Source organism: Microchirus variegatus (genome assembly GCF_963457635.1).
Source record: "Microchirus variegatus genome assembly, chromosome: 1".
NCBI lineage: Eukaryota > Metazoa > Chordata > Actinopteri > Pleuronectiformes > Soleidae > Microchirus > Microchirus variegatus.
In genome coordinates, this window is record NC_139802.1 from 16,315,870 (window position 1) to 16,460,048 (window position 144,179).

The 144,179-nt window shown below is 40.4% G+C and overlaps 4 protein-coding genes across 4 annotated transcripts in view; 1 reads left to right on the forward strand and 3 right to left on the reverse strand.

The window, feature by feature from the left end:
* LOC310933504 (14-3-3 protein beta/alpha-like) overlaps positions 1 to 8,574 on the reverse strand; it is an 8,851-nt gene extending 277 nt beyond the window's left edge. The window contains exons 1-6 of the mRNA XM_083897009.1: positions 8,505 to 8,574; positions 3,824 to 4,117; positions 3,616 to 3,733; positions 1,925 to 2,085; positions 1,673 to 1,768; positions 1 to 750 (exon numbers count right to left, since the gene is read on the reverse strand). The exon at positions 1 to 750 is cut by the window's left edge and continues 277 nt beyond it. Coding sequence (XP_083753135.1) covers positions 688 to 750; positions 1,673 to 1,768; positions 1,925 to 2,085; positions 3,616 to 3,733; positions 3,824 to 4,108 — 723 coding nt within the window. The 5' untranslated portion in view covers positions 4,109 to 4,117; positions 8,505 to 8,574 and the 3' untranslated portion in view covers positions 1 to 687. The remainder of the gene's footprint in view (positions 751 to 1,672; positions 1,769 to 1,924; positions 2,086 to 3,615; positions 3,734 to 3,823; positions 4,118 to 8,504) is intronic.
* An 8,593-nt stretch (positions 8,575 to 17,167) lies between these two features.
* On the forward strand, positions 17,168 to 27,138 carry LOC310928192 (grainyhead-like protein 2 homolog; the record flags this gene model as incomplete). Its single annotated transcript, XM_083890687.1, has 15 exons — positions 17,168 to 17,181; positions 18,047 to 18,233; positions 18,319 to 18,759; positions 18,897 to 18,955; positions 19,894 to 20,146; positions 20,303 to 20,414; positions 22,381 to 22,475; positions 23,877 to 24,035; positions 24,542 to 24,599; positions 24,848 to 24,987; positions 25,343 to 25,380; positions 25,759 to 25,850; positions 25,955 to 26,040; positions 26,320 to 26,384; positions 27,024 to 27,138. 15 exons carry the CDS (start codon positions 17,168 to 17,170, stop codon positions 27,136 to 27,138), a joined length of 1,914 nt encoding a protein of 637 aa, XP_083746813.1.
* A 2,720-nt stretch (positions 27,139 to 29,858) lies between these two features.
* On the reverse strand, positions 29,859 to 81,276 carry ncalda (neurocalcin delta a). The gene is made up of 7 exons (XM_083897967.1): positions 81,219 to 81,276; positions 77,711 to 77,827; positions 69,270 to 69,322; positions 42,643 to 43,053; positions 37,174 to 37,279; positions 32,565 to 32,684; positions 29,859 to 31,983 (listed from the first exon to the last, which is right to left on the reverse strand). Exons 4-6 carry the CDS (start codon positions 43,018 to 43,020, stop codon positions 32,587 to 32,589), a joined length of 582 nt encoding a protein of 193 aa, XP_083754093.1. The 5' UTR covers positions 43,021 to 43,053; positions 69,270 to 69,322; positions 77,711 to 77,827; positions 81,219 to 81,276; the 3' UTR covers positions 29,859 to 31,983; positions 32,565 to 32,586.
* Positions 81,277 to 127,163: 45,887 nt separating this feature from the next.
* On the reverse strand, positions 127,164 to 128,176 carry id4 (inhibitor of DNA binding 4; the record flags this gene model as incomplete). The annotated part of the gene is made up of 2 exons (XM_083897711.1): positions 127,164 to 127,211; positions 127,766 to 128,176. 2 exons carry the CDS (start codon positions 128,174 to 128,176, stop codon positions 127,164 to 127,166), a joined length of 459 nt encoding a protein of 152 aa, XP_083753837.1.
* Positions 128,177 to 144,179: the final 16,003 nt, after the last annotated feature.

Consider the following 144,179-nt stretch of genomic DNA (forward strand, 5'->3'; position numbering starts at 1 on the left):
ATGTCAATACCTCATAACTAACGAAATAAAAATAAAAAAGCACATCACCGAAAAACAGAACCAGATAATCAAGAAAACGGAACAACTGAAGTTAATGGAATGTAAACTCTATGTTCCAACAAAATCTTTTCCTCTTTGTCCAGCTGTCTCCATCACTTCCTTCACTGTCTTTACCTCTGATGTCATTGCTTTTGCCAAGCACACAAAGTGCTGCTGTTTGCTCCAGTGTGACAAGCCAACTTGTGATTTTGTGAAAGCACAGGTTTGTCATCAAAAATGGTGCTTATAAAGAAAAAGACAGTTAATATGAATAGAATACATACAGTATAACCTTTTGTCTGACTCTAGAAACTCAACCTGCTGCATGATTCATGAATCAAACACTTCCCCAAAACCTTTATACTACAATGTCACTATTGCTCCCACGCACAAAATAATAGCTCAGCAGACAGGCAAGCAACCCTGAATACTAACCCCTTCCACATGGACCCCACCCCACAATAAACTAACTGTCTTTCTCCGCAGTTACTACAAAAGAGGAAACAGATAGGAGAAAGAGATGAGCGTTGAGACTCCTAAATTAAACAAAAGATGGAAAGAGACAACACTGCTGCAGGTGAGGTGGTCTCATGATATAGATGAGCTGGGACGACGGCAGGCAGACTGAGATGCCAATAGAGGTCAGGCTCAATCTCTATCTTTGCCCTCCTCTGCTTCATCTCCGTCACCCTGGCCTTCAGAAGCCCAAAGCTGAGGAAACACAATAGGGGGGGTGTGTCAGAAGGAGGCAGAGCAGGACAAGGAAACAAAAAAAGGAGCCACATGGCACACTTTAACAATATTCTTTTATATTTTGAAGGACAATTATGAATCAGTTTGGGAGATGTCCTCAGGACATGCATCATACGGACATAGATGTAACTATGAAAACAACTCCTTTAACACGGGCAACTCATCTGTCCTCTAAGGTTTGAAACTAGCATCAAACCTTATTCAGTGGTGGAAAATCCTGCATTTAATAAGCGTACTGGAACTGTGCTACGAAATGCCAACCCTGTCAAAGCTCACAAAGCTATATGACTCTGTGACTTCTCTTCTTTTTACAGTTAGTTTTCAATTGACTGGTTATATGGTTAATAAATTGTACCGCTACACCAACTGTGTGCCCCCCCTTTTGGCTCCATCAGAGTTAAATATACTCATGGTATGACAGAACTGTGATGGATAAACATTCCGTTACATCATTAGCTACAACTTACTGGCCCTTTCTACAAAAGTATAACCACAATAGCAATAGTATCACATGCAATGTAACAGCCCCCGATTACAAGTATTTTACAGAGAACAAAAATACTATGTTCTATATTCTAGTACTATATTCAGGGTGTAAATGGAATATCCTGGAGTTCAGGACAGAAAAAACAAGGGTTTTGAAGCTACAGTTGGTACATCTGTGGAGACATGGTAGAATCCACATGTTGAAGTGTTATTGACCAGTATATTTAAACCTCTGGTTGCCCCTGGTGGCTGTGCCATTGGTGAGTCAATATATACTTACATGTGACAGAGAGACAAGAGAGAGTGCTGAAATGCAGTCCATTAAAAATCACATATTATAAAATATAAGGCCATTAAAACTAAATAACTGGTTGCAATTAAAAATTAAACTTACTGTCAAGTTGTCTCTCAGTAGCTGCATGATTAGTGTACTGTCTTTGTACGACTCCTCAGGCAATTTGTCGAGTGCTGAAATGGCGTCATCAAAAGCCTACAAAAATACAAAACACATTTTAACTGGTGTCTGAAACACTCAGTTCTGTGGCAGGAGAATGGAGATGTGTTAGTCCTCACAAAATGTGAATGTAAGATATAACATATTAGCATTAAACATTATACAGTTACAGTATGTGTTATGAATAATTACACTTTTGGCCAGCCGACAGGCCTCATCTGTTTTTCCACAGATCTCGTAGTAGAAAACTGAGAAATTGAGAGCAAGACCAAGTCGTATTGGGTGTGTCGGTGCCATATCTTTGCAACTCTCAGAGGCCTGCTTGTAGGCCTCTTCTGAGCATTTCATTGTTTCTGAAAGAAAAAACATAGTATTAATACGATGGAATCCAGATAAATAAATAAATATGATAAAAACAAGATTTAGAGACCAATGGCACACTTTTCACAGGAGCATAATGACATAAACGTGGATCAAAAGTTGAATTCATGGACAGAAGCCTAATTTATGAGCCACACTGGAAATGGACGCCATTTCTCAGCGGAGCATTCACGTTACTCTCAGAGAAAATGCTCAAGACTGTCTTCCAAGAAACTTAACCATGGGTCATATGCAGGAATAATGACCTATAGGTAAGTTTTATATGCATGTCTGTATATACACTGTATATGCACATACATACACTGTATATGCACATACATACACTGTATATGCACATACATACACTGTATATGCACATACATACACACACACACATATATATATATATATATATAACGGTATTTCAGTATGTTTCAGCTCGTCACAAAACGCTAACAAAACTTTGTATAGCCGCGCATGCAGTGTGATTGGATCCACTCAGGAGCAGAGAAATGAGAGCAGCGCTGCACTCACAGTGCCATGGTCTGCTCAGAGCCAACCAGAACGTTCCTGAGTTTCCAGGAGCCAATCAGTGCTCTGCATGCAAATAATGAGTGCTGTCTCAACACAAGGTTTGAAGAGGCACCGTCTTCTTTTAAGTCCGTTTAAGTGTGGTATTATTTTGGATTCAGCGCAAACTACGATGAAAATGATAAAAGGACCGTCAACAAACAAACCGCGGTTATGCAGCACAGGGAAGTTAGTTTTAAGTTGGATATTCAACAGACATTCACTACGGGTAAACGTCTTCCTCGCATCATGACGCTGAAGTTGGCTCCACATTCACTTACAGCGGGACTCTCATTTACATCGCTATCACCTGTCTCTTTCACTTGGAGCAGCACAGTGTCATGTTCACATTTGATTGTATTTGTAGTGTTAAGTAGTTTCTGCAAGTGGGTTAAAATTTTATTGGATAGCACTAAACTTTATATTTATTTTTAATTTGTGTGGTTTTATGATTGCTGTTTAACTTGATCCGATAGTGCACTATTGTTTAAATAAAGTTTGTGGTGCGATTCTGATCTGTGCTTGTAATTATTTTTACAATGTTATATTGCCTTTGCATACCGAAAACTGTACTGTTGCGTCCCTAATACATACAAATATACACAATGCCATCTTTATGGGGATATTTTTGAAAACGGCAAAGAAACAGTTTGTTTTAATTTTTTGCCATTTCCGTGTAGAAGGAGAAGTCAAAATGCCTTGAAGTGAAGCTACGTGAAGTGGCCTCTGAGCTACACCGTTACAATATCAAAACGTAGGAACCATGCTTTGATGATTGATCATGTTTCAGTAGTGCTACAGACACTGACTTTTTTCTTTCACTCCAGACAACTCTATTGACTGGATGGCTATCAAGATTTTACAAAATAAGATGATATGCATCTCTGAAAAAAATTAAATTAAATAAACCACCACCAAAAACAAACGAACGAAAGAGGTTAAAAAATGCCCACCTTCTTTATTCTTCTGCATCTCAGCCAAGTAGCGATAGTAATCTCCTTTCATTTTCAAGTAGAAGACTTTGCTTTGTGCGTCAACTGCATTTTTAATGAGAATGTCATCCAAGAGTTTCTGTGGCAGAAAACAAACCAGACTGTTAGAAAAAAAAAAAAAAGATATTGCAGTAACAGATAAAGCCAGTCGTGGTATTTGCAATCTCACCAGCACTTCGTTGCAGATCTTTTCCAGCTCACGCTCAATCTTTGCCTGGTACTCTATGCCAATAGCCCTCTGTTCTTCATTGAGGCTCAAGTTGGACACAATGCGCCATGAGGACCGACGAGCACCCACCACATTTTTGTAGGCCACCGACAGCAGGTTACGCTCATCATCTTCCAAGATTAGTTTCGATTCCGTAAACTTCTTCATAATATCCGCCATGTCATCATAGCGCTCAGCCTGCTCAGCCACCCTGGCCCTTGCCACCATGAGCGATAACTCATCCATGGCTGCTCACTGGATAAAGTAGAGAAAATACAAAGTTTAAGTCAAGGGAGTAGCAAGGACACCATTTAAATTTGGACTGGTACATATTCACATTTAGACCCACTGCATGTGTTGAGTGAAAGCAACAAAAATTATTATTCTATACACATACACCATCACTTCAGGGGGCACCTTCTTCGAAGTAACTGGAAGACCACACCAGCTTTCACCATAATTTGTTGGTCGTGGAGTTTGAACTAAAAAGAACTATGGGTATGAGTAACAATGTGGTACAAATCACCAATGGGATGTACAGTTATTCACTTATAACATGAACTATTCAATTGACTGTGTGATACATAAAAAGTGGGTTTTCCAGTTATTTCGTTTACTTGGCCACCATTATCCTCTTTCATTTCCTTCGACGGTTTCTCCCTTTAGGGGTCGCCACAGTGGATCATCTACCTCCATCTTGCCCTATCCCACATCACATCACATCAACAATCCTCATGTCATCGTTCACAACATCCATCCAACAATGGATCCCATAACAGGACACCAAACAAAATGTTAAGGATAATATAAATACAAATTGACAAGATATGAAAAATAAGTCCAAAATGATCTGGATTGGATATCCGACAGATTCAAATGTAAAATCCCTTACAATTCAAAAATCCTATATGTTGCATGCTTCACTGCACAAACTGTAAAAATGTTAATAAAAATCCGCAAAAGCATTTTAGCTGAGTCACGTTTGGGCTATTCATTTCTAATTTTGGAAGAATAGTATTTGTTACACAGCTGGAGAATTCCGTCTTTGAAATGTAACAGCTTTATGGGTCATAAATGGTCTAAAGCCCAATTTATACTCCTGCGTAAAGTGCTCGACGTAGGTTACGTAGAGCCCTTTGCGTCGACGCAGAGCCTGTTGCAAAAGCTCTGCGTTGTCTCCGGCTGCACAAAATATTTTTAGGTGTCCGTCACTCAGTCAAGGGACAATGGAGACAGCAAGAGCTGCGATTGGTCCTCAGGACAGGCCGAGATAACGCTGCTCTGTGCCGGCTCACAGTGCGCACCGAGCGCCCACAGAGGCGGAGCTTATCACTGCCGACAACATCGCTGCCAAACTATAAATACGTTATACCTTAATATACAAACCACATGTTTAGACTCTAAATGGCTAATTTCTCGCCTCAAATCATCATAAAACTGCATTCCGTGACACAGAAAAGTGAGAAACGGCCACTGTTTCAACAACAGTCTTTCTTTCTCGGACGCCATTGCTCACTGTAGCCAAGAGCACAACAACCTTGCGCAGTGAGCCCTACTGATAGGGCGGGAAATTGCAGCACGTATCCGTCCACTACGCAGAAGTATGAAGGCCCGAGGGGTCTCCCTGGTTACGCAGTCAGATAACACATTAAGCAGTCGGAGAAGTATAATGTGGCCTTAAAAAGATGGTAGATCCTCAAGTTTGTGGTATGGGACACAAAAAAGAGGTATTGTCCCATCCCTAATTTTAATATATAGACTAAATATTTACATAAATAGATGATGTGAACATCAAACATCTTCCGGTGTCTTTTATTTACCTGAAATGTTCATAATTTAGAATTTAATGATTTTTAAATACTGACTGTGAAAATAATCACAATAATTGTAACTACGCTTACTGAACAGTTATTTGTTTCACTTCTGACCAAACTCAATGCCAGTGTTGTAATGCAAGTTCAAATACTTTGTTACTCTACTACTTCTAATTCCCACATCTGTACTTTACTTTGTTACTTATGTTTCTAGCAACTTTTTATTTTATTCCACTACATTTCCTAAATAAATGGTGTACTTTTACACCCCAAACATTTCCTCTAACTAATTTGTTACTACCAAATAAAATCAGAGGAAGGTGGTAATGGTCTGTGTATATTGGCGCTTTTATAGTCTTGATGAGCTGCTTACTACAGTTTTGCGATTAACCCATCTTTCACACCCATTTACGTGCTGCAGCAGGCTGGCTTTACACGACAACACTCCCGGGTAAAACCGACAAAAAATGTTTTATCAGGTGTGCCTTTCGTTTAGATGGTTTTTGGGGCTTAAAAACCCAAAAAATGAACCCACGCTCCAGAGTGGAAATCTTTAAAACGTTCCACCGTTTCATTCCCGTCTAAAGGGTTGAAAACGCAAAAGTGTGCTCTGAGCTGCTCACGGTGGCTATCCTCTCGTACGCTTTGATGTCAGATCCTTATGCAGTACAGCCAAACAACAACAAACATGTCGGATTATATCCATCAGTCGGACATTCAAGTTGCCTTAGCTGCTCTAATACCTATCCAGGAGTCATTTCAGCAATTAAAGCTCACATAGTGGTCCTGTTGCACATATATGTTAGTTATGAAGGTCTACTTACATACATTAACTTGTTTTTATGGTCAAAAACCTCCTAGTTGCTGTACACGAGCTGATAGAAATCTCTGTTTTCTAATGCTGTCATCAGCCGTGATATTTCAGACTGAACTCTCACACCCAGAAGGCAGACTGTGTTGTGATTGGCCAGCCAGCGTAGAGCCTTCCCAACTTTCTTGTGATTGGCCAATACCCGGAAGTGACATAATCAGCACACCCGCTCTCAGAAGCGCAGCTCCCTCCTCTGGAACGGTGGATGCACTGCTATTCATTATCAAAACATGCAGGAGGATCTGCTGTTCAGGAGAACTGCTGTTTACGTAACCGGACCAGGTATTTTCAGAGATCTCGCTGAGCCCGAGATTACAATTAAACGCATCGTCAGGGCTCCTTAAACAAGGTAATGACGCAGATACACACTAAAAAACAGCGTAAATTGGAACTTCCGGTCTAGGTCCGCTTTAAGCCGATTAATGTTTTGGTTTTCGGCTGTGGGCTACTTTGCGCTACTAGGGAGAAGTAGAAAGGAAGTTTCAACGCATGCGAGCACTCCTGGTGTTGTTGTATGGCAGTGCTTCACAGTGCCATCTAGCCACCTGGCATGCATACTACATCAAATTTCACACTTCCAAAAACGATTGTCTAAACGCGAAATAAAAAGTGGGAACGCAACACCACTTATGTGGTTTGTGTTCAGATCGTTGTTGTGTAAAGCTAAAGCTAAAGACTAAGTGGCTTGCTCAAGGACACACAATATAGACATACAGGAATTGAACCCTCAGCCTTGCAGTTCAAAGACTTTCACTTCTAAAACTTATTACATTTGATGTCATACACTTTACGAATTTTACATAAATAAACAGTGACTTCAACCAGTCATTTTCTGGTAGGATACCTGTACTTTTACTCAAATATTAATTTAAAGTACATTATAAAAGACTGCTCCATGCTCAGAGGTCGTCAGGTGATTTGAGTTTGAGACCTCTGGTACACAGCGTTAACCCCACATTCATTCGACACTCGCTGAAATGAATCAAAAAGGAGCACACCGCTCCCTCCCCCCCGTAAACGCAGGACACCACACCCATCTCTCTACCTGTGTCTCTCCCAACAAGCGGAAACGTGAGCGACTGCGAGCGTTAAATGTCGGGATTCTGTGATAAATATCACTACATTTGACAGAAAACGACATCGAGAGTAACGATGTCAGGGTTCGCCCTGACGAGAAGTAGAACTGAGACGACGACTTTCTCGTAGGCCCTCGTGACCCATTTCCAATATGGCGTCGGCTATTTCCTGAAATAAGAGCATTCCCGTTCAGTGTATAGATCTCAGCAAAAAATTAAATAAATACGTTTGTTTTAACTCAAGGGCCACGCTTAAAAGGTGTAACAAAACCCCAGTCATTGCTTGGCTTTACCTAAAACCGAACAATTACGTAATTGGTCGATTAGCGCGACGCTAAAACTTTGATGTGTGAACATCTAGCATGAGTCGCCAGCTCGGTAGCCTCCTCTAGCTACTTTTGCCAACAAACCACCTGGTCCAAAAACACGACCAAAACAGACGACACACAACTGGAATTATTGAGAGCTGAAATAATCCCTCAGAAATTACACGATAAACCACAACCCACCGCACTCATGCCCCTGGGACAATCCGTTCCCGTCACATTTGCTTTTTGCGCACACACATCTGACACAATGGCACAACAAGGAATGACTTAAGTCACCAAGCTCGTTGTTTAAAAAAACAATCTAGCCGAGCGACAACGTTCAATTTGACACTCCTCGACTGTCTAAAGTCCCGATTCGAAACCAGCAATTACACGTATCCCGAAATGTAGTAACGCTAGCCATTGTTCATCCGATAGTAGTCGCTCGTCGTCAAGTCGGGAGAAACACTCATTTAACATGTCTAATTTTTTTTTTACTATTTGTATACGTTTAGAAAGACCGAATCGTTGTTTAAGCAAATACAAAGGTACACATAAAAAATTCTTCCGTACCCGAGTACTAGCAGGAGGCAGTGATGCTGGCGTCCGGAGCTTCAGCTGAGTGCAGTCCACAGGGGCTTCCTCCAATGACACCAGTCCAAGGCACGGCCCGTAGGCGGTGGGGGTGGTGGGTGACGTCAACCGTAACCAAGGCAACCGAGCACGGAGTTTATGGGAGTTGTAGTGAACGTGCCTCAACATTCCAGCATCTAGCTTAGCACATTCCAATTTATTCCATCTCTCCTGAATAAATACTCGTCACTCATCAGCCACTTTATTAGGTACACCTGCTCAACTTATTTGTGAACACATATTTGTCATCAGAGATCACATGGCAGCACCTCCATGCATTTAGGCATGTAGATGTGGTCAAGACAAGCTAATGAAGCTTATCTGAGCATCAGAATGGGGGCAGATGGGTGAGTCAGTTCACTCCAAACTTGTCAGGCAGGTTCTACAGAGAATGGTCCGACATTAGAAAGGCAGCAGTAACAGATAACTGCTCACGACAACCATGGTATGCACAGGACCATCTCTGAACACACACACTACATCAAACCACGAAACGGCAGCAGAAGAACACAGCACGTGCTACTTCTCTCAGTTATGTCAAACCTGTTCCTCTTCATGACCGAAGTGAGAATAAGCTCTGTGGGTGCCTTAGGAAAAGGCAGATAATCAATGTCTTACGCCCCTCAGAGGATGAAGTGGACTGACTCGGCACTTATGATTTCCTCTGTAGTAAAAGAGATGCACTTTAATGAAAATCTCCCCTTTGAACATAACATTACCTTTAATACGTGCATCATCACTGGAAAGTTCAGACACTGTTAAACTAAACTTACATTTTTGTCTCATTTTGTCCAATTTTTTGCAGTCTGGGTCTACAAACAGCAACACGGCACAGAAGTACAATAAACCTTTCCTAATATGTGCATTGCAGCTGTTTTGTTTGCAAAAGGAGAGAGCGTGGGATTATGGTGCACACATTTCAAGTGTGTTACAAATGTAAGAACAGATTAGATAGTACTGACAAATCAAAGCCTCCTTTCACTTGTCAAGGTGTGGTCTGTAAGGGGTGTGGTACCAATAGGATTGCACTTTACAGAAACACAGGAAGCTGAATAAAAACCCAAAACCAGTGTAACCAGTTTGTCCACTTGTTGAGATCTTGTATACACAAGCCATGTACACATGTTTCCCAGCAACAGTCATCAGCCATAATCAGTTGTTGTAATTCATGTGTCTCTAAGATCCACCCAGGTTCTGGCACCAATAAAAATCTGAGGGGTCATACAACATCCAGGTCATTATGTTCTTCTTTTTCTGAGCAAAACAAAGAAGGGAGGACCACACATCAATCCGAGCTCAACTTATTGGAAAACTAAACACAAAGAATGTCAATGTGCCACGTCAACAATCAGTGGTGAGGTGGACTTCAGATAAACAACCAAACCCAAAGGAAAAGTCTTGTCGAGTGCCTGAAATGCAACAGACATCCAGACAGGAGCCTGAGGGGCGAACCTGGTATCTTCCTGATACCAGGTTTAAATAGACTTCCCACAGCTGAAGCTAACTGCTCGACAAAGTGGGAGGAGACAGGCTGCGTGACAAACCAGTAAAAACAGGCCAGGGACAGACCAAAACAGGTATCTCGCAGGACATGATAAAGGGTGGGACCTATTGCTAAGTCCCACCCTTTTCAAAGATAGTTTGTGTGATGACAGCCCATGTTTTGACATGATCATGCTCATATCAGGGTTTCCACACCTTGGTAAACATTAGATTTAAGGGCTTTTTAATGAATTCCCCCAAATTCAAGGACAGAATGTGCTGACACAGCTGGGAGCGCAAGAGTGTAAGAGCCGCCACGGCGTCCACGTTTATTGATTTGCAGCACGCTCTGCATCTGGACAAGCGATTGTCCTTGAGATCTTGGTCAAAGTCAGTCTTTGTAATTTTCTTTGGCGAGCCAGAGATATTGAAATGTGCATTTTTCCCAGACGCACGTCATTTTCTCGCTTTTGCTTTTGCATGGAATCTCACGGCAACAACGGCGAGATACAGTGGACAGTGTCCAGAACACCCGCTAGTAATTGCGACTCCACGTTTGTTCTGCCTAGGCCTAGGCTACGCACATCAAGCAAACAAGGGCACATCAACGGCAAAATACATTTACATTAAAGGTGCATTATGTTATTAATCTAAAGCAACTGGCCATAAAATCCTCCTAATATGTCACAGAGACTCAGGAATAATGTTCATATAACATACTGAACTCACCAACAACAGTACAGCCAAAATATTTTCATTAAAAAAAAATATTTTGCAGACTGCAAATCATGTTTTGCCACCTACCAATCATTGCAGTCAGTAGAGTCTCAGCTGCCGAGCAACCACGGGTTGCCAATTACATCATAAAACGAAACCTAAAAGACTTTGGTATTTTGAATTTGAATGTAGTAACCGTTTTTGGCCACATTCTTACATATGGCACCTTTAATATCAACTTAACTCTGAATTGCCCATGTCTATCGAGAGCATTTCAAAAACCTTCAAGGGCCATGGCATTTTTACTTCTTCAAATTTCAAGGATTTCAAGGACTAGTGGGAACCCTGTCATATTTAATAGAAATATGCCCACAAACCAAGTATGGCCAAAATCCCATCACCCTCTTCTTTCTATTAAGCTCGAGTTTAATCTGAATTTGTTTCTAAATGGATTTTACTCCTTGCATCATCACTGTAACCAGTGAATGCCAGACTGAGGTTGCCTTAGATCGAAATTAGAGTGGGTCTTTCAACCCCAAGGTTCCAGTTCGATTTCTGGCTCCACGAGTGTACATGCTGAAATCTCCCTGGACAAGACCCTCAACCTTCATTAGTCAAGAACATGACAGAGGGCTTAGCGACTCAGTACAGCCTGTAAAAAGCAAATATGAGTGTTTTTAGTGTGTATTTAGAAAATAAATGACTTATTCATTTTAAACAGGCAGGGTGGGAGAAGATCCTTGGTATTACAGCACAAGATTCTCCTGCCTTATGTGACTTTCTCATGAGAGACATCATTGAATTGAATTGAACAGAACAGAGCCATTGTTAATGATGATCATGAACATCTGTATTTTTCCTGTGTCAAAATGTGAGCTGTATTTCTACAAAATGTTAACCAATCCAAGAATAAAGAAAGAACATTAAAAAAAAATGACAAACAACAAAGTGACTGTTAATATATAAGTAACATCTTTATTAAAAGGCTACACATGACAATGCATGGACAAAGGTAAGATTATTGTCCTTCTAGACTTAAAAACAGCAATTCATGTCAGTGGTTAATAACCAGAACCAAATGTATATGAAATAGTTACTATCTATAAATGAAATCATATAATTATACAACAATTATAGCATATTTGATATGCATTTCAGACATAAAATGTTGTTTCAGAGTAGAAAAACCTTTGAGAAATGCTACGCCTCAATATTGGCCAACTCCGGGGGCATTGGTGCTTTCAAAGTGTGTCTTAACGGTCCTTGGGTCCAGGCATTTGTGTCTGAGAGTGTGTGGGGAAGAAAAAGTCAATAATACAAAACACAAATACAGTACACATATACACACTACATTAAAAAACAAAAACAAAAGTATTACATACAAGATACAAGAGTAACTGTTCTTTCACAACAGGGTCAATTTGCATATCTAAGGATGCACCGATCACTGTCATGGTGTTTCATTATATTTAATTTCAATGTAAAGAGAAAGTTAACCTTTCTGTCTGACTGTTGCCAAAACAAAGGTGATTGTGGTGGACGCAGGTATACAGCGACAGAGGTGTTCATCCCTCATACACACTTAGTTATTAGTAGTTATGCCAATTTTATACCTGCAGTCTGCAGTTGAACGATCACTCCAGAGGGTATGGACTGCAAAGGCATCTCAACTTGCTCTCTGAAAAGAAATGTTTCTCAAGAGTGTCTACATGACCAATTTAGTATCCAGATTAGATTATGGGTCCCTAAAGATGGACAAGGACTGTGGGTCAGCTATGGTTCATCTCTCCATCTTTCACACAACCTAAATATTTCAACATAATCTTCAATTTTACTTTATTGTATTACTGTGGCAGCAAGAATACCCAGGTTTGTGACTGGGCCGAGTTTGCATGTTCTCCCCATGTGTGCGCGTGGGTTTTCCTACAGGTTCTCCAGTTTCCTCCCACAGTCCAAAAACATGGAATTAGGGCTGGGCGGTATGACCAAAAATATATATCACGGTATTTTTCAAAATTCGAACGGTTTCACGGTATATGACGGTATTTTTTTTTTTCATGCATAATCAGGTGTTCACAGTATTTTCTACTGGTTGAGAACATAATTACTGCAGTAGTTTAATTTAGGGTGGTCTATTTTACTGACATACTGTAGAATAACTCCACACTAGTACAGGTTCACATGGCCCCAGAAAATGATGTTGTTTACAAAAAAGAGCTACTCATGATTCTAATGAAGTGAGGAATCGGAATGCAAAGACAATTTACAGAACTTTGACTGTGCAAATCAACATCTTTTATAAAAAATCCCTGTGTTACCTGCTGATACATTCTCGATATTCCAAGACATTGACATGCTTACTAGGGCTGTCTATATTGCTCAAAAATGATATTCGAATATTCCCTATAAAAAAAACACAGACATTAAAATATATTCTCATAGTATTTGCATCCGCTGCATCTGGAGGCTTTCAACCAGTCAGACTGTCAGGTGATGACAGCATGACGTCAATAACATGACAAACTAATACAACGACACATAACTACCTGTAGATGTCGTTTATTTAAGTTTAAACATATTTCACAACATATTACCTACACTAAAATAAGTAAATGAACTAATGACCAAGAGCGCACTCGCTCGCTCTTTCTCTCTCTCTCCCGCCCCGTGCCAAAAATGCCTCTCTCTATTCGGTATGAACCGGTATACCGCCCAGCCCTACATGGAATATGAGGATTACGTAAATTAACCTCTTTAAATTGACTGTAGGTATGAGTGTGAGTGTAGATGGTTGTTCTACGTCGTCTGGCAATCTGTCCAGGGTGTGGCCCCACCTTCTTTCGCTCTATGTCAGACTCAGCCAAGATTGGCACTAGTGCCCCCCGCGATGTGGAGGATAAAGTGGTAGAAGAGGGATGGATGGTATTACAGTGAAAAAGAGGAGGTGCCACAGCACTCTCTCTGAAATGCGGAGCAGTTATAGAACGCCTGGTGCTCACGGGCCATATTTGTGGCTAGACCTGAAGAAATTACACAGGAATTTGATCAGCACCATTGTGAAGAAGGTGATGAGCGTGAGAGACGGTGATGGAGGTGAGAGACTTGGGCCCTGTTCATCTTGAGGATGAATTTAAGTGCCCAAGAATGTGGTTACATGCAAGTGCTTTGGACGTGTTTAGACCTGCACTTAGCTCTGTCCACTTTTGATAGGCTCATTCAGGATCATGAATGTTAATATCAGGTCTGAACCTGACTTTGAGGAAAATCAAGGCACCAGGAGATTGAAAGTTGCACCTTGTGGATTATGCAAAGCTGTTCCACCAAGTGAGGCTTCAGCGACAACAGCCTTCCTGAGTAAAGAAAGCCAGTCTGAATGAACTCAACAAAGACACAGCACCAGTGAATCATCTGTGAGATCTGGGTTAATGTGGGTGCTTTTTGGGTCGCAGGGAAAGTCAATTAAGTTTCATTTCCCCAAAGACAATCAGACCGCAGTTACTTAAGGTTATTACAGTCAGAACACTTCAACTAGGTCAGATTAGAATCATCTTTGTAACATGACCTTGAGTGTTTTTAAAGGAATTACATCTGCACTTTTAAGGTTCTTGTATTGAAGTCTCATTCCCAATCATAAACAATGCTATCAAAGCTGGCAATAATGACTACTGTTTTAATCAAGAGAGAATTCGTAAAGTATAAGTTCGAAGTACAAATAAGATTAAGGCACTCTGATGTTATTTTTTCATGGATATCTTTTAGGTTAATATCCACATGCTTCAACTTCAATGTAGGGCTGCAGCGATGACGCCATTAATCTCTAAATTAATCGTCAACCATTTTTGATAAAAACGAGTGTTCAGTTTTTCACGTGTTTTTTTTTTTAATAATCAAAACAAGCTTTCTGATTTTTCAGCTTCTTAAATTTGATGGACCAAACAAATATTCGATTTATTGAGAAAACAAACGACATCTATTATGAAAATAATCGTTAGTTGCAGCGCTAATTCAAAGTCTTCATTGGGGCAGAGTAGACAATAAAGAGATGGTGTTAAAAAGACTAATCCTAATCACTTTATATATCTATTTGTGCACCTGTTGTCATCTTTATACATATATTATATATATATGTATATCTTTATACTTAGTGCCTTTGACACTTGATATTTTCTTTATTGTCTTGAAAATCAGACCCCGTATCTCAATTGGATATCCTTTATAAATGAAGGTTAATTAAATAAATAAATATGTTTACTGACCATAAGAAAGGGTGTACCTAATAAAGTGACCGATGTCTGTATAGCTCCAAGTGCCTTCTGACAGTTATTAGTGTACATTTTGTCAAATACTATTGTCTAGTCCTCGATGAACATCGGGTTTTTATTGATATTTACTGAAGCAAATGCAGTACTCTCTGATGATGTTTTTTTTATTTTTTTACATCATTTAACCACATCTGACAACGTCGGTCAAGCAACAACGTTAGCCAACTGTAGCTAGCCGCTGTGAGTTAAGTTAAAGTTCGACGGTTGAACATAAAAAAAAAAAAACAGCGTGGTCTTAGTAAAGTTAAAAATTAATCGAACATTTCCCTGCATTTCACATTAGAGTTCCAACACAGCATGCATGCATGTTATACTACGGAGTGACGTTCATTCTAGCCGGTTGCTATCATTGAGGCTATGTTAGCAAAGTAAAACAGTAGGCTATGGGTGGAGAACAAATAGAGAAAACACGCATCCCGAAACGAATTATACATTCTTATTTAGTCAGATCCTTACCAGTGGAAAACTGTTTTAACGACAACAACGACCTCTTTCTTCTTTGTATTTGCTGATGGATCAGAAACCAGCTTTGGAGGTGCATAGCGCCGCCCATCGTGTCAGGTAGGGTATGACCATGACATTAGATAATCAATAAAATAAAATAAAAATAAACTCAACAATATGTACATATCTTTTTTTTTTAATCAAAGGATGTACTTAATAAAGTGACCGGCGTGTGTATACTTCACGTTTGACGATCTGGAATTACCATTACAGATATACATTACCTAATTTTTTGTCAAAATCATGCCACTTTTGCCATTCATGTGTATGGGGTTTGTCATTATGTATATCCTACTACATCTCAAATTCAAATGTCAGATATCTACAAACTAAGAAAACATAAAACAAAAAAAAGCTACATTTACATTTAGAGTAAATTAATGTTTTTAGACATTAGTTAAAGCCATTTAGCAAGTGTCTTGCTAGAGTAGCAGGGCAAAGTATGGAACCCACAACCTTCCAGTTGAGAGCAACTCTTACTTTTCTAAAACTAAAGTACATTTTATATCAGAAAATTACTTTTGATACTTAAGTACAGTAAATGTCATATACTTTTCACGAAAGTAATATAGACTTTAAGACTTTTATGTAAGTAATATAGATGTTTTTAAAAGAAGACTTCTTTTTACTCTAGCCTTAAACTCGCTCCTTTTAATTCCATCCTGTGTTGTGTTCTATTTGCATTTTTTAACCTCTTGCCTCGAGCCTTTTCCTATTTTATCCCACCCTGTGTTGTATTTTACTTTTTTATTTGCATCTTTTGTTTAATCTCAAAGTTAAAACAGGGTTTTTCAGACATAACACTTTTCCTTCCTTCATTCCAACCTGTGTTGTGTTTTATTGTTGTGTCAGACTATCTAAAATCTAAAAAAAAAAAAAAAAATCTTATTGTGAAGCATTTTGAGCTGCAATCCTTGTATGAAAGGTGCTATACAAATACAGTTTATTCATTACTATTCTTATTATTCATTTTATACAAAGGTGACTTCTATGGAGGATGCGACCTGGCATATCAATAAATGAATACATAAATAAATAAACAGGAATAAATAAAAAAATGTTTTACATTTATTTCTACATTTCTACATTTCTGTATTTACTGATTGATTGATATGTCAGGCCTCGTCCTCCATAGACTTCAACCAAAGTTATTTTCTGGTAAGATACTTACACTTTTACTCCTTTTCTGCCATTGGTGTGTCCACCTGTCCATCAATTTAGGTCACACCCACTCCTCCTGTGATCCACCAATAGGCAAACGATTGAACCACCTGAGCAGAAACACTCAATCGCCTTCCTTGTTTGTCCTGTGCCGCTCTCTGTACTTGACGTGACAGCGGAGGTATTTTGTGGAGATGTAGTTACGCAATATTACAGGGGACTTTATTGGCTCTCTCCACTGAGAGGTTAAATAGGACCCGCCCTCCCGAGGGCCTGTTTCCCTCAGTGTTCCACACACATACACACAAACTCACTTACCTACCTGCACCAACGAGAAAGTCCAGTTTGTGTTTGTGCTGCAGCAGCAGCAGCAGAAACAGCAGCATTAGCAGCAGAGTGAGTCCCGCAGGCAGCAGCATGGACCTGGACAGGTAGGAAACAACAAATACTGACGTTAGTCCTCATAGAGTTTGTCTCCGAGTTTGTTACAGTTTGTACAATTTCTATGTTCAACAGAAGCTTTCTTGTTGATTAAAGAACATACACGTGTATGTATTTTTTTTTTTAACATTTTAAAAAGTCATATCAACATCAGTGTTTTTAAGTGCCTGTTTATCCCGTTTGCCTTATTGAAGTTTATTGTCTATGTTTTAATAAGTTCATAATTAAACGAGCCCTTCTTTGACGTGTTATTCCTTGGGAATATGAAATAAAGTGTCTAAATAAGGAAATGCCCTGAATGTATCACAGAAACAGACATCCCTCAATATAATAATCCACACTGGATGAATATAATTGACATTGAAATTATATAATATAGTAAAAAAGGATAATTGTAGTCATATACTAAATATATTACTAAAGATTGGACTGCAATGTCAATATTAAAATAGTTTCGTGCCATCTCTCCTTTACCATGTAAAATATTTGAAAATTAAATGATTAATTATTACTAAAACCTTTATTTATCAGGGAATTCTAGTTGAGATTAAAATTAAAGATTAAAAATTTGGCAGCAACAGCTGCATAAATGACATATAAACAATAACTTTGATCAGGATCAAACGCTAACCTCTAAACTGTCTTGTCATTTAAATATTTTATATGCAAACAGTTGCTTCTCAGGTGCCTTAAATAAACACTTTACATGGGGCGAGGCATTTACAATTAGATTTGGTGAGAAACAGCCAGGGGCAAATGTTGTGTCTTGGCAGCGGCGGCTTCAGTTAATGACAGATTGGCTTTGTGGGAACAGCGCGGCTCATTGTCTCTTCCATTGTCCTGCTGTGGTCTCAGTAAACGGCTGGTGGTGATGGTGCCAAATGAAGCTCCGGCGCCCCCGGGCAGGGTGTTCTACAGCGAGGATGAGGCGTGGCGGAGTTACCTGGAGAACCCACTGACTGCTGCCACTAAGGCCATGATGAGCATCAATGGAGATGAGGACAGCGCTGCAGCTCTGGGACTGCTGTACGACTACTACAAGGTGTGGACACATGCATAACAGCCGAAGCAAGACTCAGAAAATCTTCACATATTTCATTCTAATTTGGCTTATTTTTTTCAATCAGGTTCCCAGAGAGAAGAGAGGACAAGCCACCAGTGGAGTTAAACCCACAGACCCCTCCGTCCTCAGCTCCAATAACTGTGGGAGCTTGGAAATACTAGACCACCATCTTCAGGCTCTTAGATGCTTGCCCGTCAACCTCTCCCTAAACAACAGCTCTATGACAGAACATCAGGGCTCCAAGTATGGAGCTACAGGCTTTACAGGGGGCATCAGGAGAGGAGATGGTAAAAGTGAAGGCGAGGTGGCTCTTGCTCTGGTCAAGACAGAGACCCAGGCGTCCATGGGAGTGTCCTCCTGTGCAGGGTCTTATCAAGGAGAAACCAGAGACCAGATAAGGATGGTTTATGATCAGAGCTGCTATGATTTGTCCCTGTCCGGGTATTTAAAAGATGAACAGAGAAGCACACCAGACAGCACATACGAAGATCCGGAGGAAGGAGACGTGAGTGAGCCGGGGGGGGGGGGGGGGTTGACGTAATGTCCTGCTTCACAAATAATAACCCTTTAAGCATCACATTATATAATGGGTCCTTGTCTCCTACATGTGTGTTCTGAAACCATGTATATCCTCTTTCACAGATTTATCGCAGGAGTCCTTCCTCAGGAGCTGAGGAATTCCACCACGGCACATCAGTCAGGTACGAACAGAAGCACTGAACACACTGACACTGCAAATTTAAATTCCACACAGAATGTTCTGGCGCTGACACATACGCTATTTGGCCACAGCTGTTTAAGTTTTGAATTCAGGTGTTTAAATCGGGCTTTGAGCTCGGCCTCTTATCTCCAATGAAGGAGAATCTTAACTCCTCAGCAGACCAAGACATTTTGGACAATGAGCATTGCCATGCTACGCTACAGGCATTTTTTTTGTATTCCAACATGACCGTGTCCCAGTGCACAAAGCAAGGTCTATAAAGACATGGTTTGGTGTTGAAGAACTTGACTGGGCCCACACAGAGCTCTGACCTTTGGGATGAACTGAAACAGAGATTGTGAGCCAGGCCTTCTTGTCCAACATCAGCGTCTGACCTCATAAATGCTCTCCATGAATGAATGGACACACATTCTCCATAGAAACACTTCGCACAATCTTGAGGAAAGTCTTCCAAGAAGTGTGGGAGCTGTTAAAGCTCCAGATGTGTGGAGGGGGGGGACTCTATATTAAAGTACTGTATATGTGTTTAAATAAGTCAAGACAGTCCCTGTTGGTGCCATCTTGTGCCGCCATGTTTCTACAGCAGCCTGAATGGACATGCATTCTGTGGCTACATAAACATGATTCATAATCCCACAATAAGAAGAGGGAAAACACAGGGAGAGTGGGAGAGTTGAGAAAGAGTGTTCACGTCCTTTCGGGTATGTGCAAAGGCCACGGTAGTTCCCTGACACACTTTGGGAAATGGAGGGCTTGAGCAGAGGACACACTGTCTCACCATGATGTGTCATTCATTCTTACTCACTAGCTGCTAAAGTGTTGTAGAAACAAATAACGGCAGAATAATAATAGCGCTGACGCTGGGCCAGTACTGCAGTGAATATTTACTGTACAGAAACAGTGCCTCTGTTCCCACAGTGACAGCATCCAGTACAGTCTGGACGCCAGCATGTCGCTGCGGCCGGGAGAAGGACCCATGGCGTATCTGAACCGAGGCCAGTTCTACTCTTTGACGCTGTCTCAGAGCCGCTCCAGCTCTTCCCTACATCAGCCCAGAGGCAAAGTGCGGGTGAGTGGACTGATGCCATCACAGGGGCCTGGTGGGAGCCCATCCAGTAATGAGCAATGCACCTTGGGAGTCTCTGAGCTGCAGCGTGACAGTATTGTTCAGGTGAGGGAGGGGAGAGTGTAGCAGGAGAGGTTAACATTTCTGTCGTTAACTTTATTAATGGGCAGCGCAAAACCTAGTGTTCAACGTTGTTTATTTTTGCATCACGTTTGTGATTGTTGTCGTTTTGGCCTGATGACGCTTTATGTCGCACTGCAGAGTGTCATCATGGTTGTTTTCGGGGAGGACAAATGCAGGGACGAGCAGCTCAAGAATTGGAAATACTGGCACTCGCGTCAACACACTGCAAAACAGAGAGTGCTTGATATCGGTAAGTTTTACATTTTTTAATGTTAGAAAACATTAGTTTAGTGAAATGTTTACACCATAGGGGAACACTGAGACTGTCTTTCACCATTCTTCATGAGCTGAAATGTTTTGGTGGGTGTATTTTAATGCCTTAACCTTTTAACCTTTTAACACGAGTAACCCGCATTACCGTAATAACACAGCGGTTTGTGCTATGGGAAAAATGTCAATGGTTTCTGAAAGCCAAGAAATCGCACTTCAACTTCCAACATGCGATAATTACAGTAATGTCACTCACGCTGTTGCAGGAAGCTGGTGAATCAGCATCTTTGTCACCAGAAAGGAGAGAATTTGAAAAAACGCCTGGACAGTTTCCAATTTTTTAGCCTGTTTTTGGATATTGAGACTGAAATTTAACACACAAAATCTGGTGTTCATGTACAATTAGTGTTTTTCCTAAATAAAACAATTTGTTTTTCTTACAACACGATGAGCAAACTGGACAAAAGCTAGGGAGAAAAAAATTGTCCATCTCTTTGGATAAAGTCTCCGTTCATGTTTTCAGGCTGGTGACTCAGATCTGGTCTTTTCAGTATATGGTCCTAGATCAGATATGCATCATACCCGATATGAGGCCATGTGACATGAATGAGAGGAGTGAGGAGTGTCGCTGTCTTTGCCCGGCACGGACATCATCGATCTTCATCGTGGGAAGAATGGGGACAACAACAATAGATTCGAGTGCTGTCCTGCAGAGCTAAATCTCACTCACAAATTGGCTGCGAGAGCATCTGTTTCTGAATTCCCCCGATCAGGGAATCAGTAAAGTCACATCTTATCTTGTATTACATATCTCCTGTTTGAATAACATTGTTTGTTGTCGATGACGCAGGCAAAAAGGTATTTGTGCGCATACGCGTCATTCGAGAGGGCAAAAAAACTGTGATCTGTAATGAATCAGATTTTAATCAGATTTGAATAATGTGGCTGACCTCTCTTCTGCAGTACATGACGTGGTCAGCTGTGTGACTGCACTAACCAAATCTGAGAAGGCTGGAAGAGTAAGAATAATAACATTCAGTGGATGTCTTTATGAGGTCCTGGTGGGAAATGGGCCTAGAATATTCAGTGCTGAATATCAATAGTTAACCACAGAACCGTGTCAGTAAAGAGACGCTAAAGCTCCAGGAAGCCTCCGACAGAATCCTGTCACTCGATTTGAATAACTGTCAGTCCTCCGGTGGATTCTCGCAGGAGTTCAGCGAGGAGCGAGCCAGTGGGCTGACATTTGCATAGACGTGAACAGGGAGGAGTAGGTTGGGGCGTGGACTAAGGCCACATCCTGGATGATCACGAGGCAAGACTCAACCTGTGCGTTCACACTTGGAGGAATGAGCCGACCATTTCAGACAGACTCCCTCTTTCTCTCTCTCTGTCTGTCTGTCTGTCGAAAACTCATGGCGGTTGGAAATGATCCTGCATAATTCTTTCAATCTCCATTTGTTTGTCAAAATTAATCTGTGAAAAGATTCCGGATTAGACTTATAATGATACCTCCATCCATCCAGCTGTTGCCAACCACTTTATCCTGAGCTTCACAGGGGGGCTGCTGGTGCCAATCCCATCTGACCCTGGATGGGTCACTTTAGATAACTATAGATTTAAATGATGCTGATTATACAGAGAAACACAGATTCAAGTGTCAGAACAGTCTCCTCACAGCTACTGATACTCAAGTACTGTACATAAGTACAGCTTTTATTTCAGTTTTAACTCATTTGAAGGAAATTAAATCGACTTGATAACTACAGTTTCTTCACCGCTGATAGTTTTGCGTTTTTGCGAATATTTAAAAAAAAAAAAAAAAAATGGAATGGAATCTAATTAATGGGTCCCTGAATATTCATCGCCAACTGTATTTGACACTGTATGAATGTAGTCAAATAGCATTGCATTACAAACAGTCTTCTCTGATCTTTCACATGCAGCCGACTACAAGGAGAGCTTCAGCACCATCGGGAATGTGGAGGAAATCGCTTACAATGCAGTGTCTTTCACGTGGGACATCAGTGAAGAAGCCAAGGTAAAAAAAACTAACAATAATAGTATTAAAAGAGCCATTTTTGTCCCTTCTCCACCCAAATGAATGCAATCTGGTCCATAAAATGAGTTTTTAGAAGTTTTATATAGATATAGATAAACTATATCTATATATAAAACATGGTTGCAATTATGCAATCTAAAAAGTACATCGAAAAATTACTCTTGATGTGTACGTCCTCATGTACAAATGACTTCATATAAGTGCGGGGAATGTCTCTCCACATTTCAAACACAAGTTTGTCGTGTTCTGGGGTGTTTTCAATATCATATTTGACGTAGACGAAGGGCGTGGCGCATGTTTTAGTGGACGAAATATTAAACAACTTTCATTTATCCCAAAAAATGAATGAAGGGAAGAAACAAAGCTGCAGGGAGTCACTGCAGAGGCATTGAAGAGCCACAGGTTACAGATCCCTGCCCTCGCACCTTATCCTCCTAACCTTAAAACCAGGTCTTAACCCTGAAAAAGCCCTTTAAAAAAACAAAGTTAAGTTATTACATTTTTGTGGGACCTCAGAAAGATAATAAATACAAGTACACACAGAGATGGGTAGAGATTGTGTGGAGGTGTGATTGTGTAGGGGTGTGTAGTGTAGGAGGCTCGTTTGTGCTTCAGGCCTTCCCAGCAATCAGCCCTCACCTCTGCAGGTCCAAACACGACACTGTTGATGCTTTTGTAGTGGGAAAATGATTGTTGAGCCATGGAGAGGAATCTCTACCGTTATCTGTCTCCGCCGACCTATTGCTCAGGCTGTCGGTCTCGTTTGACTGGAACAGTTGTTGAGAATTAGTGTCAGATTAAATGCTTTGAGATTAAACAAAACATCACAGCTCTCAGGAATATGTACATAGTATTGTTTACTCACGTTTATAGTTTGACCTGGTTTTTTTTTTAATTCTATTTTCTCAAGTAACCACGCGAACCACACCTCCACAGTATTTAGAACTTGCTGTGTGTTTCTAATAAAGTGAGGGAGAATATAAGACCTCTGGCGATTAAATGTTTCAGTACTGAAGCCACACACGAGGCAACGCCTCCTCAGCTGAAGTCATTTTACACTTCTTACAGCCCTTATGTTCATTTATTGGTTGTCTGAAAACATAAGTATTAATCCTGATAAAAATGGAAATGTGTCACTGCCAAATGAGCAAGTAACGCTTCGATTCATATGTGATATCTTCAGAACTTGTAAATGAAAAGAAACTCACAAAATATCCGACCATTCTGATGTGGCATTCCAAAATAAAATAGCAGAATTGACTATATTGAATATAACTGAATAAAGGTAAATTCTGCAGTCCGTCATAAAGCAAAGTGGAGGCTGGCTTTACTGCACTGTTTTAAATGACAGTGTTCCCTTGTTGTGTTTGTGTTTCCCAGGTCTTCATCTCGGTGAACTGTCTGAGCACAGACTTCTCCTCGCAGAAGGGCGTGAAGGGCATGCCTCTGATAATCCAGATCGACACCTACAGCTACAACAGCGGCAGCAGAAGACCCATCCACAGAGCCTACTCTCAGATCAAGGTTTTCTGCGACAAGGTGACAAAACGCTGCTTGTGCACGATTAGCTTTTTGGTCTTTACTTTCACCACTTTATAAAAAGACACAGTGACATCGCTGTCTACGACTTCAAAACTGGACTTCAGATACATACGAGTGATGTCACCACTTGATTTGAGCCTGAAATACACACAGTGCTTAACATATGCACGATGACAAATGTTCCGCCCAGAGCCACAGCTGCCCTGTATTAACAGCATTGCTAATTATTGGGCGGGGCTAATAACTGACGGAACAAACTTCTATTAGGTCATCTCTTGTCGGGTTTAACGTACACGAATGGAACTTGGTACACACGTTCGGTCGGGACAGTCAAAAACGTCGGTGACGACTTTCCCGTGAATCCAACAGGAAGGCCACCATCTTGGAATGAACGTCAAGTCGGAGGCAATTTTGGCATTTCTCACCAATGGTATTTATAAAAGAACTTGTCAAGGACGAGTGTTCCTAAAGCATATTCTCTGTCCCCCCTTATGTTTCTGCAGGGTGCTGAGCGTAAGCTTCGTGATGAGGAGAAGAAACATCTAAGGAGGAGAGTAAAAGGTAAAAAAACCCCAACAAAAACAAACCCAGAACATACTCCTCCTTTTCTTAATTTAAGGTTAATTTAGTCGGCACTCTGCCCAGACAAGGTTACAAAGCACTTTCCATGACATAATGAAATTGATTGAATGGAACTGTGACGACTGCAGGTGTAATCAAATCTTGTCGTGACTGTACGTGGAGCGGTTACCTGGCAACAGATGCTGAGCTCTCTCTGTCTGTCTGTCTGTCCGTTGTGTCTGGTTCAGGGAAAAATGGCAGCTCAGGGCCAGGCTCTCCTCTTAAGAGGACTGACGGCACACTGTTCAAAACCATGACGGACCTGGACACTCAGCCTGTCCTCTTCATTCCTGATGTCCACTTTGGAAACCTACAGAGAGCAGGACAGGTACGAGACCGGCATGACACACACACTGATGAAAAATGTTTTTTCAAAATAAGTATTAAATTATAAATAAGTGTTTGTTTCAATATGGGATGATAATTAGATTACAATTAAAAATCAACAATATTTATGATGCAAAATTAATCTGTAAATAAAAATTACAGAAATAATATTAATTAGGATCTTTGTGATGATGTTTCATAGAATTTCAAAATAAAAGTGAAAAAAAAAAGATTCTAACCATAAAACCAGGTCTTAACTCCCAAAAAGCCCCTTAAAAGAAGTGAGAACCAGCCAAAACGAACACCCTGGTTCAGTGTGGTTCATTTTTTTACTCATGACTTTTATTCATTTGCAGGTGTTTGCTTTAAACACAGAGGAGGTGGACAGAAATGGGTGAGTGTTGCTCTGTTCACTCCACACCACTGCTGTTTTTCCTCTAAATGCACACGTGTCACTTGACTGCGTCATGTGTGTAAAGACTCTTTAGTCCATGTTCAGCAGACTGAAGGGACATCGTCAAATCTTCTCAGGCAGACTGACCACACACTGTGACTTGCAAATGATTAAATTGTGTGTTAATTTGTGTTTAAAACGTTTTTCTGATTCGTATTGATCTTCATTTGAGCCCTCTTCTGATTTTAATCCCAACATTTTTTTTTTTTTTTTAAATAAGTGGGCCTTTAATAACCAAGGGCATATGTTTGCATATGAATGGTGTCACTCAATATGTTCTCAGGTGAGTAAAAGTTAGTGTGTGTGTGTGTGTGTCAGGAGTGCTACGGTGAAGAGGTTGTCATGTGTCGCCGATGAAGATTTGTGTCCACCTGAGTCCAAGAAGTCCAAGTTAGACCATGAAAGAAAAGGTTTGTTGCACTGGAGTAAAACATTGTCACATCTTTATCTTTATAAATTTTCCTTAGCCGTCTTTAATCACAATACTTTGTTTTCCCCTTAAACCCTCCATCAGTTCTTCTGTATGTGAGGAAGGAGTGTGATGAAGTGTTTGATGCCTTGATGCTGCAGAGCCCGACCCTTAAAGCACTGATGGAGGCAGTGAGTACTGAGGAGTTTATAGTAATGTTATTTTTCATGACTGACTCTAGGGCTTTTTCTCCACTGTATATACAGTTAGGTATGTACATATTTGGCAGTGATTAAACTGCTGTGGTGCTTCATCCTTATGGTATTTTGACCAAAGCATGTCCCAGACATGTTCATTAGGACACCAGGGAACTAGGTTAACTTGGAGAAATAGGGTATAATATGTCCCCTTTAAGTGTATAAACTTGTAGTACATTGTCAGTACATGTAAAATACACTTTTCTTCCACAGATCTCAGAGAAATATGCACTGCCTGTTGATAAGATGGCCAAAGTTTACCAGAAAAGCAAAAAAGGGTGAGTTCACTTCTTAAGAGACGGAATCATAGGTTGTTAGATTAGAAACTACACTACACAGTTGCAGCACGGAATGACTCTGCACGTTTTTAGGGGCCTATTCCATTAGTGTTTTGAGGTTCCAAGCGAGCTGAACTGATACTGTACGTGACGTCGTCGATGGAAGAGTCACGAGTGCGAAGTCCGACACAAGAATCAAACCGAACAATGTCGGACTGTAGATCAGTTAAAAAGACTTAAAAATCCTGTTAATCGTCAACATTTAGCTATGAAATATGTAAAATCTCAACACTGAAAAGAGGAGTCGGGTGTATTTAGATACAGCACTGCCAAAATCTTGAGCGGTCCGTCTGCGCTCAGGTAATGCGGGAAGTACTGAACTAATAATAACTTTTTAATTAATTGATTCTAATGATTCAGTTACACCAAAAACAACTGCTTTACAAGTCACTCATCACTAGTTTGTTTGTGCTGTGATGACTCCGCCATGTTGAGGAGGTACTATAGTAATGGAAAACCATACCAAATCCGTAAAGTTGAGCCGTGCTGTGCCTGTGTAGTGGGAAAACTGCCACAAGTCGCCCTCTAGTGGCCAACTGTGACTTCCCAGTCTTCATACTCCATTGTTGTCATCATCAGGGTTCTGGTGAACATGGACGACAACATTGTCCAGCACTATTCCAACGAGGACACCTTCACCCTGACCATCGAGAGCTCGGCCGACTCCTTACGCGTGACTCTGTCAGAGATCTGACACGTGTGTAAAAATATTTGTGAATATTGGCAGTATTTGACGACGCTGACCACACGTCCTCAGGCACCAGGAAGACAGGCCGAATGTTGAAAATGTATGGATATTTTTTGTGCGCGGTATCTTTCTTGGATGACGACATTTATGAGTCTTTTTTTGGCTCATAGTATTCACTTCCTGACACAAGGTCACCTCAAAGCAGCCTGCTGTGGTTTAACAGGAGGAAGATGGAATGTGACTCACTCAGAACAGAGACTTCTGGTTCCTCCTTCATTCTTGTCATTTTCATCTTCCAGGAGCTGTTAATGATTTGATCAGAGCCACTCTCTCTGTCACTCAGCAGTTCAGGGTACAGACAGAATTGTATTTGAATGAGTACCTGGTGTTAAAATAGGTTATTTGTCTTTTTGTTGTCTCACAATCTGTAAATTAGGTCATTATGTCCGCTCCTGTTCACTGATGGCTGTCTTCATGCGTCATGCTCAACGATGTACAGTTTGTTTTGTTTTTTAAGTGAGCCAATAAATATAGTTTTATGTCAACCCTCTTAAAAGCCTTTATTCTGATGTCTAACATCACTTTTATTTGTTTAATCAAAACCTTTGGGTTTTTGCATCCAAGGTCAAATTTACAGTTACTTCCACGTCGGGTTTCAGTTTAGTTTTAAAAAGCTGACACAAAACAGTCATTAACATTAAAACTATTTTAATATTGACATACATTCTGAAAACTGTGTTAATGAAGGTATAATACGCAGCTACTGTGGTATAAATAATAATGAGCTTGTGAAGTTAATACACTGTGTGTTACATCCTATTTTTTTGTTCCAGCTCAAACTGTACAACAAAATAAATAGAATGCGGTGAAAAGCCGAAGATCACGGTTAACGTGCGCGTACGATGCGATCCGATGCTCGAATGCGATTTTCATCCGACCATAAGTGAAATGATTAATCGATGCATTCCCCTGTGTAAACACGACATGCGATTAAACTGAAACTCGGCCCGATCCCAAAAAATACATCGCACGAGTGAAAAAAATTCCACTCAAAATGGGCCCAAAGATCGCATAGTGTCTGGCCATCTTACATCAAGGTACCTGTGAGAGAATCTGGCCAATGACAGGAGATGACAGTTCAGTTATTAGAGCGCCCCCTACTGGTTGTTTCACTGCAACTGCTCAGTCTGCAGGTCCTTTCAGTGGAAAGACGGCAACTCCAGTGCCTGAAAAGACGTGAAAAGTAAAATGGATAATTATTATATTTATATAAAAAGACAAAAAGCGTAAGAGTCTAAAACTATGTTTCTCAAACTGGGGTTCGTGTACCACCAGCGGTACGCAAGCTTCCTCTGGTGGTACCAGGGTATGTGATCGGAGTGGAGCTGAGGAATAGAAAATGAAACCAATAACATTGAATCACCTTGTCTCTCGCTCCATCTTAGTCTAAATTGTCGATACCAAAACTCGAACTGATGATGTTCTCAAATGTCTCATTTTGAAGGCAAACCAGCATTATTCTGTTTTAATGATGTCCTCGTCATATGCTGGAAGGAAAAGAGAATATATTCACATTTAAGCAGCTGAAAAATTAACAGAAAGAGCTTGTTTTAACTTTAAAGGAAAAGCCCAAACCAAAATCAATCAATAATCAAAATAGTTGAACAGTCCATTATTCTATATTTTTCTGTATTGTAGCGTGTACAGGCACAGTCGTATCCATTTACACAATCAAGCAGACACCACAGGAATGCTTGCACACAATAATTTGTAAATTTAATCTTTGCCTTTTTAAAGTTGATCCAAAAAAAGAAAAAGAAAAAGAAAAAGAAATCCTGTTCACGAAATACAGAATACCATACAAAACCTACAAAATGCAACAATTACAAACATTTTTGTTCAACAGATAACAATCGTATAGTATAAATTTACACAATACTGTTTTTGTTTTTATTTGGCACAAGATGCTATTTTTTTGTGTTTTTTAACAGAGATGTTTTTTTCTTAACCGACAGCTTTAAAAAAAAAAAGAAAAAAAGAAGAAGAAGCAAATCCTAACATTTCAGTAAAAGCTACGCGTTGTGTATCATCAGTGTCAGTGCGGTAGTCGTGATTCTCGCCGTGTTCGTCTTATTTTGCCCTCTCTTTACAAAATAACAGCAGTTATTCAATAAAAACATTCAAATCTACTCTACTTAGCAATCAATACAGTAAGTGACACGGCTTTGCTGAGTCATGGTGAAGGACACAGCTGCGCTCCTGCTTCCTTATTACTACGTTTACATGGATTCCAATAATCTGATTACTAATCTCAATCTGAATAACATACCCCGCCCCCCTGTTTCTGTGCTCATTCTGCAGGTTTCTATGATGCGATGCTAATAACACGTTAAAGGTGCAGTGTGTAGAATTTAGCAGCATTTATCAAAGTTGTATGAGATGCTCCTCATCTCCTGGATTACTTTGACCGCAGGTGTGAATGTGTGTGTGTTTACCCTGCGATGGACTGGTGGCACATCCAGGGTTGTGACCCCCCCCTTTCACCCCGAGTCAGCTGGGACTGGCTCTGCCTCGCTGCAACTCGGTAGAAGACGAGTTTGCCTAATTTACACACTGGACCTTTAAATAATAAAAGTATATAACAACTAGTTTTACAGCATTTAAATACAACTGGATTTGCTCCCCCCCCCCCCACCTTTACTCTGTCCCCCATTTTGTGACATAAGGCTCCTCTCCACTGATGCTTAGTAAATATTGTAATGTATGTGATTTGGTGCTACACATATAAAAAGCGATTTGATTATTTTCAGTCTATAACGTTATGAATAACATCTACAGTGCACCCACTGCTGTGGGAACTCAAATTGGACTCTATAATCTGATGAAGACATATGTTGGCCACTTTATTAGGTACACCTGTTCTTATGCAAGACGAGCTGCCGAGATTCAAACAGACTATAAGAGCAAGAGGGGGAGGAAAATACGGGCGATTTGAGCGCCTTTGAACGTGGCACTGATGTTGGTGCCAGACAACCAACCTCTAATCTGTTAGGATTTTCATGCACAGCCATCTCAGTTTAGAGAGAGAAGACAGAGAGGGAGAAAAAAAGATCCAGTTTGTTGCAGTATGACAAGGTATGAAGACGACCATCTCAAACCTCGAAGCAGATGAGCTACAGCAGGTAAGGGGACGACCACACACAGGACAATTCATTACGTAACACATGATAACCTAAAGAAGTGGCCGGTGAATATAAAAGTGTCCATGAAAAAGTTGAAATACGCCAAGATTTTCAGATTACAGTACTCGGGGAAAGTTTCTTCATCGGGTTAATATCAGAATGTTGTAATCCATGTAAAGACAGTGTCTTGCTGCAGGTGGAGAAAGGAGGAGACGTGAGACAAAAATGTACTTATTCTAAACTATGAATGTATATATATGTCGTTTTGTACTTTTTTCGAGCCGCAGATAATGATCTCTCAAAGACTCTCGGCGTGTCTTTATCAACTGTTACGTGTCTCAGCTTCGGCTGTCCACACTGCATCCCTAATGCCGACGTACAACAATAGGACCACACAGGCAGCCTGGACACAATGCTGTCAGTCACATCCATGAACACGAGCCAAGAAAACACACACACACATGCGCACGAGTCACATGCATATGTAATATTTAGTCTACAGACCGCTGTACCCAACTGTCCCGACGACCGATTCAACATGCAGCATTTCAACACACCTGAACGTGAAGACGTGTTTGTTCTTCACGTTAAAAAAAAAGGAAAAGGAAAAAAAGAGAGTTGCATGCTTGATATCCCGCAACAGCTAAAATACACCGACAGGTTTTTCTTTTCATCTATTATTATTATTATGATTATTATTATTTCACATTTGTTATGAACTAAGCATTCTGGACTATGTAAATTTACAAATGGAAGTTGCACTTTAAAATATCTACACTACTCAAAACACTTTTAAAAGACTAGTTTTTACCTAAAAGACCGAGGGGCAGGTGACACCGCGTCTCTAAACCGCTCCGTCAAAGTCGATCAGTGACACTTAAACCAGACCAAACTACTGATGAGGGTGAATATGCATAGTCGCATAAATATGACATTGTCCTCGTCGTCGTTCCGGCACAAAAATAATAAAACCAAAAAAAAAAAACTACAGAGTTTGCAAAAAAACACAAACATGCGTACACATTCTCACAGTAGAAAAAGAGGAAAAACTAGAAGCGGTACTCGTTCCGAGTGAAGTCCTCTCTGTAGATGAAATGATCGCACCTACAGCGCGACCTGTAACTACACAACATCACCTCTCTCTCCTGTCGTCTCATGCACACACACACAAACACACTGTGTCTATGATACACGTTAGAGTGACAGAGGCTTGATGAGCTGCAGCCTGCGAGGGCACAGTGAGCCAAGCAAAGACACGAGATATATATATATATATACATATATATATATATATATATGTATATATATATATATACACACACATATATAATCACAACATACTGTGGACCTTCTTTATACTCTGACATGCCTATAGGAGAACTGAGGGGGTCCGTTTACAATCAGTGGGGTAAGAAGAAAACCTGATGCGGGTTCGGGAAAGTCTTCATGTTCTGTCTCTGTGAGGGTCTGGAAGTTTGAATTAAACAAAAAAACTGGAGGAAGCAGCTCCTGTGCCTGTCTTTGAAGACCTCAGTGCAAATTGAAAGGCCCGTCTTCTTCATCATCATCTTCATCGTCATCATCATCATCTCCCTCATCATCATCATCCTTCATCATCAGTCTGCTCCATGGTGGAGAGTAAAGGGCATTAGAGTCACCTAAACAAGCACTGCAAAGAGGATAAGGAGATGATCAGTGATGACACTCATGCTCGTTATTTCTTTACACCTTTAAGAGTCCAGTGTTTAACATTTTAGGATGGCTTACAGGCAGAAATTAAGTATAGTTACTTAAGGTAGTGTATAACTTGAATGTGAATTAATATTGATGTGTATTTTATTTGAGTAAACATACTTTTCTTTACAGATCTCACAATTTTCTGTAGGTTCAAAAACAAGCTTTTTAAATATATGTATATAAACACATACATACAGTATAATACTCTACTATGCTCTGTGAATAACAGGTTCATTTAGATTATGTTAAGAGGGTGACATCTGTTGGTCTCACAGAAAAATACAACTATTACAAACCAGTGGATGATGAATCATCACAGTGGCTGCTGATTTAGAGCATAATTTAATTTGATCATAACTTGAATTAATGTATTTAACTGATGAGTAATGCTTTCTTTAATTGACTGTCCATCATCAGTGCCTGAACTAATGACGTCCACATCATACGGCACACATAACACATTAAAAGGATAAATAGTTGTGTATTACAGTAGCTGTTGACTGTGAAACCTACAGGTTTTGAAGGTGCCTCAGGTTTAGAACTGTCCTGCACTGCTGGGGTCACACTGCAACAGGCGGACGATGGACGGGTCACTCTTGGCTCCTTTGATGAACTCCTCCAGGGACAGTTTGCCTGAAACACAAATGATGGTTTGTAAATGTCTAAACTCAACAGCTGAGCGTAAAGACAGAAATTGATCTTTATTCTCATTCGAAAAACATATTTTTTTTTGATCAAGGTATTTTTATTTAGTTTTACAAGTTATAGTTTACAATTTAACATAAGTTCAACAGAACACACAGGAAGAAAAAACAAACAAATCGTAAATCCCATCGCCCAATCCCCCACAAATACCAGACATACAAAGTACACAGTGTGAAATACATAGTTCAATATACAGAACTCATATAGCCAGATAACAAAAAACAAACAAACAGTAACTATAACAAAAAAGAGATACAATAATAAAGATGACTGAGGACAACAACAGAGGATTACAGTACTATATTGTCTGCTTCCATATCTTCAATAAACATTAAGAAAGGCTGCCATATGTTATAAAATTTTCTAGTAGACCCCCTGATTGTGTATCTGATCTTCTCCAACTTGATATGGGACATGATTTCCCGGACCCAATGACTGTATGTTGGAGGTGCTGGATCTTTCCATTTCAATAATATCAGTCTCCTAGCTAGGAGAGAGCAGAAAGCCACCATAATTCTTTCCCACGTCTCTAGATGGGAGTCTATCCGAGTTACACCAAAAAGTGCAATAAATGGAGACGGTGCCAGCCTTTTCGCAAAGATCTTAGAAAAGGTCTCAAAGATGCGCTGCCAGAAAGTGCCAAGCTTTGGACATGTCCAAAACATGTGTAGGAGAGTGGCTGGATCTCGCCCGCATCTATCACAAGTGGGGTCTATATCAGCATTGATCTTAGAGAGTTTTACTTTAGACCAGTGCAGACGATGTACAATTTTAAACTGAATGACAGCATGTCTAAGACAGATGGAAGATGAAAAAATTCCCTGTATTATTTTGTGCCAAATGTCGTCTGTGATTTGCTCATTTAAGTCTGTCTCCCATTTATTTTTGAGGAGGTCCAAAGGCATCAAGTTATGAGAATATAGTATTTCGTATATTGTGCTAATAGTTCGTTTTCTGACTAGTTTACAATCAAAAATTGAATCCAACAGGCCAGCTGGAGGACGTAAGGGAGAACATATAAAGTTTGAGAATACAAAATTCCGAAGTTGCAGATATCGATAAAAATGTGATTTGGGAATGTGATATTTTTGTACCAACTGTTCAAAGGAGGCAAAGCTGCCGTCAATATACAGATCAGACAGTGATACCATACCTCTTCTGGACCACATATCAAAGACCCCATCTATTAATGATGGGACAAACATATGATTCAGTGTAATTGGGGCAGTCTGAGAAAGATCTGTAAGTGCAAAGGATCTTCTGAATTGGTTCCAGATCTTGATTGAGTGCAAAACAACAGGGTTAGAGGTAAAGTTAGAAATGGGCTGTGTAAATGGCAACTTAGAACACAATAAGGCTTTTAAAGATGTGGAATTTACAGATGCCCCCTCCAGATTTAGCCATTCAATGTCAGTGTTATCATTATCGTTATCCATCCAATATAACAGTACTCGAATGTTAACCGCCCAATAGTAATACAAGAAATTAGGGAGTGCCATTCCTCCCATTGAGCGAGGTCTCTGAAGTACACTTCTTTTTATCCGGGGTGGTTTTTTATTCCAAATGAAACTTGATATCTGATTATTTAATTTTGTAAAAAAAGATTTAGTTAAGAAGATGGGAAGACACTGAAATATATATAAAAACTTGGGCAGTATATTCATTTTTACTGTATTAATTCTTCCACCCAGAGATAGAGGCAGGGGATCCCATCGTTCGATATCCTGATTTAAGTTTGATAACAGGGGCTGATAGTTAACAGCATAAAGATCTTTATGTTTATCTGTAATCCATATGCCGAGGTATTTGAATTTTTTGGGGCTAATTTTAAAGGGGAGTGAATTTAAGGATGTCTCATCATTACTAGTGCCAACAGGCATCAGCTCACTTTTTTGAACATTGACCCTGTAGCCGGATAGTTTGCCAAATTCTTTTAGTAAGACCATTAGCTTAGGAAGACTCAAAAGGGGTTGTGATATATATAGTAGCATGTCGTCCGCGTAAAGCGAGACCTTGTGCTCCTCCCCTGCTCGGTGAATTCCTCTGATATCAGTATTTTGCCTCAGAGCTAAAGCTAGTGGTTCCATTGCAACCGCAAAAAGAAGCGGTGACATGGGGCATCCCTGTCTTGTACCACGTTTAAGCTCGAAGAAAGGGGACAAATTATTATTAGTACGAACAGCAGCCACCGGGGAAGTATATAAAAGTCTGATCCATGATATGAATTTATTGCCAAATCCAAACCTCTCCAGTGTGCTGAAAAGGTAGCCCCACTCCACCCGGTCGAACGCCTTTTCAGCATCAAGTGAGAGGACGACCTCTGGCACACCAGGTGGAGAGGGGCTTCGAAAAACATATTTGAAAGGATTACTGTGATATATTTGTGCAGATCTGGGACAAACAAATATTTTCTCTTCAAATTGCAGGAGCTGCAATATTAGCTAACGCCAAAATGTGTCAACATATCATTTTAGACGAATAATTGTCTTGATCTATACACATACCTCATTCTACAGTATCACACAGTAATCCTTTTAAATATGTTTTTTTGCAAATGAAAATGAGAATAATGAGGAAAAATCTCCATTCCCATAAATGAGATCTGACCAACAGGTGGCAGTGTTGAGAGGGCTGGTGTCTGTCCCCACTGCCTCTACTCATGGTTTAATTAGACAGAAGAGAGACATTTCCAAGTCCAGGTGAACACAATCCTTCTCACTTTGTGCTCCTGTCATTTTACTCTTTTCATTTACCTCCCATGACTTACTCCATCTCCTCCCACCCACTCGTCCTCCTCTACACCTCCTCTTCCTTCTGCTACATTAGTCACTCGCGTCTCATTGTCCATCTTACTTTATCCCACCTTGTTTCTGAGTTTCCTCTGCTCAGGAGAGTGTGAGTGTGCTTTTTGAGCACACTCTGTACGGTTGTGTGTGTGTGTGTGTGACGAGAATCACACATCAAGTGTGAATTGTGGTGATGGGGAACAGCTGCTTCAGACTGGAGATTTCCTCTGTGATTATTAATCAGGCTGCTTCATACAGAGACAAAGATTACAGGCCTGTTGACCACATGACGGCAATCAACCGTTCAAAACATCCACATTTTAAAGGTCTCTTTCCCTCAATCAATCAATGATGTCTTCCACATTATTTAAAAAGTGATTTCAACCAGTTTAAAAATCACAATTATCTTCTAAAACGTGGTGATGTAGATTCTTCCGAGCAGAAGAATTAATGTTTTAATCATGTTAATGATATAATAATATATATTTGGGACTGCGCTAACTGGGACATCACAATGCGATAAATTCCTGGAATTGTTGTCTCGCGGAGCTCCACTTTGTCCATAAAACATGTGAGAGTGCTGGTGAGGGCAACGGCATCCGAAAACCGGAAGTCCGCGAAAAGTTCTATTCTTGGCTCCACAGTGCAGCACGAAGTCCTACACAAACTTTCAGCCTCAGAGGATTTATCTGTCCAGTGGATACATGTTATATACGACGGCAATGTGTCTGCTAGAGCCTTGTAAATGATCACTTTTCCAAATGCTAACTGCTGTTAGCTCCCAGTAGCCTGTCCCTTAAGTTTCGTTTTACTTTTTTTATTTTTTTTTATAAAAGAGATACTACTAAACAGCGCAAGGTTAACTTGGAGAAATAGGATATAATATGGGACTTTTAAAGCAGCATGTATTGGTTTTTGAGTGACATCAGTGACACAGAGCACTCTGCTGTTAAAGAACCGGAAACCGCAGTCGTCTGCACGCGTTTCAACAGCTGATCTATATGTGTGACATATGCAATTGCAATCAATCACTTAATCAGGAAGTGAAGTGAAGCTCTCATATCAGGCTGCTCCCTGATGCAGGACTTTTCAGGACCAATTTCCTCAAATCAAGGGACTGATTGTGCTGACACAGCTTCGGATGGGAGGGCAACTTATAAGAAATGCTCTGCAATCCTTTACAAGTTCGTTGTTGTTGATTGTTCCTTGGGAGCTTGGAATTTGCATTTAACAGGCATCACGTCATCACGTCATTTGCTCTCTCTTGCTTAACGTTACTCGTTCTTTGCTCTGCATGGAATCTCATGTCAACAACGGAGAGAGAGACAGTGTCCACAACACCGCTAGTAATTACCACTCCACGTTTGTTCTGCGTAGGCATGAAACAGTAGGTGGCTTCATAACAAACACATCAACGGCAGGAGACATTTAATTAAATATCATCTTAATTTGCACAAAATTCAAACACTTTCAAAGACCTAAGTGGGATTTTCAAAAACTTGCAAGAGCCTAGAAAGCAGCAGAAATGACATACTGTGTGTAAATGACAGCCCTATTTTTTCCTGCAACATCATTTCATCACAGTACATAACGTCTAAAAATATAATCAGGAGATTACGTTGTCCACTTACCATCCCTGTTGGTGTCCATCTGCCTGAAGATCTTCTCTGTCCTCTTCTCTGGTGTCGACTCATCCTCGGGCATCTTCATCACAGAGGACACCATCTTATAGATTGCCTACATGAAGGAAAAGAGTGACACACGTTATACACTTCCCCTAACATACATGCATACACAGTGTTTCCATACATAAAAAGGCTATACATACAGGCTGGTACACTACTCACCTTTGGATCTCAAAGAAATTAAATAGAGATTAGGAATTATCAGTAGCACTCCAGTGTTACCACTTCATCTTTAAAAGCCACACTTGGTCAACATCCTGTCCAACCTCTTATAAAGCCTTCCTCATCTTTCAAATGGCTTCCATACTTTTAGAAAGACCAAACATCTGTAACCTGTGTTGGAATAATAATGTACAGGATTGCTGAGAGTCTCTTATCTGAAGTCTCTCTTCCAAAGATTATGCTTGGAGGTTCCACTCCAACAGCCAAATCTTTGGTAAATGTAAGGACTCCCAGAACAGAATAAACAGTACAATATCGCTAAAACCTCAGAAGATACACAGAAGAATTACTGTATGGAGTTATATATGTATAACATCCGCCATGGCCTCCTTAACGCACACAGAGACACAACTGCCCCTCATATCTGATGTAACAACACTGTGCTCGTGAATCGACTCAGTGACATTTACGCTGCACTTTCACACAGGTGAGTCAATACACAGTCTCACTGCATGCACCCAGTTAGCGCAGACAAGAATATTTTCCAATATGTCGACTTGTAGCACTGCTGCACCGCTCTGTGATTACATTTTCACGCTTTAGGTAAAGAGCGGTGGAGACGAGATGTGTGCACATGCCACACACGATCCTTCACAGACTATTTATCAGTGTTGTGTCTCCTCTGCTCTCTGTGCATTGCAAGCTGTTTGGCAGTAAACAGTGAAATCACAACCCACTCCCTCTGTCTCTAATAAGGAGGCGGATTGGAAGGGAATGGGAGCCGACATGTGAACAGAGGATGTTTGATTGTAATTACAGTAAGGTGGAAGCTTTAAATACATGCTGGATATGCTCCACACAAGCTCAGATACTGGTTTAAAGTAGAACTGAGGGACAAGCAGCAGCCAACGCTGATATCAGCCTTCATTTCAGTTTGGAGCTTTGGGTCTGTCATTATTCCAACTCCTACAAACCTGCTATACATTTATACTATATCACATAGTGGGGCTTTAGCTACTGGTCCAATCCAGAGCTATGCAGTTAAATAATCTGACCATATTTCAAAATTACAAGCTCAGTAAGAACATAAATGATACAGAATATACATCTTGATATACCTTATAACAGGGGTCACCAACCTTTTTGAGGTGAGAGCTACCTTAAGGGTAAAAAATAATATGGAGGGCTACCACATTAACATTTTTTTTTGTTTGTTTACCATTTAAATGATTAATATTATGCATTCAACTGCATACACATTCATTCCAGTGCTTACTCCTAACGATTACCAGTTTTTATAAACAATATCAAAGATATTTTACTGAGCATCATACGATTACATGAAAGTGAGGTGAAGTGAAGTGAGCTCGTGGGCACCGTATTGGCTGCCTGCGGGCTACCAGGTGCCCGCGGTCACCACGTTGGTGACCCCTGCCTTATAACAACCCAATACATTCTACAACAACATAGATCCTTCTATGAGAAATCTTTTCTTTTGTGTGAATCATGTCATGCCTCTGTGCCACAGAGCTCGACTGCAGTCCAAAAACTAATAAGGCATCAAGTCATGGCAGTGCACTGCTATCTTGAATGCCCTCCAACCCACTGCAGTTTGTTTAGACTCAATCCCACACATAACAACCTAGTGGTCTGGGGGTTTACATCACCAACCAATACTGTTTTAACCTGTGGCTGATACAGTCTTAACAGAAAGTCTCTCTTTGTACACATTTTCTTCTTTAAAAAGGCCTTTTTAAGAGTGTGTTGCTACTTCTCAGTAAGAGACAGACTATAGTGCAGTGATTGAAGGCAACGGTGAACGAAAAGCATCACGTGTGGTTTCTCAAACTAATATGCACGTTACAATAAGTGCCCAAAAAACACATCAGGAGAACCTAACGTAGATAAACAGTAGCTAGAGGCTGACATTAGAACGTCTGCAGGTACTGTAGCAATAACCGATCTGTGGATAATGAAACATTAAAAAGAGGAATTGGACATCTTTCCAATGACTCTTTTGTCATTCTCTATAGTTGTCTGTAATCCACATACACATTTTCAGACTTAGCCCAGCTGCATCCAAAAGAAAAGGTTCTGTCATGACCTTTCAGCTGAGAGCTTCCTGACGGGAACAAAACAAAACACCATCTCCTGCTGAGCCACATTTAAGTGAGGACAGACAGTGAAAGAACACAAGAGCCGCAGCTTTGGACTGATACCTGGCTGCTTATGATTGAAAGAAAAAAAAAGTGTCATGACATAAATCCTGTGGTGATTACCTCCTCTTAAAATAAAAAGATAGAGAGGGAGGATGGGTGGTGGTCGCCCAATTATTTTTTTTACCTAATTGCATCTGCAGAGCCAGCTCAGCACACAGGACCTCACTCTAAATATTAAACTATATATAACGGTTTCAGATTAAAAGCAGACAGAGGTTAGCTATAAACTACCAGATGCAAAGATTTTCTCTTTCAACCTGCAATGCATTCACTTTTAGTCATCGTCAGAACTGGATGAGCCAGGCTGGCCGCGATCCATCTCACTCAATGACTCCCACAGCGAGGCTAATTATGAGCATCGCCAGCATTTACACACACTCCGCAGGTGAACATTAGCTAGCATGAAGTCAGTACAGCGAAATGGAGGCGAGTGTGAAACGAGAACACGGAGAGCACAGAGAGAGGATCGACGGGGCCCTTTGGGGCGATGCGGTGGAAAGTGCTGGCCACAATAATACTCGCTGACGGATAATGTCCTTTACAGACAGAATAAACTCTACAGACGGCTGCCAGCTGAGAATAGAACAGTTATTTCTGTTCTATTCTATTTCACGGTGTACACTAAGAACTAGACAAAGAGTCTAAAGCCATGATTTAGACTGTGGGCGTGTAATTTGAGACACAACGCGGTTTTCTGCCGAGTGCCAAAATTAGCATGTTAACATGTTCACAATATCAATCACTTCATTTACATGCACATAATATTATTTTTGTGTGCCCTTATTGGGACTCCTCCGCCACAAAAAATCATACTATGACATACTGTATATCCTTTAGCTATATTCTCCCAAAGTTTATTGCAGTGTACATGAAAAAATACCACACATATGTACCTGATATACTGCACTTTATATAGACTACATTAACCCCACACACGTTTACAGTTGAGTAAATAATGCAGTTTCAGTATTCAGTATTCCATATAATAATTTTATTATACTTTAATAATCTTAATGGTTCCGCCTGAGCAGTAAACGTCGTCATGCCACCTTTACATCTCGCTGTGTCTCTGTTGCTACGATACACAGGACTCACAGTGAATTGGTTAATTTTAACCCAATTAAAAGGTGGCCATTTTCTGTTGGATCGTAATGAATGACGTACAGATCGAGAGTGTCTGACGGCAGGAGGAGGATTTTATTTTCCCCTCATACAAATTGCACAATTTTCATTAAGGCACTAAGGCGTAATTTTTCATTGTCATGGTTTTACACTAACTTGATTATCTTGATTAAGGAACATTAATAATATAACATATTATATAAGGAACAAATGTGTTCTTTATCTTTTAAATACAGAGCAGATCCTTATTTCACAGAACTGTTGGCAAACCCAGCTCCACCATAAAATGGCATCATGGCATACTGTATATAAATCCTTTAGCTACATGCTGTGCAGACGTGCAAAAAAACCTGTTGGCATCCAAGTCACGTTTAAAACACGCTTGTTTCTGAATTTACATGAGGAGCTATTCTAGAGGAAATGTAACCCTCACTCTCTCCATTTCCACTGTTGCTTTTTTAAATGCAAGCTGTGCCAGTATATAAACGTTAAGCATTTTTGCTGAATGCTACAAATCCTTTCATCTCAAGCCTGAATAACCAGGATTTCTCAAATTAAGTTGAATCCCTTTTCAAACAGAAATTCAAATATGTTTGAAAGCCTGCTTCGCATTTTCCTTGACATTTACATTTATTAATCTTTAGAACTAAAAAGGTCCATGTGCAGGGCTGGGGTTGAATATAAATGCCCTCAATAATCTTTCAACTTTATTTAGCACCTTAAAAGCAGCCATGTACTGATGTACTGGATGGAACATGCACAAGCCTCCCCTCAAAATTGTCAAATGGAGCAGCGTTATATAAATAGTAGGCGGCTGAGCAGACACGGATTAGGCTAAGATTTAGTTCCATTTGTATGTGTAAAAGGTTTCAGAACAAATGGAAAATCTACTGTATATTTTTCCTTTCTCTATGAGGCTAAAAGCCACTTTTAAAAGAATTAATAAAACATAAAGCTGCAGGAGAGAGGATCACGGGGAACGTGATTAATTGTTGAGTTCTTCTTCTGGTTATTAAAATACTGTTGTGGGCTCCTCTCATCAGATGAGCACAGATTGACACACTGATATGACAATTTTATTGGTTCAATTTTCCGAATCTCTTTTCGACTTTCCTTTTTAAATTTATTTTCAGGACAGGAAGCGTTTGCTGGTGCATCCACTACTGGAAAGGACCTGTATGCAGAGCATGTGTGATGGAACAGTCAACACGAGCACCCACGCCCTGTGGCTGGTCAAAGTCTCCTGTCACTGTCTGTACTGATCTGATTGGTTTGTCTGTGACGAGGAAGATTTCGTTTTGAGGATGTAAACAGAGCACAGAGGCGTGTCAGAAGTGTCATTCTGTCTCTTCTCCCATGATCGTATGATGTGATACTTTCTCCCCCTGACATTATATCTACACTGATATTTATATTTCTTGCTTTTGCATTTTAGACACTGACATTTTTGCTACTTATATTCTGTTAAAAGGCTGTATTTGTGTTTGCAGACATGCTAAGACCGATGCACCTGTCCTTTTCCAACACTCACCTAGAGCTGCAACTAACGATTATTTTCGTAATCGATTAATCTGTCAATTATTTTCTCAATTAATCGATGAATCGGTCCATAAAATGTCAGAAAATGTTAAAAAAAACATTGATCAGTGTTTGTCAAACCTGGAAATTACGATGTTCTTGAATGTTTTGTTTTGTCCACAAACCAAAATGATACGGTTTTAATTATTTCTTTGTTATGTGGAGCAAAGACTAAGACAATATTCACATTTAAGAAGCTGAAACAATCAGAAATCTTGTTTTAATCATGAAAAAAGCTTCAAACCGATTAATCGATTATCAAAGTAGTTGGTGATTAATTTAGTAATCGATTAATAATCCATTCGTTGATGAATCGTTTCAGCTCTACACTCACCTGTACAATCTCCAGCATCTCAGATTTACTGATGTATCCATTCCCGTCTAGGTCATACATACTGAATGCCCATTTCAGCTTCTGCTCCAGCTTCCCACGTGACGTCACACTGAGCGCGATGATAAACTCCCGGAAGTCTATTGTCCCGTCGCCATTGGCGTCAAATGTGCGAAAGACGTGCTCGGCAAACTTTGAAGCATCCCCGTAAGGGAAGAAGTTGCCGTAGATCTTTTTGAACTCCTCCATGGAGAGGTTTCCACTGGGGCAGTCCCTCAGGAAGCCCTTGTACCATTCCTGGATCTCATGCTCGGTGAAGTCGGTGCTCTCAAGCAGGTCCTGCATCACCTCAGGACGGAGCTTGCTGTTCTGCTTCCCCATGTCTGTCAGTCCTGTTGATCACTCTGTACACAGCTGGAGGGGACAGAGAATGGAGAGGACGGTGATTTATGACGTACATTTACAAAATACAGGAACACAAACCAGAATGACAAAGACCTTTTGATCACATCCACAACATTGCTACTGACAAGAATGAATATACTCCGTCTTTGCTTTTTTTCCTCAGACTTAACGGGACTCAAATCACCCTCTTTAAAAAAACTAACTAATGAAACTTTCCATGGAAAACAGCTAAGTGTACTCGGAGTACTGACATTGCCATATGCCCGGCATGGGTTTAATTAGTCTATAAAATCTCGACACACACATTAAACCCAGTTTAATGCACAGGGACGAAAAGGTAGTGCAATCACATGACATTTAAACTGAACTGCTCTACAAACACCATTCAGATTTATAATCTCTTGAGCAAAAGTTTCTAAATCCCCTCCCTGGAAGTATTTGTAGTGCCATTTGTGTTTGAACAGGATGAGGCTTAACAGTCAGTGTATTTGCAGGCAATTAAAACGCTCATTTGAAAAGAGAAATCTGACATTTGCTCAAAATAGACACAATGATGAGTCATAATCTACATGCAGTCGAGGCAGTCACAGTGAAAACTTGCAGCAACTGTTTGCTGTCTGTCATGTTAAGTGATGAATGACTCACAGCTTTGCTGGATATTAAGGTCATAAAACAGTTTGTGGAACGGACATTCAATTGTGTTGCCTTCTTATCAAGACACATGATGGTGCAACACTATGTATCATCAGGCCTCGGCTGTCTCAGCACTGATTTTTTTTTTCCATGCTGTGAACATTTGTACAGCCATTGTTATCACTGTGATGTTGACCACCATGCTTTTAATATGAGCAGAACTGAGTTTCCCCTGATGTATGCTTCTTTTATCTGATTTCAGGCATGTGAGGTGCAAATGAGCATTCAATATAAAACTTGAAAAGCACTCGGAGAGCGCAGACCACCGCCAAGGCAGCTCAGCCCCCCACAAAATAACGATAAAAGTAGATGTAATGTATGAAAATGTAATCACGTTTCCCTGATCCCAAATCCGTCATCGACTTTTCGAGTTATATTGCTAACAGACAGACAGACAGACAGACAGACAGACAGACAGACAGACAGACAGACAGACAAACAGACCGACAAGCAAATAAACTCCGGCAAAAACATATACCTCCTTGGCGGAGGTGAATAAAAAGATCAGTTAATGTGACAAAAAGGACCAATAACTGATCTTCTATCTTTTACATTTTATATAACGCAGGATGTTCCTAAAGTTTTAAGCGATGCAGTATTTACATCTACATTTATCACTAAAAGCATGAACAGTAAGAGTTATTTAGTAAGTACATAACTAATATACTAGTTACTGTAAGTGTGCAAGGTCATTTTCTATTGGAAAAATAAAATTATGAATAAGAACCATTGATTAAGTGTGAGATAAAACATTTTGAAATTAGAGCAAATGACATTTAATAAATATTGTAATAACAAGTTGCTGTAAAAAGAGATAAAACAGATAATTTCTTTTAATACCAACAAGTTGACCATAAAATTGTGCCATAGTTAATTTAATTATATCGTTTATTTACTTTTAAGATGATCTGTTTGTTAGTGTCCTCCCTTGATTTATTATTGATTTAAAAATATCTGATACAATACAGACAGATGGAAGGATGGGGAGTTAAAGTCAGAAAAAAGTGAGAAGAAACCCAGTCTATTTTTTTTTATCTGTCTTTTTTGGAAAAAGACAAACAGGAAGTGCCTACTTCTGGCCTCAGTCAGATTGTGCTCCAAATATAGTAACTAAGTTCTTTGCTTTTTATGCACAGCACATGCTTATTAATTAATATTCTATATATCAAGCCTTTATGTAATAAATGAACAAACAACAGCACATGCAGTAGTTTCAATAACGTGTTTTGAGTTTGTTTCTACATGTTCAGGACGTACTAATGTCCAGCACATACAGCTGTGTGCATCACCCAGTTTGCCTTGACCTTCACTATGACAACTCTCAGGAAATGAGGGACTTGTGTACACAAACGGAGCACAGTCTTTATACAACCTCACAATAGGAAACCATAGGAAGTGACAACACGGTGAAAAAAACACCATATTTATGTGAGCAGGTCTGGGCATGTTGGGGGTAGAAGCTAGTCCATCCTTAGCTTTGAGAAACATTTATTGCAGGCAATGGACCAATTTCACCATTTTTGCTCACTCTCTCCATCACTCGACTGAAGTGTAGTGACTCAGTTTGTATGAAGGGGGGATGATAGAATGGGCAGAGAAACTCAATAAAGACACACACTCACACACACACAAATGAGAAAAAAATGCCGCAACAAATGAATGGCAAGAGAAACACTGAGCCCTTTGAGATTAATGATTATGGATAATTTAAATGAATGTAGGGGAAACACTGCGGTATCAGGTGTAGTTGTATCAGACTAGTACCACTGCCGATTTGGTGACATATCACTGTCTGTCCTCATGCAATATGATAATCGATAACCCAGGGCAAATATCAATATTTGAATTAACATATTAAGGTGCTCTTAACTTAAGTAAATAGTCTCTGCCAGTTTCATTTGCCAGGCATTGCTACTTCATGTCTTCTTGCTGATCAAATGATTGAGGGAAACTTGGGGCTAATCACTATGCATTACGGTGAAACGCAGTAACAACAGGTAAACGGACATTACTATAGGGCAGGGGTCACCAAGGTGGTGCCCGCGGGCACCTGGTAGCCCGCGGGCAGCCAATACGGTGCCCGCGGGCTCACTTCACTTCACCTCACTTGCATGTATCCGTATGATCTGTCAGTAAAATATCTTTGATATTGTTTATAAAAACTGGTAATCGTTAGGAGTAAGCACTGGAAGGAATGTGTATGCAGTTGAATGCATAATATTAATCATTTAAATGGTAAACAAACAAAAAAATATTATATGGTAGCCCTCCATATTATTTTTTACCCTTAAGGTAGCTCTCTGACTCAAAAAGGTTGGTGACCCCTGCTATAGGGTATATGGAGCAGGGGTTGGGACGACAGTGCATAACAATAGGTGATAAGTGGCGACACTCCCCTGGAAGCAGTGGATGTGTGTTTACCTGGGTCTCATTCACATGTAAATGACCAGGCACAAAACCAAGCGTTTTAAAAAAGGCTGTTTTGGCAGAGTTATTGAACTGCTATTGTGCTTCATCCTTATGATATTTTGACTAAAGCATGACACAGACATGTTCATTAGGGCACCAGGACCTAGTTTAACTTGGGTTAATAGGGTATAATATGGGACCTTTAAATGAATGACCAAGAATTTTGGTGAGTAAAAAACATTTTGGATAAGAGTTTTCAAATCGTAAAAAGGTTTTATTCCTTCACTACCACTGCAAGTTGAAAAGCGCAATTTCAGGGTTCAGCCAGTTACTGTAGTCTTTGTAGTGTTGCTACAGCGACTGACCCTCAGAGTTATTAAACACCAGTGTGTTGCCAAGTCTTCACTATGGAATCCACAGCCGTGACCCTGTCCACTGCTGTAACACACTCAGACACACAAAAAGCCTTAATTACTGACCCACTGTGATCTGTTGCCTGGTATGATGCACTATTTTTAGTCAACTCACACAACCACAGTGATGAAATAACACTCCTGCCTCTCCTGATGACATGCTCAGCTAACCAAGGAAGCTGCCTGCAGCCCACTCAAGACAATATATTTGGATTTGTAATTTCACCTTTTCAGTTAAATATATCATACGAAGCATTTCTGCGTTAAAATATCAAATATAGAACTCTATAATCTATACAAGCATTCGTATTTACAGGCTTTCATTTTGGTCACCTTTTAATGACATCTTCAGCTTTACCTGCCTCTACTAAAACTTCCAGGGCAAACCTACACATTACTGTGTGTATTTATCACTAATGATTAGAGCTGCAACTAACGATTATTTTCATAATCGATTAATCCGTAGATTATTTTCACGATAAATCGAGTAATTGTTTGGTCCATAAAATCAGAAAACGTTGATCAGTGTTTGTCAAACCTGGAAATTATGACGTTCTCGAAAGTCTTGCTTTGTCCACAAATAAAAAAAAAATACTTTTAATTATTTTTTTATGTGTAGAAATTACAAATATCTTCACATTTGAAAAGGCTGAAACAACCATAAATCTTGTTTTAATAATGAAAAGAGCTTAAAGCCGATTAATAGATTATCAAAATAGTTGACAATTAATTTAGTAATCGATTAAGAATCAATTAATCGAGTAACTGCTTCAGCTCTACTAATGCATCACAATTCATTGCTGTTTTTTTTTGCTTTCTTTAACCGCAGCTAAAGCAAAAATGCACCGGGGAACCAATCCCAATGTCGTCAAACTGGGTCTTTTGTTACTGTTTTGATGGAGAGACCCATAGGAGCAGAAATGACATACTGTACGTTTGAACATCTGAACCACTGGAAATTCGCTACATTCAGTGACTCTGACTCGATTACCAAATTATTTGAAGATAATATGCAGTGTACATACAACACATTTGAGATTGACATCAGCCGATATTGGAAAGGGCCTTGGTGAGTGACAGGCTGCTGCATGCTTCACTGTGAATGCAAGCGTTGGAAAGCTGCCTTCTCACAGTTGGGCTGGGGGTGGTTTATCTGAACATTTTTGTAATTTTTCCAAAAACAGCCAATCTGACAGTCTACGCCTACGTAACAACAGCAGAGGGCCAGGTGTGCTTCGATAAGATAATAGAGTAGTTCTGTTTGAGCCACACACTCATTTTCCGCTTCCTCCATCACGTTGCCAAACGCTTTCAATCCACAAGTTTTATTTTAAGAAAGTAGCTGCAGAAGTCCAACTAGCATGACAACTACTGCTTTGTTACACAAGAGCAACTCGAGTAACTGAATAACGTTTGTTTAAAAGACAGGTTCTCGAGTGTGTGACTATCTTGACAGTTCACACCACGGTACTAAGATAGTTCAGAGAAGGTATGACCAACTCGCCATGTGATTGGCTGACATGTTCAAGCAGGCAGAAGCTTCCACCCCCGCTGTCTCTCATCAAGTCACATTTCCTCTCATGACGCCAAACGACATCGCTTATGATCACTGCAGCCAAATGGATTAAATTCGAGTGGGCAGACAGGAGAAGATAGCGATTTAGATTGAAATAAAGAGTCTCCACAGAACTGATTCCATGCCCCACATTCACAGTCACATGAGAGCAATATAACCACTTCTAGCAGACAGTGTTAAGCTGTAGATATTCTCTAACAACCTCCACTCTGGACAAAACTACTTCTATGAAAACCACTTCTCAGTGATACACAGATAGGTGGCAACACAAAAACAAAGGCAGACTGTATAATAAATTATTATTATGATTATGTACACACAGACAGGCACTTTGTACTCCACCTTGCCAACACCTTATACTCATGCTCGTCATCCTCAGATGACCAATTCACTCTCTAATGATTTTTCCAGTTACTATAGCAACACACAGCAAAATCTCTCAGTCATTGATGGGCTTTCTGGCTGTGTGCATTGCATACACATACGCATGGGTGCGTGTTTGGGACCCTCAGTCACACACAGACATAGTTAATTCCCCAGTCTGTTACCCTAACCTTAACTATCACAATACAATACCTAACCCTAAAACCAAGTCTTAACCCTCAAAAAGTCATTTAAGGGTTTGAGAGAACGTGAGGATCAGCCACAATGTTCTCACTCCTGGTTTATATGTGTTTAGGTCCTCACAAAGATACACATACAAGAAAACACGCACATACAGAGCACCAGAGAGACACTAGTCACTGACTGTGGGATGTGCGTGTCAGTGTGTAGGTGTTCGGGTGGTTGTGTGGGTGCAGCTGCAGTATGCGAGGGAGTTAAAAAAATAAAAAATAAAAAAAGCAGTCCACTGTGATCAACAGTTCAGGAAGCTTATAAAATATCCTCAATATGAAGCAGGGAGTCAAATATTCTGATCACAGAGAGAAAAAGGTACAACCACTACAGAATCTTTTAAAGTGGTACACAGATCATTATCACAATACATTTTCAACAGTTATTTGCAGTTTTGGGCAGAAAACAACATTCGATGAAACATTAAAAGCAGTCATATATGTTCATAGTGTGTTCATAAATTTGCTACTGAAGAAATTTAAATCAAGATTATTAGTTATTTAATTCTCCCCATCCTCAGTTCCAGTGGAATTTATAGGTTAAATCATGTTTCTTCACAGTAGATCGGTCATACAATGTTTTATGTAATTTTGTTCTTGTCCTGAGAATCAAAACCGTAACCCGGCTGAGAGGCAATATAAGCTTATTTAAGGCACAAGTAAAAAGTTTTACCCTAACTTTATTTGGCTCATTATGTTACCTCTTTGAAAATGTTTCTTACAGGAAATCCAAGAGGAGGTGCTTAATGTGTGTGGTTTGAGATGAAATATCGAATTGATTAGAGGCTGTGACTGGCAACCATGAAAGGTTTTGGTTTGTGGTTCATAAATGAGAAGGAAAAGAGCAAAATAGATAAATAAATACATTAATTAATTAATTAAATAATTCATTAATTACGCAAAACACAGGTGTCCTAGGAAACAGATTTTTTAAAACACTACATTTTTCTTAATGAAAGGCAACAGCTTGAGATTTCTAAACAACTGACAGCTGGCACAACAGGAGTGGGAGTGTGGAGGTGAGAAAGAGAGGATGCAAATTGAGAGACACGCACAAATCGGAGATTAAGAAAGAAAATGCTGGTGAATGGATGATTACTTTGTCTGCCTAAATCCCACAAGTCCTTCACAGACAAACATCTGTTCACTCTCTTCCTGTTCCAGCAGGAAAACCTAAAGACAGTTTAAACTATTTAACAGTACTTAATCACTCAAGTCACGCTGATCATGTTGGTTAATTAGCCATCAATGTGTTTATTCAATTATTCTCTTTTAGGGGAAACATTCTGACAACATCGAGGTGCATCAGAGTATGGCCAGAGACCTTCAAAACGAGAAACCTCGCCCTACAAACTTCCTGACAATGCTCTGGCTCTAGAAGGCGAGGTAGGAAAACACAGAGACAGGCACTGGCAGACAGCCAGGCAGTAGCTGGATAAAAAGTGACCCGAGAGAAGGGCAGATGAGTTTACACTACTTGGACAGAAGCCAACATTTCTAGGATCTGCCTCATTGATGCTTTCCCTGTCTTTTGCAACAATGCTGACCATACAGTTACAAACCCATCACCCAACAAATCTACACTGACCTCGAGACAGGAGACACACTGTGTGAAAACATCTCTTGTCTGATTGATTGATTGGTAGTGGTGGGGGGGAGGGGCTACCTGGTTAGCACGAAGCTGCCTATAGTTGTTATTTTCAGCTCTTTAAATGGCCTCCTTACCCTTCATTAAGTTGCTATGGTAACAGACCTGACAGGAGGCGGCAGTGACGGCAGCACAACCACTCTTTGTGCCAATTGATTCATTATGTAATTTCATGTATGAAGCCACAGTGCAGACAGAGATGTATGGTCACTGTGCTGCTGCTCCAGTTATGAGCTATTAATCAGTAATTAACCAAGTGTTGTATGACTGTATTACATTTATATTGTCTTGTTTTCAGGTATTAGATATACGAGATAGATAACATAAAATGACCACAGTCTTGTACACATGACTAGTTTGTTTGGCTCCATCATGGTGCTCTGATGGTAGCTTTCTGTCTGCCAGGCACTGAATCTGGATCTGGATAAGGGAATATCTAACTGCTGGGTTCTAACACAGGGAAACAGGATCGATTGTCTTCCTCCCAACAAATCCTCAATATTCTTTACAAGATGCAGTACTGAACTATATAGTTAGCTTGTCCGAGAATTAAATGTAGGAAAAGAAAGAAAAATATTCCAACATTTTAGATGTATACTATACATAGTTAAAATGTATGAGCTGTGGGTAATAGTTGATCAGTATAGGGACATAACATTATTTGTGATTTATCATTATGGCTTACTCATGGGTCGAGGAATTCAATGTGGAATTCAACATGGGTACAAATCCCCCCAGAACAGGGTAAAGAATATTTCCATTAAAACTGTATAAAATTGACAATGGATGATACAAAAAGGCTCACACCTGCGGGTCACAAACATCCATTAGCACTGTGACGCTGAAGTGAGATGGCTGTAAGATGTGCTACTGCTGATATAAAAAACATTTTCTGAGCTGGAAAATGTCTGGTTGTTAGAGAATGATTGCAAGAGCTAATGATGGCAGTTTTATATGAGGAGAAGAAACAAAGAAAGAGACGAGCGAAAACGTGACTCAGGGAAAAGCCAGAGTCTGGAGATGGTTCCTGATTGAAGAATGCCCCTGAGGACGAAACAAGCTCACTCAGTTTCCTGTGGTCAAGGAAAATTATAGAAACAGGATATAACATCATGGAAAAGATCATAAAGAACGCAAGTTACATTACAGTGGAGGTCGGGGGTTACGACAAACCCAGGGAACAGGGACATGATGAACTGTACCATGTTACCAAGTGTTTGACATTTCTTTTAACTGCCTTTTGCACTTTGTGTCCTGCCAGCCTAGGAGCATGAAGAAAAAGTGGTGATGTGCCTACTGTACAATCTCATATTGTCAACATACAATGAACTCTGAACATGTTTTAGAGCATAGAGATTAGCAGAATACACATGTGCACAGCTCCATAAAGCAATTTACAAGCAAATGTTGCATACATATCAAGTGACTAAAATGATAATTCAGTGATAGCACTCTCCCCCCCCCCAACATAGCCCCAGCAAAGCATGCACCCTGACTGCCAAAGATCACTGCAAGCACTGAGGAATTCCAAGTAGCTGAGTATCAGAGATTCATCACCTCCTCGCTGCCACATGGTCATTTGCAAAAACTCCCTATGGGAAATTATTTAAACTATGACGATAGTAATTCCATTTTTTCCATAGTGGTTGAGGACTGTTCTGTGCACCATGTGAAAAGTACAAAAATCAGCCAGGTTCAAAAATAATGTCAACAATAACATATTAAAACCTATTAAAGCCCTAATATCTGATTTGTATTCAATGACTGAGTACCAAATGTTCCTTCATTCAGTGGACAATGATCATGAACCAGGTGTTGAACAACCATGAAGCACATTAAGGCCCATGGACCAAATAAAGTTAAACATGCCTTCAACAAATGGTTGTATAAATTCATTTTATGATCACAACAACTTAAGATCAGAGGAGCCCCACACACATGCAGGGTATTTACCTAAAAAAAAGCTCTAACTATTGCTGCAATGTAATGCAATATTGTTTTGTAACATACTGCTGCTGCAAAGTGACTGTGAAAGACACAACTTCTTTACTTACAATTGTTATTCTAACAAATACCTTAAAAGTAGACATTTGCTGGGTGAAGCTAATCAAGAAGTAAAACGAGAAAGCATGGCTCAGGAGTAACTGGCAGCTGGTACCTTCCAATAGCCTGGTTGTAGGTGACAAAACTTCCAGTTGCAACACCTCAACAAGGCAACTGTCAAATTGAATATCTCAAGGCTTCAAAAAAGAAGTTTCTTATGGGTGACATCATGAGCATCCAGCAGTTAGCAAGCTAGTCAAAGAACAATGGCAAACTTAAGTTTATCCAAAATTCCCAGTCTCACCACAGGCAGCAACTTCAAGTTTTTGAGCTTTGACGAGAGGACTGATGTATCTGGATGTATCACTTATATTTTTGTGTAGCCCCAGAGGTGACCACCACCACTAGGCCATCAGGGTGGTTGTACCATACTAGAATATGCTCCTATGCACTAAAGGGGTGACACTGAAATCTGATGTCTTTGTGCTTCCTCTCAAACATTTATATTGTTCCACCAAATCCCAACACACTTACCCTCTCTATCACTATCAAACAAAAACAACCAGCAGACCCTTCCAAAACATAACGAGTCTGCTCACAGGGAAATAACTCTTTTTTTTCTTCTCTCGTGTCCATGACACATCAGTTTGTGTGTGTGAGAGAAGAGAATTCCGCTCTGTGCCTAAAAATAGAACATGTGTTTCCTATAGTTAGCCTAAACCAATATATGGCAGCCTATGGGGGTGAGACTTTCCTATAAAACCAATCTATGTCAGCACGTGATCCTGTGTTTGAGACCTTTTAACTGCAGGCAGTCCATGGGAGCATTCTGGAGCCCATTGAGCCTGGATTTCAGTTGGGCGACCTATGACCTCTTCATATAGAAACCCATGGGAGAATGACAGAGCACGGCTGACCAGCTGTCCCTTGAAACAAGCATTAAAGCATTCACTCAACTTGTTTATAATAAATATGAAAGCTTTCACAGGGGTGCAGCTATTTATACTTTTATCTATACATTTCCCAGTCCTTAAATATATTCCAGGCACTATACTTTTTAAATGTGAACCATCAGTATTGAATTGTAGGTTTTTGTTCCCCTGAACATGACAACTTTCCATAACAAGAAAAAAGACCAACTGCGGAACACTGCGTCTGAACTGTCGTCAGGCTGAAGACCAACGCAACAGAGCAGTCAAATATCTAGTGAACATATTAAATATTTCCATAAGGATGACTGATGTGATTTTAAAAGGTGTTTTTTCCTCTCCTTACGATCACTGATGAGTCCCAGGCCACAGCTGCTCAGAGGCTGGAGGCTACCCATACTTACTATCCCTTCTTGAGCACAATTCATTCAAATATGATTACAACAACAACAACAACAACATTAAAATTCATGTTCAACTCAAACAGAACCTAATGTACCTTTTACACCATGTAATGATCAGAATGGTACAAATTACACCCCTAGTGCACACCTTGTCAACAAAAGGTCAAAACCTATATTGATTATGAGATCTCAGAGTTCTTAAGCTCAATGTCTGAAGTAACCGTTACCTGCTTATGACATCTAAGTCCAGTCTAGGTTTTGTTCCCCAACTGACTCCAGAGGCAGTGACATCAAGTAAGCTCTAACAGAGTGGGAGTTTATGAGAGAGGGGCTATATTTAAAAATTTTCCATTTTAAACTGAATGCTACACAAGTCATCCTTGAGTTATACCATTAAACCCTTTGGTAAATGTATTGTATCTATGTGGGTACACATGCATGAAATAGAAAAATAGATAGTGTCAATTATGTTTCACTGCAGTTTCAATGTCTATATTTGTTGAATCCTTTAAGTAACACAACACTTTCTGTAAACATTTAAAAGTAATAGCACTCCAGTGTTTCAGTTCCCTGGATCCATTCACGTTTTCAACAATGTTATTGTGAAATATTAGCAGGACTGGCAGACGAAAGGTTTCAGGCGGAAGAGTCCTGACATTAAGTTGATTACAGACACATATTTAAAACCATTTTAGTTATGGGAAGGTGCATGGTGCATGCTGTGGCCCTGGCTTAGGACTTAGCCCTGCACTCTGTGATACAATTTCCTGGTTTTAAAAATGCTCCATCACTGAGCTAAGCTGACATTATTTAGATTAAAATGGAAAAAAAGAGTTCTAACTGCTTCCTGAAGAATCTGTCTCGTCTCTTATCACTGAGCATATTCCTCCCTTTAACTTTTTGTTTCCCTCTCTGTCTCCGACTCCGACTCCGGTCATAAATCAGCAGTTACGTGAATGGCCTTAAGTGTTACATGAGACATCCTTAAGTACAAAACAGGATGTCATAGAACCCTGGCTCATATGGGTCTGCTGAGAGAGAGAGAGAGAGAGAGAGAGAGAAGCAGAATCAAGATATTTTCACCAAGTTTTTAAATAGATATGGGCATAAACACATTGCAGCTTGTGTGTGCGGCCTCTGTTGCAGTGGAGGCCTTGGAGAGAGACACGTTATGTTTTTCCATTGCTAAATGAAACAGAGTACAGCTCTGGCTATTGTTCCGGTTGACTTGTAGATTCAGATACACTCTCGTGGATAAGCAACACTTTGAATAAAACGCATACACGGCCAGGGACATGCACACAACTCACTGCCATTCTACTTTCACCCACCTGCAAAAACCACATAAAACTGCATGTTAGGACTCAGCGATAAAACAATCTCGAAATGGGATTGCGACACAATTCAGGTTGATAATGGTGATTTGCTTTTGGCATATACACTCGAAACATACAGGTAAAATATAGTGCTTTTGACAATTTGGGCTAAACTTCCACATGGGTAAAATGTCTGCCTGGCAGACTGTGTTGCTGATTTTGATGAGGTTTTTTTATGCAGTGGGATGAAAGCAGTTGTGTATATTGTTTAAAAGGTTCAGAAGCTGTAGCTGCATGAATAAATACTGCATCTCCTAAAACAGCAAAATGGCAAAAAATCTGAATAGAGTAGCTGATGGGGATCATCAAATAGATAGTAAGGGCTGGGAATCGGTCCAATACTGGTCAAAATCACTGGATCAAACTTCATTTTTTGGACAACAATAATTGGAGAACTATGTCTGTGTAATGACTCAGCACAAATGTGTTGTTAACAGCTTCATACATTCATAAATGGTTTAAAATAACTGCATTGGGCTGATATTGATATTGGCAGATACTCAAGTTTGTGATCAGTATCGGTATCGGACACAAAATAGTGGAACTGTCCCATCCCTACTCGATAGCCATATAAGCACACTGATTTTCATATGGACAAAGCAATTTAAGGTTTTTATTTTATTAAATAAAATGTTGCTAACATAAATCAATGAACGGGCACATGAGATCATCTACCACTTACTCCATTGATAAATTTAGCCGTAAAAGCTGTTTCATTGCTCATCTTTAAATGGTCAAAGCTATAGAATCATTTATTTAAAAAGTACTAACTTGGGACTCTTGCTAGAAAACACACACAAACACACACACAGACTCTGCTGCAGGATGTCAGATAAAGCCACTGGCTGTATGCTTAAGGCATGTGTGTATTTCAGTGTGTGGGTGCCATTGTCTCATTTTTCAAAGTAAGTACAGTAGTGCCAAAATAACAAATTTATAACACATATAAACCAAACACAAAGACACAAGATTAGAAATAAAAAAAATTGACAATTTGACATGAATCTTCCGTTTCCTTAGTCAAATGTCAGCTCATTTCCTCTCATCTGATCACTACTGCAGATGCAAGTCTACGTCTAATAGTGATCCTCTACATCTTCTATAAGCAGGTATTTGGTGTCCAATACCTATGTCACATCCTTGAGTATGTACACCAATAGAATATTAGTCCAATACAGTCATTTTACATTTTTAAATTATGGTAGTTACTTTGTAAGAAATATTCTTCTCCCATAAAGAAATAAGCAAACCAAAACATGACTCAGCTAAAATGCAGATCTTTATTTACATTTTAACATAGTAGGTGGGCAAGATATACCGTCTAACACAGTGGTTCTCAAACTTTTTATACCAAGTACCACATGAGAAATGCTTCAGCTCTCGGAGTAACACCATTATCGCCAACGCCAAAATACACAGTAGAACAGTAAACAGTATTTATGATTTTCCTCCGAGTACCACCAGGGGAAAGTCACGTAGCACTGGTGGTACACATAGTCTAAGATAACATCGCATTTGTCGTTTTAAAGACGTGCAAACTTATATGATCGAGGATTTAATTACTTCACATAAAAAATAATGAAACACTCATTAAAATAGTGGGCCCAGGTGATCACACAACCTCTCGCTAGCATCCTCCCTGCCACACAGGTTATGCTAATAGGGAGAAAACATGGACATTCAAGCCCCTCCAACAAAGTTTTTAAAAGAGTTATATTAGTTGCTCTTGCTTGTATGCTTCAAGTTCTAAATGATATCGACTAAATATCGTGATTATTTTTTACCCATATCGACCATCCCCTACTGCATAGTAAAGTGTGTTATAAGGATGCTTCGATTGCATCCGATTTTTATCTTTACAATATCCTATCCAGTGATTTTGACCAGTATCAGACTGATACCGATACAGTATTGTATTGAGTATTGTACCAGCTCATGGCTCATTACAAGTCCACAAAGACATGTTACATGCTCTTGGCTTGTCTGTACTGCAATTACAGGTCTAAAATGTCACCTCCTTTGGACAACACATCATCAGACACACAGCTGACTGGCTGCTGGAAGAAGAGGGATCATGTAGATCATTCTACACAATGCTGCACACAACCAGAATGATTCCTGCACTGTTTTCGATGAGTCATTAAAAACAGCTCATACCTTAGGGCACAGTTTGACAGAACGTCTTCACAGCAGATAAAAAAGAACTCGGAGAGAAACACGAAGGGGAGCAATCAAATCAATTGACCCCCACATTATCCTTCTTTGCACCCTATTAATGTAAAAGTGGGCTAGTATGCCTTTGTGTGAGACACACGGAGTTGAGGGTGTGTGTGTGAGGGTGATTCACAGTATGGAGGAGTGGGGTGCAAGGAGAAATTCCAATATATATATATATATATATATATATATATATATATATATATATATATATATATATATATATATATATATATATATATATATATATATATATATATATAAATGTATAAATAAATAAATAACCTTTGGATGAAATGTCACAGTATTTAATGTCTACAAAATCAAAATTGACCTTCAGCACATATCTCTGAGAGTTCCCATCCACTCTGACAGGGGTGGTGGTGGTGGCAGCTGCTCTGCCCCTCTCCCTACTTCTAACTCTCTAGCAGACAGAGCCAGCAGCACAAACCACCGCCTCTAACATTAGTAACACTTTGGGGGTAAAAACCCATGTGGAGCTGCCGATCACATCTAGTCACAAAACGCACGACACACTCAACCCCCGTAACGATCACACTCCCTTTCTCTCTTTTCTATCATCACTCATTTCCTGCAGGGTGGCGGGGTGGGGGAGTGAGGGTGGTGGTAGCTGAAAACAGATCTGGCTGTGTTTGCTGAGAAAGAAAGCAGCGAGCATTCTTCACGCTGCTCTGAAAACTCAAACACCACACTACATGTCTTCAAAGTGTTACAGAGTGACAAAAAGAACTGCCCAACATTAAATAAGTCTCCGACTGAGGATGCAACTAAACGACCACTTCCCTTCTGCACAACAATGCGGCTCAAAAACACAAGCAAAAAGCTGCCCGTTACCCAGCTTTAACTTGCTGCACTGAAAGCACACACTGGTTACTACAGAACACAGTATTTACGCAAACCAAAAAGAAAAAAAAACACACAGGAAGCTTACCTCACACTGTAGCAACGTAAAAGCCGCTCAGCAGTCCATCACCCAGCACTTTCGCCCTAAACTAAGTTTGTGTCAGTAGCAGCTGCAGAGGAAGCAACAGAAGCAACAGGCAAGAATAAAGGAGTGCAGCAAAAGGAAACAAAGATGAGAGCGGGAGAGAAGGAGATCAGTGAGCAGTGGAGGGGAGGGGGGGAGGAGAAGAGTTATGAGTGAATCAGAAAGACAGAGCTCATCGACACTGACAGACTCTCAGAGACTCCGAGTTTGAGCAGGTTTGTTAAAAGCCCACAAACCAACTCGCTCCTCTGCCTGCCTGCCCAGCTTGACGTCAGAGCAGTCACGTGACCGCAGTGTGGTGTGGAGGGGAAATGAAAGAGGAGGGGAGACGGAGAGAAAGAGAGTGAGACAGAGAAACCTGCGTTGCCATAGTAACAGGCACACTGCACCGCTATGATTTCAATAGGTCATCTGACAACACACACACACACACACACACACACACACACTGGTAAATGCAAAGCTCAGAGCTGCACAGACGTGATAAACAGAGTGAAGGAGTCTGAAGAAAAACATCAAGATAACTAGACATTGATACAAAATGGTTAAAAGTTCCCATGTTTCATTTTCATGGTTCACAAAAACAGATGCAATCAAAAGAGGAAAGTAACAGACAAACTGCACTTTTCAACTTGTGCTTAGACCTGGCTGAACCAAAAATAAGCATTTTCTGGTCATTGTTTGATTATTATTCAGGACCTTTTTTGAGGAGAATGTGTGTAGAGATTTTATTAGAGCTTTAAGGCTCCATGTATCTTTTAATAAAATTCCATACGTTGACACTAGAAAACATGACACTAGAATTGGACCTTCCCACTATGTGGCCAAGAATATTGCTTTCAATTATTCACTAGACGACATTTGTGTAAAAAGGTGTAATGAGAAAGCTAAACTTAAAATAAACCGATTAAATGCCATCGTTTTTTAGCGAGGACGAAAACACGACTGCTGCGTTTTTACTTACTTTTTATTTAATTTGATTAAATATAATATTGGGAAATCAAGAAGGAGCACACCTTAACACAGATTACTTTCTAAGTATACTCTACACTAAGATTTACATCCAATAAGGAAAAACATGATAATCAACAAATGTGACAAATAACAGTGGGAATGGGCTAATAAGGCAGCTTGACTCTATAAGGTGATGGTATGACACAGAGACTAGACAAAGAATGAGGGTGTGCTTTGTGAGAAAAAAAAAATTAGGGTCAACCAACTCCCTCCTTGTCCCACCCTCCACCAAGCTGCAAGTATGAGCAGCTTTGGTTTGATTATATTCATTTGGAAAGCATCTGCTGGCCTGTTGAATGGAGTGTTGAGGGGCCCAGAGCAGGGTGGGGTTGAGGTCAGTCAAGTATAAAGCAACCCCCCCCACCCCCGCTGGACTACTGTGAGTAAGGGCATGTATGACGAAGTAAGAGGCACATGGAAGATGAAATGCCACACAGGGCAGAGACATTTGGCAGAGTACTGGGATATGTAATTTAATGAGGCCTGTGCCTGGGACGGATAGTGGTTCAAATTCATTTATAAAAACCCGTAATTTGTTCTAAAAAATTCAAGCACCCCCTTGCACGTGCTGCCATTGCCGCTCCCCTAATACACAATAAATTTCACAGTTTTTATTACTTCATTGACAATTTTAATAATAATTGCTACCATTGCATCCATAACATACAGCATTCACTAGAGTAGGATGGAATAAACACTGTCTGAAGGGCAAATCACTGACAACAGGAGGAACTCCAACAGCTTTCAAAGCGTGAACTATGAACTATCACCTTAATTTAACAGCTTCATTGTCATTGTGATGGTTAAATGGCTTATTGAGAGCAGATTGGGGAATGTCTTCGCCCCGTCTACTGTCTGTTAGTGGAAAACCAGTCTCAAATCTTGCAAGAAACAAATTGCTACACGGCACTACACAAAACATAGTCAGGTACCAGCTATAAGATCAAGGCAGTGGTAACGTTATTTTACACATTTGAAGACAAATTCACACTGGAGAGGGGAAATAGGGGGGAATCAGCAGTGAGTTTTGATGACAGTGATGTTTACGCTGGCGTCGTTAAAATATGTAATCCGAAACTGTAGGGGGAGCTCCGTAGATCTAACATCTAATAAAGTTACTGTCGGTTCTAAAGACAAGCGGCCCACCTTAATTTCAAATATTATCGGCTCCAGCGACCCTCATGTGGAGGATAAAGTGGTAGCCAATGAATGAATGGATGAATAAATAAAAAGTGACAGCCCTAGACTGTAGCTATTCTGATGAGGAGAAATGCAAGAGACACAAAGGGCTCAGATGATGTAATGAGAGTCTGAGTGTCAGGTGGGCTAATCTGTAGAGAGATGAATTAGTTTGATTAAAACCAGAGACCTGGGATTAGTAAGCGGACGTCTGATGCCTGAACACAAAATGTACTCTTTCACTTTATGCTTTAATCCTTTTTCCACGAATCAAATCCCACTAACCCAGGGCTTTTGTCTGCAATGGAAATGAATACAATCTGCATTCACTCTACGTAGAGTCAAATGACTATGTGATGAAAACATTTTGTAAAATGCTTCCATGGTAGAGATGTAAATGACAGCTGCTTATATCTTTTTCAACTATTCTCTTTTGGCAGTTTTAATGCCGAGTCTACACCTTTTCCAGCACAATTTTCAAGCATGCACTGCTCCAGCAACAATCAAAAATCATTAAGTTGCTTTGTTCTGTTGTATGTTGTGTTTCCTGCTTCCTCTACTTTGTTCTCTGGTGCATTTGTTATTTACAGCAAAAAAACAGTGACAACCTCCTCTACTGGCAAATGAAAGGGACTCAATCACCTATTTTCTGGCAGGTTTAAGTGTGGTGTAAAAGCGGTTTAGTAGAGAAACTGTGTTTGTGATGTTACCAGAGCACTCACAGTAAAGGCTTTGGTGGAAACACTTTTTATTCACATTAACTGACTTGAAGCCATCTGTTATCCAAAACACATCGAGTTGGGTAGCAAGTGGACTTGAAGACTTTTCACCTCTCATGGATAAAAGGTGAAACATCTTCAAGAAAAACAGTGAATGTGTTCACCTGGCTGTGGAGCTCATTTCCAGTATAATTGCCTTCAGCACTATTTTGCCAGCTAGCAACACATGCAGTATGTTCAGTAGAAACAAGGCAAACTGTATTTACTTTGAGAGCCACAGGTTGAGACACTGACGCAAAAAACTGGGGAACGATAAAGGCACTTGGTATAAGAACACACTGTGGAATGTGACCGTAACACTCACCACTATACTGCATTTCTAATCGTAGCCTGTTGATTTTCAATTAAAAAAACAAATAAAACACAAAACGCAGGAACCGTGGACCACCTTTTTCTGACTTTTTGAAAAGTCTTTATCACCGATTTCTGACTCTGGACAAAACTTGTGCACAAGCATGCAACCAGCTTCTCTCTCTCCCTGTGTGTGTGTGTGTGTGTGTGTGTGTGTGTGTTAGGATGTAGGGTGGGTTCACAGGCACTAGAGGGAATTCCTTCCTCCAGAATTCTCAGGAAGCAACAGCATGAGAGGAAGAGAAAACAACTTCTCTTTCCAAGGCAAACCCTTCAGAAGTTGTTCCTTTGGAAGAGGAAACACTCCCTGTGCTGTGTCAATGTTAGAAACTCACCCCTAAATAACTGCAACATTGTCTGCAGCATGTTACTAAAATCAGCTCAGGTTACAAAAAATGGCAAATGCACCCAAAAATACAGGCAGTTCAGGACAATGAACTGCCTGTATTTGTTAGGACTGAATTGTGAGACCTTGAACCTAAACGTTGTGTTAATCTCAGCTGCTATTAGATTAGATACCAACAGATTATAATAGATATCGCATTACATCATTACATTTTCACAGCTGGATTAGGAGCGCTGTTGTTGGACTGCTACGTTCTTCATGATTTGAGTTAAAGCTCAACATGGTGTGATACAATACATCACTGAGCAACGGTCACACTGCAAACACACAGCCACACAATATAGCATTGGACCATGCTAAAATTCTAAGTTTAAGATTGAGGTATTACATGAAGTGAAACATAATTTTATTTAAGGGTTTATTATGAAATTGTGTTCAGACAAATTAGACTATGGTGTGGCACCATGAGTGATTTTAACCCCTGACCCCACAGAAGTCATAGGGTAATTTTGGGGGTTGCCAATTCATAGTGGAGAAAATATAACACACAGGGTTTGGCTGATCATGACTGGCAACTGACAGACATCACAATGTGGAGTCCACCCTCTCTGCTACACACATACTAATGTAATTGCTCCTGAAATAACCATGTCTATGGATCTGCTCTGCTTCCTGTGTGCCACTGCAGCATTAACATACACAAACAGGCGAAGTGATGCACGAGAGGCAAGACATGGAGCCAAGATCCACTGATCTAAATAGTTTTAGGTTATTTGATTGTTCAGTACATTACAGATTTAGTTATCCAACTTTCAGCTTTTATTAATTAACTTGCCTTGACGAATAAGCTGCCAGAAAAGCAGGGAAGTTTAAGTGCCTTACATAACAAATCGATGGAAGCATACAGGAAACAGGGATATAGTGATTCTCCTATAGTTTGTGGTGCCTCACCATTTTCCTCAACAAAGTTAAAGCAATGTTTTGAGAAACATAACAGAGGGAACAGAGCTCTACAGAGAACACTGTGGTTAATGTGTATACTGTCTGTACCTTAACTGCATTTAACTTGGACTGAAATCTCAAATTCAAAAATAATATTACATAACAATGTATAACATACATTGATAAAATACAGAATTTTCATGACTGAGATGCTTCATCAGCACTATCAAATACAGTGAACAAAGGTAAATGGAGCATGTTCGATCTTCACACTGACTGTTGCAGCTCTGTGGCATAAGCCACAGACATTCTCCTTGAAGGCAACAGGCTTTCCTGTGTTGTCTGAGAGTAGATTGTGCGAGTTTCCAGGAATGAATGTCCACAGGATTCGGGACGGTGAATCAGGAAGTAAAATAACAACAATTGCTGGATGTTCTGAAGAGAAACTAATTTATGATAATGCATTTGCCACTTTCGTGTTAATATAGGTGCAGAAAGACCAAAACACCCTTTACCTTTTGCCCTAGTGGCCCTACTACTAACTGAAGTGTCACAAAGCTTAATATTGTTCACTGCACAGACAGTTTGCACCATTTATTCTGTAAACCTTCCATCATCATCATCATCATCATCATCATCATCATCATCATCATCATCCTCTATTCTCTATGTAAGCACACTGCTCACATTAACAAATGTTTCATCTCTGCTGTGTGGGTCAACAAGTGGGGATGTAGTTGTCTGATGTATTGTCACTCCACCTACAGAAGGAACTGTCAACACAGGACAAAAGCCACAGTGATGATGAGAATGTGGTGTTTCCCTATTGTACTTGTCACCTCTCAATTCAACTGCCAATAACAACACATTCAGGAACCAGGAGAATCCTGGCCAGTGGAACGTGGAAGTTAAATAATGTCCAAAATACACCATATGGTTATGACGTGTACATGTGCAGCCATGCATACACTTAAATACAGAGGGGAAACCACACACGGCGACTCATCTGGCACTATTCTGCAGCAGTCATATTCAGGGTCTTGAATACAGCAGCTGCTGTAATGGCTTATGGCTATAGCTCAAATTTGTAGCTGAGATAGTTTGAAAACAAATCTCATGTTACATAACTGCAGTACATGTGGTGGGCGAGCCGATGCAACTTGCTCAACAGGATAATCTTATTTACCATGCCAGTTGACAAAACAAGAAAGCCTCTCATTGATCCAGGTATTGTGTTAAAAGACTGAAGATAAAGCCTTCTTATTACAGTTTTCCAAAGTTGGAACCACATATCATAAAGTTTTAAACTAATTCTATTGTTCAAACCCAAGAAAAGTCATGCTAGCGCAGGGATTCCTTTTTTTGACCAGTGGGAAAGGAGCCTACGACAGACTTCCTGTTTACAGCCCAGGACTCTGGCACATCAGTAATCATTATCCTTGATTAACAACTGTTGATGATCATATTAGATATGCTGCTGTTTCATAATTTTTTGGGGGTGTTCGATTTCTTTACAGTCATCTCACATAATACTGATAGTCCAAATTCCATCTGTAAAACATCTAACATATTTTTTAAAAAGGCTGAACAAAAACAAAAACAAAAACATTTTCTTCCTTCGGGAAGTGTAAGCACTACCATGACTCATCTCTCTTAATAGTCATAGCAATTATTAGTGTGCATCACTCAACCTTTGATGTGTCTGTATATTTCTTCATAATCCAGAGTGGCAAGAAGAACATTATTTATTTATTCCAGCAGTTATACAATCTGCAGTGTCACAAGAGTTTCTCAAAACTCTTGCAACCCACTCCATCTTTGGTGATTCACCAGCTATAAACAGAAGCCAGAAGAAAAACCTGGTGACCAGTCTGTCCCACCTGTTTTTCTTTAAAGCAGAGAGAGGACTGACCAGAGCCCACTGTCTCAGTCTCTCTCTTATCGTGAAGCAGCAGGTTGGGAGTTAGGAGTGGGAAATAGACACATTGCCATCTCCCATATTAGTCATGCTCTGGCTCCATGTCCACTATAGTGATGCACATGCACATACTCTGCACATTTATCAATAATATTTAAACTGAAATGGAGCAGTTGTCTCTACATATTAATGATTTTCTACTGGCATGGAATGGGTAGACAGATGTAACCAGCCTGTCAGACAGCCCGATTCATCAATAAGCTCATAGCACCAGCCATACCACTTTTATTTGTATTGTCCAGGAACTTCCTGTGAGTCACCTTCTCCCCCTAGGTTTAGACAAACTGAGAATGTAATCAGGAAGAGGAACTTGTCTTTATTAATTTTTCTCTATGACATTTTCCGTGTCCTTCCACAAGTTTGCTTTGTCTGTCAAAATCTGTGTTTTTTAAAAAAACACTGCATTAATAATATGTATATAATTATTATTGAGCACAACACTGTTCAACATTTCAGTGATGATATTTTTTCACTGCCGAGGCGAATCGAGTCTAGCCGAGCCGGTGGAAACACGCCATTAACAATAGATGCCTTTTCATTATCACACAGTACAACGTTTCCTGTCAGGCAGCTTTTAATAAGCTCCCTGTGTTTGTTTAGAAAATACCTAAGAATGATGAACTTGCAGTATAGGCATGTTGATACATGAACCATATTTGAATGTCTAGTATATAGAAGTTGTGCATGATTACTTGAGAGGTTATTGCAGTAAGTATGGCTGCCACGAGAACCCTGATGATTCACATCACCATCAGGAGGGCCACAAGTTTTTCATTTCATATTTTATGAATCACACAGCAACTACAACCCGGGGTGTTGAGAGGGATTGGAAAACCACTTTTTTTGTAATATACAAATCAAAACATTTATTGCTCATAAAAAACGCAAAACTTTATAGACATTGAATCAGATACTCAAATGTTTTCATCAAACAAATCATGGTATTATGTCGAAATATGTCAGCAATGATAGGAAGTTGGAAGATGATGGATACCCGTTTCACTTCGTCCAGATCCACTTTTAACATAGGTTCAACTAGACTTTGGCTGTTAATCCATGTTGGCTCCTTCAAGTAATGGCAATCATCTTTAATCACTGTGGGTTTTTCCCAAGTTGGTGCATCAGTCTAAAAATACCATATCATAGTAACAGTCTACATAGTGTTTTCCCCGCCATCTCCAGCAGGGCATCTCATTAAGAGATAAAATAACACCAGCTGCTCTTACTGCTGTAAGAGCTGTCAGAGAATGTGAGCTAATCCTTCTAAACACAACGTAGGTTATACCTCCTCTGATCAGAGGTGCAATCTGGAAGTCAGAACACCTTGAATAAGATATTCTTTAATCTTTGTCAATTTACTGGGTTAGCAGCTTACAGTCAGTCAGACACACACACCTTTAAACACCTTTACCTCAAATCAAAATTCAATAGGTGTCAGATCCAAAATATTCACAACTGTGGCCACAGAAGACAATCTAATACATACTGCACATAAGTCACATCATCATATCACTCACTTTGCAGCAGTTGCCAGATACTTCAGTTTTACCACTGTTTCAAGGGGTTTACATTTGATGCATAGATGAATATCACACTCACAGTTAGCTTATCTTGGAATTAAGATGAGAAGCAGCAGCCACTTTCTAGCTTTAACTGAACACTTCATCTATCATTTCAGAACTACAGTGAGTGAAGCTTTCATATCTGAATAAAACCACTTAGACAAGTGGTTGTCATCTTAAAGAAGTTCAGAGGTTACAGTGACCTGACAGTTGCAGTTGACCCTTGTAAAGCAGTGGGCCTCTTCAATAGACAAGCTGCAGCTGTCTCTTCGTCTGAGAGCCCCCTCAGGCTGATGTCTATGCATGTGTGCGTGTGTGTGTACACTTGTATTTGTTACCTCTTTGGGACCTTTTCTGGCACGAGCATTGACCTAATCAGGTCTAGTAGTCCTCATGGGGACCTAAACCCTGGAACTAATAGAGCAGAATCTAATTTCTGAGGCACTGTTTAAGTTTTGGGATAAGATTTTAATTGTGGTTAGGTGAAGGTTATGGATAGGCATTAACTGGTTTACAATTAATGCCTTAATGCTACTTGCCTTTCTCAGATCTGTGAATTGATCAATGTAAGTTGCATCAGTAAGCGTCAGCTAAATGACATGTAATGTAATGTAAATGAATGGAAGTCAATGCAGTGTCCCAAGCAGAACAGCTGTGCAAACATGTTTTGACATTTTGGATGGTCCTCACAACTTTAATGGCTATTTTGAGGGTTAAGACTTGGTTTAGGGGTTAGAGTTAGGCACTGAGTTGTGACGGTTAAGGTTAGGGACTAAGGAGTGCATCATGTCAACGAGTGTCCTCACAAAAAATGCTGTAGAAGAATGTGTGACCAAAAGTGTGTGTGCATGTGTGACTGTGTGTAAAGGCTTGTGTTTCGAGGGATTTGAGGGCCTGGGAACTGTGTCGAAATCATGTCGGTCTTCCTCTGGCTCATCTCTGAGTCATGGGAAACAACAGTTACCAAAAACAACAGCGCTCGGGCACAATGCAGCTGGACCACCGAACACTGTGCTGTTTGACCTCAAAGGTCAATGAATACAACACTATCATTTACTATGAAAAAAGTTGAGCTAAAATTATCAAGAAGGCCTCCTTGAACTTGTGTTTGTCCCAATGAATCAGATGGTTTGATACGTTTGACCAGAACAGAAATCTCAAAATATGATTATGTTATTAACCTCTTCTTCACGGATGCCCTCAGTACAGAGGGCAGCGTCACGCGCATCGACAAAAGCGCCATAAAACCATATCTAACTTTAACAAACACAGACATGCTGCATACCCATATAAAGGTCGAACAGTTGAAATACTGATGGATCAAACCAGCAGGAGCGAAAAAAAAACAACGTTACATCGCACACACTGAAAAGCGGCACCGGAGCATGTGTAGACTGGACAGCGGAGAGTCCACAGCTTCCAGCGGTACCATTTCTATCACACTAAGACCAAGATTCCGGGATCCAGCCCCAAAATAACATCAAACAACAACTGACTTTCAAGAAATACAAGCAGAAATGTTGTCTTACCTTTGCTGTTTATCAAAACAAGTTATTTCCACCGGAACAAAACCACTTCTAATGAAGAACTACACTTTCCAGCATGCTTTTGGGACTATTCCCGGTCTGATTGATCATTACAGATTGACATTAGATCGTTCTGATTAGAGCAGGGCATACGTCCGCACAAATGCGTCATATACATTTATGTTCTTTTGACCCGCGAATGAAGTCATTCACACGCATTTGGAGACCGGGGTCTGATACTACCGGTTTAGGGGTTTAAAACGAGCTGCCAATCACCCACATTGACCAAGGTAAGCCAGAGCTATGACGCTGCGTAACTGAAGACGCTGCAGAGTCACAGAGTTACAGAGTTGTTATTCCACACTGCACAGGGAGCATCGATTTACAGTGAGTTATCATATATATATATATATATTTTTTTTTTTCCAAAACAAGTTCTTTTTAGACCAATAGTGACATGTTAATAACATTAAATGGGTTTTAATAATTTGGTACCTAAGAAATCTCAAATGGCACAGATGGTGCCAAACTGTGCCAAAAAGAGAGAATGCCAAGACATCTCTTTACTAAAACCTCTGTAACTGTATTCTGCTTCACTTCTACAGCATCAGACAGCTCATGTCCACATGTTGTTACATGACCTCCATGTGTTTTTAAGCTCCTACTGCATATTTTAAAGGTGATATTTGCTTTAAAATGCAATATTTTTTTAGGCGAGAGAAAAAAATCCTTCATTTATGCTGTGTTCTACTCTGACACAGTGGCTTTTACAGTGAAACTTACTCTGGTGGAATCTCACAAGTGTTATCTTTATTTTGATACCAAGATAATTCACATAGAGCTTGTAACTGCAGAGATTTACTCTATTTGGTTTGGGCATGTCATTTTCGAGCAGGGACTCCAAAAAGAGGGTCAGGGAAGAAGAGGCTACGATCTTGCTGCTCTGAACATGTGTAAAATAAATCAAATCCACATTCTGATCTGAGGTATGAAGAGAAGTTTCTTGCTTGTCACATTCTTCTCTTGCCTTGTATTTTGTATTGTGTCATTTTTTTATAGATATTTCTTTGAACCAACACATCAAGCGAGTGGCATGTCCCAATGATTTCTGCATCCACAGAAAACCCACAACAAGGTTGCGAGTCAATCCTGGACGACTAGAAGACTATATTTCAAAATACACTGATAAAACACTAATTAAAATCTTTTGTACGTACCTTTCTGGTCTTTGTTGAGGTGCAAAGGTTGATTTCAGTCTACTCAGTCAGATCTGTAAAAGCAAACATAATATGTATGGTTAAACAAGACGAAACGCCTATTTCCTGCCTAATTCTTGACCCAATGTCGCTCATTTATCAAATGTGCACATAACAAAAAAGCGGGTGTATGATCAAATCCCACACCAGGTGTATGCAAGTTTGACTGTGTGGATATTGGTTATTAGATTATTCTAATACAATGCCTGTTCCCAGATTTACAGGTAAATTAGATACTGCACTGGTGACATCATTTCAGTTTACATTAATTCAGTGCCCAAGTATTGGCTATTGATCACCTTGCTCTTATGAAGCTGGCTCAAGCTGGAGCATGACTCTTCATCTGATTAAAGAGAAAGACATGTCTCTGGTGCTATATATCCACACATTCTAAGGATCTGCGTTAATAATTCATTCAAAATATTCAAACTCTGGGTCAGTGATGAGCCGAGGTCTGGCTGACGCGCAGCAACACTCTTTAGTAGGTATAATCAATCAATAAGTTGTAATATATGATTACTTTTGTATTATATGATAAATTAAATCAACAACGCTGTGACAGCAGCAGTGATTTCTCTCTCTTTACTCCAACTTTTTAGTCTGATAAACAGAACCATGTTTTAAATTCTGACGATATGATGCTTATTTTCAGCTTCTCTTCTTGGTCGTATTACACATCTCATTGTCCTAAAGTCAAACCATGCATATATGGAGTGCATGATATTAAAATGACAATAATTTTCAGCAGCCACATTTTGTAAAGGCTAATCAGGCATACACCAGGATTGGGTGGCGTGTGTGCACGTTTCATGAATCACAAGTGAGACTTGACGTATGGTGATATTTGCACCTAAATCTGCGCCAATTTCTATGCAAGTGTGATACATGAGGGCCAATGAGTATTTAAATATGAGGATAAATGTGATAATTTTCACACTTTCTTCTGGAGAGCATTGTTGCACTCATTTTAATATTGTAAAACCTTTGCCGTATATTACTATTACCATTCATCTTTTGTTTGAGTAGAATAATAGAACAATGTATGAAGCAACATATCTTTCAAACATATAGATTTCATCTTATCCAAGCAAAAGTCCCACAAAATGCAGTCACAATTTACAAAATGAGTATGTAGTCCTAATATGCAAAGTCGATGAATGTTGATGGACAATGACCACAGATCGGAGTAATTTCATTGGAATTAACCATTGGTTTTCATTTTAAATACCAAGCTTCATGACCTGATATGAGCCGATGCCATGAAAGCCTTTTCCTATTGGGTGCCTGGAAGAGGGAAAACTATGAGAAAAGCTACCTTCAGTCGTGCTACAGCGGATGAGGAACAGAATAACTCCTGGGGTTCCTGTCCTTTCACTTCCCCACGCTCTCTCTAACAACACAACTCAGCAGGCAAACCGACAACTCTGCTTGTGTGTGTGCGTGAGAGAGGGAGGGTGTTTCCGCGTGTGCAAGTGTAATGACATTATTATACAAGTTACAGTGGATTAAAAACAATGTACAAAACACAATGCTGCTGCTAATTTGTTTACACACACATAAAATATCATTTTTTTCCTTTCAAGTAAACAGGTTTCCATTTTGCTAACATTTAAACATGGGTTTGGATTCCTTCATGTTATAGAAGGTTTTTATTGGAAGCCAAATTATCAGCAAAGGTCTCCACCCTCATCATCATCATCATCAACAACAACAACTGATGGCTTCATTTTAACAGTCACCGTTTCTCTTATATTCTTTTTGGGCAGATCAAGGACATCTGAGGGACTTAAGCTCAGCTTGTTTCTCTGATAGCTTAATTTTCAGATGGCCAATGACTGAGGTAATCTGTTGGGAAACTGGAAACTTTAAATGTGAGGTGTTACCACAGTAACAGACCCTAAACAGTAGGTCAGTTGTAAGATTTTGCACTTACACACTTATTGCACTAAAACAAATGCTTAATTGAGTGATATAAAAGGTTTGGGGCAATTGACAAGATTTATGTGGCTTATAACCAAGCAACAACCCATTGGTTTTTAATTACCTTTTATTTTTTACTGTTTTGAATAAAAAAAGCTTCAAACTAAGGTAAAATTGTATAATTTGCAGGTACTTCATTTATCTGGATTCATTCCCCTCTCCAACAGCGAAATGTTCCCAGCATCACTGTCCACAAAATCATCTCAAAACATGATGGAACGTGCTTCAAAATTAGAGAAGTGCATGTTTCGTGAAATTCAGCACCTTTTATCTCCAAAAACACCTTTGCTCATTCCAGTCAAAGAGATCTATTTTAACTTCATTAGTGCACGTGACTTTTCCAAAATGTGCCAGGCTTTTGTTTCAATAACATTATTACACTAACAGAGAAGCTGTGACTGTAATAAAAACTTAACTTCAGCAACTTGCAGAGAGAGAAAAACAAAGAGAGGGACTGTTGCCTGAGGAAAAGCTGGGATTTGCAATATAGAAAATAGCCAGTTATACAAAAAAATATTCCAATGATTTCCTCAATCTATCAATGCCTCCCAGTATAAGGGCATTATTCCCCTGGACCCTGGGAGAACTGGTTTGGCTCAGGGCTGTTTTTTATAGTCCCACGAGTGAGAGCAGAACCGCTGGTGTTTAAACACATTCAGGCGCCCATTCACAGACACACAAACATGAGCATGCACCACAGATTGAACAGGTCTTGTGCATATTTCACACACCATTTGTGAAACTACACAAACACTCGCAACGTAAAAGTTAGCCTGACTTAAGACCATATATGGAATGCAACCTCTGGCTCAACAACAACTCAACTTTGACGTAACACTACACGAGCTAAAACAAAACTATAAATAGAGTGACTCGTGTTTGAAAGAATAAAAATAATCCATGACAGAGATCATGCTTTGCTTTGTTTTCAATGCCATTACTTACATTACAAGTACCAATTAAACAGAATGAGGCAATCACGTAGGATTATAATGGTTTATTATTGTAATAAATAATGAGATTATGACACAATCCAATGGAAAGAATGGACATAATGAGAATTTGTGACTGACTTCAAATAAAGACACTGCATGTCTCAAACAGATCTGACAGTTGGCTTTTTTTGCTTGAAAAAAAATGCTAATGAACTGCTAAAGCTAGAGCTTTTTTCCCCCTCGGTCTTTCATTTTCCTTATTCCCCCAACTAATTATTATTTGTTCGTTTTTTTTTTTTTGTCTTTCATAAAGTTCTGCTCATATAGTGTAAATCTATTATAAATGTAGCATGTTTTATACATTAGCTGTTGAGTGTCACCTTCAGCTGGTCATTGTGATTTTACTCTTAGTTCGCCACATCGTCTCTCTGTAAAAAAAAAAAAATCACCAAAGCACAAAAGAGTGTCTGGAAATGTAATGTTTTTTGTGTGAAAATAATTTGACAACAGGGACATGTCGTCCTTTTCACCGATGCCATGGCAACACGTTTCATGCATTACAGGTGAGAAAAAGCACCTAATATGAAAGGTGGGTCAATAAAAAATAGGACATTTCAACTCCAAGAACGATATCATACATTGAAAACCCCTCTCTCCCTCTCTCTTTCCCCGTCTGTCTTGGTGTGCACGCACACATATGCATTGGTGTTAACATTAACAGCATCAGTGTAAATGAGCAGGAAGACTGTAATTCAAAGGATTAACATTTTATTCGCTGGAGGCAAATGGGATCTATTTCTGTTACATTCAGGAGGATAACATATCCCAATTAAGGACACAAAACGACAGCTCAACAAACACATTAAGTAATTAAGTAAGGTCTAAAAATGACAGTGACCAGCTACCATAGAGTTGTGTGCAGATCATCTTTGTTATTATTATTTCTCTCTTGTTTCTTACATTTACAGATTCATTTTGCATCTTAAATGTGTCGTTTTGTGATGTAAAGGTGATATTAAGTAAGGAGTAAAACCAAAAGTCCTCAAACTTGAGCTGGAAAATCTCAAATAATCAGCTTCTTGATAGCCCTCCCTGTCCGACATGGATTTAAACAGATTTGTGAGCCTTCTCTGTGAGACATTTAATTTCAACAATCATTCCTCTGTGACTGCGATCTGGGATTATCCTTGAGGTAACATACAGTACCTGTTAAAACAGAAGACACACACACTGCACCCACCATCCCAAGCTGTGTTGGGGACACCAAATGTATCTGGAGCACTATTCATAATAAATGACACTAAAGGATGCGGTGTGGGTCACATAGAAGAAAATACTTTTCGTGCTCCATTATAAAACCTACTGAAATGGTGGCAGGTATTAAAAACAGCATGAAAAGCACAGGGCAGAAATGGAGAAAGGCTTAACAACGTACTGCCAATCCCCTGGGACACCAGCCCAGGCAGTGTGGGTGTCTGGACGAGACACGCTTTATCACCCATTCGTTCATCTGCTCAGTAAAACTGGGCTTCGGCTGGAACGGGTTGTCATCCTACTGTATTCGCCGAGGTATACTCCTACATGTAACCCCTCCTCTTATTCACTCACTCTCTCCTTCTCTCTCTCTCTTGCGCCGCTTCTTGCGGCAGACCAGCTGTCATGCTTTCCAGCCCACTCATTACCATTCCTCTCTCATGTAACTGTCGCTCCGAGAAGCTTTCATCCCACCTCTCCTCCACTGCACGCTGGGTGGCAAACTGGAGCATTACATAAAGAGGATGTGGGCACAACTCGTGTGTGTGTGTGTTTCAGTGAGGATGCATATTCTCACCTGCGTTGATCAAAAAGGATTGTGGATGTGGATCTGACAGATGATATGGATAAAGAAAAACGAATGGATAATTGCCACATGAAATATCGTCACAATGTTAATATATTCCAATGCAAGAAGAGCCTGTGCAATGTGCTAATTGGGATGTTTCATTTGTACGATTTGGATTTAAAAAAAAAAACTCGGGTCTTTAAAAAAAAAAAAAGTTTTTCACTATATCCGCCAATTTTTAGAATCAAAATAATGAATTTATTGTGAATGTATTTTCTTTACTAGTTAGCACAAACTTTACTTTATTTGAGAGAAATGAACCTCAATAGTATTTTGACAAATTAGAATTTCACTATCCCCAAGATTGTTGACATTCTCTGAATTAATTATAAAGCTCAATATAAAGTTATTTTATGCTTATGCACAATACTAATTATTGACTTCATTTGTGCAGCATTAAACAAACACTTCCCCATGAAACTACATACATAATCGGCATTCTAAGTAGCTAACAAAAATCCCTGTGAAGTCATATCCAGGTTTAAACACTTGTTGAGCGTGACAGGCATTCCGTGCACCATAACATTCTCACACAGTGGGAAAGCCCTGTGCTAATTCAGGGCATCCCCGTGGACTCTTGGCCAGCCAGGGTGTGAAACCAAAGCCTGTCAGTGAAGCTCAACAACTCCTCACAGCCCTCCCAACATAACTGTGCAGCTAGTAGTGCCACCACTTCTGACAAAGACCAATGGCTGTGGTGGAGGGGAGTCACGGTGCAGCTGGTGAGATAATGGAGTGTGTGGTTTAAGGGTGTCATAGTGCATACAATTTTTAGCACTTCAGATTAAAAAAAAAAACCCATACACTTGTTGGGATCTGTTTGACTCCATTTGTCTGAATGCCCATCTACTGTGCACTATGTCTGTTTGGTTTCCCCTCTACAAAAGTTATGAGGTCTACATACCATGTGTGCATTCTGTCTCTTCTTCACTCTACATACAGAACATCAGTCATACAAAGTGAAGCAGCTGGTGTGCAAAACTATACACACACAATCTTTTTAGCCAAGTTCCATAACTTCCTTCAAAAGGATAAATACAAAAAGAGTCTTCATTTGCATGGTTCGAGGCTCCATAACACCTGCCACGGATGATTCTTTTTAATAAGGAATAAGCTATACAGGCCAGTTTATGGTCTCTCATAGCTAGTTAAATTATAGTAAACTGGGGAAAAAAAAGCGTCCAATGGTCACAATGGAAGTCAAAGTGGACGAAGCAAACAAAGAAAGTGATTGTCAGAAAAGTAGTAGTATAACATAAAAAAAATAGTTTAAACCCTTGCACACTAGGGCTGTACAATTTTGGAAAAATAGGTTTCTGAGATTTATCCAAACGACTTTACTTGAGTTTAATATTCACTGTGTAATATAAATCAAATGTGACAGAGCATGAACACACATCACAATTACCATATTACCATATCCAACATGAGTATGAGTTACAAAACTACGATTCATTGTGTGGGGGGTGAACGCTATCCAACACTGCCCAACTATCAGACAGGCCGATCGCACAAATCATACACCCTGCTTTATTCAGACATGACATTTATTATGAAGAAAAACAAGGGAGTCAATTTTATAGAAGAGGATTGTTTCAAACCAAGCAACTAGGAACAACGTGCCATAACTTCATAAACACAGATATGAAGCAGGGTCTTCCTTATATAGTCCCAAAGTGAAATAACATTGAACGTGCAACATGAAAGGCTATGATTAGACATTCTGTTTAGAAGGGGAACCCCACACTGCGCTGCGCTGTAGATAAGTTTGAAGCCACACAAGGAGCAGGCAGAATAGCACATAAAAAGAGAGATGACAGTGTGACATGTCACAGCTGCTGTTTAGACTGCTTATGCATACATGCATTGTTGCCCAGTAGGTTGACCTTGATCACCTGGGTGACATTGAAGAGCCACAAGGACTTCACTATTTGCATTTGGAAATGGAGCAATTTGCCTCTGAGCATATGCATTGTGTATCGTCAGGATATTTGTGGCATGTTTGCAAAGGAGATTTGCCAGCACAACTTACAAACAGATTGCAAATGGTTCCTGAGTCCGGTTTTCAAATATAATTCATGCTTTCAGAATGCTGATAATAGAGTGCAGGGGCTTTTAAGTGGAAAAATGGCTACCTGCTGTGCCCTCAGATTCATACACTGAATGGGCATCAATTGTTAAACTACTCAGACTTCATTACAAAGTTACTTTCCTACTGTCTAAGAAGGAACATAATTATTTTTGCTTTAGTAAGCATTAGGCCGGCCACAAAAATACAGAGCAAGGGCCTTTCTGCACAGAGTTTACGTGTTCTCCCCCTGTGTGTGTGAGTTTTCTCCTGGTCTCTTTGGATTCCTCCCACAGTCCAAAAACATATAGAGGTTAATTGGACACTCTAAATTGACCAGTGAGTGAATGGTTTGCCTCTGTGTGGCCTGGCGATGGACTGGCGACATGTCCAGGGTGTACCCTGCCTTTCACCCTATATCAGCTAGGATTGGCTTCAGTGTCCCACATCCCTCATGTGGAGGATAAAGTAATAGGCATTGACTGAATGACTGAATGACTGAATGAATGAATGAATGAAGCATGAGGCCCTGAAGCTCATCCCCAGATTTTTTTAGACATGGGTAGTTGGTCTCTACCAATCTGTCTGACCTTAATAATCTGTCTGACCAGTCATATTTGACAAACAGATGGATGGACAAACAGACATGTACATACACACATACAGAGTTCAGTGTAACATAGCCAGCTGGTGTGAGCAGCTGATAATTTGAATGAGAGGGATGTGGTTATCTATTCATACCAACAGAGAGGTAAGGCACAGCATAAGGCACTGAGTACAAACTATCAAAATAAATATGAGAATGGAAAACATTGGTCACAATGTATTTATAATTGTACATCAGGACAATGTTATACATTTTCTATTTAAGTTTACACTGCTGTAATTAAATTAGCATTAGCAACTGTATATTTAAACATATACAAAAGTTGTATTAAATGGTTTACAAAAGAATCTGTGTCTTTAAATGCAAATATTGTAAACTATATGCTCTCATCACGTCAATTGAAGTGGTTTGTGTTGTTATTCAACACAGCAGACAAGCCAGCAAATAAGGGTCAATCAGAAGCACCAGTCAATCAGAGCATGCAGTCATCAATGGACTCAATTGCCATCCAATATTTGCCAAATTCAAACAATTTCCTGTCTGTCAGCACATCGACTCAATTGCACAGTTTGGGTCTATAATACAGCCCAACCGATTCAGACAACAAAACCAGTGTTTCCACATCCATATGCAGAAACTTCTACTATCTTTCCGAATGCACTCTGACCTTGACCACGCTATATTCACGCAAAAATGGGTTTGGTTTTAAAACTCACCACTTTTGCTTTGTTTACACTTGGTGTCTATTGTAATCTGGGGTTTTCTGGAGGACAAAATGGAGAACTTTAGAAATAATGTTGGCATTTTTTAGTTTGAAAGCTTGGGTGCAGCACTTAAATCAGTACTTCAGACTTATTATATCATTATTATAAATATTACTGTGGAGGTGGTGTGAATCAGATGTGTACCAACTAGTTTTGCATCACTCACCTAGTGGAATATGAAGATAGCAGCGGCCCAGGGGAGGGATTTCAGACTGGTGGTTAAGTCCTGGTATTTGGGTCCTTCCTTATCCACCTTATGACTTTAACTGATAGTTGACAACACCTGAGAAAAGGGGTAAAAAACAACAACATACTTTTTAATTCACCAGTAAAACAGATGGCGTGTTTACGCATGAAGTACATACAGTATTTACTCGAGAGGTGTAAGTGTTTGGTTTGTATGCGTAATGCATACACACAAACACGCACGTTAAGTTACTGAGTGGGTCAGTGAGTAATTGTACATGACTGACTGAGATCCAGACAGTCAGCTGCATGGTTCTGTGTCTCAAACCCACAGGCTCAACAGAGGCCATAGATCCTAGTTTTAAATCAGACTACATACACAGGATCAGAAGAAACTGTGAGTCACAATAAACCACGGGTGGTGATAGTGTGCAAGTGGCCATTATCACAGCCTGGGAAAGTCACAGGTCATCCGTCCTGGAGCCACATCATTAAAAGCTGCTCAAGCACTGATTGACTTTCTATGCCACACTAGTAAGGTTATTAGAACATGGCTGAGGAGAAAAAGAAGAAATAAGAAATAAAATACATACAATTATTCAAGCTAAGACAAAGGGCATACAGGTATGTACAGGGAATTAACTTTTAAGGAGTCATATTATACAAGTAAAATGAAACTTAAGAGACAGGAAATGATATCAGCCACAGAGGCTACTGGGAGCTAACAGCAGTTAGCATTTGGAAAAGTGGTCATTTGCAGGCTCTAGCAGGCACATTGCTGGAGCCAAGAATAGAACTTTTCGCAGACTTCCGTTTTTTTTCGGATACTGTTGCACTCGCTAGCACTCTTTGCGTGTTTTACGGATAAAACAGAGCTCCGCGAGACAACAATTCCAGGAATTTCCCAATGAGTGCGGAAGTCTACATTGCGTGTTTTATCTCCTGTACTTAAACATGAGTGAGTAATCTTTTTTTTCAAACTTTGTCGACTGATAGGGCCTTCAGAGTCCCAAATATAAGGATTTAAATGATTTAAAAGTTGATTTTGCATAATATGTCCCTCTCAATACTTTTGGGGTATCGACCAAAATTCTGGTAGGGCATCAGGCATTTTGTGGTATTGAATATCCATCCATCCATCCATCATCTACCGCTTTATCCTTCGCCCGCGACCCTCCTCTCAGCTGACATTGGGCGATAGCTAGGATACACCCTGGCCAGTCCACAAGGCCACATATAGAGACAAACAACCATTCACTCACACTCTCACACCTAGGGTCAATTTAGAGTGACCAATTCACCTAATCCCCATATCGCATGTTTTTGGACTGCGGGAGGAAGCCGGAGAACCAAGAGAAAACCCACGCACTCACGGGGAGAACATGCAAACTCCTTGCAGAAAGGCCCTTGTTCCGAAGTTGTTCCAAACGGGACTCGAACCCAGGAACCCGGGTCTTCTTGCTGCAAAGGCAAGAGTGCTAACTACCACACCAACCGTGGGCCTGGTATTGGACATCAATACCGACCGTCAGGATGAGCAACCACTTCATTCCCCAAAGGAGAAGAAGAAGACAGAGTTAAAAACATATGTGAGTGTTTTATGCTCTGAAGGTATGTTGGGAAAATCTAAAGTGTTAATACACATTTAACAAAAACACTTGATAGTGCATAGAATAAATATAGTGAGCAGAAAGCCACCCCTGGTTCGACTGCAAAACAAGAGAACTGAAGATATTTCCTAAAATTGTTATGGAAAAAATTATCCTTCAGAAAACAAAGTAAGCTTGACTGAGAACATTTGACAAAATCCACCATCCAGCATCAACAGCAGGAGTGAGATGCCTTCTTGCTGAGCCAGTTGATCTTGATTGCAGCTGTGAGGACAATCACACTGCCTGGTGATGTGTAACCTGGCCCAGATGTCGGCTCATCTGTCTCTTTCTGTGTATGTAACAGACTCTCGGAGATGAAGTGGGAAATTAACATATCCAGAAAGGATGCTACCACTGTTCCAACCAACACCTCCGACACTCCTCATGACACTAATGCTGCTGCCAGATGTTCTACTCCTCTCTAACAACATTTAACACAACACACTCATACTACCTAAGAGTTAACAGTGCCAAATTATAACAGAGAAGATTTTAAAACAAATTAAACTGAATATTTACTTTTGTCTCTGGTAGTGCTAGTTGGGTGATGGGACCCCAGGGTCACATTTAATTTCCTTGTCTTTTTTGGACATTGTTTTTGGACATTTTTCCATTGCGCAGTGATATATACTGAATAACAGACAGCCAAGTCCCGACAGTCTTGCTGAAATATTGGGCTGCTCCTGTCATTTTTTAACCTTTCCCTCTGATTTACAACAAGCCCTGAGGTTCGGAATGTTTCTTGCAAAAAGAGTTATTCTAAGATGGTGGAAATCAGCTTCTCCTCTGTGTTAGAAAACTGGTTAAATTACATAGTTGTGATAATATGTGTTTTAAATGACGGTATTATAATAATATCGGTAGATACTCAAGTTTGAGTAAAAAAAAATAAAAGTGGTATCATCCCATCCCTATTAATTTTATCATTCAACTCAAAATAAAGGCAATACAGCATAACTACTTTGTGGGCATATACATTATTTAAATGACTATAGTGACACTTATTTAAAATATAATCAATCTTATTTATGATGCAAAATATTTGCTTGTTTTTACTTCTTTTATAAGTTGTCTTTTATTTTTTCCAAAACACTACTTTAATAGAAATAAATGGTGCATTATTTGGATTATTCAGAGTCTACATAGATCAAACATTAAAACCAATTAACTACAAGTATGTGTTTATTTATCGCAAGTCATATCCAAATTGCTATATTAAACATCGTTATCGCATATTGAAATATGTTGCTAAAATCGTGCAGCCCTAATAACAACCCAAGAAGAACCTACGTGCCATCAGACGTGATTCTTGGTTCTCTAAACATTAAGCCCACAGCTGAATCAGTCAGGTACTTATGAAGCCAAGTCGACTTATCGTGTATCCACGTGCAAATATAACCGGGGGAAATCATTAATACATTAGTAAAATCACAAACATGAAGGCAAATGACAACACAACTGACACCTGACAACAGAGAGGCAACAAAGGAAGGCGAAAAGCCCGCGGAACATTGAAATCCCTGTAGCATCAAAACAGTCAGAGCCCACTTTTACCCTGCAACGCTCTGCTAGCATAACACGCTACATGCTACAGTGAAGCCACACACACTTTTACTGAATGGTTACGTAATGAAACGGTCCACACACACAGAGACAGAGAGACAATAGTCGCTAACAAACGTCTAATAAACAAAAGTCAAGTGTCGACTGAAAGAACATTCACCACAGCTTCCACCACAACGTAGCACAGCTGAACGCTGAGACTAAACGAATGGCTTATAAGAGGAACAGGAGTCAAGGATGCTGTAAACAGCCAAGCAACAGCAGGAAACGTACCATTTATTTTAAAATTGCCAGCCGACGTCAGTCGTGATTTCCTCATGTGCCGGTAATTCGGTAAATTGATGCTCACACTCGAGAATAAATACATCCCAACAAGTGTCAGTAGTGTATTTAGTTAACTCAAAGATCGCATATAAACACGACGCGTGATGCGTGAAAGGAAAACTGTCCCCACTAATCGCTCTGAAAAGTTGTCACTGTCACGACGCATGCGCCCTCTGGAAATAGCTATGACATATTGTTTGTATTATTTTGAGTCGTGAAACAATAACGTGTTATTGCGTATGTTGTTTGTGTCGTTTTATTTTACCGAGTTAAAGTCATATCTGTCTGCGTGTGTGGTCTCCAGAGCAGAGCAGAGTGAGACCTCTGTTTTCGCCCTACCCGACCACTACCACAGATGAAGTGATGCATCATTTTGTATGTAAGCCTCTGGCGCCATCTATTGGTTCATGTAAAAATCTCAGCACAAAACATTACTTTGGCTCCTACTATTCTTTGACTTTCCAACATGAATAATGACTAGTCACCTCAAGCAGAGGGGCTTGACCCCTAAACAACTGTTTAGTTTAGTGATTAAACCAAAGCCAAGTCAATGCTTATTATATATTCAATATTACAACAGCTGTAAGGAAATCACATTTTGTACATAGGACATACTTAAAAAAATACTATAAATGCATATAATACATGAACACACTCTTTTCTTTCAATTGATCACGCTCTGCTTTACTGCAAAAACAAATCAGTGAACAAAATGACTTAACATCTAAACACCTGGATGAATGACTGAATGAGTAGTCGCACACACAAAAATATATCATATTATAATGCATTGATAAGACCAGCAGATGGCGTCCAAGTGCTGTGCCCCACAGGTATCCCAGTTTTATGTGCCTCACCTCATCTCATACAAGATCAGCTGCAAACATAAGATTCCCTTTTTGTGATCTTATGTTCATTCTGTTCAGTGGTCGAATATACAACCATGTTTATTACATTTTTATCTCAACATATAGCAAATTAAATGAATGAAAGTTAATCAATATGTGTCATCAAACACATCCATAAAAGGAAACAGCTGTATGGTCACGTGTCACCACTTTTGCCTGCTTTTAGTACAACAGGATAAGAAATGTTTAGAATCGAAATAGAAACGATCATTCGCACAGTCTCTGGCACTTAAATTTATATCAGATGTGCCTATGAATCCACTCTCACTGTGAGAGATGTAATAAAGGAAAAGTGATGCCGGCACAGTGATATATTTGGAATACTAATTGGGGTTTTGAAGGGTCAGAGGACGGTGCCTATAACATACACCACTCTGTCAATTTTGTGTTTCTCACATTTATGTTCCATTCAAACATTGGATAATTTAGAGGTGAATACAATACAATAGATTTGGCGACAACATAATTAAAGTATTCTGGGATTTGCATGTGATATTCTCGTCATGAGCTGATTCCGTCTTAAACAAGTTATCACGGAACATCTACACTGCTTATTGTTTGACTTAATTGAAAAAATTGTGTCTGTAGAAAATCTCGATGTGGGCGTGGAAAGACTTTATCGTTTAAAAATTGTCTCATTGTCCAGAAGCAAAACAAATATACGCTTTGTTCAGCTGAATCTTAATTACTGTTAATTACAATTAACTGAGCAATAAAGTAGACAGAATTAATGGAGACGTTGAGGCCAAAATGATGAGTATCCCCCCCCACAACAAAACCAACAGAAAGAAGGCAAAAATGTCCTCTGTAATAAGTCAAGCTTGGCGATCAGAGGAGAACGTAGAAATGGTCTTAAAAACAAAGGAATGTGTCCAGAGGGGAGGATTACATTTATCAGGATTGCAGAGCTGCCATGCACACAGAGACAGGGATCAGAATGGGATAACTCACAGAAAGCAGGCTTAGTGGAAAGGGAAAGAAAAGCACAAGGAATCGGAATAACAAAACAGTTCATGTATGAAATAGGACAAAGAAAAGGTTTTTAATTATTTCACTTGCATTTTGGAACATAGAAATGCTAATTATGTCAATAATAATTTTGTAAAATTGTTATCTCTACCCCCCCAAACAAAAAAAAGAAAACAAAAAAAGATTTGTTCACGCCTTTTATGCCGTGCAGCATTTTTAAATGAATTAATTAGGCGATCACAGTAATTACTGTTTATATTGTTGTTAATGAGCCCAAAGGCAAGCAAGCTGCACTCATCCAAATTACAGTCATGAGGCACGGAGCCAAGAAAAGGTCCCAACCAGAGTGTCACATGTTAAACATTCCCCCAGTCTTCCTGGTGAGGAGACAACCACGAGCACAATGAATTACACTTGAACATTTCATTTCCCTTTGACCACACATCCGCCCCCTGAACACATGACATCATTTTGTAAAGATGACTGTTTTTAACCTTTGTGTAAAAATGTTGTCAGGCTCAAAAAAAGGCATTATTGATCTGACAGCAGCTGCTGTTGTGTATGTGCACGGAAACAGACACATCTGATCACCATCACTGTGACTTTTTAAAAAAATGTTTCCACTTCAATTGTTATTTCATCAGGTGACTATCGAGTTCCTTTTGTCAGATCTGGGCTCAAATTTGATGGCATGGCATCTTTTCCGTATTGTATTTCATGAAGTGTGGCAGCTACGTGACACACAAGAGCTGAGCTTTATGACGGAAACAAAACCTACGTGGAAATAATCAAAGCTCTGTAGACACAAATATGCTGTTTAATCGGTGAAAAATGTTCTTTCTTTCGATGGTACAAGTAGCTTCTATAAGAGACAGTCCACAGGTTTGTTGTTCTTTAAATGTGTGAAAATGTACACATTAAGGCAACTATTGTAACTAAAATTACTTATTTTTTGTAATAATTATGAATAATGAGCTGTCTGATATTGGTCAGAATCAGTGGATCAGATATGGGACAGATGAAAATGTAAAATCCGATATTAATCGCATGCATCTCTATGCACAGACTGCAAAAATGATTTTTTTTGCTGAGTCATTTTGTGAACTGTTTATCTCTTCTTGATGGGAGATGCATATTTGTTACACAGTTGGAGAATTGTCAAATAGCTTGAAATGACTCAGCACTTATCTTTGTAGTGTTTATAGTTTGAAAGGTCTGAAATGACTGTATCTGACAAATATCGGACACAAAAAAGTGGTATCGTGCCGTCCCTATTAATATTAATCAAAGTAAGAAACAAAGAAAAGGCATAATTCAATAGGTACTGTAGATAAATACCCAGGACTTCCCACATGTACAACAATACATGGAAGATATAAGTTACATCATATAAATTTGGGCAGCATAATAAACATATAAACTAAAAAAAATGATTTTGAATTATGATTAACCTCAATTAATAGTTTCCTTATAATTAAACAAAGAAAGAAAATGTTTCTTGCACGTCTTCAATTGGCTCACTGCCACTCAGCCATCACTTCACATCCCAAACACTCAGTGTCAGATCACATTAGGATCAAATATAAAGCAAAAAATCTCATGAAGGAGAAACACAGAGACTATGAAAAAATAAATAAATCGACCAGTTGTTGAATCCATTCAGCTCTGTACTTAAAAGTGTGTGTCTGTGTGTTTTGGGTGTGGTGCGTGCTGCTGAGTGAAAGAAGAAGCCAGAGGGAGAAAGGGAAGATGTTGCACCTGTGTTTCTGGAGGGGGGTCATCCAGAGTTGATGAAGTCTTCCTGCTTCCTGCTGAACAAGAACAGAACGGGGAAAGAAATGTTTCTGTTGCCTTGGTAACCTTCAAGCCAGCCTCCCGACTCACAAACAACCACGAACAACCCCTCCCCCCCCAACTTGTCTGCATTAAAGCGATTATTATGAATAACACAACAGTGTTACAATGAAAGAAGACTATGAGGGGAATGATCAACATACAGCAAACAAATGATAGTTTTCAATGTCATCTTCTGCAGCACAGGTGTGAAAAAGTGGCAAATGTGTTTGTCTCAGCTTTGCAGCCTAATTGTCTAATAGAAATGTTGTTGTTTTTTGTCCCTTTATGCATCCTGTAAAGAAACCCACAAACGTCAGCAGAGGATGTTTATTTCAAAAATAATCAATGAACACATTAAAAAAATACACATGGTGTTTCTTTGTGAGAATGAAAGGCGTGTGAGCAGAGCCGAGTCCATTCTGAACAACAGCCAACAGCTCCAGTCGAGATGCTGCCTCAGACTGTTGTGACTGAGAGCAGGTGGAGCATGGAGCCTTGTTTACAACACACACACACGTACACACAGAATAACATTTTTAACTGTTCAGAAGCACAAAAACATGCATGAATTGTTCCTATGGACTCCAGAGATATATAAACAGGGGTGTAGCAGGGTAGGACTGGGACCAAGTGCTGAGAAGCCCCCCCGAGAATAGCGGATAACCACGTACTGTATGTAATTTCCGCTGCTATTAGTATCTCAATCAAATGATTGTTGTGAAGCAGCGTGGACTCATGGTTGAACACACCGTCGTCATCCATTAGTGACAAATACACACAGGAGACAACGCACTGGATACACAGTCATTTCTGAATATTGCCCTTATAGCTGTCGTATACGGCAGAAAGCAAATGTGATTGTGCAATTGCTGTGTGCTTTACGGTACGACCAGTACATCTGTATAATGCATAGAAGACTCATAGGAGTGTGTTACAACACTTATTATTGTTATTATCAAATTAATTCAAACGTCTGTGAAGCCTTTATGATCATCATACAACAGCAGAGACAGGTAAAGAGGATGACGTCAGGACACCAAAATTAAGCGGTTAACCCTAAACTTCAAGGGTCATTTCACCCAAAAAATATACAGTTTTTACATTTCCAGAGATAAATTTGCCATTCGATCATCAGACAGTGGATCTGCGGCGATACATGTCTCATTCTCACAGAAACAGAGGAAGTCGGGACTGAAATAAATAAATGAAAGTGACAAAATCTCGAAAGTCCAAAAAAAAAATAGTAAGAGTAAAAGATTTGAAAAACATAAAATGGTTGAATTAAACAAACACAGCAGCATCATAATGCCTTTAGATTTATTCTTCATTTGACTTACTGAAAAAAAATAGTGAAATAAGTTTAAATATGAATTATTATATTTATAAAGTGTTGGAAAGTATTTGGCTACTGTAAACATTTGGAACTCTTGATTCTAGATTTTTAAAGGCAGAAATGTCTTTTCTCTTTAAATTCCCCTTTGCCCTAATGTATTATGAGTCCTGTGTGTATTTATTATATATATATATATATATATATAACACAGTGTGTTTAACCAGTGTCTGAAATCCTGGTGAAAATAGTGTTTCACGCTGTTTGAGTGACTGACAGAGCAAAATGCTACGCTGCGCTGCGAGCTTGATTTTAAATCACAGGAAATGCTTCGGGGCGGCCAAAAACAGTATGACAATAACCGAATATAAATCTGCTGTGTCAATAACGACAAAATAAAGACTATAAAACGTACATTTTATTCTCTTACAAAATAAATACGCACACGTTTAACGATGGCACACTGGAAAAACACATGAACCCAAAAACAGAGGTGCCATTTCCATGTATTAAGAAAAATTAGGCGTGATTATTTTCATATTGCATATTAATAACTTGCCTTGAATTCCCTCCTCTCTCTCACTGTCTGTGTGTGTGTGTGTCTCTCAGACATTTATCTAAATAGATGCTCTCTAATTAATGTGTCTGGCGGCCTTATTATTCTTTGAGGGTGATATTTTCCTGTGATGAAAGGCAGAGAAGGTCAATTTTAACAGAGACCCATGGGAAAGAGCAGGACGGGCGAAGAGACTCTGTTTGTGTGTCTACCTGTGTGCACGTGCACGACACTGATTGGTTTTGGATGTGCGAATAAATTAATCGAGCAGCGTGTGTGTGTTTGTGGACGCGTCCCCAATGCTGCATTTTACAATTAGGAGCCTTTAGTTTGTATTTATTATTTATTTTAATAAGTAAAAAAAACCACAAACTCTCTTCTCCAAGATTTAAAGTGCAGGAGTCGAGGTCACGGTGATAAATTAAAAATCACATTCAGGCACTGTTTACTGGTTGCTCTTTGTCTGTCTAATAAGATCAAGAGCACACGCTCTTTTCCCTAATGCTGTTCTTACAAAGATGGAGAACTTCACAAGAATGAAGAGAATTGTGGCTTTTAGTTCAGATGTGTGCAGATATGGAGGAGCTAACTACACCAAGGAGAGCTTCATTGATGAATTACAGCCAGTGTGTATGTTTGCATACTCCGGTCAAGGACAATTATAAACAAAACACCACTTGTACTTAAATCAGAATTAAAATACTATCTAAAAACATGCATTAAATATGCAGTGGCATCAATACAAAATGTACAAAGTGATTTATTTCAATTTAGGCCCATTAATCCATAAAAACTCAAACAAACAAGAAAGTATTTCATATATTCACGACACAACACTTTCTATCAAGGGTGGAAATTATTAACATGAATAACTTCTCTCAGTCCATCATCGTCTACCATGCTAATTCTTTTTTGAAGTAAGATTCTCGCTTCCATTTTTCACTATTCGAGCCTCACCGGGGGAGCTTTGCATCGCACGGTACATTTGTCAGACAACTTTCTAAGCGAGTTGTTTATTCTTCTTCGGATGCTGCTGGTGGCATTTGTGGTCAAATGTCAGCCGCCACAGGAAGAAAACCAAATGCAGCGGCATTAATTGCCTCAACTTTTAATAACGCATTAATCATTTGACAACATTCTCAACAATTAATGTGGCAATTTTTTGACAGCACTGTTTTAATTACTAAATTTCCAGCTCTGCGTTGCTTTTACCCCGAGACCAACGATGAAACATTTCAGAGTTCATTTAATTGCCTTTGATATTACACACTCAGGCACTCACACACACTCAGCAGGCAGCTTTTTACATTAGAACCCAGCTAATATAGGCCTAATTAGACGAAGCAGATCTCTATTGTTTTGCTGCCAAAGAACATTGTTGCTGCAAAAAAAACCATCTTTTTATTTTACCCAGTAAAAACGGCAACATGGAACATAATTAATGTTAATGTTACATTTTTACAAATATGCTCAAAAAAGTGTTTGGCCACAATAGACCAGTGTTGAATTAGAGGAGATCTTGTTATATGACAGATGAGAAATACCATGTTATTAGCCTAAAGTGCATATTCAAGCATCACATATTTATCTTTACAATTAAATACTGAAGCAACTCCACCACTAATTTTCTCACCTCAGCATAAGCAGAAAAATAAAATGCTAATCACTACGAGAAAGAGCTGTTGCATTTTAAGGTCAGAGGAGAATCAAAAGCCTTTGTTGTTATTGAAAAAAAAAAGGGTAGAATAAAATGAGGAGAGAAACAGCAACAGTTTAAAACATGGCATGGTCAAAGTGGAACACACGGAAAAGTAGGAAAAAAGGAAAACTGCACTATATGTAGTAAATACTAAGGATATATCAACACGATTTAAACATGTAATGGCTGGTCAGTATCAAATGGAATAACTTTATCCACCAAACGCACCGAGTAAAGATGCTGCAACTGAGATAACAGGTGCAGAAAAAGACAAGGAAGAACCTAATTAAAAGAAATAATAATCGGCCACCTTTTAATGCAAAATTAAATGAAGCACAGTTTTGTCAGTGGTTGTTTAACTTGTTCACTGCAAAAGGAAGCTGACTATTGTAAGGCATGGCCGACCCAAGCCTTTTTGGGGCCCTAAGCTAAATTTGATTTGCCCCCCCCATCCTCCCCAACACTGTTTAGATGTCTGTATATATTTAAAGAAATCTAGAATTCTTTAATATTTTTCACATTTTGCTCTGTTCAATATCTAATCCAGTGATTTTGACCGAGTATCGGAGCGATACTGACACAGAGTATCGTCTCATCCTTACTTATGATGTCAAGATTAGTTGATACATATTGTACGGAGCAATGCTTTGGACATATAATCTTCTTTGTAGAGCTTTAAATAAAAGTGATTCAGACTACTTTCTTTGTTGAAAAGCTTACATTAGTTGATTATCCTACAAGATTCTACGTTTAATTGAAGTGTCTACATTTCATGATAACTGATACACAGTAGATGGATCACTCGTATGTTGCTGCCATTCATGCTATAGCGTCTACGCTACATTTTCAGCTCATATTTTACGTCTGACCTCAGCTGCCGCTGTGATGGCAACGGGCTGAAACCTGCAATAATGAGACCTGCAATTAGCACCGGCCAATCAATGGGGTAATTGCAAAGCAAGACTGATGGACTGTGAGCAGAGAGGAGGGGTTTGCTGCTGGCACCATATCGATTTCCTTCAAACCAATTAGTTGGTTTCCACCACTTTGGAGTGTTGGTCCCCAGCCATCTGCTTCTCTGATACAGGGAGGAGAAAACATACTGTTGTATAGATTGTATCCTGCACTCGTCCACGTCCTATACTGTATCTGTGTGTGTGTGTGTGTGTGTGTGTGTGTGGCTGCAGAGGGAATCTAAATGAGGAGCTTTGTCCAAAAGCACACAGTTGCATCTCTAGCCATACGATCGCTTTTGTTACCGTCCAAAAAAGGCAATCTCAGCTAATCTAGACTTGTTCAAACATCGATTCAATTGCTCTGAAATCCTTTTGTTTCTCAGATTTCAGACGGGCTAAAGTCCAGCATAGTTCCAATTCCAATGAAGTCTCCCTCTGCTTATTATCCTCTCTTTGCAGAGGTGAACACACAGACACACACAGGCCTGGTATCGATTTAGGTCTGAGACGTCTTTCTCCATCCATGCGCTGGTAATGTGCAAAAAGGCCAATCTCCCCCCAAAGTGAAGTCATTAATGCATGCACCCTGTCCACCCAACCAAAAATAATAGAGCCACTTGAGATCAGCACTGCAGGTTTTTTTTTCTCTCCTGATTTTTGTCTTCGTCTTCTTCCGGTGGACCACAATCAGAGAAAAATTATTTTGTGCTTTTCACAGAAAAGCTAAATGGATCTCTAATTATAATGACCTTCTCTGAAAAGGTTGAGCCATAATTGGAAAACAGCCCTAGAGTACAGGCCATCTCCTGGAGAAGTGGCTAGGATGGTGGAGAGAAAGAGACAGAGAGAGAGAGAGGGAGTGAGGGGGAGGGAGAGAGGGAGGCAGAGAGATGAGGGGATTTGGGAGCTGGATCAATTCAGGTTTCAAAATGGCAGGATGATGAAAAAAATGACAGGTTTTTCCCTTCCTCTGTTTCACTTCAGTCCCTGTCTGAGGATAAAAACGAGGAGTTTGTTCGAAAATTCTATAAAAGGCACAGAACCAACGCTGTGAAATGATTATGATGATGATGATGATGATAATGAATGATGGGTTCTGAGATTCTGCTTTGCCCGCCAATCTACTTTTCAAAAACGCAAAAAACCCTATTACTCACATTTGAATGTGGGTGAAGCCGTCCACAGCTGATACTGTAAGTGTGCACGTGTTGTCTTATGAGTCTGTCTGCTGCCTTTTCAGATGTATTCAAATTAAAGTGAGCCTCTCTGTACAGCAACACAGAGAGAGAGAAACTGAACTAGAAAAATCTCCAAGGGAAGAGATTACATACATAGAGGAGAGTAATTTGTGCTGAAAATTAAAAAGAGCTCTTTCAGACAAGCATTTATATCAACTCATTTTACCCTCACATATTGGATTTAAAGGAACTTCTGCAGCTATATAGGGTGGCTACATCCCTCATTTTCATTAGCAGACTTATAGATTTTAATCTATTGTTCTTGGCGTTCATTTGTGAGTTATCAGGGACACACACACACACGCGCACACGCACACGCACACGCACACGCACACGCACACGCACGCACACACACACACACACACACACATACTTCTGCATTGAATCCCATTCATTTGGAAAGCATAATCCCTAGCTTTAACCACAACCACTTAACCCTTTTTACACCTATTGTGTGTTAAATTTGAAATTTCAACAGTAAAAAACATATTTACAATAACATCTTTTGAGCCTCTCAATGTTTCTTTGTCCAAAAACAGGCCACAAAATGGCGTTTTTCCAACTCACTCCTCTCACCGATTCGCCATAGCTTTACCGTAATGACCACATATGGTCATGGTTTTGACTTGCAACTTCTCAGCTCTCATCAACCGTTGGTTGCTTTTTTACCGATAGCACAAACCGTTGCGGAATTGCAGTAACGCAAAGTGTGTTCGCGCAAACGCGCCGTCTACGATACGCTTGGCGTCAAAGGGTCTAACGCCAAACTGTAACCTAACCATAATTCAAATCTTAGCCCTAAACTGAACCAGTTCCTCATAAATTAGATTCTGAGGCAGTGACAAGGTCAGTGTTTATGCCCCAAAGGGTTCTAAAGAGGTAACACACACACACACACACACGCACACACACACACACACACACACACACACACACACACACACACACACACACAGTGCGTGTCGGTCTCTCTCTCTCTTCGCGCTGCCACTTTCAGAATATGTCACAATGGAGCTGCAAGCAAGAGAAAACTGCCTCCTCAAGCAGACTCTCCCCTTCCCTTTATTGTCTTGAACAAAGCCAGTTTATTAATCCAAAGGGGAAAGAGAGACGAGAGGGAAAGGGACGAGAGAAAAAAAAGGTGGGGGTGTGGAGAGAGAGAGAGAGAGAACAGAGTGAGGTGAACAGAAAAGCAAGTCAAAGCAGTTTTGAGTTTCATCTCATTTTTCTTTGAGAACTGAGGAGTGGGGAAAAAAAGAAATCAATTATGGAACACACCTGAATATTATTTCGAGCACCCAGCCACCCACTCGCTAACCGTCCCCTAGAAAACCAAATTACTCAGCAAACTTATCGCTTGCTGTAGCAGGTCTGGTATTAAAGAAAACAATCAAGCAGGCCTGGATTAATCTCTGACAGGCACCTTATCTTTAACTTGCACCTTTGTTATTTTCTGATGAGCTGCTCTTTTTTTCCACGCCACATTGTACTATACCTCACTGCCCCCTTTCATTTTCTCTATGGGCCACGGCAGAGGACCTTTCAGTTTATTAAAAAACCCTTTATTTGTGAAGAACAAAGAGGTGGCGAAGGCAAACAATAAGGTCAGGCAATCTCCTTTCTGCCAGCAGTCGCTCACCTGTTATTTGGAGTGTTATCAGTGCAGGGGAGGGATTTGCTGTAGGTGAGAGAGACGGACAGGATGGCAGATGCTGCTGTTGCTGTGAGAGGTAAAAAAAAAAGAAAAAAAAGAAGTGCTGATTGACATATATCAGCCTCCAGCCAAGACCTTTTGGCTGCTATTCATATCAAAGAAAGAAAAAAAGGAGGTCTCTGGCCACTGCACATCTCTACTGGATTGTTATACAGGAAGTAGAGATTCAGAGGACAAGGCTCCAGAGCAGGAGTGTATGCACACAAACCTATGCAACCGTGGGCGACATCCACACTGCTACGCTTTCATTTGAGAAAAGCGTTTTCATGATCTGCATCCAGACGAGGGTTTCAGCTCCTGTATCAGAGGTAGCGATAAAACCACACATGCAGGGATACTTTCGGAAATAACTTATAATAAATTACATATTACGCTTTTCTACTCGTTCCAGCACGGCTAGGGTTTTCCATTACTATAGTAGCTCCTCAACGTGGGTGGAGTCATCATATCCTGGCTGCATGACACTGCCGTGTTGTCGTTTTATACGCGACACAAACACACAAACTAGTGACTTGTGAAGCAGTCGTTTACAGTGTAACCGAATCATTAGAATCAGTTAATCAAAAAGATTAGTTCAGTACCTAAAATACAGTCGAACGGGTTGTGATTTGGCTCACAATTGCTGGCTTTCAGCAGTATACACCAGACACCTCTGTTAAATACTGAGATTTTTGTTGGAGATTAACATGTGTTCAGGATTTTTAACCTGAAAATTCTGACTAATCACATAATTTTTTTTTTTGGACAGATTTAAAAAAATTTGTAATTTCTTTTTTCTCATTTCACTCCAGGGGCTCTGTAAGACAAAAACAGCTTTTAGCAATAACAATAATTAAGGTTCCACTCTTAAAAAAGCCAGGGTTCTGGTATCGTTCAAATGTAAGGTTATTTGCACACTCCTGCAGAGATGATAATTCAAATTGCTCCAATAAGATTTAGTATACAGAACAGTGGTTCTGGTCACAATTTCCCAACGACATGAGACTCTCTTTACATTGTTCCAGCCCAGAATGGTGCTGCTTCGCACTCAGCCTGTCCAAAATCCTGCCTTTAATCCATTAAATTCCACCTGAACCAATCTGAAGCAGCATCAGCTTGTAACAAGTGTTCAACCTTTTCCATCTTATCTCCCTCCTTCCACAGAGCTGTCGTCCCTTCTTTCTTCCCGGGGCCCTCATATCACCCGCCTTTCGCTTCCTGAACTAATGAAGAGGATAAATATTAAGGCTAAAACAAAACACCCACTCACTCGAGCACATGTATGTATTTATGCAGATCGCACACACAATTGTGCATGGCAATAAATCCCGGAGATATATGTGTATTTCCAGAGTCATGTGAGACGGCTGCATATATTATTTGTTGTGTGTGTGTGTGTGTGTGTGTGTGTGAACGGGTAAATGGCAAAACACAAGCATAAAAGCACCTCGAGTGGTCATTAAACTAGAAAAGTGTAATATAAATCCATGACCATTTAGCATCTAAAAATAAGCCCAAAAGCACATCACCATCATCAGTCCTGTGTCGTTCACAGGCAACTGTGACCGAAATATGCGTATTTAGCTTGACAGTAATGGCACTGACTGACTGACTGAGCCTGCAGTTAAAATGTGTGAGCTGCACATTAGCATGAGCAGCCTCAGTCGTCACACAGGGATGAATAAAGCGAGGATAGGCGACATATTTTGTTTTTATTCAACGCTTAGAACACAGAGCATTTAGGTGGCTTTTTTGCATTACTATTTTAAAACGTATATACAGAGAATATAAGAATGTGCAATATAGAATTATAGAGTTTATTTCAGTACAAAAAGTACAACAAATTTTTAAAAAGTCACACTTTTTTATGAACAAAAACAAAATAAAAACTGTCTATTTTGTGACTTCTGCACAATTATCGCTAACACATTTTGTAAAGCCTGAAAGTGTAACCTATAAACACACACCCCCAGGATCTCCATATAAGGAGTTGTGCATTATTCCTATTCCAGGGTGTGCACCTGGCACTGATCTTTCAGACAAGGACACATCAGCATCTAGACTAACAGAGCCAGGAATCAAACCAACAACCTTCAATTTAAAAGACGCTTCGCTCTACCGCTGAACTACTGTCACTCGTCGAAGTAAGGTTGTGCTCATCTGGTGGGAGGAGCTCAGTACAAACAGCCTCTCTCCCAAAAGGTCATTATTGATTTACCCTTGAAAGAGACTCAATAATCAAATATTTCTGCAGGTTACTCATTGCTTTGCAAACACTTGAAGCCTCGTCGTTACATAACGAACACAGACCAATCACACAAAAAAAACAATAATAATACACATTTTGATTGAGTTTTCCCCCGCAAATTGTGGAGCCAAGCCGTTGCATGTCATGTGCCAGCTGGATTAATGAAGATGTATGAGCATACAGTATCTGAATCATCAGACAGACGTGCCACGACTGAAAATTACAGCTCCAACACCTTGTTGACATGCCCTTGGAAATGTTCAACACATGGAAAACAACAAGTAAAGTAACGGCTCTCACCAACAACAGATGTAGGTCTTGTGCCGTTCTGTAGCACATGACACAGGGAAATCTATTGTTTTTATATACACATGAATCAGAACCAATCGTTGAGCAATCGCATTCGCACTTTACTCGCACACAAACCTGAGCTTTTTTGTTCAGTTGGGTGTGAGCGAGCTCTTCAGGTTGTTGATGTTCGGTTGCTTTGAGGAAGAATTACTTTGGAGAGCACTGACAATGAACGACAAGAGAAGCATTATATGAATTAAGATGACAAACTTTGATGTGTTGAACTGCACACTGAGAACTTTGAAGGAGAACGCCTCCTCTCTCACTTCTGCAGTTCAGAAGCAATCATTGAGGAATCATATTTGCACTTTACTCACACATAAACCTGAGCTTTTTCATTTTATTTTGCGAAAGAATTGTGCAAAGAGATAAAAGAACAAACAAAAATGTATTGAACAACTCAGTTGGGTGTGAGCAATATTTTCCGGTCTTAGCTGAGCTTTAAGGAAGTACTACTTTGGACACCGCTGACCATGGACTTCGATGTTTTGAACTGCAAACTGAGAACTTCACACTGCGGAGGAAGAAAGAGGAGAAGAAGACTCTGCACAGTACTTCTTATTCACAGCACTCATACATTCCACCCCTTTCACCCTCTCCTCATCATCCTCCGACGTCATTGGCCATTGTGGCCCTGTGTGTGCATTGTTTGATTGTGCCATAGAAGTAAATAGATGCAGCAGACACTTGACACAGTTGTTAAACAGAGAGCGTCTAAATGTCTCCTAACTCAACATCAAACACTATGCTAATGTCTGCTGCATTAGTGATAGCGAGTGCAGGCAGAGAGGAGGGAAGTATACACACAATCACCGCAGCTCGGCCGCAAAACGCGGCACAGTGCTGCGCCCGAAACCACCCAGCACATCAGAGCACAACACAACAACACACCGTCGTGCGCCGCAGAAGAAGATAATGAATACAGAGGAGTGGTGTGAAGAGGCTCCTTCTCGATGCTTGCTGGGTGTTGAAGAGGTTCAGCCCTCTCTGAAACACAAGAGCGGGGACGCACTAGAAAACCCGACGACGAGTGCCGGCGGGGACGCGGGATCATCAGATACACGTCTGAAATGAGACCGTGTGATGATTAGACTTGTATATGACAAAAATGTTTGCCTGCAACTGTTTCACTCAACGCCGACCTGGTGTGTGTGTGTGTGTGTTCTGTGTTGCTGTGTGTCCATCAACCTCTGTTGACCTCAGTGTTTTCTAATCCATTCACACATGTTCTCCTCAGACAGGTTCCACTGGGCTGGCTGCTTTTATGTGTGTGTGTGGGAGAAAGAGTCTTTATGACAGCCTGAGTGATGATCTGACATGAGGTATGATCCTCTCAGAAGGCTTCAGCTTTCACAGCCTGCTGACATCCCCCCAGTCGTCCCGTCTTTCCTCTTCCTTCCTCAGAGAGAAAAAAGAAGAGTGGCGCTCCCTTCCATCTTCTCTGTCAAGTGTACTTTCTTCTTCACCTCTCATTTCTTGCTATCTCACCGTCTCTTTTCTTTGCTGCCTCCTTGCGCTCTGCTCTTTGCTCCATTCCTCTTTTTTCTTCAGTTGCAAGAACATGCATCACCCTCTGAAGGATCAACAACCACTTCTTCCACATTCTCTCCATGTTATTCAACAAGAAAAAGACAATGACAAGCTGCACCAGAGGTGAAAAGGAGCCCCATCACAGAAATGTCTTTGAGCAAATTAAAGCTCCAGTGCGTAACTTTTAGTGATTTTTGTTTAGGGCTGCAACGGCTATTTATTTATTAATCGATTACAAAATGAATCATCAACTGTTTTGATAATCTATTAATCGAAATTTTTTAATTTTTCAATAATTAATAGAAGCTTTCTGATTGTACTTATTAGATGTGGATATTTTCTCCTTTCTTTCTTTGCTGCATATGACTACGAAATCATTAGTTTGTGGACAAACGGCACATTAGAGCGCCTTAATTTAATAATTGAAATTTCAATATTTGCCATGGAGTATTGATTATCAGATTGCACAATTAATGATGCAAATCTCCTACAATACACAGGCACACACACACTGCATATAAATGTCCCTAAATTAAAGCTGCTAAATGTTACTTTTTCACTCCACTACATAGATGCACCGTGTGAGCTCAAAACAGGCTGTTAAAAACAACACTAACTACATCCTGCAGTCCACAATCCACCAAACGGTTTTATTGTTGGCAACATAAAACACATTTTTTTGTGTACAAGTGCCCTGCTTTACCTCTCTGACCTACTCCAGCTGTACACACCTTCGCGGTCCCTAAGATCATCTGCTCTCCGTCGTCCCTACAACAAGGCTGAACATCGGGGGTGATCGGACCTTTGCAGGAGCAGCTCCCGAAAAAGTGCTTTATGAATAAATTGGATTGGATTTAGGTAAAGTAGTATCTTATTTAAAATTAAGGTTAATCTCACAATCAAACAAACTGAAAGAGGCAAAGTTATAAAATAATGCTGAATTATTAAGAAACTGACAGAGAGGAACAGATCAGTGATGTGTAGGTTTTTCTTCAAATAATGTGCATGTGAATGTGCATGTGAAGTGTGGTGCCAAGAAAAATTCAAACTACCCAGAGGGGAAAAGCATATAAACAGCAGAAAAATGGCAAAGAACAACTAAAACAAAACTGGACAATAAAGAGCACATTTCCATCCAACAATCACAGAAACACATTCATCTTAAATACAAGACTATCCAGATTTACACACTGCCTTATCAGCTTCATCAAATATGTATCCAACCACGACAAAGTGACATTTATCAGCTTCTGCCGCTGTGTTTTTCTTGCTAGCTTCGTCACACGGAAGAATCGGCTGAGGAAAAAAAAAAAAACACCAGTGATGCCATTCTTTCATATGCTCTAATAAAAATGTATGACTCCAGCGTGGGTATTTATAGATATATTCAAATGTATTCAAGCTTCGGTATTCTGCAAACAAAGTCGATATTGCTTCATTAACTCGGCTGCTGCCACCGTACTCCATCTCTGCCATGGGTGTTTAACTTTCTGCTGTATCATCTCAGCTGCCGACTTTGCACTGGAGAGAAAAGACAGGACTATTTTTGCAGGGAATAAAACAATTTCGAGGCTCAATCTTGATACTAAGCAAAGCTGAGTAAGATGTGTTTTGTGCACTTTTAACAAAGAGACATGGCATGTTTGTTTCTTATGGTTCTTGCGTTTCCATTCCATGCCCCTTTTCCTCTGGTAAGTTTTGTCTTAAGGTAATGGAGACAATGGACGGTGACAGTGCAATGACAAAAGACTCACAGGTTTTTATCGTCTGCGGCTTCTACATCAACGGTGACGCAAACCTGACACCAAGGTGAACACACACATCTTTTCTTCTACTATATATTGGCAGTCTAGACACTGACACGACACCTTCTCTGACATGATGTTCCATCACTGCTGAGGTTGAAAGAGGGACTGAAGTAAAAGTGTAACTAATGTCATTTTGTCTTCCTTTGCCTCTGTTGTGTTTTGTTTGTCACTTCTGAAGTTGCTTACAGCACATTCTGAATATTAAGTATGACCCTCCACGACAGAGGTCTCAAAATGTGTGCTTACAATTAATTTCGTGCGGACCACCACTTAATATCAAGTTATTTAAATAAAAAAGTAGCATTTAAATTTTTTTTTATCATCAATAGATTCTGATTTTTATTAATAGATTAATTTTGCTTCATTGATACTTAATGAATTTACCGTTCCATATCAAAACACTTTTATTTTGAAAGTATGTGAACTATCATCATAGATATCATTCTCTCTTTCTTTTTCTCTGCAATATTGCCTCTACTCTACTGCATGGTACATGCTATCAATCACACAGCGATCAAGCCTCATCATGTTGTATTGAAGAAGACCAGAAACTAGTGATTAAGACCATAAACTTGTTAAAAATCAGCCAAGAAGTAGGTGCCAGTTTTTTTTTTTACTTCTGTGAGGTTTTAGCTTTCTCCCAAAATTCTTATTTCCTGCCTTATCCTGTTTTTGTTTCCCGTGCTCTCTTCAGCAAAGACTGCTCCATCTGGCTATTATAATAATAACCTTTCAGCATAATGTAAATGAAGTGATTAAAGAGAGCTAAGACTTCCGCGCCTTCTCTGCGCTCCGTTTACAACCTCGGAGACTCATCGCGGGGGGAGACTTTGACCAAAAAGAATGCGATGATAAATAAAAGTGGTGGAGAGATTGCCTGAGGTCATATGAAGCTGGTGGGAGGAGCTCAAGACAGAGAGCATCCATCCCAAAATGTTAATATTTTAACAACATGTTAATGAGACTCAACAGTCAATGGTCTCTCTCGTCATCCTGCCTACAGCAGCTTTAAGTCTCCAGAGTTTCTCTTCTCAAAATTGATGTTATCACACGTTTTTTTCCCTGCAAGCTCAGATCTGAGACACTAAAAATATCATCCTCAATGTTAAGGTTGGACAAAATTTGACAAACAATAACAAATGCAGCTGAAGAACAGGGGCCTTTTCTGAGAGACAAACCGGTTGACAGAGGGAGGAGAGTTGAAAAAGACAGACAAAGCAGGGGGAAAGGAGAGTGGCAGCTGGTGGGAGAGGCCACGCAGACACACACACAGAGAGAGAGGAGACTTATTACAGTCACACACTAATTACAATGCACTCACCAGCAATAACAGGCACACGTCTCGGCCACAACACTCACACCTGAGACCTGCGATTGGCCGAAAGGAGGCCTAATTTCAGCCAGCAGGGGGTCTGCAGAGATCCTTTAATAAATAACGATGCCCCTGGATTCAGACACATGCACCTGCGCCAATTAACAGGTTACTAATTGGCCAGAACAAAGTAGGATGTAACAAAAAAAATGTCTGTTCATCTCAACACATTGATTGATCCACAGGGGAGGGCGAGTGCTGTTACTGTGTGTTATCACAGAAGGTTACCAATTAGTCATTTTTGCAATTTAGAGCAAAGCTTGCTAAATTAAGAAGAAAGGGTTTTTTTTTTCTCTGAAAAGAATAGAGAGAGATGAATAGAGATAATGTTAATGTTCACGTGTTTGGAGACGGAGGCCTGGCCTGGTTATCCGGATGAAAAGGAAAAAGTTATAAATGAGTTAGGAAAAACATGTTGTACCAGTTTAAAAGTCAAGATGGCATCTAAAGAACAGGTGGATATTGATGCCAACAATGAATACTGTCACAATTGATATACAGTGACGGATGGCACTGGTAAATAAGAGAATGGGTGGAGACGATGCTGAATACTGCTCAAGGGCCAAACGAGGAAGACCAGTGTGTAGGTTTTCTCTGGGTTCTCTGGTTTCCTCCAACAGTCCAAAGACATGCATATTTGGGGATTAGGCAAATTGGACACTCTAAAATGACCCTAGGTGTCAGAGAGGATGGTTGTTTGTCTCTATGCGGCCCTGTGATGGACTGGCGATCTATCCTGGGTGTGCCCCGCCTATCCTATCCTCCCCTATGTCAGCTGAGATTTGCACAACGACCCTTATATGGAGGACAAAGCGGTAGAAGATGGATGGATGAATACTGCTCATTATCACTGTTTTTTTTTATTCACAAATGCATATTTTATGACTTGTTGAAATCATTTCACATCCCAGTAGCCATCATTAAATAATGCTGGGAACAAAAAAAAAAAATCTGGTGGAGCGAGCAGCCCCTCGCGATTTGTGTAGTCGACAGGACCACGTCATTTTGGCTATCACTAATCAAACTACACCAACCTGATAACCTGCACGCCGTGTGACTACAGTCTCCACACCAAACCACACAGGTGTAAACCATTAAAGGAAAGACAGACAGATAGCCAGGTGTTAGTGAGCAAATCACAAAAAAATGTGCAGCCAAATATCCTAGTTCCACTGGAGGATGCTGCTTTGACGAGGGGGCAGACAGGAGGGGGAGGGATGACTCAAGCTTCTCCAGACTTACAGACCCCTATTCCTTCCTGTAAAAACTTGTTTAATAAGTGACCTAGTAATTGGTTATAGATAATGCTGTGGCTGATCATTCCTTTCCTTGTCCTTTTATATTATTCTTCTCTCTGCAGTGTCTCCAGTGTCCTTTCCTTTCTGTCTCCGTCCCCAGTCCTTCTCTATGTATGCCTCCTGTCCATCATCTGTCCCATCTCTATCCTCATATCACCATCCACTTAGGCTGCTCCCTCCCTCTCTTTCACTCTCTCCGTCTCCTTTTTTTTTTTTTTGCTCACCGTCACATCACGCTCTCTCTCTCTACATTGCTCTAACCCTCTCTTGCTCTTGTCTTTCTCTCTGCAGCTGCACACTTAAAGACCCTTGCTGCATTATCCTTTTAATAAAGGTCTGGGCAGGAAGCAGAGAGGCTGAGGACGAAGACAAAGACAAGGCCGCTGCTGCCACAGCAGCCTTCAAACCTCATTAACTTTTGTCTTGTTGCAGCAGGCACACACACACACACACACACACACACACACACACACACACACACACACACACACACACACACACACACACACACACACACACACACACACACACACACACACACAAAGCCCTGCCACCCACTCTGAGCTACTGTACGAGCAATTACACTTACATTCATTGTGTATATCATCCTCTCTTTCTCTTTGTCACACACACTGCTCCTTTAATCCAAGATTTTGAAGATTTTTTGACAATCAATATTGGAGCCTTCAGCGTTTGCTTTGATTCCAATCTTGAAAATCATTGTTTAGGAAAGTGGAGCATGAGTACATCAATGTTGTTATCAAATAATGTTATCTGGACTTTTTTGTGTGCTTAATTTAACAATCAAAGGACCAGAAAATGTCCTGTAACAAAGCGCTTTTGCACATTTTTAAGAGAATAACTACCAATATAAGGCAGTTATTTAGAATTTACACACTTGTGCAAACATGTGGTCAGCGATACGCTCGGTATTAAATGGTTAAATAAATCATACCACTCCATATGAGAATGTATTCAGAAGTGTGAGTGTGTGACGCAGCGAGTGAGGGAGTGAGTACATATGTCCAAAATGTGTGTCCAAAGTTTGTTTCAGTGTCTTATTCACTACATAAGCTTTATATCAGTCAAGTGATCTGAGAGCAAACTACACTTCTGCTTCTTTTCGAGACTTTCTTTTACACAAGGAACATCTTAGTTAGTAGTTGCTGATTTATAACTGATTTTCTAGATATTTCCTCATCCTTGTGTGGTACGTCTGTTTGTTTGACCAAAATAAAAAGCCAAATCTTACGTATCATCTCAAATATTATTGTAACTGCATAATCCTGATAATCCACAGATGTATCGGATGTGATTCAGATTGACCCAGATGAGTGACTCAGATTCTAAAACGACAGAAACATGATGTCTTAAATATATAAATAATAATTAAATAATCCATTCACTAATAAAAGTATCTTAAATGTTTTTTTCTCCGGATTTTTTGTCGACAATCAAAGTCGAGCAAAGAAGAAGAAATTACAGTATTTGTTTTTTTAATACGTCCAAAACAACTCAAACAAATTAATCAGTCCTCAAAATAATGAATTGATAATTGATTCATTTGCAGCAGTGTGTTGAATGTGTGAGGTGTATCTGTGTTTCACTCTTCTGTGCCAGGGTGTTCGTACTGTAGCCAAAAGCAATTACAAGTACATACTGTAAAAAAAAAGAAATAACACAGGAGGGGAATTTTAAGGGGGTGTCAGAGTTGTTTGTGCCACTCAGTCACCCACTAATGAGTAATCAACTTTCACAGCTTGAGTGTTGGGGTGGTAATTCGGGTTGCACACCATGTTCCCGAACCATGGAGTAGTGATTCATTATCATGGAGATCTGTATAATCAAACAATTAGTGAATTTCTTCTCATCAACAAGGCCTGCTCCCTGTCTGATGTGCTCGTCGGTGACGGCTCGGGGGGTGGGGGTGGGGTGGTTTGGTGGGTGGAAGGGAATGATAGTCACTGACAACTGGCTGCCTCCGTGACGTTCCCTGGCTGTTTTCCAGTTCGGGGCAGAGTGAGGGTTAAACAGCGCTGATGAATGCTCACACACTCTGTGGACCGAGGAGGTAAACCGCAGGGACAATAACCGACAAGATGGTTAAATATGAGTGGGAGAGACATGGAGAAGAGAGGGAGGGAGACAGAGGGAGAGCGAGGGAGAGAGAGGGAGAGAGAGGGAGAGAGAGGGAGAGGCACCTGAGAGGCATGTGGTAAATGTGTCAGCCCGTGTTTCCTTGTTTGCACACCTACTTCTGAAAACAAGTTATTTTAAATCCCTATAGCGGTGGGAAATTCAAACAGAGCAACATACACCATGTTTCCATGACACTTTTACGCAAATTAAAAGCGAAATTTCAAAACTTTAAAGGTCCCATATTATGCAAAATCAACTTTTTAATCATTTAAATCCTTATATTTGGGACTTACAGGAGATAAAACATGTGATGTTGACTTCCGTGCTCATTGGGACGTCACAATGCGCTTAATTCCTAGAATTGTTATCTAGTGGAGCTCTGCTTTGTCCGTAAAACACGTGAGAGTGCTGGTGAGGGCAACGGTATCTGAAAACCAGAAGTCCGCAAAAAGTTATATTCTTGGCTCCACAGAGCAGCACAGAGTCCTACACAAACTTCCAGCCTCAGAGGATTTATCTGTCCAGTGGATACATGTTGTATATGACGGCAATGTGCCTGCTAGAGCCTGCAAATTATCACTTTTGCTGTTAGCTCCCAGTAGCCTCTGTGGCTGATGTCATTTCCTGCCCTTTAAGTTTCGTTTGATTTTTTTTTTTGATTTTTTAAAGACATACTACTTAACAGAGCTGTTTTGACAGGGTGATTGAACTGCTGTGGTGCTTAATCCTTATGGTATTTTGACCAAAGCATGTCACAGACATGTTCATTAGGACACCAGGGAACTAGTTTTACTTGGAGAAATAGGGTATAATATGAGTCCTTTAAATTACAAAAGTACAATTACTTCTTATATGTGTAGTCTAGTCTCGCAACATCCCATTTTTCTCATAAATTTTGGTCCCACAAGACTTCACTTTCCGCCTAAATTTCATGTTCTCGCTCTTGTCTTCTTCTTCTATGTACACTCTTGCCTTTGTAGGGCTTTCCATGAAGTTTGCATGTTTTCTCCCGGTTCTCTGGTTTCCTCCCACAGTCCAAAAACATGCAGATTTTGGGATTAGGTAAATTGGACACTCAAAATCGACCCCGAGTGTGAGAGAGTGAATACTTGGTTGGTCTCTATGTGTGGCCCTGTGATGAACTGGCGACCTGTCCAGGGTTTACCCTTTCACCTTTTGCCCTATGTCAGGTGGGACCGACCCTCAGGTGAAGGATAAAGCTGTAGAAGATTAATGAATTAATGTATTCGTTGCAAAATTTTAATGGTGCAGTCTGCTACTGTGAAATTTGGCATCAGATTTTCTTTCTTGAGCTCATCGTAATGTAATTAATCAATTTCTTTGAAATACTACACTTTATTACAACGTACAATCCATACTTGCTGGAGGGGTGCCTTACCGCGACAAATAATTTGACAAACAAAATGCAATGTCTTATGTTCACAGCAACAGTTATTTGGATTAAAATGACAAAAAAACATCCATTCATCCATCTTCTACAATTTTATCCTCCGGATGAGGTTCGCTGGTGCCAATCCCAGTTGACATAGGGCGAAAAGCGGGGTCACACCATGGACAGGTCGTCAGTCTATCACAGGGCCACATAGTGACAAACAACCATCCACTCTCACTCTCATACCTATGGTCAATTTAGAGTGTCCAATCGGCCTAATCCACAAATCAGCTAGTTTTTGCAACCTGTAGAAAACACCCACACACACGGGGAACATGCAAACTCCATGAATGGCCCTGCAAAGGCAAGAGTGTATGAATACATGTAAACCAAAATGAATAGAGGAAGACTTTACATAGAAGGATAAATTCTCACGGGACCAGATTTTACGAGAAAAATGGGATGTCTCCTTCAATTAAAATAAGGTCCTCATACCACTGTATGTCCTCAGATCCTAATTATAGAAAATGCAATTACAAATACATTTAAATCATAAGAACAACACAGTTTAAATGCAGACTGATGACTGGAATCTCAGAAGCTGAACAGCAAATCACCAAAAATAACGGAGCCAAGAACAAGAAAGGAAATACTCACACACACCCGTGCTCCCCTCTCAACTACTTTCTCTCTACAGTTTACAAATGCATGCATGCGCAGTGTATGAAAGGCAACGGAGCAGAGTGTGGCTGAGTGGTTAATCCGATTTCTCTGTAGTGTCCAAAGGTAGATGTGCCAGGCAGCAGGTAGTCATTAGACCAACACACAGTGGTTCTCATGTGCTCACTTGGCATCAGATCTGCATCTGTGTGTGTGTGTGTATGTTCTTGTACTTGTGACATACTGAGGACCAGTGAGGGTTTTTAACCAACAAAGTGAGGTCATTTTTACGACGTGAGGACATTTTGGCCGGTCCTCACTTTGTTTTCATTGAAATCACTTCCTAGGGTTATAAACATGTTATTCTCTGTTTTTAACAGAGAATACAAAAACCTGTTTTCCAGCACTGGTGTTTCCTACACTTTTTGCTCTGGGCCTCCACCTGCGGGCATTCTATGGTACTGCACCCAGTAGTTCTTTATAGATGGCGTTCATGAAGAAGATATTTGTAATTGTGTCGATTTATAAAGTGGAAATGCTGGTCCTCAATTTATCATCACTTCTACCCGGTCCTCAGTATGCAGGAAGTACAAGAATATGTGTGTATGTGTGTGTGTGTGTGTGCGAGAGAGAGAGAGAGAGAGAGAGAGAGAGAGAGAGAGAGAGAGAGAGAGAGAGAGAGAGAGAGAGCGAGAGAGAGAGAGAGAGAGTGTGTGAGAAAGAGAGAGCTAGAGGAGGGAGATTGAGAGTGTACACATTCACTACTGTGTTTTTAAGTGGTATTCTGTGTGTTCTTCACTTCACTCGCTTCAGCGGCTTCTCTGGTGCAAAGCGGTTTTAATTTGGCTTTGCTGAAGTGTTTGAATCATTCATGTCATCCTCCACAAAACAGAGACAACGGCTCCGTATGAACATGAATGAGACAAAAATGCTCCACTGTTTCACTTCAATCTCTGAAAAAAATTGTCTCAGGTGATGGCTTCAGTGATGAGCGTCCACAAACTCAGGTGGCTGATGTGCGCACACACACTTGTTTTACATTATTTGTGTGGACACTCATAGCCTACCCTACCTAACTACTTAACCCTAACCATAACAACAAGGTCTCAATCCTCAAAAAGTCTGTTAAAGTTGTGTGGACCAGCCAAAGTGTCCTCACAAGGTCAAAATGTCCTCAAAAGATACACATACATACACACACGTGTTGGTTTTGGGAATCTTTGTGTGGGCACTCATAGACATAATGCATTCTCTAGTCCCTTACCCTAACCCCAACCATTACAACTACATGCCTAACCTTAACCCTAACCCTAAACCAGGTCTTCACTCTGAAAAAAACAGTTAAAGTTGTGTGGACCAGCCACAATGTCCTCACAAAGATAGCTTTGCACACACAAACACTTATGACACGCATGTAAATTCTGGTATAATTATCACAGTATAATGGAATATTTATTTCACAAACATGAGAAAGGCTAATGGAAATGATCAGCGCTACTTTTATCATTCATCTGTAGAACAGATAAAACCTCTGTTCTCCTGCAGTGCCATCTCAGTGTCATGTCTCAAGCTGTGCCAAGCTGTTCTCACTCATCTCTGCTTATTCAGACAGCGTCATTAAAGCTTCTGCACTTAGCACACCTCTTCTAATGTAGCAAGTCTTTAGGGCGCAGCAGTAGTATTGTTCTGGATGTTAAAATCCCATTCATTTTCTGCATGGTGATTCTGCTTATCCTATAATATTGTGACTATCAAAGGTCAACTGACCACAAGCTGAAAGATTATGGAGGAGAGAGGAGAAGCCACCAATCCAAATGTTGAAGCAACACTTGTTCATGCAGGTTTTTGCCACCCGATTGCTTTTCGTGTTTTTGTTCTGGTCTGTCTTCTTTCTCTGTTCAGCAGCCTTGGATTTAAAAACAAACAAACAAAAAAAGCCTCTTTAGAAATCAAAGTTATTATTAATATTATAAAATGTTGGCTTGTTTCAGCTTTGAGTGGATTGTTTTTTTCCGGGTTTTTCCTTTTTAACATGTTGTAATCTCACATACATATGAGCGACACAATACTGTATACTAGTATCTCAACAACAAGCTTAAATACAAAATTAAATAGTTGAAAAGTTGTAGGGATTTTGGATGTATAGTATTTTCTTTCTTTCCACTGTGTTTATCGTGCAGGTTCCATGCTTTAAACTGTCATGAAGATTTTCTGAATGGCAGAAATTGATGAAATAATAATGGAAGATTTATGTGCATCAATAGCTGTGCTTTCATAAAAGTACAATGCTTGCATTAGAGAATGTAGAGAATTCTCTAAATCTGTTTTTTAAACAATGCACCTCTTACACCTGTAATGCAATAAAACCTGGCGTCGCAGAATGGCGGTGTGCAGAACTGTTGATAGGTTAAGCTTGTTTAAAGGTGCCATTATTAAGTTACTCCCACATTCCCACACGATTAAAAAGGCCCGAGGAATGTATCATGCCGCATTTGCATTCAGTCATAAGGCAGAAGAAACAGTATTATTTGTAGAGCGGATAATGTAATCAAAAACAGCCACATGATGCCTCCTCACTGGTTTAGCATGGAAACAATATCAGTCTGTGCCAGTGAATAATCCACCGCTGAAATGGATTCTGTTTGTCTCCGTTTGTGATAAATAGTGCTTCATGAAGTGAACAAACCTCCCCATTATTCCTTCTGCACTGTGTCCCAGTGACATTACACTGTATATTACTGATCTGTGGAAAATAGGCTAACGGGGAGATGTTGTGCATGTGATAAATAATGGGAAGGGTTAGCCATGAGAGACAGAGAGAGACACACATAAAGAGAAAGAGAGAGTGATTGGAAACAGATGTATGTCTTGATTTACAGGTGCAAACTTATGTCTATGTAGATGATTTGTATGTGGCATTATAAAGCTAAAATTCCATCATAACACATTCATCAAACTTCTTATCCTTTGAGGGTTGTACGTGTAGCCAGCCAATCTCAACGGACCGGTCACCAGCATCACAAAGCCAAATCAAAAACTGGTTCCGCCTTTCAGACAGTTCCTCCAATCATCATGCAGAAGCCCTAGGTGCTGTAACGGTAAATTCAATTTCTTTGTCTCAGAGCTACAACTGCATATCACCCTATACCTGCCCAACACTGAATACCAGGTCCTTTTGTGTATTGTGTATTGTATATTGTGTATTGTTGCCTGAACTGACACCTTCCTACAACATCTGCAGGGAGTCGGCTCCCCGATACTTACAGTAGACAAAGAGGTGTGAAAACACCGCCTGGAAAGGAAGACACTTTGTCTATTGGAGGACTGCGAAAGGGGAGTTGCATAGCTTCGGCCTGAAAAGGCAAACCCCTTGCCTATTGGAGGAATTCGACAGGGGAGTTGCTCAGGTATTAATGTGGAGGGCTCACTTCACTCTGGGTCTTTCTGCAGGTAGGATCACTTCTGTGAAGATTGACCTTTTCTTTGCAAAGAAAATACAAACTTGTTGGCCGGCAGAAGTTCTCTATTTCATTCTTCACCAGTAGCAGAGAATTTCCACAACAGCGCCCACTGCTACATTGACGGATATGATGTTTATACTGTATTTGTTCAATCACCGTCGAGCCACACTTTGGCGATTGGACACCTTCACTTACAAACAGCCAGGTGCTATCTGATTCCAAACTGACAACACACGTCATTGTTGTAATATTTGTTTTTAGGATCAGTTTTATAGGCTGTTGGTCAACATGTCGTTAGAACGTGCCTTCAGGTCCACGATCACTGACAGCTGTATTGGGCCATTCACCAGATGCAGGCAGAAGGAAAGAAAGATATTAAATACCCAGCTAAATAAGAATAAAACATGTGGAAAGTCTTTACTGGGATACTTTCCAAATGTTCCTTATGGCCTTCAATGGCTGTTTGTGGCAAAGACAGTTAAAGCCTATGCTGCACCAACCTGTGAGGAGGATAAGCAGAATTAAAAAGGACATGGTCCTGGTTCTTCAGCAGCAACCTCTGCAACAACAACAACTGGGTCATAATAAGCTGCTGACAAAGATGACATATGGGCTTCTTGTCTTTTAACCTCATTTCACTGTAAAATAGGTTGTAAAATGTTTACTTTTTCTATTCAAAATTTAACAAATTGGTGAAATGAGTATAGCAGCCCAGTTTTTACAAGCTTTGAAAACAGTGTTTTTTAATACACACCTACACAGGCTCTGCAGCAGACTCAAGGAGACATCTTCAATGTTCCAGCGGTGTGTGTGTGCGTGTGTGTGTGCATGTGTGTTTTATCTACTTCCCCCCTTGTCTCAATAAAAGTTTTGGTTGTATCAGCACAAATTAGCATTGATGGTACCTAGCTAATCTCACACAGCTGCAGAATGGAGCATTAGGGAAAGGGTGCAGGGCCCCGGCCCATCTGTGGAGGGACCGACTTGCAGTCCCCTGAAACCAACATCGCTTTGGCCTTGTCATATGGTCCCACACACACACACACACACACACACACACACACACACACACACACACACACACACACACACACACACACGCACACACCCAGAGGTGTGCTGCTGTGCGTGCGTGTGTACTTGTTTGCTGGAGTTGTAGTAACTTCCAGAAAACCTTGCGTGTGAAGTAGTGAACTTGGACATAGTGAGTTGCTGTAATGGCGGATAAGCAGTTCTCTGAAGATGCGTTCCCCTACAGACCCACACAGCTGTGATCAAGGCACTTTGAACGGAGATGACAAATTATTTCTCACTACATTTCCCTGAATTATAGCTTTTGTAATCGTATTGGCTCCAGTGTTGTCACCGCTCTCCCCGTTGGTCCCTTTGTACTAAATATTGTTCTTGTCAGCGCTCTTCCTCGCCCATTCATCTCTGCCGTTACCCTCTTGCGTTTTTACCAAGTGGCAGTCTGATGTATGCAGAATAGTGTGCGGTCTGTCATGTGTCTCATTCTTCAGTGTGTCTGTCTGTCTCTTTCAGTGGCCTGTGCCCTGTCATGCTGCAAATCAGCAGCTGTTTGCATTTTCAGCCCAGAGCAGAGAGTTAGAATATGAAGAATGATCTCTCCATCCAAGCTCATATTACTGAATGGCTGTTTTACACGCTACACTCACTTGACACCTCTGATTAATAGTGGCATGAAAATGCATTTTGAATACAGACATGTGGTGTTACCATGGCAAGAGAAGCCCTTCACTGGGTCTTTGTCACAGACTATTTAGAGAGTGGGAAACCAGTGCACAAGAGCCTGAAACATGCATTGGCTTGAGTTGCCATTAGGCGGCAACTGCATAGGTTGGTAGGTTAAGTTTATATGCAAGTCTAGACAAATTCTCTCTCTTGATTTATAACATCAGCAAACATTTTTAAATATGGAGTTTTGGCCTCAATTTCACAATTGTTTTAGGTCTGTCAATATATAGTAGTTTCTTCTGGTTCAAAACAACAACATCATGGTGCCACTTTAAAACTTCACCATCACAGTTGTCATTGTAGGTTTTTGTAAAACCTGACCCACACTAGAGGATAATTGGCCAGATTTTCTGAGAGGTCCCGATCTGGACCTTCTGAGAATCGTAGGGGTTAAGCGATGTGATTTTAACATCATCTGATGCATCAGAGTCTTCTCGATTTCTAATCTTAAACATGTTTGATATTTCGCGACTGGAACAGAACTGCACAATAACCAATGAGAGCGAGTTGACGCAGTAAAAAGATGTTGCATACTTTTGTTTAGATGCATAACTTGTACAAGGCAAGTTGATCACAAATCCCTGGACTCTACTCCAAGAAATCTCTTGATTAAACACAAAGTGTTTGGTCCTGTGTCTTTACTGGATTAAAATATCAGTAAATCAGTACAACAACATCAGTAACAAAGTCTGTTGTGTCTGTGGTCTCCCATGTTTTTAAAATCAAGTCAGATTTCAAAATCCTCTAGTGTGGGTCAGGCTTAAGTCTGATTCCCATCATACACCATAATGACATTCGGCTAAAAGCACAGTACCAGGAAGTGGCCTCTCTGCCCACTCTCTGTCTATATTTCCATCTAAAAGCTGTTTCATGAGTGTTCTTGTCAGACCTGAGGTGCTGCAGAGTCCCCTCTTAGTGCGGCGCCATGTGGCTGGACAGTTTGTTGATAGCTGCATACGCCCCGTCAACACTGATGGTCGCGTCGCTGGCACAGAAGAAGTATGAGTGCTGCTGTGGCTCACTGATGAAAACAAGCATGTGTCCATCTGTTAAGAGGAGACACATACACAAGGATGATGAGCTGAAGTAGACAAAAACAAAACTGTCTATGAAAATCAACTATTGACCAGTCTACAGGAAGTTGGTATAACAGAGATTTATATAAAAAGAAACAATAATTTGACCTTTTTCACTGACAAATAACCAGAGGCGGACAGAGTACACAGCTTCATTACTTATGTAAAAGTACAGATACCCCTTGCTAAATTTTACTCAAGTACAAGTAAAAGTACTACAGTCAGATGTCTACTTAAGTAAAAGTACTTTTTACCATGTTGTTTTATTTAATATTTCTCACCTGCCCACAAGGCAATAGTACAATGGCAACGCTCTCGCTTAGAAATGTAAGGAAGTTTATTTCAATGTACGCACCTTGACATGCTTTCTCAAGTTGGAAGATTAATTTTTGTAGGCACTATCATTAACTTTTTCAGAAAATTGAAATAGTCTGGCGAGGTGGGGCCATGTGTTGGAACATTCCCGGGATGGACCTGCTGCGTCTTCATCCATTGTTTCGTCCATGGTTTCATCTCTCAACTAAATCTGACCATGGAGTTGTTTTTTTGTTTTTGTATAGAAGAAGTAACGGGTACTCACGGTTATGGATAGAAATGTATTGGAGTAAAGAGTACAATATTTGCCTCTCAAATGTACGTGAGTAAAGTCATGAGTACTCCCCAAAAATGATACTCGAGTAAAGTACAGATCCCTCAGAATTGTACTTAAGTACTGTACTCAAATAAATGTACTTCTCTTATGGACATAACTATAACAAAAACAAAACAAGAAAACACAGAATAATATTTATCAATTATGTCTGGCTGTGAATTCCTAAACAACGACAACATTATAATGTAGAAAACTAAAATAAAATAAAAGACCAGACGACATACCGTGATGCAGGGGAGCAAACCACACACAGGTGAAAACAATCAGGGCACAGGCAGCTAATCAGGGAAGCACAAGGGCAGGGAGTAAAGTAAGACAGGAAACTGATCAGGACAAGATACTCAGAGAAATGTCCTACAAAATAAGACAGGAAATACATAAATACAGAACAAAATCAAAGAAAATACAACATGAAGTGTAAATTGAAGATTCCACAGACAGTTATTAAATATTTCCTTAGCTGCTAAACAAAACACTCGAGTCCAGGCTTTGTCTTCAACTCACATTTGTTATGCTGCGGCTTCAAATACACCAGAATTACTCTTTGCCATGTTTTGATTTGATATTGGAATGCATAAATAAGGACCAGTGGTGCAGGGGCGAGAATATGTGATTTTTCTGTGTGCAGAGCATTTTTCTGCCTCCTGTGAGCAAATTGCAAGAGATAGAATAAATAATATTTCCTGTTCTGTGCAATGTATTTGCTAAATTTGCTTTGTATGTATATTTCGGGTTTGTGTGTATACTGCACTCTAACAGTATCCGCTTCTGCTGGCCTTGTATTTATTTATTTTTCAGTTTTTGTCTTTAATAATAACATGTTTAAAATGCATCATGGCGTGAACACTCTGCTCGCCTCTCCTCTCCTCTCCTCCTCCAGTTGCCCTCCATCCTTGCTCAGCCCTTCACCCTCCACAGAGACCATTAAGTTAATGAGACCTGAGGTAGGAGCTGCAGCAGCAGCAGGCTGCTCCCACTCTGTCCTCCCCCTCCTACCATCCCGTGTCTCTCACAACCTCTGTTGTATTCTTTCAGTCCTTCTCGTGCCATTTCCCCTCATCCTCCCTCTGTTTGTGTGTGTACGTTTTATTATTTGATGCCCATTGTAGTCACAAAACTTCTGCTACAACAGCAAAGCTCGGCTTCTTGGGGGGGGGGGGGGGGTTGGGGGGACTCAGGGGAGAGACATTTCATTTCCGCCCTCTTAATGAGTTAGTGCTGAGCGTGTGTTAATATCAGTGTGTGTGTGTGAGTACAGGAGTGATGAGGGGAACTGGTCGATGGGGGGTGGGGGAGGCAGACTTCGTCGTTGTCCTCCTCCTCCTCTTCTTCCACACTCTCAGACAGAGATAATGGGGGAGCTGATAGCAGCCTTGGAGACTGCTGTGGCTCCGAGCACAGATATGGGCCGATAACGCCTCCGCCACTTCTCCTGCTGCTGCTGCTGCTGCATGTGCATGTATGTGTGTGTGTGTGTGTGTGTGTGTGTGTGTCTTTATGTTTGTAAGCAGGTGTAACTGTGTAAAGTGGTGTTAAACGTACAGGTGTGTGCGAATGTGGGTGTGTCGCTGCATGACATTTTAAATTTTATTTTGTGTGTGTGTGTCCTTTTGTGTTCATTTTTTGTGCTTCCTACATCTGCTTCTCTAAAGTGAGTGTGTGTCTCTGCAGCCTCCTTCATCCCACCAGACATTCCTGCCTCCTTTTTATGGGCACAGGAACAGCTGGCCACCCCAGTAGGGCATTTTCACAATGAGACAATCACAATATATGAGCCTGGTGCCACACACACACACACACACACACACACACACACACACACACACACACACACACACACACAGACACAAACTTATGCACAGGAAAGCAGATACAGTATGCAGAGGCACACACTCTCCTGGCTTTTGATAATATGCTTCCTGTTGTGCTGTTGTGTTACAGCACCATCAGGATCTAACAGCCGGAGTGTGTTACCGCTGCAAATGCATTCATCACAGCTCTTTTCTCTTTCACTCCTTCTCATTGTTGTAGCTCAGACCAGACACGTTGCTGTGGCTTTAGCCTTGATTTCTGTTCTGACGTTTCATTTATTATCTTTTTTTAATGAATGGGCAAAAGGCGAATCTCTTTCGCGCGCACGTGTGTGTGCTTCACAGAATGTCCTCGCACAACAATCACATCCTGACAGTTCAAATGAGAAAATGATTAATAGGCCTTGTGATTAACATAATGAGTTATTATCCAGGACAGGTAGAGAAATTATTTCATCAAGCCAGGATATATTTATCTTTGTTCACCTATGCACCTGTTCATTTCACAGCATTTTATTTCGTGCGAGATTGGAGTGCTTTTCCATTCGTGGCCGTGTGCTGATTACTTTTGAACACTGGGAATGTGATTGGGGATAAATTGTTTCCTTTTGTGCATGAAAATACATATTTATGAGTCCCTGTGCTCAGCGTGAAGTTTTTATTCCTCTGTCTCCACATACTGGAAATGTACTGTATACGAACAGATAAATCAATAAATATGTTGTATTATTTATGTATGAAAAGGTGGGGAAATGGTTTCATGTCTTATTTGTTGAAAATGTCCACATTCTCTCACATTTAATTGTCCCTAATTGGCACATGCATGCATTCATTTTAAAAGTCCAATTTTAGTCGGTCTAAGGCAATAATTCAGTTTTCTTAATGCCATGTAAACATGTTACGCTGCGTTCACACCAGACACGAGGCAAATTTGTCGCACAACAACTTTACATATAAAGTCAATGCATATATGAGTCAGCCGGGGCTGAGCGGCTCAATAGACACGTTTGGCGGGGAGTGACAAAATGGCGACACGACATTGTGTCAATTGCACAAACCGCTTCTTACACTCAAGTTGAAATATTTCAACTTTTGCGAAAAATCTCGACGACGCAATGGCCAATCGGGGTTGAGATTGTCCGAATGACGTCACATACTTCCCAGTGTACAGACTCTGCCCGTAGAAACATATTATTGGCGCTGTACGACACTTAATCTCTTGTAGAAACGTCTGCAGAGAAGAGAAGAAACCGTTGTTGTTGTTGTGTCCGGCTCCACAAGTTGTGTTGTAAACCCACACAAAGATGAAATAAATGCCCGTTACTTCTGTCTAAAATACGGCGACTTGCTACCAGCGCTCCTATCAAGGAGCGATGCATTCAGTGTGACACAGCATTAGTCCGACTAAAATCCAGCTAGGCAGAGTTGATGCAGAGGTGAAACAGGTTACAACAGGTTACAGCAACCCCTGACAATGGGAATGGTGTTAAAATCCCAGCTGTACCCATTCATTTTAGTGTGGAATATGAAATATTCAGACACACCAATCTTATTTCCAACATGCAGGAAACACAATCAGAATCTGAGTCACAGCAGCCAATCAGAGGCCAGGATGGAGCGATGCACAGGAACCGTTTCATCAGAGGGTAGAAGAAGGAAAAGGAAAAAAGATTGATGCGATATCTTAAAAAAAATGTGACAGAAATCACGAGAGCACTGCACCAATAAAAGCTCAGCAGTCGACCTGTTGACATGAAAGAGAGTTTAATTCCTCCTGTGGTGTCGCACATCAATTCCACTGTCACTTCTCATGAAGTGTGTGTTTTCTTTATCGGTGAGAAAATCACATTTCTGAAACATACGTTGTCATTTTCTGCACTTTTTTTTTGGTCAGTATCGACTTTAGACTGTGGGTAGATCTGTTGTTATTGATAGATATTTTGGACGACATATTATTTTAAACTTTGACCTTGGGTCGTTAGAGCTGGCAGGCACACACACACAAACACGAACACACCAACTAATAAATGAGGCCTTGGGGAGCCACTGCTTGATTAAAAAAAAGTCCTGTTATTCTTAAAACAATCATGATGCTACTTATAGAATACAGAATAAATATTATAGAATACAAGAACGTCAACTTTCTAGTAAAAAGCATACTGAGTCACACTGTGGGAGAAAATAAATCTGTTCACACTGGCATCCTCTTATAGTCCACCAACAGCATCCCACTGTGAGTAAAATACTGAATAATAAACTGATATTAATAAAAAAAAAAAAGAAAAAAAGCCTACAAAGTAGTGTTTATATGCACTTTATTTAGAAGTGCAGCAGAAATTCAGCATCATGTCATCTACAACCTAAACTAAAATATACGTTAAAAATAATATTTTTTTATTCCTTACTCTGTGGATATGACATCTATTTTCTCTCTTTGTGTGTGTGTGTGTGTGCTGTATTCATGCCTGAATCCGTTCATTAGTTGCTTACAGACTCACAAATCCAAGATAGACAGTGGCAGTACCCAGAATGCCTTGTTCTGGGGAGCCATACACACTTGTGTTTTGCTAATGAGCACATCCAGGGGACGTTTCGTGCTGAGGCACGCACGCACGCACGCACGCACGCACGCACGCACGCACGCACACACACACACACACGCACACCACTACACAAGACTGACATTCTCCTCACACAAACTGCAGAGAAAGTCTCCTGAGAAGGATTGCTGCCAGGCACAAAAATGGAGAGAGAGGAGAAAGTGCAGAAACAGAAAGAGCAGCAATAGCAAGAGGTGAGGTAGACGTGTGGTGGTGGTGGAGGAGGAGGAGGAGGAGGATGGAGAGAGAGAGAGAGAGAGAGAGAGAGCGAGAGAGAGAGAGAAATGCTGTTTTCTTTCTCACTCTCACTTTTCTCTCCACACGCTTTTCTCTCCATACCACTCCTGCACTCACTCTGCATCGACAGGTTTCATTGCACTCGACTGTATTGACCACGGTCTTGGCAGAGACGAGGACAAATCAATTAAGAGCATCATCTGATACAGTGTCTGACTCCCCCCCCCAACCACCACCGCCCCTTGCCCCCCCTCCCCTCCCTGTTCTCTATGGCACACAATTAAAAGCTGGCTGTAGCACATGATGTGACAGTAATGACCATAATGGATCGTCGCCAAGGTTCAGACGCCAGATAATGTTGTTTATCTAGATGATTGTTGTTGTTTATTCATAAGCGCGGGAGGCCCCACCCCCTGCACACATACACGACTCTGTGACACGAGCAGACGTCTGTGATATTGAAATGTGGCCATCTGGCCAATCAGGGAATCAAGTCAATAAGGGGAACCAGTTAGGGGGCGAGACCTGATTTGGAAGACATTAGCATGTGAATTTGTTGTTGACTTGGTGCCAAAACCAGCAGCCTAATCGCTGCCAACTAGATGACAGCGTCGCCATAATCGATGGCTTAACATCTATATGGAAACATATGGAGGGATCAGGAGCGCAGGCTGGATTTGCTTCATTCTGATCCTGTTTGGCGCCGAACGTCAGCTCAGACCTGGGAGAACTTCTCCAAGTGCCGGTGCACCACTGAGTGTTAAAAATAAAGTGACATTATGAGAGAAACGCAGAGTTTTATTTCAGACAAAGCTCAACTCTGAAACATTTAGAAGCTGAGGTTTGTTTGTACAAGGTTAACGTTTAAAGTTCCCACACTGTAAAGATGCAAAAACTTACTTAATTGCCCCTGTGCTGCAGCACAGAAACAAGGAAAATTGTCCTGCATCCCTGATTTCTGAAAGAAAACCAAACCCACAACAAACAAGGTAAACATATAAAATAATAATAATAATATACAGCAAAATACAATAAAAATAGGCTCATACAATATATGTTTCAGTCTTGTGTATGTGGAAACATTGCTGTAAGTCCCTGCATCTCTGCTAAAAATAATTTGTTTTTTCTCTTAATTATACCATTACAGGTACAGACTTTTACTGCAATTTTGTTCACTCTACATTCTTTCTGTTGAATTACATCAGTAATTCTACTTTTTTGTTTTGTTTAACTAAATTCTAATACGATGAAGCCGAAACACGTCACACATCTCAGGACCAAAGGGCAAACAAACACGGTGACGCCTTGTTTTCCACTGTTTTGTGTTCATTATTTAACTGCATATTCAGACTTGCTGTTACATGGAAATGTGTTGCTATTACGATGGAGACATAACTGTTGCTGTGGGGGAATATGCGGCCAGTTTTGTGGAGTATGTGCTTGATAAAATTGCTCTGTTGTTTTAAGATTAGTGGTTAAATCATGTTGTTTATGCCAAGTATTATTTCCAGTATATCTGTTGTTGCATGTTCACAGATTGTGTACAGTACTCTGCAGTGAGTAACTTATAAATGAGTGTTGTTGCATCACAGTATCTTTACGTGTAAAACAAAGTTTGTGGGATCTTGAAAACAGTTCATACAGCTCTTGCGTCTCTGCTGTCAGTTTGCAGTCAGATCACACAACGCTGCAAATGTGAGCTAATCAAATTCTTTCCTATTGAAACTGTGGACGATGTAGATCAAAATGCACATGTGACGCTGGCTACCAATTGGTACGAAACTGAAACATTGCACTGCAGAGAAATTAATTTTTCCCCGTTTCCAAATACAATCGCACTAATGCAGTTATTCAAGCTCTCTATTCGTCATCTCAGACTCCAATGTGATTTCTGCTTAGTGTGATATAGTGTGGCCTCAGGCAGTCACTGAAATAAAATCCCCATTTTGAAATGGGATTCCCACTGCGGGAGAGAGAAATATGCTGGCTCAAAATCTGTCTGTCTTTTATTCTGATACTGCATGTGAATCAGAATAAAAAGATTTCAGTTTCTGTTTCTCAAACACATTAACCTCCCTGACTGCTTTTCTCACATAAGCGGCCCCCTCCTCACCTGATACTAGACATTTAACGGTCACCCCCCTGGTCAGAGACCCCTGCATTAAACTGGTCGTACATTCTGTCTCTCAATATTGATATTTAAACATTAGTAAATAGCTTGAGAGCAGATAATGTTTGTCCTGAGATTTGTGGTAAATATTTAGTTTGAGCTGCATGAGAAGTACATTAAAAGGAGACATGTGTGATGCAAACTGCAAATGAAAGAACAGTCAGTACTATATGTGGCTGTATTATAACTATTGTTTGCTCCTTTTGTCCATATCTGGACTCTTTAACACTCAGGTCAGGACACTGGGACGACTAGAGTGGCAGTGACACAATATGCGGCTCCTTATCACTTATTATTCATGACCATAATATATTAGATTATTTATTATCCTGGGACTGCACTCTTATTGCCTCTATCCATCTCCCTATTTTTTTTTAGATCACTGTCATAAAAATTATGTAAAAAAAAAATAGCAGGTTATTTTATTGGACATTGCTCATAATTCATGCGTCGTTCAATCACGCTTTCAAATCATATTGGTAATCTATTGAGTGAGAAATGGTTTTGCGTCTCCAGCTCTGTCCTTGACCTCCATGATTTACGATCACCTCAGATATCAAGTATACACATGAACACATGTAAAATTAACCATGCATATTATTATTATTTTTCTTTAAAGATGGTAGCTGTGGCTCATTTCTGTTTTTAACCTGACATAGTTGGTGAAAGTGGGAGGTTAGTTTACAATTAAAGCAACACTACGTAACCTTTAGGGTCCCAAATAGTGCACAAATGGAGGTTCAAGTGCCTCTTTTTCACTGTTACAAGTCAATCCATCCATTGTCTAACGCTATATTCTCCACATTAAGGATCTGGAGCCAATCACAGGGTGAGTTCACCGTGGACAGATCTGCAGTCCATCACAGGGCCAACGTCTGAACATCTAAAATCATGAACACAACTGCCCCCACAATCCAACATGGACTCAACAGGTTCTCTCCTGTATCTCTCCTGTGTCGTGACCTAATGTGACCTGTGTGTGTGTGTACATATATAGATGCATAGATGTATGCGAAATCTGCACAAATTAGCACTAATGCACTTTAGCACTTTAACATCTTGGTCACTGTTAGACTTTGTTCTCCCGCTTTCAGATATTATAAAATGCAAATACAATTTTTCAAAAATGAAGCAACACCGCAATTACATCCTGTTTGAGTCAGTTCACATACATTTCAATTAAACACAGCAGTAATTGGATTAAAAGGTCTATTGTCCCTGGGGGGCAGTTTGATTTGCAGCAGACCATTTCACACTGCAATGTAAATACCATCATTCGAAGCACAAATGTAAATGTACATTGACACTGTCAATAACTATAGTAAAATATGAAACACATAACTTCCCAACACAATATCTACATGCATTAATTAGCAATTTCTAAAATATTGTTTGAGGCCAAATTAACTCGGCTAAATCAGTTAAATCGTCTTTTCATTTTCATTAATATATTTGGACTTAAGCAGCTGAAGGCCTCTTACTGAAACACGCCTGAGTCGAGGAGGAAGTGTAATGATTGGTAGGCTAAATGTGGCACATTGTTCCCTCTTTTGGAGCAAAGCAGCGTAAACTAAGCCTCATTAATTAAGCTCATTAGGTGAACAGAAACCTGTTTGATTGGAGGCAGTTGGAGCCCTTCCGCTCTGATGCAGCAGCGGTATTTAACTCGCCATATTGGCTGTCTGATGGCTGCACCTCAGGGTCGTGTTCTGTGACATGGCTGTTGTCCCAGTGCCATCCCTACACACACACGTACACAGGCTCACACAGATCCTTTAAGGGGCTTGGCAGACCCCCGGCTCCCCCCTCTATAATCACTGTGTTCTCCGGGGAGGGGGGGGGGGGGCGGGGTGCAGCCATTCTCGCTGCTCTTTGGAAAAGCTTGGCATTTGTGTGAGATCTCATTTCTGTAATTCATCGCACGTCTCCCGGGAGCCGCAGTTGGCACCGGCGATGCCAAGCCCTCCCTCCTCCTTCCATCTCCTCCACACTGTCTATCCATATTCCTCCTCCCTTACTGTGTGTCTACCTCTTTCTCCTCTCTTCCATCCCGTCAGTATTTGTTATTGTCCTGCAAGAGGCCCTGACTGAAGCTAAACGGATGTAGCGACGCATACTCCATATCTCCTGGATAATCCTTTGGTGTCGCCTCACAATCATAGCGAATAGCATCATTATTATTTTTATTTTTTTTGCTTGATATTTTACTCTCTTATAAATATGAAGTGTCAAATCATTAATTCACACAAATGAAGAAATAATTATGCATAAGTTATAACTGTGGAGAAGATAATTGTGATTAATTAGGCATCAGTAAAAATGTACATCTGCTCAACATCAAAAGGAGGGGGGAAAAAAAGAAAAGCGATTAATTTTTCAGTGCATTTTAAAAACAAAAGCCGCATATTCAAATTTCAAAAGTTCAAACATGTTTTATTGATGTGTTTACATGGTATAATATGTGCTCTGTGATGTGTGGCTGCAGCACGGGGGCTTCCTGTGAATCGGCAAGTCTTGTTTTCCAGTCGGTGCGGCGGCACAGGTGAACTGCTGCATCTCACATTTTGTTTATGAGTAAATGGCTGTTGGTGGCAGGCGTTTTAAGCTAATAGCTGCTTTAAATAGCTGCAATTACGGAGAAGCATGAGATATTTAATCACTCTAGACCAATTAGTCTGTAATCAAGTAGTGTCCAAGAGTGAGCACGTTTTTGTCCTCCACTGTTCCTCTGCAAGCGGCCGCCATATATTTCTCGGTACGCCGGGAAAAGCAGTGATTAACACGCGGGGATATAGGCCCCCGTGGAACGCCGTAATGTGCAGTTAAATCAGGGAGAGAGGGAGGTGACACACCGCCGCTAAACCTGTTGTTGCAGTTTAACATATGCAGAAGGTTAATTCAAAGCAGAGACAACATAAAACATCCTTGTTTTATGTGTTTGTGTGTCACAAAGTCTTTATAGGTTTATGGGAAACAGTAGCTGGCGTGGTTTCCTGTGTGTGGAAGTGCAGTAGAAATAAAATGAGTATTGATCGACAATCAGTGATGGTGCTTTCAAGCAGTGCATGAGGACAAAGGAGTGTGAGCTGGAATTATTTCAAATTCAGTTTTATATTTTAATGCAAAAGACTCGTAGGGTAAACGGTCCATTATATTACACACACACACACACACACACACACACACACACACACACTGGCACCTGTGTAAACAAGTGACTCTTATCCAATCATTTCCCATACTGTCATATTTTCTTAGTGAACGGCCGCAGGGCCAGTGCATCCACTCCCATGTCCTCAGCTTAAGGGTGTGAAACAGGTCGATGTAAGTGGAAATAGATGGTGAATAAGATGGTTTCCCAAGATTGCGGGTAGGAATTTAACCTGTGAGTGTTTGTGTTCTGTTTTTTTTATTTTTTAGTAGCAAGAGGATGAAAAAATAAAAGGCTCAAACCTTCGCACACATTCCCTGTGTGCTCTTCAGACTAACTCAAGTGCACAACAGGCATTATTTGATAAAGCGTTAATGTCGTGCAGACACGCGATAGGGCAACACTGTGGCTGCTAATGAAGAGACAGTGGGAACTTTAGTCAACACAGAGCAGCAAACTATCACAGGAGCACAGAGGATTCGTGAATCTGGGGATTCTCGGTGCTGAGTAACGTACAAAATCAGCCTGTATACATACAGATACAGATTTTCCCGTGGAATATCAAATCTAATTTCTGCCGTTGTAACAGTGCAGGTGCAAGGCGGCTACCACAGTTCGATCGTGTGACTGAAAAGATCACGACATGAGCCGCAGGAAATACAGCCTTATGTAGAGGAAATAAAAGTTGATCACGGTGACATCCCACACTCCATCCCACACCTGCACAGTTGTTGCACTTGATAGTGATACTTTTGTCTGATATGTGATGAAATGAGTGGCATTATGGAAACGAGTATAGGAGAAGTGTTATGCAAATAAAAGACGTTTCGACCCAATCTCCATTTACTGTGAGATAAGTAAATTATTTTCTCTCTATCTGTGAACAGGTCTGAACACACAGACTTGTGTTTCTCTGAGACCCACAATATCTTTATCAGGAGGGTCTGACTGTTGAGCTACACACACACACACACACACACACACACACACACACACACACACACACACACACACACACACACACACACACACACACACACACACACACACACGCACACACACACACACACCTTTACATCACAAGGTCACAGCGCAGTGCTCTCTCGCTGTGGACTATACACACACACACACACACACACACACACACACACACACACACGTGGCCAGTGTGGCGTGGCCAGTGTGGCCCGCCCATCCTCAGACGGCCACAGTGGAGCAAGTTGTTTGTGTCTGAAAAGTGTGTGTGGTGCCCACATGACTCCTCCGCTGCTGCTGCTTTAAACCCACATACAGCAGGTTGATGTGGGGACAACTAAACACGGGTCAGTGCGTCTGTGAGAAAACCCTGCAGCTCTGTGGGAAAAGAAGAAGACAGGAAGGACACACACACACACACACACACACACACACACACACACACACACACACACACACACACACACACACACACACACACACACACACACACACACACACACACACACACACACACACTAACAACTGTGAGATACTGCAGGTGCAGGTGTTTGTCTGTGTTTTCTGACAGCTGTCATGAACAGTGTTTTGGGACCAAAGTTGCAGAATTTATTCTACAAAATCCTTGAAAAATCATTCATTTGAGATTTTTGAAGTTCTACAGACACTTGAAAAATATAATATTAATATTATAATCGAAACCCATCACATCTTGTTTACCCTGTCATAAATAACGTGAATCTCTCTGAGGCCTTGTGCTAAATCACGTCAGTCACTTAAGAATAGGATAGTGAATAGGATATTTTCACCAATTTTTTTATTTTTTTATTTTCTGTGTATCACTTATTTTGTAAACTAATCTTTTCTTTCTAACACACTTTTTATCTGAATGTTTTTTCTATATTATCTCAGGTAATTTTTTTTTCATTTAATTTTTTTTTTACAGGTATTTTTTATTGATAACCATGGCCTTGGATAAATGCCGGTAATGACTCACTTAAGGTGGTACAGTATCATGGAAAACCAGAATACTGTAAATTATTGACCTATGTCTTTTTGATTTTTACTCAAATATTAACACTTATACTTATTATTTCCCTTCTTTTTTTTCTTTTTTTTTTTTTTAAAGAAAGGTCTATTTCAGGCCTATAGTGTTGATTTCATGAAAACACACTTTTCCTCTTTAGACTGAAGGAAAATAACCCCCAAAATCACAAAAAATCCATTGAGGATTAAAATATCCTTTTTCCATTTTCAAACACCGTAGATTCTTAAATATATAATTCTATGGATGTGATATAATATAGACGAGATAAATCCTGACCTCTCAGCTGAGGCAGTGGCCATGTGTGTGTCTCTGTGTGTGTGTGATGGCATTAATAAAAATAAAACACTTCATCCCTGAATCCTGTAAAACTGGTTTGAGTCGCAACAGTAGATGACATCTTCAGCAACACACTTAATGCTCCTTTGTGCGCCTTTTATTCTCCATGAAGCTAAGTACACACACACACACACACACACACACTACTACCCAGCACCTCCCTCTCTCCGTCCTTTTTCCTAACCCTCCCTCATTATTTCACATGACAGTTGCTGGCATTGAGTGCAATAAACCTTGACGTGCCTTGAGACAAAACTTGAGACGACACAAATTCTTCCTGGAAACTTTAATTGTTTTGACAACTCCTCACGCGCCAGTGAAGGTCAAGTCCAACAGTGCAGCTAACAGTAATGTACAAGTGCCCTCTCACACTGGCAGGAGGGTGGTGAGGTAAATTCGGCATTCAATGTCATGAAAAATAAAGGCGTTTCTTTTCTTCTTCTTCTTTTTTTTCTCCTTTTTTCCGTCCTTTATAATAACAATGGCGACTGACTTCCAACAGGGAAACCAGTTTGTACCAACTCAAGCATATTGGCTGAATACATTAATAGACTGTTGCCCAATAAGAGTCTGTCAATGTTCACAGATTTCATCAGTTCATTACAAGAAAGAAAAAAAAAACAACACACTTGAATTGATTTCACCGTGTTAATCATTAACTTTTCAAGCAGCAGCTTTGACAGCACAGATTTAACATGGTGTATTATTATTTCTTTTTTTTCTGTTGTTTTTGTCGTTGATCAAATATCAAGCCGACTCTTCATCGGCTCGTCAAAGCTGCCGTGGTTAATGAATAAGAAGCTAATTCAAGGAGAAAAAGCTGAGCAGGCCAAATCATAGTTGTGTTGAACTTCACCACATTATCTACACACACACGCGCACACACACACACAGAGGTCTGCTGCTTCAGTGCACATTCAAACATCTCTGCAACGAGCCGCACATGCTACGTATTAAACTATCCCAAAAAACACTGCAAAGAGTTAACTGATACCGTCGTGTGAGGACGTCACTGTCAGAGCATAACGTTGGAAACACAATATTTACATAACGACAAAAAAAAGTAAAGAAAAGAAAAGGTTTTAATAAAAATATCTTATAATTACAATAGTCTATTTTAAACATAGAAGTCTTCCTTTCACATACTTTTATAGAACATTTGCGTCTCTTTATGTACAATCTTAATTGACTCGAATCAGAATTGTTCTTCTTTACAATATGAAACATTGTAAGATTCCAGGGATGAGATTCCCTGTTCAACACAAATCATCTATTTTAAACAATAGATGTACAAAAAAAACAAAAAACATACTGTGTACAATAATTTTCGCAGTTTAGTAAAGCTTTAAACTGGAGTGGGTTTTTAGCTATTCTTTAAGCACAATTCACAAACAGTTTTCAGAGCTGTTGACAGACGACTTCTCAGCATGGGGGAGGGGGGTTCCAACTTTTCACTCTTTTAGAGACATTTTTAAAAGTGGGAAGAAGTAAAGTTAGATCAACTTAAACAGGAGTCAGGAGAGGGAGGCGTCTACACAGTGATTCTTTGTCCGGTGGAACAAAAAAGCTTATGTGAATGATGACTTTATTTGGGTTTAATTCCTCCCAGCGGTTTTTTGAAATCCCCTTGTGATTGTGCCTCCAGTTGGGTGCGAGTCCCTGGCGAAGCTTTGCTGGCTTTGGAGCAGCTCTGCTGCACAGCCTGCACACCTGTGGAGGGGAATGGAAGGGTGAGGTGAGGGGAGGGTGAACTGCACAACTCCCAGACTGACTGGCGCCACCAACAAAACACAGGCCACGCTTGATCAACAACCCAAAACAAACCAGGTCAAACAACAACCACACAGCACCTCAGGCTGTTGAGAGACAGAGGGAATATGAGTGTGTCTTTCTTTCTTTTTTAAAAAAAAAATACACACACAGTTTATAATTTATCCAGGTGTGTTTAAATTCTGTGCAATAAATCTGACATTAAAGCCTACAACAGCAGTCTCTGTGTCTCTTCTGTTTAGGACTTTTTTTTTTCTGGCATACACACTGACCTTGTCAGCACCAGTTGTCCTCGTGGAGACCAAAACCTGGTCCTAATAAGGCAGAAACTAATTTCTAAGGAACTGGCTAAGTTGTGAATCATGCTTTTATGGTTTGAGATAACACTGTTTAGGCTGAATAGAAGTCAGAGGAGTGTCCTCAAAAGGATAGCTGCTGAACCCATATATGTGTATGTGTGTGTGTGTGTGTGTGTGTGTGTAAGAATGAAAGCGAGGACAAGCTGTGGTTTTAACCCCCTCTTCTTCGCAGATTGCTACACCAGTGACAGTTATTGCACAAAGCACAGCTGCCTCTGAGGCCGGTGCCAATTTCATGTTCCTCAATTATTATTTCCCTGACATCTACTGGCCTCCCCGGAGCTCTCCATAGACAGACTGTCCATTTACACACACACACACAGACACACACAGACACACACACACACACACACTACAGTAATCAAGTAAATGGAAATGCTCCAACCAAGGACCCCCACTTTGGTCTGTGGTGGTTTATGCTGGCCACATGTGTCTAATTAAGCAAATAATAAAAGGGAACACATGACTAATATTATTTTAAATCAACTTACCAATGCAGTGCTCAGGTCTCAGCGGCATAAAAGCGAATCATCAGGCTTTTTCACTATTGATGTCCTCTACAAAGAAAGAAGATAACATGAGAAACGGTTTAATTCACTTGGATAAGGAGACAAAAAAATAAAGATATGGCTTTTAAATAAATGATATACAGTACAACAGCAGAAAATTAGCCGACTATATCATCCATAATGAATTTTCTATTGAATCACAGATTGCTCTTATTGTGCAGTGGAGTGGACTGGAGGCTGAAGTACTTCATCTACCCTGGAATAAGGTAGGGCCTCTGAACACTGCCTTTATCATGCAAATCACTGAGCCCGCAATCAAGTGCGCAATCTATCCCACGCCAAATAATGCATTTTTAACGCATGTGGATTTGCCCAAGGCCGTGGCAATAACAACAAAACAAAACACGTGAATGGCATCATATGATCGTCTGTGTTCTGTCAAAGGGGGAGGACAATGACACGTAACGGGCATGACGCGCTTTGTCTGAGGTAAACAGGGAGGCAGAGCGGGGTTCAGGGGTAAATAAAGTGCCCTGCTAAGTTCGGCTGGACCAACGAAATATGGGGGGGAAAGGAGAGTGGTGACGGCTGTTGGAGCTCACCTGACAGTGGTCAGTGTTGAGCACCGTCAGCGGTGTCCGGCTCGAGTTGGAGGAGGCTGGAGGAGGAGGGCAGGTGCCGCTCCGCTGCTGCGGCTGCTGCTGTGGCTGCTGCTGCTGCTGCTGTTTGTTGAGGGATGGGTGCGTCTCCAGGGCCAGCTGCAGGTCCAGGATGTAGTCTATGACATGCTGGAGGATCTCCACTTTGCTCACTTTCTTATCCTGCGGAATGGTGGGCACCAGGCGCTTCAGTCGGCTGTAGCAGTCGTTCATGTCGTACTGCAGGCAGAACAGGTCCTCCTCCTCCATCCTGAACCGGGCGATGTTGAGGCTCTGCTTCGACAGATAGTGCATGTAGAGGTGGTTGTTGCTGGAGGAGGAGTCCTGGGGGTGGACTGGAGTAACAGCCTTCATCTTTAATAACCAACGGCTCGGCGAGAGGAAGAAAGGAAACGCGAACAATGACACACGACTGGCTGGAATTCGGTAATGAGACGCGGCGCTGTCAACACGATAAGAGCTATATATATATAAATATATATATATAAAAAAGAATACCGAGGATACGATCTTAACCAAAGGGCGAAAATCTAATCAGTCATGACGTCCCGCGGAGCTTCGCAGTTCCTCTAAATTCAGCACGCTCGATGTGAAAGGAATGAAGTGATTTCCTACATTTATAGAGGAGAGGGGAGGCGCCAAGGCAGCCGGCTGACAGATGAGGGAGAGGAGCTGGTCAATCACATGAGCGGCAGCAACCCCGCTGCCCACAGAGCCGACAACAGAGCCGAGAAAAAGGCGTGTCTCTTTCTCTGTGCGCGCTGCTGCTGCTGCGGTGTGTGTGTGTGTAGGTGTTTGTGTGTGTGAGTAACGATGAAGGTGAAGGTTCTCTGATTGATCCAGTCAGAGGTGATTGTATATTTGCGCAATTCACCGCCACTGATAAGCGCCTGATTGCCTGATTGCATCTTTAGTGCCGTAGTCATCGGTGCGTAATTGCGCACAGACTCGCTCGTGCTGATCACTCCAGTGACAGACGATCCCGAACCGAAACACCTGCGCAGGGAGGGGGGAAGAGAAAGAAAGCCTGCCTTAACCTCACTTTGGAGAATGAATTTCAAAACGTCACTCAGCAGCAGTCACATTTATCCAAGTGCTCACTCACACACACGGAGCACGATATTATTTCTACTTCATTGGGACGCGCAAGAAACCCAGTATATTTACGCACAGTTCATGCGGTGGTGAGGTCACTGTTTTATTATTTTTTGTCTCCCCCACCACATTTACTCGCACTTCATTTGTAAGAAAGACATTTACTCACCGATTTGACACAAAATAATATAAAGTGACATAAAAACACAATTTAGAACACAATTTAAACTCAAAGTTTAAGTCCAGTATAAACATCAAACAATACAATCCAAGTAAGGCAGTTTAGAAAATGACTAAGAGAAAAAGTAGAGACGTTTTTTTGAATATGTCACCTTATGACTGTCCTATGTTCATATAACAAACATTTTTTTTTATTTCCTTGCTCCTGGCTGCAGCGCTAGGGGAGCCGGGATGGGCCAATTTGGCAATGGCCTCCCTGCCATTCCTCCCCCCGCTGTGTGTTATTATGCCTCATACATTCCTCCGCTCCTCGGGCCGCGGTGCCGCTCTGCTCCCTCCCTCACAGCCGCTCTGTGAGCCGCCCCACCGGGCAGACTGCCTGGCGCCACACATCGGGAGCACATCCATTCACACCCAACTACTTATCTCTCTCTTTCCTTCTTTCCTCTCCCCTTTTCTCTCTTCCTTCCTTTCTTTCTTTCTTTCTTTTTTTCTTTCTTTCTTTCTTCGTTGCCAAGACAACATGACGCCACTCTCAGACTAAGTGTTTTCCATCCACGCTGTACTTGGGGCCCAAAGGTCTGCGTGCAGCAGGGATGACACCCACCTCAGTGTCTCTTTGGAGGTTTTAATGTCCCACAGTTTATGGGAACCACCACAGTCTCCTCTGTAATGAAACCTGAAAGACTTAAAAAGCTGTTAATGGGTATTTTCCTCTGCTCTCTCTCTGTCTCCCTGTTTTCTGTTGCCATGGGAAGTCACTGTTCTGCTCAATAATGTCTGCAGCAATGTTTGGTTCTGGGACAACTTCAAAGAGGTCAGTGGTATGAATCTTTGATGGCCGCCTTTCCGCGAGCAACATGGTGCATGAACTCTCGCCCGTCACAGGCAGATGACGGATGAGGTCTGAGAGAGAAACACTGTCCATTTTGCCTCGGCAATGACTCACAAATGCTACCACTTTGACCATTTATGTCCATAACAAAACTAAATGTTGAATACCCACACACGCACACTCACTGAAAGCTAAAGAGTTGAAAAACAAACTGCTGCCGAGAATAGTTATTTTCCCAGATAAAAAACACATTATTAGTTTCAACGGAAATGTTGATATAAATTTGTGACAAAAGCAAAGACTCAGCTGTGAGGCATTCAAACGCCTGCTCTGCTCAAATGTATCACCAGTTTTTCCAGATTTTTTGTCCTCGTTGAACAGTCAGTTCAGATACTGACGTCATCTTAAAGGTCCCATATTATGCAAAATCAACTTTTTAATCAATTTAATACTTATATTTGGGACTCTGTCGGTGAAAAAAGATGACTCACTCATGTTTTTGTGGTCCTCCTCAATCTAAGTACAGGAGATGGAGAGGAGTCACGTGACGTTGACTTCCGTGCGCTGGGACGTTACAATGCGCTAAATTCATGGAATTGTTGTGTCGCGGAGCTCCGCTTTGCCCGTAAAACACGCGAGAGTGCTGGCGAGGGCAACAGTATCCGAAAAGTTCTATTCTTGGCTCCACAGTGCAGCACAGAGTCCTACACAAACTTCCAGCCTCAGAGGATTTATCTGTCCAGTGGATACATGTTATATACGATGGCAATGTGTCTGCTAGAGCCTTGTAAATGATCACTTTTTCAAATGCTAACTGCTGTTAGCTCCCAGTAGCTTCTGTGGCTGATGTCATTTCCTGTCCCTTAAGTTTCGTTTTACTTTTTATAAATTTTTTTTATAAAAGAGATACTACTAAACAGCACAAGGTTAACTTGGAGAAATAGGATATAATATGGGACTTTTAAAGCAGCATGTATTGGAGTCCTACACAAACTTCCAGCCTCAGAGCATTTATCTGTCCAGTGGATACATGTTATATATGACGGCAATGTGCCTGCAAGAGCCTGCAAACTTTTCCAAATGCTAACCTGTTAGCTCCCAGTAGCCTCTGTGGCTGATATCATTTTTTAAGGTGGACCTAAAGAGATACTACTACACCGAGCGTTCTGTACACGGCTGTTTTTGCAGGGTGATTGGACTGCTGTGGCGCTTCATTCTTTTGGTATTTTGACCAAAGCATGTCACAGACTAGTTTTACTTGGAGAAATAGGGTATAATATGACCCCTTTAAGTTTTATAATGTCACAACATTCAGTGCGATCACTGGGATTTGATATGTGATCTGTTGTGTGCCCGTCATTCTGATAGTGCTGACCTTTAAGGGTATGTATGACATTATCATATATATTTGTGATGTTCGTCACGGTGTTTATTGTGGCGTCATTGCGTGATGCCAATTTCTCAAATATTTCAACTCAAGTTAGTGAAGCAAAAAGCGTTGAATTTGCATGTCGTCACTTTGTGACATTCATGGCATTCACGTGGACATCTATGTTTTGTGAATGCACCAAAAGGCAATTATGAGAACGTATGAAAAAGGAGATGACGCTTTACAAGTGTGTCCCTTGTGTATTACATGTTTGTAATACAATATTTTGCCAACTAGCCTCTAGGATCCCACTCTAATTACATCTATGAACACACATTCACACATTCCTGTATCTGTGTGAACACAAATGCATCCTTGGTCTGAGCTGACGTCCTCTGACTTGCCGAAGATTCATAATCATCCATATATTTATATGCGGCCATCGCCCAACAATATTAACACTGACCGCCACATATTGATTTTCCATTTCTTTTCAAATGGTTGAATCTTATTTCAATTGTAAAGATGCATGCAGTGTATTGATCCACTCAGCCCCTCCTGGCTTCACTCTCTCATGCTCCCTGTATACGTACAACGAAACACTGGGTGAAATCACAAAATGTACTTCCACTGTGGCACATTGGTGGTGATGCTGGACCTCTATAACAATAATCTATTTTTCTTCTTTTGTAAAATATGTTTAGGTTGTATTGATCTACCGATTACAGTTGAAGGACTCACTCTTTTGGTGTTTGGTGTGAGACTAATGGATGTAGACCCTGCTATAGTCTATTCTCCTCTGCCTTCACCTGGTTAATGATCCGTAGCTTTTGTTTAAAGTTGCTTAAAACAAAGAACGTTATTGTGTGCTTTATCTGTTTGGCCTTCTGTCTTTGAGTTTGCTTTCTCATGCTTCCTCTGCATGTACTTCTCTAATTGTGGCCCTTTAGGTTCAACTTCCCCAAAGATTTACAGCAGTGCTGACTGGGGACTGAAGCTTGGTAACTAGAGACTCATTAGAACACTAGAATAAGCCTGATAGGTGAACCTTAGTGTTTGTTGTGGCTACACAGTAAGGAGACAGAGAGCAAGCTACTGACTTGACTAGACAGATTTCTTTTTTTGACAGAGCTACATAAGTGTGGTTCAAAAAAAAAATCTTTCTCAAGTATTTTTAGCTAAATTCTCTAGCGGTGCTCTGACAGCACTGTAACCATGCACAATGTGGAAATTGCATACAGGTCACATCTGTGCAAGAGGTTTCCCTGGGATGTGGTTGAAGTTGCGATAGGTAGACACACACACACACACACACACACACACACACACACACACACACACACACACACACACACACACACACACACACACACACACACACACACACACACTAGTCTTAACTCAGTGGGCATTTGTTGATGGTAACTAACAACAAATGCTAAAATCGTCCAGAGGTAAAATTAATTCACAAAAGTTAAAATAGTAATTGGATTTCTGAGCCCTTGTCGTATTTCTACTACCCTCACACCCCACGCAAAGTAACTAAGTAACTTTTACTTAAAGTACATTTCAAATGAACTATTTTTTACTTCTACTTGAGTACTTTTTCAGATGACTACTTTTACTTCTACTTGAGTAATATTTCATCAAAGTATTGGTACTTTTACTTGATTTTAGTACTTTTTCCACCTCTGCTGGCTACAAAGATACAAATGAAACAAATGATGACAGACAAAGATTGGAAAAAGTGAAGTTAAAACATAGCAATTCTAAAGTTGCTGTCAGTGAAACACTTCAGTTGAAATGTGTGTTAAACAGCTCTGTATAACAGGTAGCTGACATGCAGGGGCAATCTCGTCAGAAGTCGGAAGCAAAAACATTTTCCGTTGTGTAAAGCCATAGATGTAAATACTAGTAAACGTACAGTATATACCAGGCAACACATTTGAAATCATAAAAAACTGAAGATGGTTGAAGGTAAAGAGCATTTTACTGGATCACCAAAGATCCCGAGAGTTGACAGAGTTGCTTCGCTGCCATAAAGCTGCTCAACGTGAGCACAGAAGGCAGAGAAATGGGAATTCAGAGGCGACAGAATCCGCTCGCAACAATTATTTGCCGTGCCTTTATTGCGACGTCTAAGAGTTCTCCACAGCGATAAGGGAAAGTTTATCAGAACATTGAAGATGTCAGAATAATCTCCACTCTGGCTGTTTTACATGCTCGTGAAAAGCACCTGGCGACATCAGATATATTCCTCCTGTCAGGTTTAGTGAAATATCGCTCTTTCTACGCGGATTGAAAGTGGGCAGTGAACTTGTTTAAAAAGAAAAGTTACATGTGGAGTTCTATATTAAGACGTATGTATGCTCTGCCACTACATTAAAAAGCAAATGCCTGTCCATTGTCTCTGAGTAGAGAACATTTTTAAATAAAAGCGTGCACAGCACTCTGTAAGTCCTTCCAACTATACAGCATGCATACTTATGTGCATGCACGTTTCTAGCCATCAGGTGTGGGAGAGCTGCTGGTATCTTCTGAGCCCAGATCTGTCTCAAATTGCTTGGCTCAGCTGTGGTTTTGATGGGCGGTGTTAACTTTTTTTTTTTTTTCTTCTTCTCTCCAGGTGACACATTTTGCACAACATGCCTTATTCCCTGACGGCCTCCCAGCTAAACTCAACAGCCCTCTCTGTGTGTCATTTACACAGGTGCACTCACTGTTTACATTGTGCAACCCGAGTAACCACACACACACACACACACACACACACACACACACACACACACACACACACACACACACACACACACACACACACACACACACACACACACACACACACACACACTTGCCAACACTCATACACTACACATCATGAGAAATATGACTTACATTTACAGTATAAAGACAAGAATTAAAGTTGCAGGACATCCGAGATCACTCTCACCTCAAACATTTCTATAGCACAATGTTTGTGTTCAATAGCCACCATTTATTTCACCATCTGTGACAAATGTAGAATTTGTGGCTCTCTATATAAATGTAGATCCTGCGCAGAAAAGTCAAAAGTTGCCCACCGATTTCTTGCTTTGGCCCAAATACTAATGCTCGCACCTGCTACTTTTCACTTCCACATTTCCCACAGTGGTCACAACAAATACTCCTGACCTGCTGTTTTGGATGCTCACTCAGTTTTGCCCTGTCCTGTTTGTACTCCAAACTGACGAGTGACCCAACAACATGTAGGTGTAGTGGGTGTGTATGAGGTGACAGGTGCACCTTTGTGTCATCCAGCTGTACAGCTGCTGCCCTCATTGTTGTCTCATTGGCAAGCATCAGATCCTGCAGCTCTTTCAGGTCACGCTTTGTTAGAATTATATGTTGTATCCTGCTTTCCTTAAAGAAACAAAGTGTGTGGCTTGCACATTGAACACACGTGCGCAGACAATCGACTGCACACTTGCTTCCTTGTTTGATCACAGAGGACTGGGAAGAAATGTGGAGGTGAGTCAAACAAAAACGACAAAGGACACAAGGACACGGGAGTTTGATGGCCTTGTTCCATTTAGCTATTTAGCTTTTACGCAGGTTAAAAGAAGGAAGGAGGAGAAGAAGGGGCAGAAGAAAGAAGAATGCAACATTACAGATGCCAACTACCATTAAACACCACTACAAACCAACCAATCAGCCAACAATCGGTTAAAAAACAAGACGATATGAGCTGCATTTAGATTTCTGTGTTATTTGTATCTTTAAAAAAAAACGATTTGCTGTTTAAATGTAAAGTCTTACAACCTGTGGCTTCTCTCAAGCTAAACCCAGACAGTGAACATTGGTGAACAAGTGAGTGAACCCAGCTTGTTAATGAGCAGCTCCTCTGCAGTGTAGAGAAGAGGCAGCTGTGGCAGTGCTGGGTGAACAGCAGTGACAGAGAGTTTGGAGGTTCTAACTTGATTAACCGAGGAGAGTCAGTCTGTTGCATTACTGCAGCAGAGTGCCAGAGCGTCTTTCCCCACAAACATCACGATAGACCAGAGTAAAACGTTACTTCTTCAAAATCTAGAGAGGAGGTGCAGCTATGTCTATGTTTCAGTCTCATTTAACATTGATTGGCTTTTGCAACATTCAAGTTCAAGTTTGTTCGAGCAAGTGAAGCAAATGACGCAAATTTTGCGTCATCTGTGTAATTTCTGTTGCCAAGTGAGAGCGGAGTGAAATTTTCCTCTTTGCTTTCACTTTGTTTTTGTCAAAAACCAGCCCTTCTTAACCAAACCATAGCTCCTTTGCTCGGAAGGTCCAGTTCGTTAGGGGAGGTGTGAATGCACAACCCAACTCTGATGTGCTGTGTTCCGACTAGAAACGTAGATCTCGTTTTGAATAACTTATATCTAAGGGAATATGTTTTTCAAAAGGTTCGATTCGATTCACTCAAGTGCAGTGTGAAAGCAAACTTGTACAGGTTGAATGCTGCAACCCCCAATCGTACCGAGTCTACCGGACCACTTATATTGGTTACTATTGACGTGTTTCTGGCATGATACAGTACGGTACGGTTTGAAGCGGTAAAGGATTGCGTTTCGACTGAGAACAGTACCTTACCTTGGTAGGCGGGTTGTGCATCTTGGCCGATCTACCGGTGCGCCAACAATGAACGAACGATGACAACAAAGGAGGGCATCCAGCAGCTCTTGTTTTCTGCTCAGTTCGTCTGGTACTATTCTTAATGGAAACGAAGAAAAATAAGTACTCTAATATAACAAACTGTTCCACTCTTATGCCATAGTAAACTGCAGTTGCAATTACTTAATAATTAATTTGCTGCTGCTATAACTGCTCCGTCCAGAGTTTTGTGGTATTTGCCAAAGCAGATCTGTTAGTAGAGTAGAGTTTGTGTACACATCTTTCTCTTCAGTAATTAGAGATACCTCTCCTACAAACTGTTGGACTGTCAGCTGCAGACTTGATGGATTGTAGATCCCCATTTCTTTCACAGCAATGGTGAGATTTATTTACGCATGTTTTTATTTATTTATTTATTTTTTTTGGAGCGGCGGATGAGTGGTTAGATCACTGGCTAGTGGTGATTGGCTCCTCTCAAACTTTTCATGATTCATGACCAATGGGTATGGGATGTATGATGATGATGTGACATTAAATATACATACAAGTTAGCAAATGGGCACAGCAGGAAGTTTTTTAGCCCTGGTCCTTTTCCTTACTCTCATTCCACTTAATGTGAATAGAGAGGATCTGTTGAAATTCACTCCTGAATTATTCACAAGTTCATGCTATTGGAGTACTTGTTGGTGTGCAAAGACCTTCATGTTTATAATTGCAAGTGGCTATCTACAGTTCAAGCGTCATTTGAAACACAAGTTATTAATTGTGCATAATAACTAATTGTCAATACAGGTGGATTTACTATCTATTTACTGTCTATGGTGTCTGGAAATATTATTTTAACCACTTAAAAATAAGTGGTTAAAATAACCACTTATATACAAATTGTGTTGTAGCCTGTCTACAACACAAGTGCAAATTCTTTCTTCACACAAAGGCAACAACATATTCAACAATGTATTGATTTAACAACAATACACAGAGTGCTTCACAAAGTGTTTTAAGCACACTGTATATACTGTATAGGACCTTGAGTCATCTCAGCAGGCTTCACTGAGACCAGATTAATGACACAGTAAACAGAAAGGCCTGTTCCACCAGCCGTCACCAGGGAGTGAAAATAGGAACAAGAGTCTAAATGCTCAGAGAAGGATGCGGAGAAAAGGACAAACGATGAACCTTGTGTCAAGGCTAATGAGGAGCTCGACCCTGTGACCTGCAGGGTCATTAGAAGTTCTATGAGGTGACACCTTAAAGGGCTCATCTTACTGAGACAGTGGCTGATTGATTGATTGATTGATTGATTGAGTGATTGATTGTTATGCTGACTGATTATTTTGAACAGCTAATTAGTTGACATACATACAGTTGTCACAGTATCTACAAGTACTGTGATTGATAAATGCAATTCCCTTTCTATATCTTACATATTTCTAGACGGGGTTTATTAGTTTTCTCAAATTATTATTAGTTATTCACATTCTCAAACCAGACAGAGCACTAAATGTGATCCTCCAACTTTACATGCTTCAGATTAAACTGTAAAAATGGAATGTCCAATGCCAAAGCAAGTGGAATAGAAATGATATCATGATTTGATAGTTTACAAAAGTTCACTAAACTGGTCATGAAACCATTTGCAGGTTACTTTTGCAGACAGCCGTGTGCTTCTTGAAGTCTCCATTAGAAGACGGTTCAGGGCACGTGACCATATATAGATGGACTTAATAAAAAACCTCACCAGAAATCCAGATTCATCAGACCAAGCCAAAAATCCAGTCCCCATTTTGATTTTGGTTTTTGGCCGACAAGAACAGAAACTAGTTTGATGTGGCTCTTTCACCAACAAGGCTTTTCCCACTGTAGAAGTGCTGCACACTGGATGTTTTATGTTATTCATGCTCCACATAGATAAAACTCAGAAAATCCCAGGAGATCTGTAGTTTCAAAAACTCAGATCAGCCTTTCTGGCACAACATTCTCACATTTTCTTTCAGTTGAACTTTAACTGAAGCTCTTGACCTGTGCCTTGAGGATCAGGTGTTGATCATTAAGTCTTTAGTGAGCGCATTTCTAGTCTTCATCTCGCAACAGATTGGCAATTTTCTTTTTCTGTAGCATCTCGTCAGTATATTTCAGTATAAAACATGTTTTCCTGTTTAGTTTAGCTCTGGAATGTGGAAATTCCAATGTGGACCTTTGGCCCCTTTTCATTAAGAAAAGTTCCCATACACAGCCTCATGTTTTACACACGCTTTTCTTGCCTGGATAAAATCCCTCCCTTTCTTTTTCAGCCTGTTCTTCCTGGAAGCCTCCACCCTCCCTAACCCTCTCAACCTTTTTTTCTTGAAGGGACTTTAAGGAGGAATGTCATTCAACCATGTGCCCCCAAATCTCTGCTGCAAACATGTTCTCACTGATTCTCTCAAAGAATTAATTGCTCCAAATAATCTCACCATCTGGTTGCTGAGGTCCATACGTATGAGGCTGCTTGCATTGCACAGGCTGGGACACCATTCAGATGCCCAGAGTGCTGCTGTGGCACACAGAGAGAGGGAGGGAAGGAGGGAGGGAGGCAGTGGGAAATGGAGAGTGAGGCGGTGAGGCTTGCCAGGAGGCTGAGAAGAAGAGGGAATGACAAAGACCACCATCTGCTCCTTGTCTTTCTTGTCATCGACCCTGGACGCCAGTGGAGACCCTGCATCACTATGATCCAACCACGTATCACTGACTGGAATGTTATTGAAAGAGGGGAATGGAGAGAAGGTGCAAGATGGACAGAAAGAAAGAAAGAGAAGAAAGAAAAGAAAGAAAGAAAGAGTGAAAGAAAGAAACTTGTGAATTGTTATAAAAGATTTAAAGCAGGAAATCTAAGTTAAGAATAAGTTTCATGCCTCTTAATGTCAGACAAATAATCACCAAGATGCAGAACGACAGGACTATACTTTGAGCTGATGTACTGATCCAAATTCAACATTATAATTTGCTTAATCAAATGTAAAAATCCATTTATTTTTGTGATTATTTCAGTGCTGGGAACCTCCCATTTTGGGGAAAGTATAGCACAGGTGTTGTTGTGGGGCTACAAGAAAATAAATCATCTTTTTTTGTTTGGACAACATTGGACAATCAACTGTTGTGACCCTTTTTAACAGTAAGTGGGTCAGTACAACCAGGCTCTGTACATTTTTACAAATACTGGACAGAAACCCACTAATTGCACAACTAATCTCCTTGGCAGTGGGTGAACCAGTTAGTTTGGTCATCAAAGAACAGTCCAAAACCAGTTAAAACAAGAGTCCTGTCCTAGATAGAGTGTTTCCAGTGTATACATCTATATTATGGAAATATTACCTATAAGAAACCACAGGATTTAAAAGGCTTTGCCAGTCTGACATGTTTCAACCACCTGTAGAGGCAGTAGATGGGATTATGTTGTGCTTGTTCTCATGATGAGAACAACACAAGATAATTCATCAATGTCCCCTGTTTAATAAGTTTATATATATATATTGTACTTGTAGTGTTAGAGTGTGTTTTGTAAAATGCTTTGTATTAACTGTATATCACACATTTCTCATCTTAATAACCACTCAAAGCTAATTTACACCACAGTGTTTTGGCATGTATCCATTCACACCCCTTCACTCACACACCCATACAGCATAGTTATGTGCATCCATGTGTTGTATCCATGGATGCTGCTTGAGGTTAATGTGAGAGTGGATCCACCCAGGACCTGTTAATGATTTATACATTTGCGAAGAACTTATTTACTCTCCTGAAGTGCATGTATGCACGCCTATATGTGTGGGTGTATACACGTGTATGTAGGTATTTATACATCGTATACATCGTATTTATACAACTCCTTTTCAATGTTATAGATTCATAATCTTCTGTAGTGATGATGACGATGACCTACACCTATACCAATAACTTAGTTAAAAGGGATACTTGAGTAAAAGTATCTTACCAGAAAATGGCAGACGTCGAAGTCACTTTTTATTACTTAAGTAAAAGTCTTAAAGTATATGACATTTACTGTACTTAAGTTTCAAAAGTAATTTTCTGATAAATGTAAAATTATTTAAAAAGGATTGAGCCATGGTAGTTCAATGGTAGGGCAAGTTGTCTTTCAACTGGAAGGTTGTAGGTTCGATTCCTTTCCCTGCTAGTCTATATGTCCTTAATGTTGAAGCGTGTGAATGGCAAAACTGTAGTGTTAAGCAGTTCATCAAGACTTGAAAAGCACTATATAAATACAGACCATTACCAACTCTTCTTCTTCTGATTTTATTTGGTAGTAACTAGTAACAAAGATAGTTGGGGGAAAATGTAGTGGAGTAAATGTAAAAGTTGCTAGAAATATAAATTATAAATAGAAATAGAAAAACACTGCATGTACTGGTTACTAAACGTCAAGAATGCCAATTAAAAGAAAAGAATACAAGGACATACAAATGCCACAATTGGAATGGAATGTAAAATCAAGTAAGAATGGAACAGTGGCCATGAAATTAAATGCATAACGGCTCTCTGTGGACGCGGAACATGGAAAACATGATCACCAGCAGCAGCAGCACCACCACCAGTCATTTTGAGAAAAAATCCAAAGAATGCGGTTGCTAATTTCTTCATTAACATAACAATTGAACAGGCAGATCTCACACATACAACGGAGGAACTCATCCATCCATTAGCTTTACTGCTTATTCAGTCCCAAATGACACTGAATGAGAGACAGGAAACACCCTGAACAGGTTGCCAGTCTATCACAGGGGCCAACATATAGCTCGTCAACACCAACATTAGCAAGTATAAGTGGGCTTTTAAAGAGAAGAAAAACACAGGAAAGCCCCTTTAAAAAATAGGCGAATTAACCTTTTCTTATTTTCACTTTAAATTTTTCTTTTTATCACAAACATTCTATAGACAAACCAAGGTTCAACACACAACAGAAAAAGGGAGAGCACTGACACTCAGTGTGTTCACATGCATGTTAAAAATACTAAACTAAGAGAATAGTTCAGTTTTCTTAGTCAGACTAAGAGAATAATTCAGTTTTCTTAATCAGACTAAGAGAATAATTCAGTTTTCTTAGTCAGACTAAGAGAATAATTCAATATTAGGTTTAACTTTAGTCATCTACAACTTTAGAGTAATCGGACTATGAATCGCATTATCCAGGTATGTTAGTCCGACTAAAACTAGCTGGATTTTAGTCGGACTAACATACCTGGATAATGCGATTCATAGTCCGATTACTCCTGCATGTATACACTTAAACGGACTGAAGTCGGACTCCCTATTTTTGACCCAGAAGTAGAAGGAGACAATGTATAAACTGTAGTACTGTAACCAGAAATCAGCAGCCTCTTTCTTCAGACAAAACAGCAACCACAAGAGTCATACTCAATCTAATTTCTATGTACAGTGGGTACGAAACATACAGAACCACATCACGATCCATCTCACCGTCCAATCTCGCCGTTCACTGTTTGTTTGTCTGTGACGTAAAGGTCAACAGGAAACTGATTCAGCATGCACTAGCTTATAGGGAGATACAGCGCCACCTACGGAGGCGGAATCAGACACAAACAATAAATCAGTTTTTTCCTTTGCATGTACACTCTGACTTGGCAAGTTGTCCAATTGCCTGTCTTAGTCGGACTAAAGCCCAATTTATACTTCTGCGTAAAGTGCTCTTTGTAGGCTACGTAGAGACTCTGCGTCGACGCAGAGACTGTCGAAGAGCCTCTGCGTCGTCTCCGTCTGCACGAAATATTTTTTAAGTGTCCGTCACTCCGTCAAGGGACAATGGAGACGGCAAGAGCTGCGATTGGTCCTCAGGACAGGCTGAGCGAAGCTGCTCTGTGCCGGCTCTCGGTGCGCTCCGGGCGTCCTGACAGAGGCGGAGCTGATCCCCGCCGATAACGCCGCTGCCGAACTATAAATACGTCATATCTATACACACACAGCACATGTTTAGACCCTAAATGGCCAATTTCTCGCCTCAAATTATCTTAAAACTGCGTTCCGTCACACAGAAGTGAGAAACGGCCACTGTTTCAACAACAACAGTCTTTCTCTCTCTTTCTTTCTCGGACGCCATTGCTCACTGTAGCCAGAAGCACAACAACCTTGCGCAGCGACCCCTACTGATCGGGCGGGAAATTGCAGCGAGTGTCCGTCACCACGACGCAGAAGTATAAATGCTCGAGGCGTCTCCGTGGTGACGCAGACGGATAACGCATACGCAGTCGGAGAAGTATAATGTGGCCTTAAGGCCTTAGCTTAATACAACTGTGAATGTAAACGGACCCAGGGTCACACTGGTTGCATTTCATATCTTTTGCTTCAGTCTTTTTTTGAACTCAGTGGCAACTGAATGAGTCTGAGTCTGCAGGACTCGCTGTGAATGATCTGGGGTTTTTCCTGTTGTGTTCTCACATGGGCTTATTTAGACATATTCCGGAAATCATAGGGAGAAGTTCCGGAGCGATATTTTTTTTACATCCATTTACGTTCTTACTTATAGCCCTTTACACACAATTTTCAGAGAATGTGTGGATTTAGTGCATGTCTGAGAACAGCGACAGGTGACAAGCTTTACAAGCGACTGTAAAATGTGTCCACTGCAATAACTGTTTGGACAACACTTCAAACTCCCTCTCTGAGACTTTATTGTCAGTTACATTTTCCGAGGACTTCCATTAACTTTAAGTCTCTGCAGCTCTAAAGATATCGCGGCTTCGATAATCTCCAACAACCAATTAGCTTTAAAAAACTTTCCACAAACTACCTTTTCTAGGCATAATGTATAAGAGTAACGTAACTGCCAGGTGAAACGTTTGCCGTCATTTCACCGTTGCACTCTTGTGTGTGTCTTATATTCCATTTGCTTGGGCAGAACATCCACACAATCACATGCAAACCCAGAGATTTCAAAACATTGCCTTCTTGATCTCAAATCCAAACAGCTTTATTTTGATGGAGCAAAAAGCACTGGGGCCTGTCTTGCCTTTGCGCAACTAGAGAGGCTTATTTTCAGAAGCAGGGCTCAAAGTATGTGGTGTCAGTATCCTGAGCTCGGGGTGGCTCCTGAAGTTGTGTTTGCAGTGTGAGGGGAGCAGCCAGCACAGATGGTTAGGTACCAAAGGCAGCAGCCTTTTTTCTCATGCCTTTAAATGGGAGTGCTCTCTTTCTTAGCTAATATTTAGCTCCTTCAAATGCAAATGGGGTGGCTTCGCTCTCCAAGGTTAGCATAACAACTATGGGAACGCTCTCAGATCTCAGACATTTGTTTACCAGATGAAAGCGCCTGCACATGCTAAAAGCAGTGAGGGAAAGTCAGGCCTCGCAGCACTATATCTCCTCAACTACCCTCAATCAATTCAAGTTACAGGCTAAACACTTATTTTCCCTCTATAGTTATGCTTTAATGTGACGTCAGAATGTGAGTGTGTGTGTGGGAAGAAGGACGCGATCGCATAATAAATAGAGATGTGTTATGATCCTAAAATGTTGGGAAAATAAATATGCGCTGCCTTGTGTGTTTTTATGTTACTTATTGATACCACATCACAGATTATTTGGTTATGAACAGGAAATGATTACTCGATTTTGAGTTTTTCATTCTTAGGCGTCTGCATTTAAAGAGCTAAACTGGAGACGATGGGCTCTCGACGTTTTCTGTTTGTTGCATCCACACACTGCTTTGATTCTGTTTTAGCTTCATTTGATACATCGTTCAGCTGGAGAAAAGTGATTTATATCTCCATGGAAACAACATTAGCAAGCATAACATATTCAGAAAGAAAACCAAATTGTAAAATCTCAAAAAAAATAAACCCAGCAGTTTTGACCCTGAACACACTGTTGATTGATTGAAGTGTTTTTTTTGTTAAAAAACAATGCTTTTGAGTGTGTGCTGGCATGTGTGTATGTGTGTGTCTGTGTGCGTGTTTTAACCCAAATGATTAAATATGTATCAAAAGAAAAAAGAATGGCCCAAAAAGGGGGTCGACAATAAGTAGCAGCATTTTCCCTGCTGAACAGTTTCAGAGGCAAACAGCTCATATTATATTTCAAAACTGTAATAAAGCACTATCTTTCCTGCATCTTTGCAATGCATTATTCACGTCCAGTTGCCAAAAGGAGGCTCCAGAGGATGGTTAAGAAGCCACTGCAATATTTATGTAGTATGCTGCAGTGCTGCCACACACGCACGCACACACGCACGCACGCACGCA

Coding starts and splice junctions, on each gene's coding strand:
- ncalda (XM_083897967.1), bottom strand. CDS start 43,020: ATGGGGAAGCAGAACAGCAAGCTCCGTCCTGAGGTGATGCAGGACCTG. Junction 37,280..42,642: donor AGATGCTGGAGATTGTACAG/GTGAGTGTAGAG, acceptor TCCTTCATGTAG/GCAATCTATAAGATGGTGTC. Junction 32,685..37,173: donor GATGGACACCAACAGGGATG/GTAAGTGGACAA, acceptor TTTGTGTTTCAG/GCAAACTGTCCCTGGAGGAG.